Genomic DNA, 144,179 nt, shown 5'->3' with positions numbered 1-144,179 from the left:
ACGCTACAGTACCTCACAGTCCCATCGACCGAACACAGCAGCCACAGGTTGCGCTGTGTGCGCATGCACATTGTCGTGCAAAATGATGGGTGGCCTGCGCAGAAAGCGTCGCAGCTTCTTTCGCAAAGCTGGTCGCAGGTGATGCTCCAAAAACGAACAGTAATACTGTGCACTGACGGTCTGCCGTGGAGGGAAGTAATGCCTTAGGATATCACCATCACAGTCGTACACTAGAATCACCATAACTTTCACCACTGGGGCTCTGACGCACTTTCTACTTTTGCGGCGACACATAATGACGCCATTCGTTGGACTGGAGTTTCAGTTTTGGCTTCGTGGCATTCGCTTCAGAACTGTTCCAAGGTTTCGACAGGCACTAGATCGCTCCATTCGCATCATCAACGGAACAGGCTCTGCTAACGGTATACTACGCCTTCCACATCGCTGGCAACGGGTTCTACACAACGCTCGTGACTACTTTGAAGGACAGCAACAGGTGTAAACGTGTAACTATTTTGTGTAGGTTGTGAATAAATAGTTGCCACTATTTAAGTTCAAAATAGTTCAAATGGCTCTGAGCACTATGTGACTTAACATCTGAGGTCATCAGTCCCCATATAACTTGGAACTACTTAAACCTAGCTAACCTAAAGACATCACACACATCCATCCCCGAGGCAGGATTCGAACCTGCGACCGTAGCGGTCATGCGGTTCCAGACTGAAGCGCCTAGAACAGCTCGGACACACCGCCCGGCCACTATTTAAGTTCCATCCTTCGAACATAAGGGGGTTTTAATCTACAATAAATGTATAAGCTGAAACAGCATTTATGATTTTCTAGTTACTTGTTCCCTTAATCCTTCATTTATGTTTTATGTCGTAATTTATATGTTAAAGAGCAAGAGGGAGGAAATAATATCACCATTAAGAGATGTTAAGATCTGCTTGAGGGGGTAGTCAGACAGGGCCAATTCTTCATTTTCACCGACCGGTGTGGTCGAGGGGTTCTAGGCACTTCAGCCTGGAACTGCGCGACCGCTACGGTCGCAGGTTCGAATCCTGCCTCTGGCAAGGATGTGTGTGATGCCCTTAGATTAGATAGGTTTAAGTAGTTCTAAGTTCTGGGGGACTGATGGCCTCAGATGTTAAGTCCCACAGTGCTCAGAGCCATTTTTTTTTCTCTTCATTTTCGCGTTCAGTATTTTCCGTGACGCACACTCATTTTACACCCGCCTGGAGTAGCATCTTGGAAGTCTGCTGTCTTCCGTCTCGGATTCTTCGACCAACGTTTGTTTAGCGACTTTATTGTCATTTCGCCAGCACGAGTAGCATGTACTGTCAAAGTTTCACTCTCCATTGCCGGTGGCGGTCTAGAGTGTATAGGAAATGACCAGGAAAAGCGTCAAAACGTTGGCGTGACGGGAGTATACAGGTCCAGTCACATTAATGTGATCACCGTCACCAACGTGCAATAATCACTCACAGGCGGCAGGTGGGAACACTAGCAGTGGAGGGTGTATAAAACGTATTTGTGGGGACGCGTAAAACAGTGTAGATGCTGCTGTAAAGCAGAAATGGAGGGATTTTTCCGATGTCCAAAAGGGCATGATTATTGGCTTTAGGCCCAAGGGTGGAAGCATTGCCGAAACGGCTAAGTCTGTAAACAGTTCGCTTGCCGCCGTGGTTATTGTATCCCGCGCGCAGAAAAATGGTACTATCCACAACCGGCGCCAAGATAACTGCGGTGCACCGCAGCCTCAGATGACGGGCGGTAGAGGGGGGGGGGGGAGGGGGGGGGGGGACGGCGGTGGAGATGTGTACCGGCGAATAGACGTTCAACGGTTGAGAAGCTGATCGCCCACATGAACCAAGGGGCTACCAACAGTGTCTCCTCAACGACCGTCCAGCGAAAGTTGCTGCTTATGGGCCTCCACAGAAGGCGCTTAGTTCATGCACCCTTGCTGACTGCTCCTTATCGGCCACGAGGTCTGGAACTGGCACTTTGGACCGCCACTGACTGGCGACAGGTGGCCTTTTCAGACAAATCACGTTCTATGCTCCGTCTGACAGATGGTCGTTGGCGTGCGCTGCCTGAGATGTCTGAAAGTAAACAATCACCAGAAGGGTCCAGGCCGGAGAAGAGAGCGTTTTGCTCTAATGAATGTTTTCGTGGCATTCCCTGGATGATCTCGGTGTTCTGGAAGGCACGATGGAACAACACGAACATGCACCTATCCTTGGGGACCCCTTCCAGCCCTGAAGGACTGTTTTCCTCGGCAGTTGCCATCTACCAGCAGGACAGTGCAACGTGCCTCACAGCTGGTAGTGAGCATGCGTGGTTCGAAGAGCACCAGGATGAAACTCTCCGAATTTAAACCCTGTCGAGAATCTGTGCGGTCACCACGATCGGGATGTACGCGTCACATATCCTGAAATGAGGAACTAGCTCAGCCAGACAATGCCAGCCACTCATGCTGGCCAAACGTTAGCCGAAGAACTCTTAACAGAAACCAAGAGGTATTATGTTTGTATACAACATGTTTAAACCAGCGATAAGTAGCGGCACAGGTTCACTGCAGATCTTGACCTAGACACCTAATTTACTCTGTATGCACAAAAACAAATACATTCACATGCAGTGGGACATATATTGCCCCAGAGTTAAATTAAAAATTGTTCTGATCCATGGCTTGTGTGAGGTTTCCTTGCCCGCCAGCGAATACCCGAATTGGAAAACCCCTCCTAAAAATCCCTAGTGAGACTCCCTCTATCCCACTATCAGCTAGCCTGTTATTTGGCTAAAAAGTCCCTAGCTTTTCTCTGGGACATCACTGGGACAATAAATTAATTATGTTGTCTTTAAATACTGATTAATATTCATTACAGTCAGACGCATATTCACTATCAGTCATATGTGTTTCTACGTGCAAACGTAAGTCGAAGATGTGTAAATATAGAGCTGAACCTGTTGAAACTGCACTTCAGTCTTTCAAACCTTTCAGTGCTATTGCACTAGCGAAGAGACAGATTACTAAAATTGACTTTTATATACAATGTTGTGTGAAGTTGATAACGGATTGCCTGAAATTTTTGATACTTTCCATTTGCTATTAGAGATAGATAATCACCAAAGTTATAACATTATTAATTTCATCATTATGGTGATTATCTGTCTCTACACAGCGAATGAAAAGTATTAAAAAAATTAATCATGTTCTCTCTGTAACTGTGGGGATGGAAAGTGTCACTATAGATGGTTATAACTCAGCGTCTTACACTTGCAAATCTAGCATCGATAAAGGAGGAAATGCCATTTACACAAACAAGGGTATACATACAAAAGTGCAGATGTAAGCAAATTTTGTGTCGATCAGCACTTTGAAGTTTCTGGACTTGAACTGCAACCAGATAATGTAGTGTTGATATTAGCAACAGTGGCCAGGTACCCATTAGAAGATTGGGAGCTGTTCATAAAAATGTTTGACACCCTATTATACTGCCTGTCAGACAAAAAGAAGAAGTTATCGATCTATGTGATTTCAATATAAACTTTCTAAGCAATTCTGACAGAAAAAGTGAAGTAGAAGTGTTATTAATAACGTACAACTTAGAGTCAGTGATCAATTTCCCTGCACGTATAGCTCGAGACAGTAGTACTCTAATAGATAACGTACTTGCACACAAAGAGGATGTAAAACAAATACATGCTTCCCTGTGGTAAATGAATTGTCAGACCATGATGCACAACTGATTAACTTACAAAACCAAACAGGATGTACTGTTGGGAAACCATTAAGTAAAAGTGTGAGGTCGCTCAACCTGGTATCTATGTTAATTGGGGAGATGTATATAATGAGCTAAATGCTAATGATAAATGCAACAGATTTCTTGATAAATTTATATCCCTTTTTGAACATTGTTGCCTAAAAGCGTTATTAAACGTAACACCAAATAGTTTTGAAAGAAACTTTGGATTCCTACAGGTACTGAAGTGTCTTCAGAAAGAAAAACTGTATGGGACATGAAGAATTAGTAAAGACCCAGAAGTAATTTTACACTATAAAAATACTGTAACATACTGAGAAAAGTTGTCAGAAAATCAAGAAATATATATATTAGAGATGAAATTAACAACTCAGACAATAAAATAAAATCAATATGGAATGTTGTTAGAGGGGAGACTGGAAAAGAACCCAGTGGCGTAGGTAGTATTACTATTAAAGACAATGACGTCATCTTAACCAACAGTAAACAAGTAGATAATGTATTTAACAACCTTTTCTTAGGTTCAGGTGAAGTAATTAGTGAGCATAATTCAAAAGAAAAAGCTAAGCAGTACATGGCAGAGTGAGTTTTGAGAAATCCTTGTCAGATTAATTTTCACCTAGCAACCGCTTGTGAAATAAGGAAAATAATTAACTCTTTGAATAATAGACGTTCTCTTGGAGTAGGTGATATATCTGACAAGATATTAAAACAATGTGGTTCCTTTACAGCAGATTTTCTGAATCACATATGTAATGCATCACTAACTCAAGGTATTTTCCGAGACAGGTTAAAATATACCATTATCAAGCCACTCTACGCCAGTAATTACCGGCCAGTAATGGCCAAGAAAGTAATGCACTCAAGAGTGATTACCCATCTCATCAGTATTAGGATACATAGTACATCACAATTCGGATTTCAAAAATGTTGTTCCACTGAGACAGCAATATACAATTTCACTGCCAACAAAATAGAGTCTTTAAATAGTAAAACGTCACCATTAGGGATTTCCTGTGATTTATCCAAAGAATTTGATTGTGTGAACCATGACTTTATGTTTCAGAAATTACAATTCTGTGGTATAAATGAAACACTATATGAGTGGTTTAAATCACATCTACAGAACAGGAAGCAAAAAGTTTCTTTATATACTTAAAGTGATTGAAGGAAGTTTCCCACTAAATCAGATGAAATTATGTAAGGTGTTCCACAGGGTTCTGTCATGGGTCCCCTTCTGTTCTTGATATATGTAAATGACCTCCCCACTTATCTGAAACACGCAGCTTAACTGCCACTGTTTGCCGATGATACAAGCATCTTTATTAACCCATCAAAAGAAACTCCAATAGAAAATGATACAAATAATGTCTTTGGAAAAGTTATTCATTGGTTTTCTGAGAGTTAACGGGCTCTAAAATTTGAACAAAAAAAACAGTATATCCAGTTTTCTACTGCAAGGAATACAGTTCCTCCAATAAATTTAACACAGCTACAGAAGTCAGTAGCTAGCGTAGAGCATACTACGTTTTTGGGCGTACTTATAGATAAGAATCTTAATTGAAAAATTAATAATTTGGACCTCCTAAAGCCACTAGGTTCGGCAACTTTTGCAAACAGAATAATTTCACTTTATGATGTCATACGGGATAAAATTTTTGGATAACTCAACACTTAGGGAAAAAGTAGTCACTCCTCAAAGAAAGTGTGGGGCTCATAGTCGCACATCTTGTAGGCACCTGTTTAAAAGGTTAGGAATTCTTATAACAGCCTCGCAGTACATTTATTCAGTAACGAAATTTATTCTCAATAACAAGGGCAAGTTACAGTGACATCCGTGATTATTACCAGCAGAAAGGAAGACGTACACTATCCTCTACTTAACCTGTTTTTGGCACAGAACGGGTGAAATATGCTGCTGTAAAACTTTTCGATAAATTACCAGATCAGATAAAATACTGAGTTAATAACGAGCATCAAAACGGATACAGGGATTAGTGAACACAGGGCTGTCGTGCCGCGCGGGATTAGTAGAGCGGTCAGGGGCGCTGCAGTCAAGGACTGTGCGGCTGGTCCCGGCGGAGGTTCGAGTCCTCCCTCGGGCATGGGTGTGTCTGTTTGTCCTTGTGATAATTTAGGTTAGGTAGTGTGTAAGCTTAGGGACTGATTACGTTAGCAGTTAAGTCCCATAACACAAAAAAGGGTTGTCGTAACGAGATTGAATATTGTAACCCCCAAATCCTCCAACATTAAACGAAAAATATATCTTTTCAAAAAAGCCAATAAAAATTCACTTGACGCCTTCCTGAGAGACAATCTCCACTCCTTTCAAATTAGTAATGTAAGTGTAGACCAGATGTGGCTTGAATTCAGAGAAGTAGTATAGGGAGCATTTGAGAGATTTATATCAAATAAATTAACAAACGACGGAGCTGATCCTCCTTGGTACAAAAAACGAGTCAGAACACTGTTGGAGAGACAACGAAACAAACATGCCAAATTAGAAGCAAAATCTCCAAGATTGGCTATCTTTTACAGAAGCTCGAAACTGCGCGGATTTCAATGCGAGATGCTTATAATAGTTTCCACAACGAAATTTTGTCTCGAAACCCAACAGAAAATCCAAAGAGACTCTGATTGTATATGAAGTATGCTAGCGGCAAGACACAATCAATGCCTTCTCTGCGCGATAGCAATCGATATAGTATCAAAGACAATGCTGCCATAGCAGAGTTACTAAACACAGCCATCCGAAATGCTTTCATAAAAGAAGACGAAGTAATTATTCCAGAATTAGAATCAAGAACAGCTGCCAACATGTGTAACGTAGATGTAAATATCTTCGGATTAGTGGTGCAACTTAAATCACTTAATAAAAGCAAGTCTTCTGGTACGGACGGTGTGCCAATTAGGCTCCTTTCACAGTATGCTGATGCATCAGTTCCATTCTTAACAATCATACACAACCGTTCGCTCCATACCCAAAGACTGGAAAGTTGCACAGATCACACCAATATCCAAGAAAGGTAGTAGGAGTAAGCCGCTGAATTACAGGCCCATATCACTAATATCGATATGCAGCAGGACTCTAGAACATATATTGTGTTCGAACATTATGAATTACCTCGAAGAAAACTGTCTATTGACACACAAACAACACGGATTTAGAAAACATCGTTCTTGTGAAATGAAACTAGCTCTTTACTCGCACTGAGTGTTGAGTGCCATCGACAAGGGATTTCAAATTGATTCCATATTTCGGGATTTCCGGAAGGCTTTGGAACTGTACCACACAAGCGGCTTCTAGTGAAATTGCGTGCCAATGGAATATCGTCTCAGTTATGAGACTGGATTCGTGATTTCCTGTCAGAGAGGTCACAGCTCGTAGTAACTGACGGAAAGTCATCGCGTAAAACAGAAGTGTTTTCTGGCGTTCGCCAATGTAGTGTTATGAGCCCTTTGCTGTTCCTTATCCATATAAACGATTTCGAGGGCAATCTGAGCATTCCTCTTGTTTGTTTTCAAATGCCTAGTAACGTCATCAGAAGATCAAAACAAACTGCAAAATGAATTATAAAAGATACATGTATGGTGCGAAAATTAGCAGTTGACTCTAAACAACGAAAAGTGTGAGATCATTCACATGAGTGCTAAAAGTAATCCGTAAACTTCGCTTACACGATAAATCAGTCAAATCTAAATACTGTAAATTCAACTTAATACCTAGGAATTACAATTACAAACAACTTAAATTGGAAAGAACACATAGAAAATGTTGTGGGGGAAGGCTAACCAAAGACAGCGTTTTATTGGCGGGACACTAAGGAAATGTAACGGATCTATTAAGGAGACTGCCTACACTACGCTTGTCTGTTCTCTTTTAGAATTCTGCTTGCGGTGTGGGATCCTTACCTGATCGGATTGACGGAGTACATCGAAAAAGTTCAAAGAAGGGCAGCACGTTTTGTACTATCGCAGAATAATGGAGGGGATGTCACTGAAATAATACAGGATTTGGAATTCACATCATTAAAACAAAGGCGTTTTTCGTTGCGGAGGAATCTTCTCACGAAATTCCATTCACCAACTTCCTCCTCCGAATCCGAAAATATTGTATTGCCGCCGACCTACATAGGAAGAAACAATCACCATGATAAAATTAGAGATATCAGAGCTCGTACGGAAAGATATAGGTGTTCGTTCTTTCCTCGTGCTATACGAGATTGGAATAATAGAGAATTGTGAAGGTGGTTTGATGAACCTTCTGCCAGGCACTTACATTTGATTTGCAGAGTATCCATGTAGATGTAGATGTAGATGTCTGACAGACAGCAGTAATAATTTCAAAAGTAAATTGAAATCATGTCTCCTTGACAACTCCTTCTGTACCATGGATAAATTCTTAAACATGAATAAATAAACCTCTAGGAATAATATATACATTTTGTGCCATTTAAGGAATGGAGTAGGTAATAAAAATTTTAAGCTTTACAAAAGAAAAAAAGCCATGATTCATGTGTACTCTTCTTAAGCACTTGACACGTGCCACGTCATAACAGTCACCGTGATACTGATCAATGGAGCAGGTAATTAACTAACTAATTGTCATGCAAGCACCATGTCACCTCCGGTAATCGGACCGCAGAGAGGTGAACCTATCAGAGGCACCGCCCACGACCCAAATGTCTCCACTAGTTTCTCTACAAGACGACGGGCGGGCCTGTGTTCAGCTGCTTCCGCTAAATTCTTTACCTGAATCCAAGATAGTCCACAGTGGTCACACATTGTGCTCAGTTCGACAGTCTTTCATCTTGCTGAATACAGTAAGGGTGGCATCTTTGACCAACACGAAAACCACATTACACGCGAGAAATGAATAACTGTTTACGATATGTGAAAAGCTCTCCCTCTGCTAGTGCTTGCAAAATATAAATGCGACTTGTATTATAGTAGTATTTGTACCAAAGTATCGCATAAAAACTATTTTATCTGCTGTTACTGATGTAGCCTCTCATAGGAAATGCCATTCGATACACATAAAAGTCTGCTTATCGCGTGGATTTTCTTCAGTGTTAATAGAAACATTATTGAAATCTGGAATAGGTAGTTCAATCCATCAATTATTTTGTCGAATAACATCAATATTGTTGGTCCTCCTGTTTCATCATAAACTCACGGTACGGGTGAGTAACGTTAACGTCTTTCATATGTTTTTTGAAGCAAGAGTGATTCAAGCAAATACGCCCATTGGTACATCTGAAGCTCTATGAACTTTTACTGTTACCATACCACTGACTCGTTGGTAGGTATTTGTGTGTATTCTTTTCTCCAACTTCTCTAAGATACTTCCCCTTCTTTTTTACACACTTCTCTGCGTGTGGAAATCGGTAACTGGGATTCCACAACTAGCAGCTTCAGAAGAAGTGGCCTTCTTAGTCTAAATAACCTCCATTTAATTTCCCCTTAGAGCTATAATGTGTCTTTAACTTGTAGAGACTCATTGCCAGTTGACGGTTTACAATATTGGAAGCTCCTAGACGTTAAACAGGAATGGATGATTACTTCACGCGTTGTATAAATTACTTAGAAAAAGCACTGAACTAATATTCGATAGTACGACTATCGATTCTTCCACTTTCTGGTAAGCATGTTGGAACCCTTAGGGTCGTTATCATCTCTGCTGTTATAGTAGGGTCCCAATAACGACATCCTTTATTTTATCATATGGCACCTGTGCGTTTCAGGTATCCTATTGATGGATGGCATAGCATGAAACGAACTCCACACAAAATAGCTACCCCTCATAAGAAGATACAATGTGTACCAGATTTATTGAAACAAAATCGGACCTGCAGACTCAGTCAACTTCAGAACTAACTATTGCGTGGCTCAAGAAATTTATGAAGGCAGGACAACGTTTATAAACGGAGAAGTGCACGATCAAGAACATCTCGGAAAACACTGATCAAGTAAGACCAGTCTTCGTTTCTTCTCTCAGAGTATCAGCAAGACAGTAATAGTATCACATCCAACAGTGCACAAAGTCCTACTTCAAACTCTGCAATTCGGCAATAACAAAGTGCGGTTGATACTGGTACTGGAGGCAAATGATAAACCAAGACGAGTTTGCTGTTATCATGCTGAGTCGACAGTCTGCAGATGACACATTCGTCAGCCAAATCTGTTTCATTGATGAGGCAACCTCTTATCTTTCGGGGAAACTGAATACTCGCAACATCAGAACTTGTGACGTTACTAACCTGGTATTAAACATCGGTAGTCTCTTGGTCTCTCATTGTTGATGGTCCTCCAGCTGTTGATGGTTTTAACAAACATATGCTGAATGAATTTCACACTGCAGTAATTGATTTTCGGTCTCTTTATAGTTGCACTATAAGCCAAAAAAAGAAAAAAAGGAAACGACGGTTCACAAATAAATTATCCAAGCGGGAGGAAATCGGTAGATGTGATGTACGTTTACAGATAAACAAATTAGCACTGTTTCAGAAAAATTGGGTGATTTATCCAAGGGAAAAGATTCACAAACTGAGCGAGTCAATAAAGCACTGGTCTACCTCTGGTCCTTATACAAGGAGTTATGTTGGATCTTCTCTATCTCTTCTCTCAGGTCTATCTAGTAGATATCCCAGATAGATGAACAGTACTCAAGAGTAACTGGAACAAGGGCCTTATACGCCACTTCCTTCGTGGATGAGTTCATTTCCTTAAGACTCTCCCTATGAATTTGAGTCTGGCATGTGCTTTCCCCACTATTTGTTTTATAAAGGCACTGCACTTAAGGTCGCTCCGGATAGTTACTCCTAGATATTTTACAGCAGATCCTGTTTCCAGCGGTTTGTCATCAACTGTGTAGCTATACAGTAGCGTATTTCTTTTCCTATCTATGCGCAATATGTTAAATTTATTTGCTTTAAGGGTCAACTACCAGAGCCTGCACCATTCATCACTTCTTCTATCTTCTGGAATTGATAGTTTCTTACAGACTACCGCATCATCTGCGAACAGCCTCAGAGAGCATCCGACGCTTTTTACTACTTGTATATACTCTGAAGCGCCAAAGGAATTGGTATAGACATGTGTATTCAAATACAGAGATATGTAAACTGGCAGAATACGGCGCTGCCGTCGGCAACGCCTATATCAGGTAACTAGTGTCTGGCGCATTTGTTAGATCGGTTATTGCTGCTACAATGGCAGACTGTGTGGATTTAAGTGAGTTTAAACGCGGTGTTATAGTCGGCGCACAAGCGATGGGACACAGCGTCTCCGAGGTAGCGATAAAGTGAGGACCCTCCCGTACGACCATTTAACGATTCTACTGTGAATATCAGGAATCCGGTAAAACATTAAATCTCCGACATCGCTGCGGCCGGGGAAAGATTCTGCAAGAACGGGACCAACGACGAATGAAGAGAATTGCTCAGCGTGACAGGAGTACAACTTCCCCAGATTGCTGCATACTTAAACGCTGGGCCATCAACAAGTGTCAGCGTGCGAACCATTGAACGATACATCATCGATATAGGCTTTCGTATCCGAAGGCCCACTCGTGTACCCTTGATGACTGCACGTCACGAAGCTTTACGTCTCGCCTGGGTCCGTCAACACCGACGTTGGACTCTCGATGACTGAAAACATGATGCCTGGTCGGACGAGTCTCGTTTCAAATTGTATCGAGCGGATGAACGTATATGGGTATCCAGACAATCTCATGAATCCATGGTCCATGTATGTCGGCAGGGAACTGTTCAAGCTGGTTGGGGCTCTGAAATGATGTGGGGCGTGTGCTGTTAGAATGATGTGGGACCCTTTATACGTCTAAATACCAGTCTGCAGATGACACGTATGTAAAGATCCTGTCTGATTACCTGCATCCATTCATGTCCATTGTACATACCGACGGACTTCGGCAATTCCAGCAGGACAATGCGCCATCACACACGTCCAGAATTGCTACAGAGTGGCACGCTCTTCTGAGTTTAAACACTTCCGCTGGCCACCAGACTCCACAGACATGAACATTATTGAGCATACCTGGGATGCCTTGCATCGTGCTGTTTACAATAGATCTCCATTCCCTCGTACGCTTGCGGATTTATGGACAGTCCTGTATGATTCATGCTGTCAGTTCCCTCCAGCACTACTTCAGACATCAGTCGAGTCATGTTGTCGGTTCCCTCCAGCACTACTTCAGACATCAGTCGAGTCCATGCCACGTCGTGTTGCGCATTTCTACTTGGCTCGCGGGTACCCTACACGATATTATGCTGGTATGTACCAATTCCTTTGGCTCTTTAGTATATATTGTAAACAGTAGCGGTCCTATCACACTTCCTTCACGTACACCGGAAATCTGTCGATTTTGTTCCGTTAAAAGCGACGCATTGAGTTCTGTCTCCAAGGAAGTCTTGAATCCAGTCGCAAATCTCCTTCGATACTCGATAAGCTCGTATTGTTTTCAGTAAACAGCAGTGCGGGATGGCGTCAGATGTCTTCCACAGGCCGGCCGCGGTGGCTGTGCGGTTCTAGGCGCTGCAGTCCGGAACCGTCGGACTGCTACGGTCGCAGGTTTGAATCCTGCCTCGGGCATGGATGTGTGTGATGTCCTTAGGTTAGTTAGGTTTAAGTAGTTCTAAGTTCTAGGGGACTGATGACCTAAGATGATAAGTCCCATAGTGCTCAGAGCCATTTGAATCATTTTGTCTTCCATAAATCAAGGGACGCGACGTCAGCCTGAGCACCATTGTCTACGGCATTGTGGATCTCATGGAGACACAGAGCGAGCTGAGTTTCGCAGGATCTCTGTTTGCGAAATCCATGTTGATTTTTATAGGGGATATTTTCCTTCTCTGAGAGCGTCATAATTCTTGAGCATAAAATATATTCCATAACAGATTGACGTCAACAATATACATCTAGAATTCTGTTCACCTGTCCTACGGCCCTTCTTAAAAATGGGGATGACCAGTCGCTAGTTACCCTTCGTTTGCTCAAGCGATCTACAATAAATTACTGCTAGAGGGGAGTAAGTTCTTTCGCATAATCTTTGTAAAATCTTACAGGTATCTCATCTGGTCCTGATTCCTTTCCACTCTTAAGAGATTGTAGTTGTTTTTCCATTCCGCTATCGGTTATCTTAGTACCTGCCACTTGCCATTTTGACGTTCGTACGAGGATTGAGAGGAGGGACCGTTTTACGACTTTCCGCGATCAAACAGTTTTGGAAGACCGCGTTCAGTATATCGGTCTTCTCTCTGTCATCTTCCGTTTCGGTGCCAGTATGGTTACTGATTGAAATCGATGATTTTGGCCCACTTAGTGATTTTACTTACGACCATAACCTGTTAAGGTTTCTACTCAGATCGGTTGACAAAGTTTTACTTCCAATGCCATTGAACTCTTCTATCGTTGCTCCCCTTACCCTCATTTTTGCTTCATTCAGCTTTTGTTTGTCAGCTAGGTTTTTACGTCTCTTGGATCTGAGTTCTCTTATCTTACGTAGTTTTCTAGCACGGCTGTTATACCATAGTGGGTCGTTCCCATCCCTTAAGACCTTACTCGGAACATATTTGTCTAAGGCACGTTGCACGACTCCTTTGAATTTTTTCCATTTGTTTTCCACATCTTCATCCCCATCACCGAATATTTGATGCTGACTGCTCAGATACTCTCAAATTTTTACCCTGTCACTCCTGATAAGCAAAAATATCTTCCTCCATTTTTTAACATTCTTTGTAAGACTGGTTGTCATAGATTTTGTCACGGCCTTATGATCACTAATATCCTGCTCTACGTTAACTGATTCGATAAGTTCGGGTCTGTTTGTTGGCAGGAGGTCTAGGACGTTACCCTCACGAGTTGGTTCTCTATCTTCTCAAAGTAATTTTCGGACAAGACATAGGGAACAATGTCACACGAATTCCTGCCTCTGGCACCAGTTTTGACAATCGTACTCCCAAGCTATACGTGGCAAATTGAAGTCATCCCCCTATTACAACGGCATGATCAAGAAAATTACTGACGATATTTTGCAAGTTCTGTCTGAAGTGCTCTACCACTAGAGCTCCTCACCCGGACAGTCTACAAAAGCATATGATTACCATTTTAGACCTATCTTTGATACTTAACTTCACCCAGATTAATTCACAGTCCGAATCCGTGATAACCTCATTAGATTTTATAGAATTTTTTACTGCATTAAACACGCCACCACCACTCACGATTAACACAGCCTTAAGATAAATGTTCCAGTCTGAACTCAGGATTTCGTTGTCATTAACGTTCTTTTCAACCAACATTCTTTTCCTAATACTATCTTTGCTTTATAACCTTCAGTGTGCAGTACTAATATCACAATAAATTCTGTCCAGTTGGTAACTTAGATCATCAAAATCCCTATACGTTTGGAGGACTGGTGAATGTGTGGTGTGGAATCATGTGCAGTCACGTCACTGCCCTGATTTTCTTTAGCAAGACTTAATGAATACCTGCAAATGTTTACGTGGACCTTTTGACCACAGCTACAAGCTCTCGATCAATCACCATTTTCCAGCAACGTGGTGCACCACCACAGTGGACGCTACATGTTCATGGGTAACAGACTGGTGGATTTGAAGGGATGGCCCAATGCATTGGCCACCCTGAGTTACTTCTGTATGTACAAAAGTACGGAACATCAGTGATTTCAAACAGAGGAAGACTGATGCCATTGCCACCATTGATGACAGTCTGCTACAGGAAGCATGGAACAAATCGAGTAAGGAGTGTATTACTTGGAGAAAAAGAAACAAATACACTGTGCAACAGAATTAAAGGATAACTTTTTTGAAACTCCGTTATTTTTCTCTATTGGGGTGCAGAAGTTTGAAATTTGGGTCAAAGCTGCTCACAACATTGCAGTGAAATAACGGAAAAACATGGTGTCCTGGGACGTCGCCCTCAGGCTCAGCGGCCGCTGTGGCCGAGTGGTACTAGGCCCTTCAGTCCGGAACCACACTGCTGCTACGGTCGCAGGTTATAATTCTGCCTCGGCCATGGATGTGTGTGATGTCCTTAGGTTAGTTAGGTTTAAGTAGTTCTAAGTCTAGGGGACTGATGACCTCAGATGTTAAGTCCCATAGTGCTTAGACCCGTTTCATCCGTTTCAGGCTCAGTGGGCTAAAGCTCAGAAGTTCAGGTGAGTTGTAAGGTGGGTTAATGATGTCATATTGGCACCAAATTTCACCACAGTTCTGTCCCCCTCCCCCCACCCTTACCACATCTCACCCCTACTCTTGACACCCCGGAGATGGAGGTGAGCACCACATCACCCACCGTTGAAATGACGTGGTTTTCTTATGGGTCACCAAGGAAAACATTTCACACACCTCAGGAGGTGGCATAAAGTGGTCAATAAACCGCCTTCCCTCGAGATGGTGATCTGCGACATGTAACAGGCTATGTTTTTGCCAGCCTTTGATCTGATGAACCCCCTCCCCCCCCCTCAGGCTCTGGACACCTCAACCCTCCTCTAATAACACTGTGGGATTCCCCCCCCCCCCCCCCTTGAGTGTGATCAAACTCCTTTGGGGTGCAGACGGACAGCAATTTCTGCTCTAGCATACAGGGTGGAACCACTAGGGAACACTTCCACTCCCTACAGATTCCACATCCCCACAAGCAGTCGCTGGAGCAACAGCATTAGCCCACTCAGTTGAAGTATGTCAAGGGGTTGCCTGCCCATAGGCGCTGGAATCAGTCACGGCTGTCTCTTTGCACGTACATTTTTAATGCGCTCAGCAAAGGTGCAGAAGTGGCACCGAGGGTGCTGCTAAACTGTAAGATCTTAGAGGGAACCCTCTGCCACTTTATTCATGCATATGTCAATGTTGCACCTCCCCTCCCCCCTGATCCACCATGAGCACGCCACAGGAGGACGCGAAAATTGTGAAATGTAAAAGCATGAAGACCCTTTGTGGCCTCGGATCACGTCCAAATTTCCTCGAATGGTTTTGAACGATCGCTAGGGGTTCCACCGTGTATGACAGAGCAAAACTTGCGGTCGCACAACACTCCAAAGGGGCCAGGTCACGTTCATTGGAGCTGGAGCACCACGATGTCGTTATAGGAGAATTGAATCGTCCAGCAGAGTAAAAGATTGTTAGAACATCGTTTCGTTGCACATCACACTGCAGACTGTCATTTTCGATGGCGAAATGAACGAAAATAAAAGGACCAAGGTAAGGAATGGTTCCATTGACGCCCTTTATGCCACATTCTCAGGACTTTCCATGTCGATTCTGAGAAGCGGTGCGCCCACCCACAAGAAAACCGAACGCAGGGTGTGGCAACTATGATCTCCATCGGAGAGGCATCATGAGAAGTTGTGGATTGGGCTAATGACCTTCCCATCGTGTGACACTTCCGCGGTGCGTTGGGCAGAATTGTGGTGACAGTTGGTGTCAATGTGACATCATTTGCCCACTTTACACCTCACGAGAACTTCTGAGCTCTGGTCTTTCCTTCGCATGTGTCGACGCCTTGCTGTTTGAAGTGACCCCGAGTCCGAGGCGCCGCTCCAGGGCAGCACTCTTTTGTGTCATTACAGCCAAATGTCAAACTTCTGGGTCGTACTGGAGAAAAATGACGGGTTTCGAAAATGTGACCTTTGAATTCTTTTGAGGAGTGTGTTAATGTGTGGCTCTTCATCGATCTCAAGCATAAAATAAAATCGAGCAAATATTATACAGTAGAGGACTTCTGGCAAAAGTATTCTATGAGCATTCGTTGTTCTTGCATGATATATTAAAATAACTCCTATGTTTAAATTCAGTCTTCGTGGCTTTAAAATACACTACATTATTACGTCATCAGACAAGTGAATATGAGATTCACGACCTTGAAATATTCACAAGAAAATCATTTTGCGAATCTCGGTCTCAGTGAAATTCAAATAAATCGTTGCGGTGCCTGATTAATAACACGTTTTCGAAGCAGCGGGGCAATAACAAGAAAGCCAACGACCGTTTAGCAGATTAAGCATCGGCTGGCGGGCACTGCAAGCGCTGCGCGATTCGTCGTTTTTGCTGCTCCGTAACGCCCAATAAAGGGAGCACCACCGCCTGTCCGCAGGTTCGGCCGCGGCAGTATATTAGTGGCGCGGCGTGTAATTAACATGTTTATTTACCGGAAATCGTGCTGGAATTATGTCCGCTTTCTTGCATTGCCGATCCAAGATAGCGCGCTACAATGAAGAGCGCCAGGAGCTGTGTCAACACTATAAACTAACGTAAAATACTGCGGCGCTGGCTGCCCGTAATATCCGTGGCAGGCTGTGTGTCTTGAGAGACCGCCCAAGATAGCGAAGAGGAGGTGCATACGAGATACATGTCTTACAGTGTAAGATACAGAACGAGATAATTCGGCACTTGTCTTGCAAAAAATAAGCGTTTCACTCCAAATTTTGATAGTTTGATACCCTTTCATATCCAGTCTGTCTTTGCTCAAAAAAGAGTCTCATTACGGTCTTTCATGTTACTGGAAACGAATGAACACCAACGACAATTACAGCTTTAAAAAAGCGAGTAGCATGACTAGCATCTTAAAACTGCAACACGTACTGGCAAAGGTTGTGTCGTCCTGGTAATCTCCGTCGAACAAGAAACTGTGCTCCGTGGTTGGCAGGAAGTAAGGGTCACATTCGTCTGTGACAAGGGTACTAGACGTCATTCATAAAACTACTCTCCACTGTCATCGGCATCTATCTGTTATAGAGCTTTAGAATGTGTTCTGAGGGTTGGGGTTGGGTTGGGTTGTTTGGGGGAGGAGACCAGACAGCGAGGTCATCGGTCTCATCGGATTAGGCAAGGACGGGGAAGGAAGTCGGCCGTGCCCTTTAAAAGGAACCATCCCGGAATTTGCCTAAAGCGATTTAGGGAAATAACGGAAAACCTAAATCAGGATGGCCGGACGCGGGTTTGAACCATAGTCCTGCCGAATGCGAGTCCAGTGTGCTAGATGTGTTCTGAGCTCATACGTAATGAATTACCTGACACTTAAGTACCTACTATTTTCCAGCCAGCGTAGATTCCGGAAACATCAGTTATATGATGTCCAACTCAGGCTTTTACCCACGTGATATCCTGAAAGCCATGAATCAAGACCGTCATCTAAATGCAACCTTTTTTGTTTTTTTACTATCAAAAAGCATTTGACTCAGTACTACAACAATGTTTACTATAGTAAAATCGATACGATAGGGTATCGAACGAAATTTGTGACTATACTGAGGATTTACGAGTAGGGAGGTCGCAATATGTTATCTTGGATGTAGATGTAGCTTTAGGTGCGCCCCAGGGAAGTATGTTAGAACCATTACTGTTCATGTTGTAAATTAATGACCTGGCAGTTCAGGTACGTAAGACGTTTTGAGAATGACGCAGTTATCCAGAATTTTCTCATTTTACAAGAACTGAGGGGCGATTTGTTTAATTGTTAAAAACCATTCAACAGCCAAGATCACATAAAATACATTTTTGTTTAAGAGAACCGGTTTCAACACGCTACTATGCTGTCATCTTCAGGTCTTAAAATCTTTTGTTAGAAGACATGTCAATTACACTGACGTCATGCACAAGATATCAAGTGGATAAAAATAGGACCATTTTATAATGTGCTGTTTTTATCCACTTGACATCTTGTGCTTAAGGGCAGCGTAAAACGAATATTCTTACAACGAAAGACTTTAAGATCTGAAGATGATAGCATAGTCTCTTGAAACCGGATTTCTTAAATAAAAAAAAGTATTTTATGCGATCTTGGCTGTTGAATGGTTTTTAGCAACTATCCATATCGAAATTCTGTTTGATAAAATCTGCACAAAGCTTCACGCAGATCTCTATAAGATTTTAAAGAGGTGTAACTTGCTTCAAGTCAGAACTGTAATATTTTATGTACAACAAAACGCCAAACCCTAGTAAACTATGACTGCAATTTCAACAAGCCACGAGCTCTGTTAAAGCTAAATCTGTTCGTAGACTTCAGTTGGAGGTAGTGTAACCTACACCAGAATGCGAAAGTTACAAATGCTACCAGAAAAGAAATTTTAGTGCGGTAAAGTCATATTAGGATGCTGGGAAAATGCAGTAAGTCTACAAACGAATTTGGGATAAACATTTGTGAGATCCAGCCTAGAACATTACTCAAGTATTTAGAACGCATACCAAACAGGTTTAAGAGTCGATATTGAAAGCATACAAACAAGGGCAGCAGTGATGGTGACAATTTTATCTGAGACTTGATAGAGAATCTCGGAAATGCTGAAAACTTGAGCTGGCATATTCTCAGAGATGGGTGGCAACTACCCAGCAAAAGGCTACCTGGTCAGTTTCAAAAATCACTGTTAAACGAGGAATGTACGAATGTGTTCAGCCCGCTACGATTGCTCTAATCGGCACTGCGAAGGCAAAATTAGACTCGTTTCCATACGACAGAAGCACTTAAGCCACGGGTGTACAGATTTGCTATTATCATGGGCCGAGAATCTCTCACTGTCGCTAGGTAAGGGTAGCAACTTCAAAACTACCGTGCCGTGAGAAAAATTATTATTTCTAACTGAGACTCCCTCTCCAATGCTAGCTAGACTGAGATCAAAAGAACTAAAATCTACAAGGGTCCGCTACCTCCTTTCCGGAAGGAAATAGAATAAGAGTGAAAAAATATTACAAAAAAGAAAAGTGATGGGCGAGCCGCCATCTGATCAATGGCGGGAGGAATGTGGGCGGCGGGTCACGGTTTGTGCATCACTGATTTAAGCAGTCTTTGTTCTCTCACTTCATATGCAAATGGAAAGGGAAGAAAATCCGACACATGACACAATGGGAAGTACCCTTTACCATGAGCTTCACAGTGGTCCACACAGTATTAATATAAATACAAACCCAACAGACCGGCTACGGTACATCTGGTGTTGATGAAGGCTGCAACCATTTGGTAACCAGAGAACGCACAACTGGCATGACCAAACAAGTAGTTACTCTCCAAGATCGCCAGCACCCAACTCGATACACACATGTTCCTGTTCCACTTAACGCAGTGCATTAGAAACGTGTGCCGGTCGGAGTGGCCGAGCGGTTCTAGGCGCTACAGTCTGGAACCGCGCGACCGCTACGATCGCAGGTTCGAATCCTGCCTCGGGCATGGGTGTGTGTGATGTCTGAGATTAGTTAGGTTTAATTAGTTCTCAGTGCTACGGGACTGATGACCTTAGAAGTTAAGTCCCATAGTGCTCGGAGCCATTTGAACCATTTTCTTGAAACGTGCAAGAGGATAATTGCTGATAGTCCAGAGGGCGCTATTTACTCTTTTATCAAAAAAATGTGTGGTACTCATCCTAGCAATCAGCGGCCGACTCGGCTTGCACAGTCGATCATTCATAGAACTGTCCTTCAAAGTGACAAATGATCAACCTCGTACCGCCACTACGATGCTTTTATGTATACACTAGTGGCCATTGAAAGCACAACTCTATAAAGGCGGCGCGGTCCGTCGCTGGTAGGTGAGTGGTCAGCGCGGGTTTGATTCCCGGCTGGGTCGAAGATTTTCTCCGCTCAAGGACTGGGTGTTGTGTTGTCCTTACAAGCATCATTTCATCCCCATCGACACGCAAGTCCCCGAAGTGGAGTCAGCTCGAAAGACTTGCACCAGGCGAACGGCCTACCCAACGTGAGGGCCTAGCTACACGGCATTTCCATTTCCAAGACGGCGGGGACAAATGACGCAATGGGGTAGCGTGCGCCACATGCGTGGGTATGCAAATAATTAGTATTTCATCGCAACCGGGCAAGTAAGTAGGAGTAACGCCGCACACATCCTGAAGAAAACGAAAAATTATGCAGCACGTTTCTCTTTCAGAAATTACATTTGAATATTCTGTGTTTGTGTGAGGATCGCATTGTTTCTCCTATAAGAAAGATAAACTACTAAATACGTCAGAATTCGCCAGCGGCAGGTTAACAGCTGTTGAGACCGATATTTACCATTCCGTGATATTGCTACTTGCCTTTGTCAGGATAACAAAATTTTGACGCGACTTTGGAATCGATAGTTTCGTGAGGGCGATTCTCAATGAAGCTACTCTGTTAGCGCCAGAGAAGACGCACTTATTGTTGCTGGGACGTGCAGAATCTCATTACGCAGCTTGGAGTACGGATTGCCAGCACTGTGGCCATTATTGTGGCTTCTCATTACGATGCAGTAGAGACGCTGCAGTAGAGAGAGAATCGCAAGCAAAGTTCTCCAACCAGGGACAGAACTCGACTCAGGATTTGCTCCACGCCGTCATTTCAGACTCGTACCGATTCTGTGTATTTCGTCACGATGTGTATATCTGTGCGTTGGGTCTCTGAGGAGAACGATAGCAGACTGCATACGTTATCCCCATATGGGCAAAGAAGCCACAACTCTATCCCCACTAGTTCACATAGCCGCGTGCAGCACCGGAGGACATCCCGTGTCTGCACAGTTCCACCTTGCACCTCAGCTAAATGGCGCTAAGTTATTGAAATCCGAAATGTGAAGGCTGTCGAAAGGGACGTGTGTCACGCTGGCACCTCGGAATTACACTGACGGGACAAAATCGCAACACCAAGAAGGAGTTGTGCCACATAAACGAAAGTTGGTAGGCGTGTTTCTACATCTGAAACATGATGTCTATTCAAATCACGCGCCAGTCGTACAAGAATAGCGCCAGTATGAGGGTGCAAATCAGGTAATACTCACAGGCGTTAGATACCTTTGAGATTGGACGTCGTGAGTTGAAGTTAGTCGAGAATGCCTTTAAGATGATAAAGAAGCCGTTACCAGTCCTTACTGGGTTTCAACGAGGTCGTGCAATAGGACTACAAGAAGTTGCATACTCTTTCTGCGATGTTGCAGAAAGACTTTGGCAGGAATATAGCCATTGCACAATGGTTGCTGGCAGTGGTGGTCACGAGAATGTACAGTCGCAAGAAGACGGCTCCGGACGGACACGTGGCTCTACAGAGCGGGAAGATCATCGTCTTCAGCGCATGGGTCTGGAGCGTCTGACTGCATCTGCAGCAGTAATTCGAGCAGCAGTTGCCAGCACAGTGACAGGACGTACTTTTGCAATTCAGGGACAGCTCCGAGTCAGACCACGTGTAGTGTGCATTCCACTGACCCCAAACCACCGCCATTTGCAACTTCAATGGTCTTAACCGAGAACAGATCTGTGGGACGCTTGTAGATCTGTTGTGTTTTCTGATGAAAGCTGGTTCTGCCTCGGTGCCAGTAACAGCAACTAACCTGTCTGCTTTCTAGACATACTGGAACAGCACCTGGAGTTATTGTCTGGGGTGCGATTTCGTACGACAACAGGAGCACTCTCGTGTTTATCCTACGCACACTGACTGCAGATTTGTACGTCAATCTTGTGATTCGGCCTGTTCTGCTGCCATTCATAAACCGCATTACATGGGGCATTTTCCAACTGGATAAAGCTCACCCACACACAGCTGTTGTAGCCCAAATGCGTTACAGACTGTCGAAATCTGCCTCGCTCTGCTCGATCACCAGATCGCTCTCCAACCGAGCATATATAGGACACCATCGGACAACTTCAGCGTCACCCAAAACATCATCAACCGTTCTTGTTATGAATAACAAAGTAAACAAGCGTGGAACTCCACCCACAAACTGACAAATGGTTCAGATGGCTCTAAGCACTATGGGACTTAACATCTGTCATCAGTCCCCTAGACTTAGAACTACTTAAACCTAACTAACCTAAGACATCACACACATCTGTGCCCGAAGCAGAATTCGAACCTGCGACCGTAGCAGCAGCGCGGTTCCGAACTGAAGCGCCTAGAACCGCTGGGTCACATCGGCCGGCCACAAACTGACAGCTGGCACCTATACAACACAATATATGCATGTCTGAAAGCTTTCATTCAACATTCTGTTATTAGTATAACATCATTTCACATTTAAGAAGGCTTATCTCGCGCTTACATTAACCTGGGATCTTCTAAGGTTAATCACTTGAATGTGCTACCTAGAAAAATGTACTCAAAAAATTTCACTACCCTGCGATTTTTTTCGTCAGATTAGTCTCTGTGCAGAAACATTTTTAAAGTGCCCAACGAAAGTTTGCTTGTTTCACTGAAGGGGTTGCCCAACTGGTGGCTCTCAGGACAAACTTTGCCTATTATGAAACTTCCTGGCAGATTAAAACTGTGTGCCCGGCCGAGACTCGAACTCGGGACCTATGCGTTTCGCGGGCAAGTGCTCTACCATCTGAGCTACCGAAGCACGACTCACGCCCGGTACTCACAGCTTTACTTCTGCCAGTATCTCCTCTCCTACCTTCCAAACTTTACAGAAGCTCTCCTGCGAACCTTGCAGGACTAGCACTCCCGAAAGAAACGATATTGCGGAGACATGGCTTAGGCACAGCCTGGGCTTCTGTAAAGTTTGGAAGGTAGGGGACGAGATACTGGCAGAAGTAAAGCTGTGAGTACCGGGCGTGAGTCGTGCTTCGGTAGCTCAGATGGTAGAGCACTTGCCCGCGAAAGGCAACGGTCCCGAATTCGAGTCCCGGTCGGACACACAGTTTTAATCTGCCAGGAAGTTTCATATCAGCGCACACTCCGCTGCAGAGTGAAAATCTCATTGCTGCCTATTATTCTCACAAGTATTACCGCCGCTCTTCCCCTTGATCACACCACAGGAGGGCATAAACAACATTTGGTGCTTCGGAAGACGTTCAGATTTAGTCGAAAGGTTTTGAACAGTCCTTAGCGATTCTACTCTGTACATCAGAGCAATATTAAGGTCGTGTTCCATTCCAGAGGGATGTGATCACGATCTATGGGGTTGCGGCGCCACGATGTCCTTAGAGAAGTGTTGAAACGTCTGGGAAGTGTCAGAAGCGTCAAAGTTTGACAATAACGTTGCCTTACTGTTCGTCGCACTGCTTCCCGTCGTTTTCAACAGCAAAATGTATGGGATTGACGCCGCATGGGAAGGGGTGGATCGCTCACGCCCAATGACAGCCATTATTGAAAATTCTGAGCGGCGTTGGGTCTGACCGCTTAGTTTTAACGCTGGGTGTGGCGGTTCTGACTCCCACTGTAGAGACGTCAGTGCCAGGAGTCAGAGTTAAATGTGCGTAAGAGAGCGTGTGACGACCTTCCTTCTCAACGTGTGATACGTCCATGGCGGCGTCGCGTAGAATTGTAGTGAAATTTGGCGCCTGTGTGACATCACAGTGTGCGCCTAACATGTTATTTCTGAACTCTAGCCTTTTTTTTTTGCATGTGTCGACTCCTTGCTGTTTATAGCATCGTGAAGCCAGAGCGGTGACGTGCCACATCACCCCGCTTTTGCACCATTACAGAGGAACTGTAAGTATATCTTTATACAGGATGATTGAGGGACTTCGGCTGTTCAAAATAAAATGTCAAATCAAAAACACCTTCAGTTGTCTATATTTCAAATTTTATTCTACTTGTGTGACCAGTTTCGGCGTTTCACTACATCATCTTCAGGCCCTCTGACCGATGCTTAGCAAGAATCCCACCTGATGTGCAACGGAAATAGGGGACGGCGATCAGCAACTGAAATCCGTAGATAACTTTTTGACAATACTTTTTGATCAATACTAGTCTGCAGACTGCCATTTTCATTACATCGGAAAATTATATTTATGAGCAAAGTTATATTCTAGTTACTATTTCTCGAAGTATTATTTCTAGTTGAAGCTTCAGTATGACTAAAGAGAATTGAAATTTTTTAGTCTGAATTTGCAGAGCAATTCGTAGTCAGTGTTTAATTAGAGCAAATGGAACACAATAAAAATTACATATACATTTTATATAAAAGAATTATATTACATATTTTACTCACAGTTGGAGTGAAATTTACAAACAATAAAAACAGAATAGCAAATTTACGTGATGTAGAACTACTATATGCTTTGGATGGGCTCACACTGGATTATGTTTTTAAGTGACTGTACTTATTTTGTGTGGCATTATGAGCAAATTATGAAAATTCCTTAGAAATTTTTTCATGGAATAGCTTTGTTTAGTCATTTAGAGTGTCATCTGTGCATGCATATTTGTGAGAATAAATCTGAGTTTCTTCAAGTAAGTTCATCCGTTTTCCTTTAAATTCATTACTGATCCTTTCTTGGCCAGGTGGAGTATTCGTAAATTGTGAGCTACATTTGTCACTTGATGTCCACTTTCAGCTATATGTAGTGCAAATTTGACTTGTTTAGTTTTTTTAAACGAAGAACATCGAAGAGTTTCCAAAAATGTTTGCTGAAAATTCTTTCTATCTGGTGAATTTACGAGGATCATTCAATAATTACACAGACAAATTGGTCTGGGGAAAAAACTGTTATTAGGGCAAGTTTGGTACTTTTATGGCTTTAATTTGGCATCACGGATGAGCCTCATCAGCTCATGTATCAACGTTGTTTTGTTTATAGCCTCAAAAATACATTTCAAGTTGGCGAGTCCGCTTGAAATGTCCACATTAATTGAACAACGTTCTGTTATTCGTTTTTTACTTGCTGAAGGCGAGAAACCAGTGAATATATGCTGTAGAATGTCTAAAGATTATGGTGAAGGTTGTGTGAATCGTGCAAATTTTTACAAGTGGGTAGAGCAGTTCAAAAATGGTCGTGACTCAGTGACTGACGAACACCGTTCTGGCCAACCAGTTGCAGTCGAAAGTTGCACTTGAAAGTCGAATTGATGACATTATTCGTGCCGACCGCCTTGTGACTGTAGGAATGACAGTCGATAAAGTTCGAGTTAGTACTGGTACAGTTCATAACATTATCTGTAATAAGCTGAAGTACCGCAAAACATGTGCAAGATAGGTCCCAAAGGAGTTGACGTGGCTACACAAGGAAACACGGTTGAGAGCGTGCACAGAGCGAAAAGAACGTTATGAAAAAGAGGGTGAGCACTTCCTCAATAAAATTTTAACTTGTGATGAAACTTCGTTTCATTATTAAAAGGCACAATCAAAAAGACAAAGCATGGAGTGGAAGTACACCAGTTCACCTGTCAAGAAAAAATTCAAAACACAAGCATCAGCAGGAAAAGTCATGTTGGTGGTGTTTTTGGATGCTGTAGGTCGAGTTTTTTGTGATTATCTCCAAGAGCAGCGTACAATGAACAATCAATACTACTCGGATTTGGTGAAGCCAGCGACGAGAGAGGGACGTCGTGGATCTTTGCGGAGAGGTGTGATTCTCCAGCAAGACAATGCACTTCCTCATATTGCTCTAGAGACCCGTGAAACCATCGACAAAATGGGCTGGAAAGTACTGCCTCATCCCCCTTACAGTCCTGATTTAGCACCTAGTAACTTGCATTTCTTTGGTGCACTGAAGGAGGCGTTGCGCGAGAAGAGGTTCAAGGACAACGAGGATTTGAAAAAGTTTGTGGGAAATTGGTTCAAACACCAAGATAAAGATTTCTTTGCAGCCAGAATAAAGAAGCTTGTAGCCTGTTGGAACAAGTGCATAAATGTTCAATGGGATTATGTTGCAAAGTAGGAAAATATTGTTTTGTAAAAAAAAAACGCTTTTTTCTCCAGACCAATTTGTCTCTTTAATTACTGAATGATCCTCACATGTCGTTGAACATGAATTGCAGTTAAGTTATGTATACCTGTTTGACTGAATAACTTGCAGTTATTTCTAATATTGTGCATGGCACGGCGTCCTTTATTTTGTTATTTCTATGAAAACTTATCCTTATATTTCTTCCTCAGAGAAGGTTTGCTCCCATATATGACCGTTTTCCTACATATGCCATGCTCACATATTTTCTTGTTAGCTGTGACAAGGTATTATTCAGCGTTGGTTTGTCTTTGAGGTTGATTATGTAGGGATTTGTTTGGCTCACCTATTAATTTGGGACTTCAGCCATTATTCTAAGTAATTGCTTTAACTGGATTCACTTCATCAGTTTGATGAGTTGTTTCTAATTGAATTTCGCACATTCTGCTGCACATTGCTCTGTAAAAAGCGATTTTGTACTTAACTGGATTGCATGAAGTTTATTGATTGTGGCATCTGTGCGTGTTAGTTTGCTGTATCCTAGAGACTTGTGTCTCTTGTTGGAGCTACATGTGGAAAGATTCAGTAAATTTGAACCTTTGTCTGCCAGCTAGTCAACAGTAAAAATGGCTTTTTTTCAAGGTCCTCAATTTCTTTCATCAGTTGCACTATCAGATAAAATTAGTGCCTCATCAACATATCTAATGTAACATATCACTTAGATGACTATCTGGGGGCTTACATTTAAAAAAAACAGCTAACTGGGAGTATACATTAAATAATTTACTTTATAAGTTGTTAGCCTAAGTATCAGCAAGTAAACTGGTGAGGCAACAGCCTTTATCTAGGCGACTCTCTGGTGGTGCATTTTGTTATTATTACAGAAGTGGTAATGTGACAGCTCTAATGTTCAGGCAAAGTCAAATTTTGTGCTAGTTGTTTCCTTCATAGGTATGTTTGTGTTGTCAAACGATTTGAACTTGGGTGTCTCAGGAACCTTAATGTCCTTTACACAATTGATTGTTCTGTACTGAGTGGCTCTCTTCAAATTCGAATGTTTCCTCAGGATAACTCTTAGATGCTTACAGATTTTGTAAGTTGGGCTGTTTTGAAAATTTACAATAGGAAATATCAGACAGTTCTGTTTATGGACCTTAGGTTGTGCTCATAATCATAGTGCAGAAGGCTTCATAACAGGATAATCACAGACATCTTTTGCAGTTAAAAGAAATCACATTTCTTCATCTGATTTTTAAATTTACAAGTGTGATCTTACTGAATTTCTATTTTTTACTTACTTATTCACCATCATACTTCACAAAAACAGAGTTTCCTTTGTCTGATTTTACTATTAAAGCGTTACTGTCACTTGTTTTTTATTAATATATTTAAGTACTATATGTTCATTGTCTTTCATGTTACTATAGTTCACTTTCTCTGCTTATTTGATGATAAAACTGTTTGTTTTGTGGCCTATGGCAGTCTGCTCATTCTATTAATGCTTAGCTGTATCACAAGCTATTTTAATGGCTATAGTTAAGTTTGCAGTGTCTGGGTTGATGTTATGTTATAATCGTTTATTTAACAAATTCAAAATGTAATTACCACAAAATTAAGTAAATTGTTCTCAGTGGAATGCATTCTGTCATTTACCTTTGAAATATGTGACAGAAGTTTTTTCAACTATGTATTATGTCAGGACTTACACAATTTTTGTTGAACTACATGCTAAGAATTGTTTTTTATAACTTAACTTTGCACTTTCTGAAGGGATGTAAAGTTCTTGGGATGCTGTAGCTGGTCTGTGCAAAGTATCAGCTTTGTTTAACTACTATGCTTTGCAAGTTGCATATGCCACATGGTGTAGTCACACAGTCGGAGGCTTGCCATGATTTGCATGGCTCCCATTCCCCCAACCCCCATTGGAGGTTTAAGTCCTCCCTCAGGCATGGGTGTGTGTGATGTTCTTAGAGGAAGTTAGTTTAATTTAGATTTAGTAGTGTGTAAGCCTAGGGACTGATGACCTCAGCAGTTTGATCCCATAGGAACGTACTACAAATTTCCACATTTCGAAATTGCATATTTTTGGTATATCACTTAGTTGTTCTCACTTCCTACCATGTTTGTTGTTATTATGATTTACATGTTTATAGACATGGGACAAACACTTTTCCACTCATATCTTGGACAAAAACAGCATATTATCTGCCATGTTGCAGACTGAAATCTTTGTCTCCATTGGAAAATTGTATCTATGGTTAAGGTTTAGTTTTACTAAATGGTTTGTTGGTTTATCTATAAGTTAGGCTTGGATTGACTGAAAAGAATTGAAACTGTCTAGCCTGAACGCACAAAGTACCTGTATGGTATTAAAAACTGTGGTAGTGACTGTTTAATTAGATTATGTGAGATATTATGAAAAATAATATAGTACATTTTACATAAAAGAACTAATATTACATATTTTACTCACAGTTGGAGTGACATTTACCAACAGTACATTAAGAACAGCAGACTTAAGTGATATAGAACTACTACATGCACTGGATGAGCTCACACTGGATTGTGTTTTTCCGAAACTGTGCTTATTTTCTGTGATTATGTGAGAAAATTATTAAAAAATTCATTAGAAAAATTTTTGTTTAGTGACTGTGTTTGAACATTTATTACATCATCTGGGGATGCACAGTTCTGAAAAGAAATTTCAGTTTATTCGAGAAGTTCATGTTTTTTTCTGTTGCTGTCCACATTGAGTATTTGTTAAGTTCCAAGCTATGTCTATGAGCTGACATTCACTTTTAGCTACATGTAGGGCAAATGTGGATTTACTGAAGTTTTTTTAAGGACACAGGAAATTTTTGACTGATGGAAAAATTGAACTAGTTTCATAATGTAATTAAATTATATAGTCTTTTTATATTTAATTAATATATACTTAATGGTATTTGAATGGGAAAATGACTGATATGTTCTAAATTTTGGAGTTATAGCTGTGCACACTACCATGCCGCCTAAAAAATCATTAGTATCTTGCAAAACAACTGGAGAATTTTTGTTTCCACTGATTCTGTTGGAGATATATTGTATTTGGTAGTAATACTATTTATTTCAAAAATATGCAAATGATTGCCTTTGCTTCTGTTTACTTTAGCCTTAGTGAAGTATTTTTTATGTCATATTGAAAGTTTATTTTGTATATGTTACAGGTTTTTTATGTGTACATGTTCATTAGTGTGGAATAAAAACTAACGATGCCACACATAAACAAATTCGATAAAAGAACATTTGTAAGTAACTGATTCACAAACAAAGTAGTCCAGACTTCTGAGAGGAACCTACACGTCTGTTCTTCAGGAAAGAAAATACTATCTTGTTGCCTCCTAGTGACATGCTGATGCTGTTTGTAGTGGATTCTACAGCACTCATACTACTTTGTAGTCCTATTACTCTAAGGCAATCTACAACATCAAGTGGTTTACATTTCATCACTTCCTTTATGAAAGAAGATGCTTCGATAATCGATTATCATTAAATTTACGTATAATGATGAATTAGGTGTAAATTATATTTCTAGATGAGATATAACTTCTTTTAAGCAATTAACATTTAATTATGTAAAATATATTTATTGCATGAGTAGCCTGATGATACAAATATCAATTTAATACTTATTTTGGCTGAACTATCTGAACATGATATAAGCAATAGCATTCAGCAAAAATGCAACAAGTGCTAAAAAAAACTGCCAAGAAGGAGCTTGAGAGTGAGCAAATGTAGCAGGAAGAGAATTAAGCTTCAGAAATATTCTGAGGAGCAATTCAATATGACACAAATCTTTGTTCACAATTTCCTGCAAGTTGTATTTTTCAGAATTTGTGTACACATGTCTCCTTAAGTTCATAAAATATTGCACAAATTGTTTTCCTGTAACACAGAAATAAAAATTGTAACAAAGAAAAATGTTCTATAAATTGAAATGCAAGATACAATAACATTTTTTCTGATTAATATACATAATGTATAGGCACAACTGGAACAGGATTATCTGTCAAGAATTTTCTGAGACACAGTTTAATATGACTCAAATCTTTATCCTTAATTTTCCACAAGTCATATTCATCAGAATTCATGTATCAACATGTGTTTAAATTTACAGAGCATTGCACTAGTTTTTTCCAGCAATTTACAATGGTGTGTACCTATGTAACAAACCTAAAATTTATTGTAGTTTTACCTCAGTTATAAATAAATAAACATTTTAATTGCAAAAACGGTTTGATAAATAGAAATATAAGATACAATAATATTTTTTCTTGTTAATAGACATAATCTATAGAATTAAATAGCTCTAATATCTGAGTCATGATATCATAAACATCTGGTAAAAATTTTGTCTCCTTCACATGTATATTATTGCATTATGGCACCTGGATTTTGAGGGAGCATTTTAGAAGATTTTGAGCATGTGTGCTGTTTTTTTTTAATTTTTTTCGATGTTCAATACATCCTGTTAAAGATACTTGTAAATTCTTCAGAAATTATTTTGAATTAACTGTGATAAGCTAGGAAACTGTAAAACATAAAAAATAGATAGTCCACGAAAGAAATAGGTGCTGATTATCCCATAATATGGAGCCAAAAAGTATCGTATGTCGATGAATAAAGACAACTCATGTGTTCCCAAAATGTGTAATTAATTTTGTTCCAGTTGGACAATATTTATATCTGAAAATGAATGCAGTTAGGTTTGAGTATCCCAGATCTATTGCATGTCTTACTATTATTTTTAATACTATGGATGGCTTTGTCCATTATTTTTTTATGTCTAAAAACTAATTCTTAAATTTGTTACTCAGAAAAGGTTTGCTTTTTTATATTTTTCTGTAAACTGTGATGAGGTGTTATTCAGTATTGTTTTGTCTGTGCTTGTTTATCTGGGAATTTATTTTACTATTTAGCTGATTTATAATTTTTTATTTTAGCCATTATTATAAGCAAGTGCATTAATGGTTTCTAACTCATTAGTTTGGTCAGCTGTTTCTAATGGAATTTGCACATTCTATTGAGTATTGCTCTGTATGAAGAAATTTTGTGGTCTTCAAGTTGGCATGAGGTTTTATTGATTGTGGCATCTTTGTATATCGGTTTCCTGTCTCCTTGAGAGTTGTCTGTTGTCAGAGGTACATGTGGAGAGATCCAAGGAAATTTAAACTTGTGATTGTCTTGTGTTCAACATTGATAACGATATACTGATGCCTTTAATTCATTTCTTTTGCAAGATCGCCTATTTCTTCTGTTGCATTATCAAATCAGATTTATATATCAACAACATATCTTCTGTAATACAATACTTAGTCAACTATCTTTTGGTTTTCTTTACAGAATGTATATTCTAAGCTGTTTATGAAAATATTAGCAAATTAATTGGTGAGGCAGCTGCACATAGCTAGGCAATTTGTTAGTTGATGCGTTTTGTTATTAAAACCACCACTTCTGCCGGCAATCATGTACAGTAGCTACAATCTGGCCAAGTATTTCTGAAATATTGCAGAAGGATCTTACTGATTCTTATAGCCCTCTTACATGAATTCATTCAAACTCAGTGAAGTGTTGATAACAGTGTATTTGTCATCTTAAATGCATTCTTGACTAACACCAACTTACAACGCCCTATTTCAAAGGTAACTAGTGTCCACAAGAGTTGCAGAGTGTATTTCAAGAAGCTAAAAAAAATTTCAAATTGCTCTGAGCACTATGGGACTTAAAATCTGTGGTCATCAGTCCCCTAGAACTTAGAACTACTTAAACCTAAGGACATATTACACATCCATGCCCAAGGCAGGATTCGAACCTGCGACCGTAGCAGTCGCGCGGTTCCGGACTGCGCGCCTAGAACCGCTGCACCACCGCGGCAGGGAAAGAAGCTAAAAGCGCCACTTCTATGCGACTAGCACCAAATTTGAAAAGACATTATCTTTCCGATCTAGAAACATGTCTACTAATTTTAGGTCATGTGGCACATCTCCTTGATGGTGATACGATTTTTTTCCGTCAGTGTATTTCTGTTAAAGTCAAGTTTTTGTACGTAAGCAAGTTATTTTTAATTATTTGTATTGTTTCCTTCACGGGAAGGTTTGTGCAGAGGTTCTTGATGTCATATGACGTGAACTAAGTCTCTCAGGAATCTGAATGTCCTCTATAGAATTAACTATGAGGCTCATTCAGAAAGTAAGTTCCGATGAGCGATAAAGAAAATAAAAACACCACTAAGTAAGAAATATTTATTGGAGTATTTTCACAGATTCACTAGCTACTTCTCACCATTCTTAAAATATTTATCATAACAGTGCACCATTAAGTGCATGCCCATGTCACAAGAGTTTGCTGCCGACATTCGGAACCTTCAGAACACTTCAGTCAGGGCCTCAGTATCGTTGTGGACACGTTTTCCTGCCAGAAAACGCTTCATGACATGGAGGAGATCAACTTCACTTGGGGCGAGATTGGAGCTGTGGAGTGAATGGTCGAAGGTCTCCCACCCAAACTGATTCATTGCATTTCGTATGACAATGGCTGCATGCTGTCTTGCGTTGTCAAACGCAAGCGCTATGCTTCTTGTCAACATTCTCTGCCTCTTGTTCTGGATACCAATCTCAGATTTTTCAGTGTCTTACAAAACCGATCTAAATTCACCATTTCCCTTCACAGTAAAAATTCGCTCAGGAGGACACCACGTCGATCTCAAGGTACTTCACATTTTGTTTTTGATAGGGACTGTCTACTTGAATTTGGTTTTCATAAGTGAATCACTCTGCCTTCAATGCATGGGCTGTTGTTTTATTTCTGAAATTGCATGCAACACCCATGTTTCATCCTCAGAGAAACATGGTTGAGAATCCCGGTACTTTTCTCTGCGTACCACCGTAGGAACGTCAATGTTTCGCCAGATGTTTGGTTCATGTTCATCTGTCAGTTGCCTTAGCACTCATCTTGCACACACCTTGTGAAAACTGTGAGGAGACATTGGGAGACAGTTTGGTGCAATAGTGAGCGACACGTCTGGGGGAATTGACAAGAGAGTTCCGAAATTATGAAGTGCATATTCTGCATAAGTGCTTGCCACACACTTTACATCAGTACTGGGGACAGTCGGACACTACGGTCTTCGTCGTGATTATTGGTTGATCCCTCAGTCATAGTGCTGTATCTGTGCATCGGAGAAGCAATGAACAGAAAGATTCAAGAGTGGAGTTAAGACTTTAGGGTGAAAGAATATCAATGATAAGTTTGCTGAAGACATTGCTATTGTCAGTGAAAGAGAAGAATTACAGGACCTGTTAAACTGAACGAACAGTCTAATGAGTGCAGGATGTGGGTTGGAAGTGAGCCAAACAAGAACGAGAGTAATGAGAAGTAGCAGAAATGGGATTAACGATAAACTTAACTTCAAAATTGGTGTCCACATGTAACGTTACGTGTATGTGGGGGAGTTATTCGTCCACATAGGTTGGTACTGACTAGAGATAAATTTGTTGCACGGCTGGACGCTAGTGGGCAAAGGGCGCATCGTAGCCAGGCTGCCTAGTTGACGGTTTCTAACCAATCAGGTGCAGAGACGAGCAACGTGACCCGAAATGGGTAAAGCCCAACGCTGGGAATTTGGACAGCTGTGGCTCACAAGGCGTTTCTGCAACAGAGAATGCTCCAGTAAACAGCAGACTGTCAGACAGTCTCGAAGATGGCTAAGTTACATCTCTCTGAATTTCGACAGTAAGTCACAGTTACATATTAAAGCAAATCTGAATACATCTGTGATCTCAGAAAAATGAGGCACATCCAATGACACAACAACTTTTCAACATCTTTAAAACAACAGAAGTTAATATTTCACAGATAATAAATATTTAATCAGTCAACCTCTGAATTAACAACTTGTAATCGCCTTATGCGATTTCAGGAAACGATACCTCAGATGATAGCATTTTACTGTACCTATCATCCCTGAAAGCTACATATCTATATCTCTTTCATTTATTGATTTACGACGTCTTTTATATATTTTAATTATGCAAATTTCTGTCAGAATATCGTATTCACCACATTTACACAGCAAATGAACACAGCATCAGTACATCATATCTTCTCATACTTGTGTTTTTATTTAATGAACAGTTCACTATTTTGCCAGTAAGTTTATTTAAATGTTCATTGCAAGTGATATTAAATACTGCTGCGCTAATTCGAAAGTTGTCAGTTGCACATGTTAGTGGACACCACTATTGAAAAGAGAACCAAAAGACTCATCTGTCAAGAAGGCATAAATAATCGTTTAAACAATATTTAACCACAATTCGTCGTCATTTAACATGGGTGCACTTGCTCGAGAATACTAGCTTATTTATTTATGAAACATACTTTATTTGTAATTACTGTGAATTTTCTGGGGTGGTTAAGTGTTCATAACGTCGTCGTCGTGCGTGACATCTCGTGCATTCACTGCACGTTTTGGGCAGGTTAAGCAGGGCCTGCTGTTCCTGCGTCAGAGATCGCAATTTGTCGTTGTGGTCCTCACGTTTTGTTTGTCTTCACGTCTTCACGCTTCGTAATTTTTCTTCTCTTGCTGCTTGGATTACTCCAGCAGCAGGTCTGGCCATCTGGTCGCTGGGCGCCAGTGGGGTTGGTTTCCCAGCCCCCTGACCAGCGGGTTTTCGGAGGTCCTCGTCAACTCATAAAATGGTGTAGCGAGCGCGCGGAAGCGGCGCTCCAACATCTGGACTCCAGCGGCGTCGTGCAGCCTGCGTGTGCCGTAGTCCCTCGGCAGGTGTAGAGCCAGCCGAAGGGCTTTATTCTGCACACGCTGCAGCGTCTGGATGTGCATTTCTGCCGCGTTTCCCCACACCACGGCCGCGTACTCTAGCACTGGCCTGATGAGTGCTAGGTACAGCGAGAGGCCGCAGTGGGGGGGCAGTGTCGTCGTTGGGTTGAGGAGCGGGTACAGCAGGCGCAACCTGCCGAGCGCTCGGCCCCTCAGCTCCCGGATGTGTGGACCCCACGTCAGGCGTCGATCGAGGGTGACGCCGAGGTATTTTCCTGTGCGCGACCACGGGATGGGGCCTCCCATGATCCGCACTTGCAGCAGCGCGTCGGGAATGCGGCGGCGCGTGAATATCACCGCCTGGCTTTTCCCGGCGTTGAACTTGAGCCGCCATTTGGTGGCCCAGGCTCCAATCTCGTTGCAGGAGAGCTGCAGCCGGCGGCGCATTAGCTGCGCGTCCTTGCTGCGAGTGTAGATGGCGGTGTCGTCCGCGTAGAGCGCCAGGTGCACCCTCGGCGTCGTCTTTGGCACGTCGGCGGTGTACAGAGAGTACAGCAGTGGGCCAAGCACGGACCCCTGCGGTACTCCTGCTCGGATGTGGCGCGCCGTTGACACGCCACCGTCAGCGCGCACATGGAAGGTGCGCCCGCGCAGGTACGACTGGAGAAGGCGGACGTGCGACACAGGAACCCCCTGTACCAGCAGCTTGTACAGGAGGCCGTCGTGCCACACGCTATCGAAGGCCCTAGAAACATCAAGGAAAACCGCCCCGAGGTACTCGCGATGTTCCAGGGCCCCCATTGCCTGCTCCACCAGTCGTAGTAGCTGATGCTGCGTAGCATGACCGCGGCGGAATCCGAACTGCTCGTCAGGAAGCAGGCCTTCTTCACTGACGTGGCGCTGCAGTCGGATCGAGTAAATCCTCTCGAAGGTTTTCGAGAGGGAAGGCAGGAGGCTTATTGGGCGATAGCTTTGCGCCAGCCTAGGATCTTTGCCAGCCTTCGGGATGGCGACCACCTCTGCGTGTTTCCACGCAGCAGGGTAGACGCCAGTGCGAAGGATGGCGTTGAATATCGCTGTGACGACACGCACTGCTTCCGGCGGCAGCTTCTTCAGCAGTGCGTTACCCATCTTGTCACGTCCCCCTGCCTTCCTGGGCTGCAGGAAGTTGAGGTGATGTTGGACCTCTTCTTCTGTTGTCTCTGTGAGGATGTCGTCCTCTTCCTGCTGGGTCAGGTACAGTGGGAGGCGCTCGTCCACCTCGCGGATCATGTCGTCATCGACGACGTCGTCCACCGGTGTAAAGTTTTCCGCGAAGGCGTCCGCAAGGACGCTCGCCTTGGCATCTGGTTCCGCGACGACGTCTCTGCCAACTTGCAGCGGCGGGATGCGTTGGCCCTTCCTCAGGAAGCTCTTAGTTACGGCCCAGGCGCTTCCGTCATCGATTCTGAGCGTGGCTATTTTGCCAGCCCAGTCCCGATTTCGGTGGTGGCTGACGGCCGCCGGTATCTCGCGGCGCAGGCGATTTAGCAGGCGTTTGGTGGCGGGGCTTCTCGTGATCTGCCACTCACGGAAGACCCGGTTCTTCTCACGGATGGACATCAAGATATCCGGCGGAAGCTGCTTGGATTTATCCATCGGCTTCCTTGGTCGCTGTGGCGCCGCCGCATCTGCCGCCGCGAGTGTGTAGTGGGTGAACGCAGCTAGCGCGGCGTCCACCCCCTCCACGTGCGGATCGGGTGTGGCGGTGACCGTCTCTGCTAGGTGCTGTTGGAAGTGCGCCCAATTGGTGTTGAGGCGGGCGCTGCGGTGCTCAGGTGGGGCCATCCCGTCTGTGTCCATGTCAAAGATCACTGGCAGGTGATCTGAGGACAGGGCACAGCGCGTGGTCGCGATCGCGTTGTGAGCTGCCCCTTTCACGATCGCGATGTCTAGAACATCGGGACGGCCACGCTTCGGGTAGTGCGTGGGGTCGAAGGGACCCAGCACTATGGCGTCGTGGAGGTTTGCGACCCGGAGTAGTCGTCTGCCGCTGATGGTGGTGACCCTGGAGTTCCACTCCGGGTGTTTAGCATTGAGATCGCCGCCGATGAAGAGGTGCCCGCGCATCGACAGCAGCGTCTCGATGTCCCTGGATTGCAGGTGTCCCGACGGTTGTCGGTACGCTGCCACGAACGTGACGTGGCCTGCGGAAGTGCAGACGACGACGCCCGTGGTTTCCAGAGTCGGCGTCTCTGGGAGTAGAACCTGGTGATGGCGCAACGACGTTTTGACGTACACCGCCGTTCCGCCTCCATGGGTTGCCCGGTCCGTGCGGTAGCAGCGGAAATTTGCAGCCCTCACGTCCACGCCTGGCTTCAGCCAGGTCTCGGTGACGAGGCAAACGTCCACGTGCTCATCACGCAGGAACTGGCGGAATTCTCCCGCTTGGGTTCTGATGCTGTTCGCATTCCACACACAAACGGTTAGGCCCTGGATGTGCCTATCCATGTTTGGGTGTGGGGACAGCTGGTGTGGTGATGGCCTGAACGGCCGACTGCACTGCAGACGCAATCATCTGCGGAAGTTGTGTCAGGAACAGCTTGAAGTCCTCCCTCATGGCCCTGACTTCTTCCGCGACACTCGCTGCAGAAGTCCTGTCAGTGCCTGGGGGTGGTGCCGCTGCCTGGTCTCGAACAGCAGGCTGTGGAGCTGACGTCTCGCGGGCAGGACGCTCCCTCCGCCGACCGCGCCGGCGGCCGCCCCTCGCTGTTGCAGGCTGCTCTCTCGGCGGTCCGCGCCCGTGAGCGACTACCGCCTCTGGAGCAGGCTCGGACTGGTTGCCACGCCCCCGTTCGACGGCGGCGTCGGCAGGACGCTGCTCAGTTGACTTGGCGGGTGCCTTGTCAGTGGCAGCGTTTGCGTAACTTCTCCCGGACTGCACCCGCGCGGAGTGCGCCGGTTGTCCTCGTTGTTTTGCGGTGGCACGCCGGAAGGCAGTGCAGCCGCGGTAGCACGCCACGTGTTTCTCGCCGCAATGGCAGCAAGTGGGCGCGTCCTTTCTCGGAATCTTACAATCTTTAGTGGCGTGGTCCCCCGCGCATTTGACGCAGCGAGGAGGCATCTTACAGTATTTCGCTACGTGGTCGAGGGCCTGGCAGTTGAAGCTCTGCGGCGGGCTTCGTCTCCTGCGTAGCTTCTCAACGGTGACGCCGACATCGGCCACGTGCGTCAGCTGGAAGATTTTGCGGTTCTCGATGGTGTCATCGAGAACCGCCATAAACAGCGGCATGTCGGAGTGGTCCCTGGGCGACTTCATGCGCGCTGTGGCGCGGATGGGAAAGCCCAGATCTTCAAGCAGCTCCCGCAGGTACCCTGGGTCCATGCTGAACGGGAGCTTGCGAAAGACGACCTTCAGCGTCTTCACCGGCTCCGAGGAGTAGGTGAAGCTGTGAAGCCCCTCCTTTTCGGTGAGGTCCATGACCCCACGGTAGTCTTCAGCTGTTTTGGTGGTAACGCGATGTAAGTCGCGCCCTGCGACTCGAAACGTCACGTTCCCCTTAACAACCGCTTTGATTTTCTCTCGGAACTCTTTGAAGCCGCCGGTCCACTTGATGACCACAGGGGGCGGTGGGGGCGACTTCCTCTGCTGTTGGCTCTCCATGGGCTCTCCAGCGTCATTTGATAGGCCGGAGTACCGGTTGCCGGTGTTGATGGCCGACTGTTGGGCGAGCACGACAGCTCTGGCTGTGTGCTTGCGGGAGGGCTGTGTGAAGCCCTCATCGTCAGCGGCCGGGGGAAGGGTCTTGTTACCCTTCCTCGATGCTTTCCGCTGTGTGCGGAGCGTGGGTGCGCTGCTGTTCGAGCTAGTGGCAGACCTCTTGCAGGTGGTGGCAGCACTCGCGTCGGCAGGCCGCTTGCGCGAGTGCTTTTCCACCTCCATGGTTTCAGCTGCCGGTTTTGTGCCTGGGATGAGTCCCATCAGGAAGGCAAGCTGCCTTTCTGCCTCCGGCGTATGCGCTGCATCCATTGAAGCCACTGGCGCCAGTGACTTGGTTTGCTCCGGAACAGTTGCCGAAGCATCCGTTTCGGCCCTCGTTTGCTGAACGGCCAGCACTGTGGCCGCGCTGCTGTTTTCCTTGGTAGCGCAGGACGACGCCGACGGGCCGCCAACGTCAAGTACGCGGGCGTAGGCGTGCAGGGGCAAGCCCCCATCCGCCGAAAGTGCCCGGCGGCTCCTCTGCGTATCTCCGTTCCTGCTGGGCCGGACAGTCGTAGGTGGCCGGCGGTTAGCGGCCGCCGACGGGGCAGGCCCCGCCGACAAGCCGTCCGCCGAACCACTCGCTGCCTCAGCCGTGGCTGAGGTCGCATAACGACTGCGCCGGTCCGTAGAGCTGTCCGACTCGTGGTCCATGTCCATCTGCCGGGTTGTAGCCGTTGGGGGCCGGATGGGGTCGCCGACAGAGCAAGCTCTGCCGGACGACGATCCGCCACACCCTTCACATCTTCACAGCGGTCTGCTCGGTTCGGCATCTCAGCAGCAGCCGTGTTCATAACGTTTCTTTATTTAAATATTGTTTTAATATTAGTTTAGTGTATGAAAGTGGTCAAGATGATTCAGATGTCAAGTCACGTCTGTAGTATGTGAGAACGATGTACTTTTTGGGGGTGGCGTTCAACCAATGGAGAAGCAGAGAGCAGCAGAACACTACAGGAGTCATGTGGAGACTGCGACTTCTCGAGTGAAGAGCTCGAGGGAGCGAATCTGTACACTTCACGTCGACTGCTGCAAGAAAGCAGATCTGCCTGTTGTAGCGTGCTTCATTCGGAGGTATGGGTGACTGATTCTACTTGGTGAACGGCTTCTTCAATACTCTATCTTTTGAGGGGACTTCATATTTCGACAGGTCTGAATGTGCTGCAGAAAAGGACTAACTTATTCCACTGGGGTTAAGGACCTGAAATAGATAGAGCGTGAATTCCTATGCATTGTATCGCTTATGTCAATTTGTGGATCATCATGTTGAACTATGAACTGTTTTGAGCTGGTGAATATTTTATGTATTGTGTTCTCGAAATGGTCTTAGTTTTTGCAAATCTTTGATGACTATTTAGTAACTGCACTGCATTTGATAAGATAATTTCAGTCTGTGTTTAACTGTATAACTTTAGACTACTTTCCGTTTATTTGAGATGTCGTTCCTTGAGTAAACGTTGTCCAACGTGATCCTCTGTCGTCTACATCAATTACAAAGGTTAGAATAGAATTCTTATTAAATTATTCATTTAACTTCTAGTTCCTGTTTCTGTGTATCTGATTAGCTTAGAATTCTGTCAGATGCATAGACTATTAGACTGCAAGATCACACCTATAATTATTAGCAGCGAATTAGCTGCGGAGCATGAAAGCAGACGTGCGCGGCTCGACCCTATGACTACATCGCGCCATTCAGTTAAACAGAGTTGTGCGCAGCCCAAGTACCTAAAGTACGACAAAAGAAGTTTTTGGTTTGCTCGTATGGAATGATGTTTGGTAGGGCAACTATTCAAGCAGAAGCCGTTAGGTACCATCGCACACGAAGCAAGCGAAGTGAATGTATTCTGCTACCTCGTGAGTAAAATATATGGCTGACGAAGCAAGGAGTATAGAAAAAGCAGACTGGCACAGGCAAAGAAGGCATTGCTGGCTAAAGAAGTCCAGTAGTGTGCAATATAGGCCTAAATTTGAGGAAGAAATTTCTGAGAATATACATTTGGAGTATAGAGTTTTATGGTAATGAACAATGGGCTTCGGCAAAAAGGAGACAAGGGCATTAAAGCATTTGAGATGTGGTGCTATAGAAGGATATTGCATATTTGGCGGATCGATAACATAAAGACTCAGAAGGTTCTCCATAGAGCAGACGAAGAATGGAACATACGATAAACACTGAAAAGAAGGGACAGGATGATGGTATGTATTTGTTATGACGTCAAGGAATTACTTCCATGGAACTAGATTGGGTTGTAGAAAATAAAAACCGGAAGGGGAAGAATGCGACTGGAATACATCCAACGCATATCAACATCTACGTATTTACTCCGCAATTCACAATTAAGCGCCTGGCAGAGGGTTCATCGAACCACCTTTAAGCTACTTTTCAACCATTCCACTCTCGAACAGCGCGCGGGAAAAACAAACGCTTAAATCTTGCCGTGCGAGCTCTCATTTCTCTTATTTTATTATGATGATCATTTCTACCTATGTAGGTGCGAACAAAGTATTTTCACACTCTGAGGAGAGGGTTGGTGATTGCAATTTCTTGAGAAGGTCCTGTCGCGGTGAAAAACCCCTTTGTTTTAATGACAGCCACCCCAGTCCTTGTTCACGTCCGTGGCACTCTCTTCCCTATTTCTCGTTGGTTATAATTGACGACATGGATGAGAAAGCTACTCTGTGAACAAAAGAATGATACAAGAGGGTAGCTCGTAGCGGGCAGCACCAAACCAGTCAGGAGACTGATGAGACACGCAAAAAGAAAAACAGGTATTAACCACACAATCGCGAGATAGCAAATAGCAAGAGCAGAATTTCAAAATAACAGGTTTTCCTTTAAGAATCTTTCAGGTAACCCCACCACCAATAAAATACTGAAGCGCCAAAGAAACTGTTATAGGAGTGCGCATTCAAATACAGAGATATGTAAACAGCGAACTAAGGCGCTGCCATAGGCAACGCCCATATAAGTTAACAAGAATCTGATGCGGTTGTTAAATGGGTTACTGCTGCTACAGTGGCAGGTTATCAAGATTGAAGTGAGTTTGAAGATGGTGTTATAGTCGGCGCATGAGCGATGGCACACAGCATCTCCGAGGTAGCGAGGAAGTGGGGATTTTCCCGTACGACCATTTCACGAGTGTACCGCGAACATTAGGAATCCGGTAGAACATCAAATCACCGACATCGCTACCTGTAAGAACGGGACCAACGACGACTGAAGAGAATCATCGTTCAACGTGACAGAAGTGCAACCCTTCCACCAATTACTGCAGATTTCAGTGCTCGGCCATCAGCAAGTGTCAAAGTGTGAACCATTCAACGAAACATCATTGATATTGCCTTTCGGAGCCGAGGCCCACTCGTGTACACTTGATGACTGCACTACACAAAGCCTTACGCCTCGCTTGAGCCCGTCAATGCCGACATTGGACTGTAGATGACTGGATACATGTTGCGCGGTCGGAAGAGTCTCGTTTCAAATTGTATCGAGCGGATGGTCGCGTACGTATATCGAGACAACCTCATGAATCCATGGACCGACCTCCATGTCAGCAGGAGACTGTTTAAGCTGGTAGAGGCTCTGTAATGGTGTGGAGTATGGGCAGCTGGAGTGATATGGGGCCCCTGATACACCTAGATACGACTTAGACAGGTGACACGTACGTAAGCATCCTGTCTGATCACCTGCATCCATTCATGTTTATTGTGAATTCCGACGGACTTGAGCAATTCCAGCAGGACATTGCGACACCCCAAAGGTCCAGAATTGCTACAGAGTGGCCTCATAAACACTCTTCTGAGTTTAAACACTTCTGCTGGACACCAAACTCCCAAGGTATGAACATTAATGAGCATATCTTGGATGCCTTGCAACGTGCTGTTAAGTCCCATAGTGCTCAGACCCTTGCAACGTGCTGTTCAGAAGAGATCTCCACCCCCTGGTACTCTTACGGATTTATGGACTGCCCTTCAGGATTCTTGGTGTCAGTTCCCTCCATCACTACTTCAGACCCTAGTTGAGTCCATGCCACGTCGTGCTGTGGCACTTCTGCGTGCTCTTGGGGGGGGGGGGGGGGGGAGGGGGGCGGAGTGGAGGGTACACGATATTAGACAGGTGTACCAATTTCTTTCGCTGTTCAGTGTAGTATCATTTAACTGAGCGAAATAAAAGAAACGTAGTGAACTAGTTTACATTTTCATACGTTAATTAGTTTAGTTTCGACCAAATTTTACAAGATTTTCGTGTGACTGGGCAAGGAGAACTGTCGGTAACACCCCAAAGGCAGGAGTCACTGTACACAGAGTTTCTGTTTGATAGCACAATCAGTCAACTCATTAATTAAATTCCACGAGATGGTGGCTAATGAAAAGCAACTTCTGCTGTTTTGAAAGTGATTACACCTTTGAATCTTCCTTTCCACGCTCGCAGTAAGTAAGTAGGCTGTTTAGGTTTTTATATTGGTAACGCCACGTAGCGCTCTGTATGAAAATCAATGGCTGTGCTGTGTGCAGTCTGTGGTTGGTTTGCATTGTTGTTGGCTATTGTAGTGCTGGGCGGTTGGCTGTTAACAGCGCGTAGCGTTGCGCAGTTGGAGGTGAGCCGCCAGCAGTGGTGGATGTGGGGAAGTGAGATGGCGGATTTATGAGAGCGGATGATCTGGACATGTGTCCATCAGAAACAGTACATTTGTAAGAATGGATGTCATGAACTGCTATATATATAATGACTTTTGAAGACTATTAAGGTAAATACATTGTTTGTTCTCTATCAAAATCTTTCATTTTCCTAACTATGCCTATCAGTAGTTAGTGCCTTCAGTAGTTTGAGTCTTTTATTTAGCTGGCAGTAGTGGCGCTCGCTGTTTTGCAGTAATTCGAGTAACGAAGATTTTTTGTGAGGTAAGTGATTTGTGGAAGGTATAGATTATTGTTAGTCAGGGCCATTTTTTTGTAGGGATTTTTGAAAGTCAGATTGCGTTGCGCTAAAATTATTGTGTGTCAATTAGTATTGATCAGAATAGGTACAGAGCGAATGTCTGAGTACGTTCAGTTTTGCTTATCTGTTTGAAAATCAAATAACGTAAGAGGTTTATCAGCACAATAACGCAATAATTTTTCTAAGGGGACGTTTCAACATATATCTGTGCACCCTACTGAGACGTGAAATGCAGCTAATGTTTTTAAAGCTTTGCTCAGATGACGAACATTATTCATCGCTTCGGGATAGGTTGCGCTTTTGAAGAACTCACTATACTGGTAGGAACGCAAAAGAAAACCGCGCCGCAGCAATAGCAAGATTGGAAATTAGAAGGGAAACAAAGAGGTTGGTTTAGCTGAGTTTGCATATTTGATATACGGAAGCGTTAAGTGTGGAAAGCAGGGAGGAGAATTGATGAGGTGGTTAACGATACATGTGGGGGATGTAAGCATTTTCTTGGTGACAAAGCTATCTTGCCAAATGAATTAACCGTACTAATGATCTTTGCATGAAAACCAAGTCTGTAAAGAATTCGTGTTAGTATCTTCCAGCTGTGGCGTATTAAACTGATTGTTCGGTAATTTTCACTTCTGTCAACACCTGCTTTCTTTGGGATTGGAATTATTATATTCTTCTTGAAGTCTGAGGGTATTTCGCCTGTTTCATACATCTTGCTCACCAGATGGTAGAGTTTTGTCAGGACTGGCTCTCCCAAGGCTGTCAGTAGTTCCAATGGAATGTTGTCTACTCCGGGGGCCTTGTTTCGACTCAGGTCTTTCAGTGCTCTGTCAAACTCTTCACGCAGTATTGTATCTCCCATTTCATCTTCACCTACATCCTCTTCCATTTCCATAATATTGTCCTCAAGTACATCGCCCTTGTATAGACCCTCTATATACTCCTTCCACCTTTCTGCTTTCCCTTCTTTGCTTAGAACTGGGTTTCCATCTGAGCTCTTAATATTCAAACAAGTGGTTCTCCTTTCTCCAAAGGTCTCTTTAATTTTCCTGTAGGCAGTATCTATCTTACCCCTAGTGAGATAAGCCTCTACATCCTTATATTTGACCTCTAGCCATCCCTGATTGCCATTTTGCATTCCTGCCGATCTCATTTTTGAGGCGTTTGTATTCCTTTTTGCCTGCTTCATTTACTGCATTTTTATATTTTCTACTTTTAAATTCAATATTTCTTCTGTTACCCAAGGATTTCTACTAGCCCTCGTATTTTTACCTACTTGATCCTCTGATGCCTTCACTACTTCATCCCTCAAAGCTACCCATTCTTCTTCTACTGTATTTCTTTCCCCCATTCCTGTAAATTGTTCCCTTACGCTCTCCCTGAAACTCTGTACAACCTCTGGTTCTTTCAGTTTATCCAGGTCCCATCTCCTTAAATTCCCACCTTTTTTAGTTTCTTCAGTTTTAATCTACAGGTCATAACCATCTGTGGTCAGAGTCCACATCTGCCCGTGGAAATGTCTTACAATTTAAAACCTGGTTCCTAAATCTCTGTCTTACCATTATATAATCTATCTGATACCTTTTAGTATCTCCAGGGTTCTTCCATGTATACAACCTTCTTTCATGATTATTAAACCAAGTGTTAGCTATGTTTAAGTTGTGCTCTGTGCAAAATTCCACCAGGCGACTTCCTCTTTCATTTCTTAGCCCCAACCCATGTCACCCATGACTATTAAATTTTCGTCTCCCTTAAATATCTGAATAATTTCTTTTATTTCATCATACATTTCTTCAATTTCTTCGTCATCTGCAGAGCTAGTTGGCATATAAACTTGTACTACTGTAGTAGGTGTGGTCTTCGTATCTATCTTGGCCACAGAAATGCGTTTACTATGCTGTTTGTAGTAGCTTACCCGCATTCCTATTTTCCTATTCATTATTAAACCTACTCCTGCATTACCCCTATTTGATTTTGTGTTTACAACCCTGTAGTCACCTGAGCAGAAGTCTTGTTCCTCCTGCCACCGAACTTCACTAATTCCCACTATATCTAACTTTAACCTACCCATTTCCATTTTTAAATTTTCTAACCTACCTGCCCGATTAAGGGATCTGACATTCCACGCTCCGATCCGTAGATCGCCAGTTTTCTTTCTCCTGATAACGACATCCTGTTGAGTAGTCCCCGCCCGGAGATCCGAATGGGGGACTATTTTACCTCCGGAATATTTTACCCCAGAGGACGCCGTCGTCATTTAATCATACAGTAAAGCTGCATGCCCTGGGGAAAAATTGCGACCGTAGTTTTCCCTTGCTTTCAGCCGTTCGCAGTACCAGCACAGCAAGGCCGTTTTGGTTATTGTTACAAGGCCAGATCAGTCAATCATCCAGACTGTTGCCCTTGCAACTACTGAAAAGGCTGCTGCCCCTCCTCAGGAACCACACGATTGTCTGGCCTCTCAACAGATACCCCTCCGTTGTGGTTGTACCTATGGTACGGCTATCTGTATCGCTGAGGCACGCAAGCCTCCCCACCAACGGCAAGGTGCATGGTGAACCTTCCGATATCACTCCAGCTTCAGTCAAAACTGATTAACACTGTTATGGAGACATTTTTCAGCATCTTAGTGCCATCGTAATAGAATATTTTTACATAGGTCTGCTAAAATGTAAACAAATTTCAAGTAATAATTAAGAACTAAAAATTATAACCTTATTTTCTAGTTTATAATCGCAAAATGCTCTGGAATAGGTGCGCAGTGCTTTACTGGAAACAGTTTTCAGTGCACCCGACAACCGTAAAATAACAACAAACAATTTTAAAGAAACCCCAGAGAATTTTGTGGAATATTGTTATGTCTTCACAAGACAATCCTCTCGTGGCATATCAAGTCTCTTCTTGTGAAGACATAACAATATATCAAAAAATTCTCTGGGTTTCTTTAAAATTGTTTGGTGTTATGTTACGGTTGTCGGGAGCACTGACAACTATTTCCATAAAACACTGCGCACCTATTCCAGAGCAAAATGAATGTCGCTGCATATTCTGTCGATAAAATAACTGAGAAAGCTCAGCTGAAGTAGGCAGGTGACGAAACTACTTTATCCAACAGTCATTTACTGCAAATACTAGAACTGAATATTCGACTGAATGAGAACGGTACTGGCCTCTCAAAACGGTCCTAACGAACAAAGCAGTACAATTATGTTACAAATAATACGAAGCCATTAAATGAAGTAATTTATCATGAAAATGCGTCTATAAAACCAGTGAACTTAATCGCATCTAAAATCGAATATATCAGCAACAGACGACGCATTTCGCTGCAGAATAAAAGCAAAAAGCATAAAACAGTTACAGCAGAAATGCGTTAAGGATTACGGCGAACAAAGGCCAATAAAAGCGAAATAAGTTGATCTTAATAAGGCAAGCTTGAAAATTCAGAATAATAGAATGGAAAGCACACCCAGTGCCTCATTTTGCACCGACAAAAAGCCCAGAGCAAGCACGAATATCAGCAAAAAGCGATGACGTCCGATGAGAAGGGCAGAGATTTCTCAGAAACGCAAAGAATACGTTGAGGGGCTCCGTTGTGGAAAAGAGTAATGACGAGAAGGAGAAGTGGAATTTTTGTTAGCAAATGACGATAATGGACTGGCGGGAAGACAGAAAGGACAATAGAAACTGTCAAATTCCAAAGGAGGACGCCAGAAAAGTGGTCAGTATGTAGGCGGAATTTCTACTCTTCGCGAAACGATACAAAAGAAATGCCCTGGATGTCATTTATTAACATACAAGCGAGAATTCGAAAAACACTGCGAGGAAAAAGTAGCAGCTTTTACGAAATACTATAAAGCAAATAACTACGTTAATTGCCATATAAAGATTTTGTTGGCGTATACGTAACAGTTAATTTACGTACAAAAACTCGCCTCCACGCGAAAAAGAACTTGGGCATCAGTGAAGGCTGGGAAAATACGACTACATATGTGACTCCAGATATAAATGAGACTTCAAGGTAGGAACACACTACCATTAATAGCGCCTCACGATACTAAAGACAGCATATGCCATGCGATTACATAAAGGCATGTGACCGTTCTTAAGTTTGAAAACAGTAAAACTGAAGGACAATCAGCAAACGAAACAGGTTCGTGTCGCATCTGCAACAGGTAAAAATATGGCACTGGAAAGCTTCAAGGATCAAATATGGTAATAAAACAAGGTCTACAACATACTTCTACTTTTCTAAGTAGTCTCTGTTAGTTAACGTACTTGATTAACGTTGTTCCAGTGAGCAATTGCCATTCCGCAATGTGATGTCAGAACATCTCCGTCTACGAAGGTTGAAACCTTTTCATAGGAACTTTGACTTCAACCACATCACAACTCATTTCTTCAAGCGGTTTATAACGGTATCCTGTCACAGTTTTTTAGACATGGGAGTAGGTCAGATTTAAACTAGGTTGACGTTCCAACCATCCCTATCTCATATTCTTCAGTTTTCCACTGAAAAATATTTTGTCGGGCAAATGCACTATCCAGAAGAAAGGTGACAATTTTGTCCAACATTGAAGGCTCAACTCATAGATTCTTTTATCGAGTTGGTTCAGAAAACTTGCATGTCTTTCACCTATTTATCCTTTCCTAGGTAATCAATAAGAATAATCCGTTTCAGTGTTCTGATGTACTGCCCATAACCCTGCCGGTAGACAGAATCGACTTCAACTTCTTTGATACTAGGACCCTTGTTTCACTTTCTAGCTGAAATGATGAACCCAAGTACCAACCGCAGTAACAAATCTTGACAGTAAATCAGTAGGGTTCCTTTTAAAAAGAAGCAAAGCTGCTGATAAATTAGTTCTGCCTCTGGATTTTTCGCCCATGATTTTTAAGGGTTAGACCTGTGTGCTTTCTCCTTGTTGTAGAGAAATTTGTCTTCCATCGGTGTCAACTCTTCCTTTGGTTTCGGACAGAGCTCGAAAAATTCGACATCATCTTGCTCAAAGGTTTCTCACAATTTTTCACATAAAAAGTGCTTCATCATGATAAGGCCGAAATTATTTTTACTGTCCCAGTTGCAGTTAAACCAGCCCCAATTGTTGGCTCAGATAGAGCTTTCCTGGAGATTAGCCTTGCTTTGAAGACAAATTTCTCTACATAAAATCCCTCCCAAATATTATCCAGGCCCTCTACCGCACTATCACCTCGACTATTATTTGGCTGTGAAAAAGCTGGCCACCACAATGGGTCGCATCCCCCGCATCCATTCGGAATAGAAAATGAAGCAAAAGAAATCTATGATGTCAGCTATTTTAAAAACCTTTAATCGCTAGTCGATGTTTTCGCCTTTTATTATAGTTTTGGGACATCCCTCACGTTGATCCTCTTTACCAAGAGTACTTTACATCTGAGTTTCTTAACTTTCGTAAGTGAAGCAGGATAGAGGTTATGAACCTTTGTGAAATTTTGATGAAATCGGTGATTTAATTAATTTTTAGCGACAATGGCTCAAATGGTTCGAATGGCCCTGAGCACTATGGGACTCAACTGCTGTGGTCATTAGTCCCCTAGAACTTAGAACTACTTAAACCTAACTAACCTAAGGACATCACACACATCCATGCCCGAGGCAGGATTCGAACCTGCGACCGTAGCAGTCGCACGGTTCCGGACTGTGCGTCTAGAACCGCGAGACCACCGCGGCCGGCAGCGACAATGGTCCATCGTAAGATGACAGAAGCTGGTGATGGTTGGTGCTTCTTCACATCTGCTTAACTATATACGGAAAGACACAACAGTTCTGTGAAGTAAATAAAATCCCGATATTAGGCTAATGACATCAAAAGGACACCACATTTTTAATTTTTGCATCTTTGAAAGAGAAATGGACCCACTTTCATTAGTGAATGGAAAGTATGTTCTGCATATCACAATATGACACAGTCAATGACAAAGAAGAGTTTTGTTAGACGCTTACTCCTGCCGCGAAAATCTACGAGCAGAAAGCTACTCGTCGACTTTTTTAAACACGAGCCGTTCCGGAATGTGACTGTCATCGATATCAGAGGAGATTGCCGCGATCGCTATGTGGTGAGTGTTGTCTGTGGCTGAGGCGGAAGTGGAGCATTGTCGGCTACCGCGGAGTGGCAGCTGCACAATCCGATTTTCCAGAAACTTGGCTCAGTGGAAGAACGGTCAAAAACGTAAACAGGTGTCTCGACTTATCTTTAGATAATGGACAGTTACTGAGAAAATGATTGTCAAAGTTTCCGACGTACTTTAGATGTCTTTTAGTGGGCAATAAGGTCAAGTGAAATGGTGCCGTAGTGCCTAGTGTCGCGACTTCTTACTTTTTCACCTCGTATTCGAAACCCGATTTTTCGTTTTACTTATTTTATTCTATTTTGTTTCTTTCATTTATCTACCCTTGCCCATAGAAAGATATTATGGGCATGTTTCTTATCATGTTATACGGTACAATGGCGTTAAATTGATTGTAAAAATGTAGCTGGGTTTCACAATAAGCGTCACACATTTATTATACAGTGAAGAGCCAAAGAAACTGGTACACCTGCCTAACATCGTGTATGGTCCCCACGAGCACGCAGAAGTGCCGCAACACGACGTGCCATGGACTCGACTAATATCTGAAGTAGTGCTGAACGGAATGGACACCTTGAATCCTTCAGGGCTGTCCATAAATCCATAAAAGTGGGAGGGGGTAGAGATCTCTTCTGAACAGCACGTTGCAAGGCATCCCAGATATGCTCACTAATGTTCAGGTCTGCGAAAATGAAATTTTGTGATAAGTTCCTGTGGAACCAAACTATACTTAATCTAACTTAAACTAACTTACGCTAAGGACAACTTACACACCCATGCCAGAGGGAGGCAGGGGGAGCCGCGCAAACCGTGGCAAGGAACCCGACACCGCGCGGCTATCCCGCGCGACTCATATCTGGGAAATGTGGTGGCCAGGGAATTTTTTTAACTCAGAAGAGTGTTCCTGGAGCCACTCTGTACCAATTCTTGACGTATGCAGTGTCTCATTGCCGTGCTGGAATTGCCCAAGTCCGTCGGAATCCACAATGGACATGATTAGATGCAGGTGGTCAGACAGGATGCTTACGTACGTGTCACCTGTCAGACTCGTAACTAGACTTATCCGGGGTCCCATATCATTCCAACTGAACACGCCTACACCATTACAGAGCCTCCACCAGCTTGAACAGTCGCCTGCTGACATGGAGGGTCCATGGATTCATGAGGTTGTCTCCATACCTGTACACGTCCATTCGCTCAACACAATTTGAAACGAGACTCGTCCGACCAGATAACATGTTTTCAGTCATAAACAGTCCAATGTCGGTGTGGACCGGCCCAAGTGAGACGAAAATATTTGTGTTGTGCAGCCATCAAAGGTACACGAGTGGGCCTTCGGCTTCAAAAGCCCATATCGATGATGTTTCGTTGAATGGCACGAAAGCTGACACTTGTTGATGGCCAAGCATTGAAATCTGCAGCAGTTTGGGGAGGGGTTGAACGATTCTCCTCAGTAGTCGTTGGTTCCGGTCCTGCAGGATCTTTTACCGGCCACAGCGAAGTCAGAGAATTGATGTTTCACCGGATTCCTGACATTCACGGTACACTCGGGAAGTGGACGTACGGAAGAATCATTGCTACTTCGGAGATGTGTCCCATCGCTCGTGCGCCGACTGTAACACTACGTTCGAACTCACTTAAATCTTGATAACCTGTCATTGTAGCATCAGTAACCAATCTAACAACTGCGCCAGACACTTATATAGGCGTTGCCGAACGCAGTACCGTATTCTGCCTGATTACATATCTCTGTATTTGAATGCACATGCCTATAGCAGTTTCTTTGGCACTTCAGTGTATAATAAATGTGCATATCGTACTTTCAGAGTTTACAAACTTTAAATTCTCTTATTCTTATAGTTCATTCTCGTATTCTTAATTTTTATCTTTTGTTCTTATTTTTATTCTTCAGGGTGATTTAGTGATTCCCTTGAATGATACTCATCGTAGAAACATTCGAAACACAGAAGTACCGAACACCACGAGCATCGCACGGAGGCAAGTTTGCCACAACAGCATTTCTTTGTGTGAGTCTCACTAGAGAGAGGAATTTTGTTAACATTTCTGAATGTTTAACGCTTATGCAATAACTTCGCTGCATACTATGCACAACGGATAACTTTCAGGAAAACTACCTCCTGCACTTGATTACGAATCAAGATACCCTACTGGAAATTTACCGAAAAAATTTCAAACAATTTTTCGAGTCGTTTCTTGCTTTTTTACATTTTTTCTTTCTTGTTCTTTTAATTCATTCACCAGACATAAAATTAGTAGACGAATCAGGACAACATTATTTCAGTACACACTGGATAACGTTCGTGAAGTAATCTTCATTGGACATGAGTAGGCAAATGTAAAACAAAGCACATGGGGTGCAAAAGCTTTAATTCGCGACGCTATCCTCTCGGCCACCGCTTCAGTTTAACGGTTGACACGCTAAATGGGATGTAAGTAAGCTGAGAAACTTTGACCGCCATTTTCTCAAAAACGTTCGAATATCTACGGATAAACCGAGACACCTGTTCGCGTATTTTGCGCACTCTTCCATTGAGCGAAGTTTGTGCGAAAACGGGATATCACTTGCAGACGCAGTCGGACTGAGAACGAGGAAGACAATACACTCTCAGCTGGGCTGGATTGAGTTGCGCCCGTTGAGTGACGTCGGAGTGCTGAGCCGCTGTGTGTGCAGCGCCGTGTCTGGAGGGGATGGCGCTCAGATACCCGCAGAATGCAGGCTGTGTGCCTGCCATTTTTCGGTGCCGTGTTTAGAGCACGATGCCCCGACGGATGCTGTGGAACTGCAGGTAACGAGTGCAGGTTCTCTACCTGCCATTTTCTCACCGCTGTGAATGAAGTATGGCGAGCAGGTTCATGCTATGCTTGTCTTGTTCAGATGGATATCGAAGTGACAGGAACATATTAGCACGGTTTGCGGCTGTGGTGGCTTGTTGACAAATCGCCATCATGCCAGTAATCGTCAGAGTGACGTGTTAGAAGCAAATCAGGAACTGCGGCTACCCTCATATAACTGTATAATAGGCAAAACATAGAGCATACGCGCGCCATGGAGTGCCTACACCTTGCCATCTCTCAGAGGCATAACCAATTTTAAAAAAACCAGGGGCGCTGGGAAGCGAACTTTCTATCTCTAACAAAAGTTGTGTCCCATGGCGTGATCTATCACCCCTATAAGTTTGGCGCAAGGACCGATTTGGCAACACCAGTGTGAATTTATGTTTGGAGCACATACTCTACCGTCAGTATGGATATGGAGCACTGTTCGGTATGGTGGATACCAATACCTGACCACACAGGGTGACTGGATAGATGAGTACCTGCAACGTGAGCATCACGCATTTGGGGAGGCTGCACGCTGTTCCGTCTTAGATTCGATTGAACGTGCATCATGCGCTCTGGGCCTAAGGATGTCAGCTGTATAACCACTATCACGGGACATTTCTGACTTCCTCTCTCCCCCTCTCAGAGCTATCATATCCAGAAATGAGAGCATTCCTGAGTTCTATTCAGGATCATGTGGTATATCATGGAACAGCAAGATAAGATAAAGTACATTCAAAGCATTGGAGAAGGCATTCAGAGACTTTCACAGAGAAAGCGAGATTCGTGGTCAGGAGCAGGGAAACGAGGGTAAGGTTTGTTCACAGCAAACGAAGTTACCCAGGCGCTAGAAACGGTAGATGCCAATGAGCGGTCTGTCTTTGAGGATGAGGCATCGATGAAAAGTGATACCACAATTAAATAAATAGAGGAATGATGCTTTGCAGTTCTCACGTGTTCAGCTCAGACGTTACGGCTTACTTTAACCACGAAAACCGTAACAACTAACGATGAGAGCATAGTGGAGGAAACTGTTCCGCCTTTCTTCGGAGACAGGAGTTTCGAGCGGCGGTAATGATCACCTGTCAGTTTGCTATTGCCTGCCGATCACCAATGAGAATCGCCTACTAGTCACTTACTAGGCAACAGCCTCTCGATACGCTATTTCCTGTCAATCACCATTAGACTTGCCTCCCAATCTGACACCAAAGAAGCACAGGCAGCAGCCTACAGTACCACCATCCTCCTCCGTAATTACCATACTCCAAGTAGTCCAATGACATCCAAGATACGTGGCCTCGGTATCCGCTAGATAATGGAGACAGACAGAATACAGGGGAAGACGTTAAACAATATTCAGCAACAGTCCTGAAGAGGGCGGCAGAAAATCGTTCCAAACGTCGGTAATTTAGTTGGTTTAGTGTTTTGGAATGACGCGACCTAATACCGAAAATTATTTTATACAATTGTTCGAACTGTTCCAGCGGCATTTCTCCCAGTTGCTTTCCGCCGCCGACTTCTTTATAATGGTCCAATGAACTGTGTTGAAAGCAAGCGTGCGCCGCATATTACCTCGCTAAGGCATCGATATCCACGTTCACTTCCCGCATGCGAGTGGTAGAGTAACACAGAACATACCTGATTTTCGGTGGAACATACCTGATTTTCAGTATGAGTTTTGCCTTGTCACTCTGGTGGCAAAGTTAATATACCCGTTTTTGTTGATAATGATATTGAAATGAAGGAACAGAGGCAGGACATCAAAGTATCGTTGCTGATCCAACATATTCCTAAACTGTCCACACGTGCAGTTTAAATATAATTTATTTGCAATGACAAGCCGGCCGGTGTGGCCAAGCGGTTCTAGGCGCTACAGTCTGGAACCGCGCGACCGGTACGGTCGCAGGTTCGAATCCTGCCTCGGGCATGGATGTGTGTGATGTCCTTAGGTTAGTTAGGTTTAAGTAGTTCTAAGTTCAAGGGACTGATGACCTCAGATGTTAAGTCCCATAGTGCTCAGAGCCATTTGCACAATTTTTTTGCAATGTCAAATGTACTTGAACATTTTTACTGATCCTCAAAACCTCGATATTATTGTGTGAAACACGACAATTTCTATTCAGTATCGTCGGGTGTTCAGATATTTTGTAGTTTTGGTTCAAAATGATTCAAACGGCTATAAGCACTATGGTACTTAACATCCGAGGTCATCAGTCCCCTAGACTTAGAACTACTTAAACTTAACGAGCCTAAGGACATCACACACATCCATGCCTGAGGTAGGATTCGAACCTGCGACTATAGCAGCAGCGTGGTTCCGGACTGGAGCGCCTAGAACTGCTCGACCACAGCGGCCGGCTTGTAGTTTTGGGTTGGCTCACATTTGGTAATTTAATGAGTTTACATGTAATGGTCTAATGTCAAGGTACGATTGGTATCACTTCGTAAATCACCTTGTCGTAATTTTGAATGTATCGCAGTGACTTCTGCATCCGAAGAAAGAGGAAGTAATCAGCAGAGTATGGGGAGGGAGCGGGAGGGATAGGAAAAAATGGCAGCGCAAGGAAGCAACATATATGACTGTGTCCTGTGCATAATAAGCCGAAGCGTCGTCATGGAGCAAATACTCCTTGTATAGCCTCCCACTTCGCTCCCTCTCGACACCCTGCCTCAACCTCGTCAGGACACGTCGGCAGTATGCTTCTTACGAGTATAATCTGTTAGCACCACGGCATGGAAGTTCCAAAACACTCTCAGCTTGCCCGATGATGGTAGTGTCTTTGCCATTTTCGGTGGTATTGAATCCACATATTTCAACCACTTGCTTTGCTTGTTTGTCTCTGGGTCATAGCGATAACACCAAGAACTCATCCACGGTAATTAGTCGTAGCGGGGGGACTTCCATGTTTACCAGGTTGCAAATACGTATATATATACACGCAGTGCTGTAGAAAAGACGCTGTGAACGTTGCGGATGCTGGAATACTCTCACGTTACTTCAAATAACCTAATTATGTTAGAGATGTGCATTAGGGACTGCTAAATTCACCGCGAAATTAGTGCTTAAGAGCGATGCATTCCCATTATATAATGTGCCTTGTAGTAAGTAGTGGCGCCGTTGACAGCACACGACCTGTAATAGCATCTGAGATCCATAGAAGAAACATAGAAAAACATTCACCGTGAAAGTAGAGAGCTGGTAAATGTACGTTTACAGATGAAGCTGTTTGTAATGATTCAGGTAACGCCAGTTTACTAAATTCCGTAGCGGCATCAGAGACGAGAAACGCTCATCTGAAAAACGCATGCATGATACTGCATGCATGCGATAAAGATTGTCGAAGTCAGTTGTCATTAATGAAACCACGTCTACACTACAAAAAGAGTAATAAAAATGCACCTGTGTCTCGTGAAGTGAATCGAATTTTGGGCAAAATATTTTCACTCAATCAAATCAGAAGTTTGTTACAGGGGCCAAAACGATTTCGATAGGTCAAAGAAGACATTTACAAGTCGTTTTCTTTGCGTGCTGTTTCGCGGAAAAGCTACATTTTTCTGAGGGGAAAATTCAGATAATCTCTACCAGCAGTATCGACCTTCCATTCGTAGGTAAACCGCAAGCTAATTCAAATGCTTTCAACAATAAGGCATTTACATAATTTCTTGAGTGAAAACTGCAGTGTGCATCCATTAGTGGAATTTCTTTTAACATGTGAGGAATACGAAAAGGAAATGTAGATCCTGTTTGCTCATTAAAAGTTTTCTCGGAGCCAACTTAGAAACTGGCACGCCCATTTCAATATTTACATTGACACTGCAAAAGCAAACTATATGTTGCGCTTTTTGTTGCATGTTTCGATTCGATACATGCTTGAATTTTTTTAACAGCAGCAGTGTCTGTGTAAAAGTTGGAAAAATAATAGAATGTAGCAGTAACATTCTAGCAATAGCACAAAAGCAATTCACATGTCATTCTTTCAGTAGAAAATAGAACATATCACAAATACATTGTACAACTGCGCGGCCCACATGGTATAGCGCTGTTCACGAGGCAGAGTCTGTTTCTCAGCGTCGGCCAATAGTAGCACAGAACGCTTACTGGCCAACCTCTTTTTTCTACGGATCTCGTCCGACGCCAGATATCTATTGCATGCAGTTCCCTTAGCGAAGAGGTGGACCCGCAGTCGCCTATAGTAGCAATTCTTGTCGGGTTCGAATCAAATTCATTTGTAAAGCATGACATCTCCAATCCCTGTCGGTTAGGAACTTTCTAGAAACACTGTTCTCACGTCGCGTTACATGGCTGCGAGAGGTGCACCGCGCCTTGCAGACAAGTTGGACAGTCCACGTTGACGTACTAACAATTTGGAAAAGTTCGCTCACGTTGTGGCCGTGAGCGTATCGAAACACGATACTTCCTTTGTGTCTCTTCAATCAGATCTTCAAGATGACCCATCTTACCTCGCTGATTCCATACAGATTGTGGGCACAAACGCACCACTTTGGGTAGCTTTGAGAGATGAAATAGTGAAGGTAGCAGAGGATCAAGTAGGTAAAAAGACGAGGGCTAGAAGAAAACCTTGGGTAACAGAAGAGATATTGCATTTAATTGATGAAAGGAGAAAATATAAAAATGCCGTAAATGAAGCAGGCAAAAAGGAATACAAACGTCTCAAAAATGAGATCGGCAGGAAGTGCAAAATGGCTAAAGGCTAGAGGACAAGATAGATACTACCTACAAGAAAGTTAAAGATACCTTTGGAGAAAAGAGAACCACTTTCATGAATATCAAGAGCTCAGATGGAAACCCAGTTCCAAGCAAAGAAGGGAAAGCAGGAAGGTGGAAGGAGTATATAGAGGGTCTATACAACGGCGATATTCTGAAGGACAATATTATAGAAATAGAAGAGAATGTAGATGAAGATGAAATAGGAGATATGATACTGCGCGAAGAGTTTGACAAAGCACTGAAAGACCTAAGTCGAAACAAGGCCCCGGGAGTAGACAACATTCAATTAGAACCACTGACAGCCTTTGGAGAGCCAAGCCTAACAAAACTCTACCATCTAGTGAGCAAGATGTATGAGACAGGCGAAATACCCTCAGACTTCAAGAAGAATATAATAATTCCAATCCCAAAGAAAACAGGTGTTGACAGATGTGAAAATTACCGAACTATCAGTTTAATAAGCCACTGCAGCAAAATACTGACACAAATACTTTACAGATGAATGGAAAAACTGGTAGAAGCCGACCTCGGGGAAGATCAGTTTGGATTCCGTAGAAATGTTGGAACACGTGAGGCAAAACTGACCCTACGACTTATCTTAGAAGCTAGATTAAGGAAGGGCAAACCTAGGTTTCTAGCATTTGTAGACTTAGAGAAAGCTTTTGACAACATTGACTGGAATACTCTGTTTCAAATTCTGAAGATGGCAGGGGTTAAATACAGGGAGCGAAAAGCTATTTACAATTTGTACAGAAACCAGATGGCAGTTATAAGAGTCGAGGGACATAAAAGGGAATCAGTGGTTGGGAAGGGAGTGAGACAGAGTTGTAGCCTATCCCCGATGTTACTCAATCTGTATATTGACCAAGCAGTAAAGGAAACAAAAGAAAAGTTCGGAGTAGGTATTAAAACCCATGGAGAAAAAATAAAAACTTTGAGGTTCGCCGATGATATTGTAATTCTGTCAAAGACAGCAAAGGACCTTGAAGAGCAGCTGAAATTAATGGTCAGTGTCTTGAAAGCAAAACGAGGGTAATGGAATGTAGTCGAGTTAAATCGGGTGATGCTGCGCGAATTAAATTAGGAAATTAGACGCTTAAAGTAGTAAATGAGTTTTGCTATTTGGGGAGCAAAATAACACGATGGTCGAAGTAGAGGGGACATAAAATGTAGACTAGCGTTTCTGAAGAAGAGAAATTTGTTAACATCGAGTATAGATTTAAGTAAGGCGTTTCTAATAGTATTTGTAAGGAGTGTAGCCATGTATGAAAGTGAAACGTTTACGATAAATAGTTTAGACAAGAAGAGAATAGAAGATTCCGAAATGTGGTGCTGCAGAAGAATGTTGAAGATTAGATGGGTAGATCACATAACTAATGAGGAGGTATTGAATAGAATTGGAGAGAAAAGAAATTTGTGGCACAACTTGACTAGAAGAAGGTTCGGTTGCTAGGGCATATTCTGAGGCACCGAGGGATCACCAGTTTAGTATTGGACGGTAGTGTAGAGGGTAAAAATCGTAGAGAGACACCTAGAGATGAATACACTTAACAGATTCAGAAGGATTTAGGTTGCAGTTGGTACTGGGAGATGAAGAAGCTTGCACAGAATAGAGTAGCATGGAGAGCTGCATCAAACCAGTCTCAGGACTGAAGACCACACACACACACACACACACACACACACACACACACACACACACACACACATATATATACGCCTCCGTATGAGATTTAATTTCGCGCATCTTTCCTTCGTGGTACTCACGCGTGATGTACTTTGGTGGCAGTAGAATCTTCCGCAGTCAGCTTTAAATGCCAGTTCTCTGAACTTTCTTAATTGTGTTTCCCAAAAAGAACGCCGCTTTGCTCCAAGGAGTCCCCATTTGAGTTTCCGAAGCATCTCAGTGATACGTAACGTGTTGTTCGAACTTACCGGTAACAAATCTAGCAATCCGCCTCTGAATTGCTTCAATGTCTTCCTTCGATCATACCTGGTATGGATCCCAAACACTCGAGCAATACTCAAGAATAGATCTTACCAGCGTCCTATATGCTATCTCCCTTACAGGCGAACCACTCTTTCCTAAAATTCTCCCAATAAACCGAAGCCGACCATTCACCTTTCCTACCACAGCTTTCACGCGCTCGTTCCACCTCACGTTGCTTTGTAACGTTACGCCCAGATACTTAAGGGGAGTAATACTGTATCCGAACATTACAGATTTGTTCTTCCTACTCATCCGCATAAACTTACATTTTTCCACATTTATGGCCAGCTGCCATTCATCACACCAACTGGAAATATTGTCTAAATCGTGTTCTATCCTACTTAAGTCACCCAACTTCAACACCTTAACGTACACGACGGCATCGTCAGCAAACAACCGCAGACTGCTGCCCACGCTGTCCGCCAAATCATTTATGTATACAGAGAACAATAGCGATCCTATCACAGTTCCCTGGGCATTCCCGACGATACCCTCGCCTCTGATGAACACTCGCCGACGAGGGCAACATACTGGGTTCTATTATTTAAGAAGTCTTTGAGCCACTCAGATATCTGTGAACTTATTCCATACGCTCGTACCTTCGTTAACAGCCTGCAATGGGACACCGTTCAAATGCTTTCCGGAAATCTAGAAACGTGTAATCTGCCTACCGCCCCTCATCCATAGTTCTCAGTACATCAAGTGAGAAAAGGGCAAGCTGAGTTTCGCACTAGCGATGCTTTCTAAAACCATGCTGATTCGTAGACGTAAGTTGCTTAGCCTAAAGAACGTTTATTACATTCAGACGAGAACGTGTTCAAAGATTCTGCAGCAAACTGGTCTGTAATTTTACGAGTCCGTTCTTTTATCTTTCTTATATACTGGAGTCACCTGCGCTTTTTGCCAGTCGCTTGGGACTTTGTGCTGGGCGAGAGATTCACGATAAACGCAAGCTAGGTAAAGGGCCAATGCCGTAGAGTGTTCTTTATAAAATCTAACTGGGATTCCATCCGGACCTAGTGATTTATTTGGTTTCAAATCTTTAAGTTGCTTCTGTTGGCCAGGTATACTTATTACTATATCGTTCACACGGGAGTCTGTCTGATGGTATGTTTGCACGGTTCTCCTGCGTGAAAGTTATCTCGAACGTGAAATTTAAAACTTTCATTTCGCTATCTTCAACCGCCACACCAGACTGGTCAACAAGGGACTGGATGGAAGCCTTAGACCAGTTTAGCGATTTTACATACTGTAAGGGGTTCACCATCCTGCTGGAGCAAATGTAATCTCGATGTATTGCTCACTTGCTAGAACGACAATTCACAGGCGCTGCCTGAGGCATAAAATATCTTTGCCCCTGTTAAAAGAGAGTTGCAATAGAGTCGCAGGTCACAGCAGTCTCTGCCGCAGTTGCAGTCGCTCGCTGCTACAGTATAGTTTTAGTCTGTCGCTGGTACAGCACAGTTTACAGTTAGTCACAGTGCAGAACAAATTGTAAAATTTTATTATATGGAACTGAATAATAATTGTTTTGATGAGCCGCAGACCTAAATGGTACCATGGAATGAGATGATGATGAACAGATGAATAATTGTTAATATAATGAAAAATCAACAGTGTAATAAAGTCAACCATCTACTGCAAGGTAAATTTTATTATTTTTATTGGCATGCTTGTAGCTAAGTCACTTGACTGAGATGTTAATATGAATTTGTTTCAATCTTTTCTTTATGATTCGTCACCAGTTGACCCAGATTTGTAATATACACTCCTGGAAATTGAAATAAGAACACCGTGAATTCATTGTCCCAGGAAGGGGAAACTTTATTGACACATTCCTGGGGTCAGATACATCACATGATCACACTGACAGAACCACAGGCACATAGACACAGGCAACAGAGCATGCACAATGTCGGCACTAGTACAGTGTATATCCACCTTTCGCAGCAATGCAGGCTACTATTCTCCCATGGAGACGATTGTAGAGATGCTGGATGTAGTCCTGTGTAACGGCTTGCCATGCCATTTCCACCTGGCGCCTCAGTTGGACCAGCGTTCGTGCTGGACGTGCAGACCGCGTGAGACGACGCTTCATCCAGTCCCAAACATGCTCAATGGGGGACAGATCCGGAGATCTTGCTGGCCAGGGTAGTTGACTTACACCTTCTAGAGCACGTTGGGTGGCATGGGATACATGCGGACGTGCATTGTCCTGTTGGAACAGCAAGTTCCCTTGCCGGTCTAGGAATGGTAGAACGATGGGTTCAATGACGGTTTGGATGTACCGTGCACTATTCAGTGTCCCCTCGACGATCACCAGAGGTGTACGGCCAGTGTAGGAGATTCCTCCCACACCATGACGCCGGATGTTGGCCCTGTGTGCCTCGGTCGTATGCAGTCCTGATTGTGGCGCTCACCTGCACGGCGCCAAACACGCATACGACCATCATTGGCACCAAGGCAGAAGCGACTCTCATCGCTGAAGACGACACGTCTCCATTCGTCCCTCCATTCACGCCTGTCGCGACACCACTGGAGGCGGGCTGCACGATGTTGGGGCGTGAGCGGAAGACGGCCTAACGGTGTGCGGGACCGTAGCTCAGCTTCATGGAGACGGTTGCGAATGGTCCTCGCCGATACCCCAGGAGCAACAGTGTCCCTAATTTGCTGGGAAGTGGCGGTGCGGTCCCCTACGGCACTGCGTAGGATCCTACGGTCTTGGCGTGCATCCGTGCGTCGCTGCGGTCCGGTCCCAGGTCGACGGGCACGTGCACCTTCCGCCGACCACTGGCAACAACATCGATGTACTGTGGAGACCTCACGCCCCACGTGTTGAGCAATTCGGCGGTACGTCCACCCGGCCTCCCGCATGCCCACTATACGCCCTCGCTCAAAGTCCGTCAACTGCACATACGGTTCACGTCCACGCTGTCGCGGCATGCTACCAGTGATAAAGATTGCGATGGAGCTCCGTATGCCACGGCCAACTGGCTGACACTGACGGCGGCGGTGCATAAATGCTGCGCAGCTAGCGCCATTCGACGGCCAACACCGCGGTTCCTGGTGTGTCCGCTGTGCCGTGCGTGTGATCATTGCTTGTACAGCCCTCTCGCAGTGTCCGGAGCAAGTATGGTGGGTCTGACACACCGGTGTCAATGTGTTCTTTTTTCCATTTCCAGGAGTGTATAACTGAACGCTAATCCATGTACTTGCATTTGTCGGGCGCACTCCATTAATAACAGATTGCCGCCGTCCATGACTTCAGTCGCTGAACGCATCGTGGTGTGCTGCCCTATCCAGCAGGAGTGTGAGGTATTCACTGCTACGGCGTAAGGCTGTATGTTTCTCAGCACCCTGTTCTTTCGAACCATATTTTTCTTTTTGGAGTGGTAGAATATAGATGCTTGGTGGTGGTGCAGTTTTTGTGCCATGACCCAGATTCACGTGTATGATGTCAGATAAAGCAGGTTAGTGTCGTGTGGCCGGCCGTAGTGGCCGTCGGTTCTAGGCACTACAGTCTGGAACCGAGCGACCGCTACGGTCGCAGGTTCGAATCCTGCCTCGGGCATGGATGTGTGTGATATCCTTAGGTTAGTTAGGTTTAATTAGTTCTAACTTTTGGGCGACTGATGACCTCAGAAGTTAAGTCGCATAGTGCTCAGACCCATTTGAACCATTTTTTTAGTGTCGTGTGTCGATCCCCAGCTGATCACTTTGTCCACCATAGGTCCCATGTTAGTTAAAGCGATTGTCAAAAAAATGTTTGTGTGCCGTTTCTTTGGCCATTTTTGTTGTCTTGTGATGTTAAGATTGGATAAATCTATTGTCATTTAGATCAGGACTTCTCCCTGAGTTCTGATTAAAAGTACCTTCCCATTTTATTATTAAAGTCTAGATTTGAAACGTAATTAGAATTCTTTCATTGTTACCTGCCATCATGTACAATGCCAGAAGTGAAGCATGGAGGACGTGGTGTTACGTTATGGAGATGTTTTTCGCGCTTAGTGTGTAGTCCATTTATTGTGATTTTGCCATAGGGCTCTTCCCACCAGTTTTTCTCTCGCTTTCAAAAAATGGTACAAATGGCTCTGAGCACTATGGGACTCAACTGCTGTGGTCATTAGTCCCCTAGAACTTAAACCTAACTAACCTAAGGACATCACACACATCCATGCCCGAGGCAGGATTCGAACCTGCGACCGTAGCAGTCGCACGGTTCCAGACTGTAGCGCCTAGAACCGCGAGACCACCGCGGCCGGCTCTTTCGCTTTCGTCCACGTTGAGGTACAGTGTCAGTTTAAAAGACCCACTGCTTGAAATTTTTGCATCCTGGATTAACGGGCAGTGCCCTCTTGCCTCAGCCAGGGGGGCGCTGGTGGGACGTGACGAGTGGGCAGTGAGTTCGACGGAGCCTTCTCAGTAAGGTTTGCGGTGGGCCAAAGACACGATTTTGTCTTGGAGAGTTCCTACGAGTGGCTTTCTTTGCCGATATCATTTGAAGAATTCAGTTAGCACCCGGCAGTCGATGTTCGCATGTTCAATCGTGTGTGCTTCTGCTGATGTTAGCTGTTGTCAAGACAATACGAGCAGGCCCTAAGAAACTATCACCTTGATGATATGTTGTTGTACTTGCGTAGGAATTCGTTTGACGTTTCTTAAACTGTGGCTAGCTTTGCTCTAGTTGTTCTTTATATATTTATGAGATTTTAAGTAGTGTGCTGATTAGCCTGGAACCTTCTAAGTTTGATGTATCGATGATACGTCGATGTCATTTTACAGTGTACAAGTCGGTCGGTGTTAGTAATGTTCATGAGGAACAGGTTAGACTCTCGTATAATCATATCAGTTGAAGGGGCCTGCGTTTGGCTGCAAGTGTTTCCTTCAATTGCTTGTTACTAAATAGAAATATGGTGACGTTGCTCGGGTTATACAACATCGCACCTGGAATTGAGTAGGTACAGTTCATCAGATTTTTATAATCTGTCCCTAGGCGTTGGTGCGTATATCTATTCTATTGCAACAAATTTTGAGTAATTGTGCTTCAGTGGGTTTCTAGATTAGATTTATCAGAGAGTCAATGGCTTTCGAAATTTTTTAGTATCGCAGTCACTGGGTAAGCAGCTAGAGATAAAGTCTGTTGTTATATTGGTGTTATTGCAATAGACTTTCTCTTTTAACCTGTTAATTGACGTTATTTGCAGTTTATCTTATGACAATTCTAAATCACAGTGCAGCTAATGACCGATATACTTTACATCGGTTAAAGCGACTCACTTTCTGTATTTAGTTGTTGGTCTCCATACGAGGTTATACTTCAGCATATCTGAAGCTGATCAGTCACATTTCTAAATATTTTGTGAAACACGTATAACCGTCATAAACCTTTCAGAGCGTTAACTGGTGTGTGGCTTAATTACCCTAGTTAACTGAGAATGAGATTTTCACCCTGCAGCGGAGTGTGCGCTGATATGAAACTACGTGGCAGATTAAAACTATGTGTCGGACCGAGACTCGAACTCGGGACCTTTGCCTTTCGCGGGCAAGTGCTCTACTTATTGGCAGGAGTAAAGCTGTGAGGACGGGGCGTGAGTCGTGCTTGGGTAGCTCAGATGGTAGAGCACTTGCCAGTGAAAATCAAAGGTCCCGAGTTCGAGTCTCGGTCCGGCACACAGTTTTAATCTGCCAGGAAGTTTGACCGGAGTTAATTGTTATTTTTGGCCCCTCACTTAGGGATTGTAATTATAAGCCGTTGAAGTATCGTGAAAGTGATAAACCCCAGCCTTCGACTTAAGTATTGCTCGTGGGACCGATCAGGGATTTCACCTTTAAGAAAACGCTAATTTCGGAAGGATATTAACACCTTTTGGGCAATGTGTACTGCGTACAGTAGAGGAATAGTTTTGGGGCTATAATTGTTTGTATCAGCATCTCAGTGCGCCCTGTCATTAAGAGGAATTTGTGAGCCAACGGTTTATGGGTAATAAAAGTCCTGAAATGGATTCGCCTGCCCAGAATCGCGACTTGAACCAAATGGAACACTTTTGGGACGAGTTAGAACTTGACTTCGCACCAGACTCCGCTACCTTCTCTGGTTTCGGCTCTTGAGGAAGAATGGGCTGCCGTTCCTCCAAGACATTCAGAAGACATCTCAATAAAAGTCACCAACACACTTGAAGCCGTCTTAGAGAGGAGAAAGTGTAGATGTAGACAATAGAACCTGCAGTTATCTACAGCGACAAAGAGGTGAAATGAGGGGAGACCAAGGAATTCGACAGGTATTGCGTTCGGAGAAGGCAAGGCTTTGTCCAGCCCGCTCCCCGAGGACCACTCTCCTCGGCGCCGGCCTCGCGGCGCCAGCGTCTTCCTCCTGCGTGCTGGGGCGGAGGCGCTCCCCCTGTGGCAGCCAGCTGCGGCTAAACGCTGCGGGCCCAGAATCGCCCGCGTCCACCCGACCCGTCCTCGGACCCGCCTAGCATTCAGCGCGCACTCGGCTGCCTTGTTTATGCCCGTATTCAGCGCTATGACGAATAAGAAACACCCCTTTTAAATAGGCGCGGACCGGAAGGTTTCTGTTAGTAGGCGCGGCGCGGAGGGGGCTCGGCCTTCCCACAACGGGCCGTGGGAACAAATTAAGTGTGCCGCCACGGGAAATATTACTCAGCGCGGCCGGCGCGCCTATTGTTAGGAGCGCGGGCGTCGGCATCGCCATGCGTCGCGGTGCTCCGCGCCGGGCCGCGCCGGACAGCTCGCGGCGAACGCGGCCCGCCGCATACATAGTGGCCACACAGGCGACGCCGGCGAGCGGCGCCACCCCCAGCTGCGGCTGCGGGGTGGCCGCAGTCGTCTGCCCGCACCCCCAGCCTCACTCCGACCCCCCGTCGCCAAAGTCCACTACCATACCGCACAGTAGCTCTGCAAGAACTACCATAAGGAAACCAGAGCGTCTGAGGTCCGTCGCTTCATCTGGACACGGCAGACAAACGCATGCTCGAGGGGAGGCACATATGACAGAGAGACACAAAGAGAAAGAGAAAGATGAAAAAATCAACTTGTCAAGTGGCGTCGTAGTTTAATATACTGTGATACAGCAACATAGCCATATTCGAGACAGATCCCATGTAGACAGACTGTTGTTGTGGTCTTCAGTCCAGAGACTGCTTTTATGCAGCTCTCCATGCTACTCTATCCTGTGCAAGCTTCTTCATCTCCCAGTACCTACTGCAGCCTACATCCTTCTGTATCTGCTTAGTGTATTCATCTCTTGGTCTCCCCCTAAAATTTTTACCATCCACGCTGCCATCCAATACTAAATTGGGGATACCTTCATGCCTCAGAACATGTCCTACCAACCGATCCCTTCTTCTGGTCAAGTTGTGCCACAAACTCCTCCCCAATTCTATTCTATAGCTCCTCATTAGTTAAGTGATCTACCCATCTAATCTTCAGCATTCTTCTGTAGCACCACATTTCGAAAGCTTCTATTCTCTTCTTGTCCAAACTATTTATCGTCCATGTTTCGCTTCCATACATGGCTACACTCCATACAAATACATTCAGAAACGACTTCCTGACACTCTATACTCGATGTTAACAAATTTCTCTTCTTCAGAAACGCTTTGCTCGTCATTGCCAGTCTACATTTTATATCCCCTATATCATCAGTTAGTTTGCACCGCAAATAGCAAAGCTCCTTTACTACTTTAAGTGTCTCATTTCCTAATCTAATTCCCTCAGCATCACTCGACTTAATTCGACTACATTCAATTATCCTCGTTTTGCTTTTGTTGATGTTCATGTTATAACCTCCTTTCAAGACACTGGACTGTTCTTCCAAGTCCTTTGCTGTCTCTGACAGAATTACAATGTCATCGGCGAACCTCAAAGTTTTTATTTCTTCTCCGAACTTTTCTTTTGTTCCCTTTACTGCTTGCTCAACATACAGATTGAATAACATTGGGGATAGGCTACAACCCTGTCTCACTCCCTTCCCAACCACTGCTTCCCTTTCATGTCCCTCGACTCTTATAACTGCCATCTGGTTTCTGTACAAATTGTAAATAGCCTATCGCTCCCTGTATTTTACCCCTGCCAGCTTGAGAATTTGAAGGAGAGTATTCCAGTCAACATTGTCAAAACTTTTCTCCAAGTCTACAAGTGCTAGAAACGTAGATTTGTCTTTCCTTAATCTTTCTTCTAACATACGTCGTAGGTTCGGTATTGCCTCACGTGTTCCAATATTTCTACGGAATCCAAACTGATCGTCGCCGAGGTCAGCTTCCACCAGTTTTTCCATTCGTCTGTAAAGAATTCACGTTCGTATTTTGCAGCTGTGACTTATTAAACTGATAGTTCGGTAATTTTCACATCTGTCAACACCTGCTATCTTTGGGATTGGAATTATTATATCCTTCTTGAAGTCTGAGGGAATTTCACCTGTCTCATACATCTTGCTCACCGGATGGTAGACTTTTGTCAGTACTGGCTCTCCCAAGGCTGTCAGTAGTTCAAATGAAATGTTGTCTACTCCCGGTGCCTTGTTTCGACTCAGGTCTTTCAGTGCTCTGTCAAACTCTTCACGCAATTATCGTATCTCCTATTCATCTTCATCTGCCTTCATCTGCCTTCCATTTCCATAATACTGTCCTCAACAACATCGCCCCTGTATAGACCCTCTATATACTCCTTCCACCTTTCTGCTTTCCCTTCTTTGCTTTCCACCTGAGCTCTTGATATTCATGCAAGTGGTTCTCTTTCCTCCAAAGGTCTCTTTAATTTTCCTGTAGGCAGTATCTATCTTACCCCTCGTGAGATAAGCCTCTACATCCTTACATTTGTCCTCTAGCCATCCCTGCTTAGCCGTTTTGCACTTCCTGTCGATCTCATTGTTGAGACGTTTGTATTCCTTTTTGCCTGCTTGTCTGTCGTGATAAAATTCTCTCGGGCTACCAGCCACGTTGAAACGTCTCTGTGAATTCGTTTCATAATACGCTTGTCGAATTCGGTACAACTTATTCACTTTACTACCTGATTTTAGCTCAATTCATGAACTCTTCCAGAAAGACTGAGCACTCAAATAAGGCAGGGAGCAGATGATGTTGCTTCTCGTTCGAAGGAGAGCACAGGATGACCAGCTTAGGTTTCCAGTACCTGAACAGAGAGGTGTACCCATCTTAGTCGAAGGATGTGTCGAGGGCTATTTTTGTGTGTAAGGTTGGTGACGGAGGGCTACTCATCTGGTTGCTTTCTCTGCACGGGGAGCTGGGTAATCTCGAAAGAGAAAGCGGCACTCTTCGGTGAAAGCTTGGTGAGTACGGATCGTAACTCTTAAGGGGGGTTTCAGGTGATAGGCAGCAGGTTGAGTTAGGACTTCGTTATGTTTAACTATTGAAATACTTAAGAATTTCAACTTAACTGAAGCGTGTGAAGCGACTTAATTTTTCGAACGCGACATAATTATATTGCTTTAAATAGGCGATTTTTGGGTGTTTGAGTTAAAAGTGTGAAAGCTACCTTGTTCATTTGGAACAACGATTAAGTAGAATTTCTAACGGTAAATCTGATTAGGAAAAGCTGGTTAGGATCACTCCAACCGTACGCGAGTGTAATACTGTGTCGAAGCGAGTACGATTTTTAATGATTTTTAATCTTATATTTTGTTGAAGTTGCTTTTATCATTGTGTGTCGATTTTTGCCACGTGTTTGGTAATCAATGACCCATCTGGTCCACCACAGCACCGCAATAGGTTTTATTTTAACATTTTGCTTGTTTAATGAGCTATAATTCCTGCAAGAAAATCTGTTCTTTCGTGCGCTTTCTACAAAGCAGCACAACAGTTTGAGTCAGAATGCATCAAGTGCTCTAGTTCGGCCATTTGCAAGCAGCAGACGCAGTTAGTATGTTGAATAATTATTGCACAACTTCGTGCATTGGTTAAACCTCTGTCCAGAGTAGTGTATGCCTAGAATCGCAATGCAAATCTCACTGAGATGTTTTTGTGTTGAAAGAGATGATAGTATCATTGTCACCACCCCCCCTTTTCTGTGTTTCTTCTCGCTGCAGTTAAATTGTGCTCTGTTACATACTCACGTAATTCATACTTAAGTATTTCTAGTCAGGCACCAGTTATGTGTAGTTAGGGTGTGCAAACAAATAGTTAGATACAATAAATAATCTACGTGAAAGATAAATTCTGTGGTGTTGATCTTACCCACTTACTCCGATTTCCAATCCTGAATCAATCGAGTTGCTTTATGCACGACATGGAGTGCTATTTATCTGGCTACTTAAAGAAATTTGCTTATTTGTAATTAAATTATTAAAGTAATTAAACTAATATTTTTCCAGCTCTGTTTTTTTTAATGGTTGGGAAGGGCTTGTGCTGGTGGCGACCCTGAATTTCTGAAATTTTATCATTATTTGTGTGAGAGAAGCAGCCAGAAATGGAAGATAACGTACATGGCACGATGAGAAACGTCGTAAAGATAGTAATACGTTACAACGTCAAATGGTTTAAAATCCACAATATTTCGGCCGAGTGCTATGATTGCTGCTCCCGTCTTTACACAACCCGCACTGCCTTCTGTGACGTCACTGGTGCTCGCTCCACAGCAATTACGGTAATATTTCATTGCGCGCCCTTTTCAACTGTACTCAGCTGCAAGTCACCTTCTTTATTGAAGGTGTTGTCGCAGATGTCATGGTGGTGTCATCGCCGCGGTTCCCCATAAACGAATCTATAGAATTGCTCTCCCAGTTATATACGACACTGTTGTAGATTTGTGTGAACACACTCTGACGTCACCGTATTTTTTGTATGATGGAGAATATTTTACCAGACGGACGGCGTCGCCCATGGGAAACTCATTGGCTACAGTAAGAGGAATCCTGCAAAGCGTAATTGCTTTTATCGTTACGATAACAAGACGTTCGTAGTCTGGTCTCACGGCTGTGAAAAGCTGTGAGTATTCTTGCGCCATGTGAAGAACATCCATGAAAACATCTTGTTCACGATGGCTCCAAGCTGTGCTCACCTGTACCTGAGACATTTGAGGCCTTGCTGTTCTCTAATGTCCACAATCGCCATAAAGCAAATGGGTGTCTCAGCCACAGTGTTCCCCTGAAGCCCACCCAAATGGATCGATATCTGCACACCTGCCAGTTACCAACACCCGTCGCAGAAACGTTCTGCTCTGAGGACCTTGGTGAATCGAGCGGAAACGTCACAGACGCTAAAAATCTGCCGAAGGAAATGAGCCACATACGGAAAGTATTCAACCCCCAAATTTTGCAAGCAATCTTTTCAAAAAACGTAAGCATAAGGCCCCCGAGGAGGACTTCAAGAAGCTTGCGTTTTTGCCGTTCCTTGTCACACTGACAGGAAAGACTAGATGGCTACTAAAGAGGCATAAAATCGATTCGCTCCAGAAAAAATTCCACATCTCGTAAGGTCTGTGGAAGACGATGTAGCCCTTACAACGCTAGTACTGCATAAAACACCGAGTTAGTATGGACAGTTTTTTGTCGGACAGACTATGCGTACTATTAAAAAGCGCAGTGTGAAACACGAGAGATTTTTTCGCTTTCGGTACCCTGAGGAGCCAGCGGTAGCACAGCATACTCTAGAAAACGGACATGGTACTGCATTCGTACCGTATAAAGAATCAACAACTTCTGAAAAGTATGAGTATGACACACAAAAATTTATACCAACATGCAAACTATACGTTTCGTCTACGGTGGAAATACGCACGAAAAGACAACTCAGGTGCAAGAAGCAGTTATCAATGAGAAAGAAACGCAAACAGAAACTTCAAACAACAAAAAGTGACCACCCACCATATGGATGCTAAAAAGGACATGGACGCACAAAAAGCTCACATTGAAAATCATAACAATCTTCAACTGACGAGACATTATATCACCCAAAACCGGAAACTACATCAAGAGATCAACACCACGATCCAGTACATCAAACAGTTACAAAAACATCAAGTAAGGAACAAAACAGACGACGATGACATCGAATAGAACTTGCGCTACAGTCTGGAACCGAGCGACCGCTACGGTCGCAGGTTCGAAACCTGCCTCGGACATGGATGTGTGTGATGTTCTTAGGTTAGTTAGGTTTTATTAGTTCTACGTTCTAGGCGAATGATGACCTCAGAAGTTATGTCGCATAGTGCTCAGAGCCATTAGAACTTGCGCCTAAGTAGACTCGAAAAGCAAGAAGTTTTCAAAACTTCACTAAGACTGGCAACAAGACTGAATCACGCATTAGGCGACACTATATGCTACCCCACGACCGAACAGACAGGCAGAACGATCCTACGAACTGAAAAGCTACCAACAGATAAAGTTGAACTCTGTAATCTTTTACGTAAATCACGTGAACGAAGGAATGAAGACCTTAACTTGACAACGTCTACAAGGACCTGGTAAGGGCGCATGGACGCGTGTACCTCGATTACGCCCAGAGAGGGCCGAGGTGCTTTGTTTTTACTAAATTTTCACAGTAAAAGTCCTGCAGCTAAACTGTATGGGTAGCACGACGGTGACCACAGAGCTTGGTAGGCTGTGAACGAGGTATGCGCTAACATATTATGTCTACAAGAACCGTACACAAGAGATGGAAGACTTCAAGGCTCTCAGAGCAGTAAATGCAGATCATAGGTCATGAAAAAGGCCAAGGCTGCAATTATTATGGTAAACAATAACATTACAATAACACAAATAACGCAATTATGCACACAAAGTATGATTACAGTCGAAATAACTTCAGGCTGTGAAACGTGGTTCTTGATTTGCAATTGGCAGACGACTACTTTTCTTAACAGATATAAATACCAGGTCAACTCTCTGGCACTCTGACAGAATGGGCACCAGAGGACTAATACGAGGGTTGTCCAGAAAGTAAGTTCCGGTCGGTCGCGAAATGAAAACCACATTGTAAACCAGAAACGTTTTATTTGCAACAGTTAGGTACACCTTCCACTTACTTCTCTACACAGTCGCCGCTCCAGCTTCGGTTTTTGTCGTAGTGTTGTATCAACTTTCCAATATACTCTTCATAGAAAGCAGCCTCCTGTGCTTTCGGCCAGTTATCTGCACTGGTCTGTAGCTCGTTATCTGTGGAAAATTTTTGTCTTCATAGCCAGCGGTTCTTGCGAGCAGAGATGAGACTCAGGGGGAGACAATTACGGACTGTATTGTGGGTGGTCAAAGACTTCCCATCGGAAACGCTGCAGGAGCGTCTTCATTGCCCCTGCAGTGTGCGGCCGAGAATTGGCATGAAGAAGGAACTGGTCGACAGTTGTGTTACGTGGGCTGCATGACACAGGCGAAGTCTCTAACAAGGCCCTCATACTTGGCGAGAGACTCTATTCCCTACGCAGCTTTACGTTCTCACTGTTCACTCAAAACTGAAAAGAGGGACGCGACACGATCGACGAGCATACTAGAGACACTTCCCAACACATCTGTGCAAAGCTTTACCGGATTTTCCCAGTGGTTTCATTTCGCGAACGGTCGGAACTTACTTTCTGGACAACCCTCGTAATGACATTATAAACGAATTCAATCTTTTCGTTTTAAGCAAATTAGGCCAGCCACCAACTTACCACGAAAATAGTGGACTAGACAGAAACAAAGACATTTCTCTGTCAAACAGCGCATCATTAATGCAGGTAGCTAACTGGCAGGTGCTCGATAAGAGAATATTCAGTGATCATAACGTAATAATTATGTACCCTAAAACAAACACAGACACAGACACAGTCACATTACAACACCCAAGGTTGCTACTAAGCAAAGCAAACTGGCAAAAACTGAGGCAAATGACTGAAGAATTTCCTCTACGTGTCAGCCGAGGTAGCGTATACTAGAGAGCTCGTGTTCTTACAGACGTCTTACAGAAAGCACAAGCTGCAACAATACCTGCAGCAGGCGACGCACCCAAACAAAGGGCACCATCGCTGGCACTATTAACAAGACTAAGAAAAGACACTCGTGATAAACGACGATATTACCAAAAATCAAAGACAGCACAGTAAAGATAAATTAGGCTTCAACATTACCGTGACGCTAAAAAACAATACAAAGGCGAACTACATAAGACCGGGAAAGACCACTGGGACACATATGTTAGGACAAACTTACAGAACAACATCTAGGGGGAGCCGTTTAAACTGCAGACTGAACGTGTAAAGAGTCCTACAGTATTATCAAGACTGAGGAAACCGGATGGTACTAACAGAAGAGGAGATGCAGAGCACACTATCTCGTCAACAAATCACTTCCTAACGATGACCACACACAGGACAACCAACTTCAAATCGCCGTTTGCAGGCTTCTTTGTGAGAAATACGAAAACGAAGGTATCACCACCCCCTTTGCTCGAGCGGAAGTTGCACTGCCAACACACAAAATAATTATCAAAAACGCTCCGGACCCTGATGGCATCCACTCCAAAACCGTCAAACAAGCTGCTCCACTTTTTTTTTTTTTTTTTTAGTTTGCGTCATCAGTCTACTGACTGGTTTGATGCGGCCCGCCACGAATTCCTCCCCTGTGCTAACCTCTCCATCTCAGAGTAGCACTTGCAACCTACGGCCTCAATTATTTGCTTGACGTATTCCAATCTCTGTCTTCCTCTACAGTTTTTGCTCTCTACAGCTCCCTCTAGTACCATGGAAGTCATTTCCTCATGTCTTAGCAGATGTCCTTTCATCCTGTCCCTTCGCCTTATCAGTGTTTTCCACATACTCCTTTCCTCTCCGATTCTGCGTAAAACCTCCTCATTCCTTACCTTATCAGTCCACCTAATTTTCAACATTCGCCTATAGCACCACATCTCAAATGCTTCGATTCTCTTCTGTTCCGGTATTCCCACAGTCCATGTCTCACTACCATACAATGCTGTACTCCAGACGTACATCCTCAGAAATGTCTTCCTCAAATTCAGGCCGGTATTTGACGTTAGTAGACTTCTCTTGGTCAGAAATGCCTTTTTTGCCATAGCGAGTCTGCTTTTGATGTCCTCCTTGCTCCGTCCGTCATTGGTTATTTTACTGCCTAGGTAGCAGAATTCCTTAATTTCATTGACCATTTTTTTTCACTCATGATAGCAATGTCATCAGCGAATCGTATCATTGATATCCTTTCACCTTGTATTTTAATTCCACTCCTGAACCTTTCTTTTATTTCCATCATTGCTTCCTCGATGTACAGATTGAAGAGTAGGGGCGAAAGGCTACAGCATTGTCTTACACCCTTCTTAATACGAGCACTTCGTTCTTGATCGTCCACTCCTATTATTCCCTCTTGGTTGTTGTACATATTGTATATGACCCGTCTCTCCCTATAGCTTACCCCTACTTTTTTCAGAATCTCGAACAGCTTGCACCATTTTATATTGTCGAACGCTTTTTCCAGGTCGACAAATCCTATGAACGTGTCTTGATTTTTCATCAGCCTTGCTTCCATTATTAGCCGTAACGTCAGAATTGCCTCTCTCGTGCCTTTACTTTTCCTAAAGCCAAACTGATCGTCACCTAGCGCATTCTCAATTTTCTTTTCCATTCTTCTGTATATTATTCTTGTAAGCAACTTCGATGCGTGAGCTGATTGTGCGATAATTCTCGCACTTGTCAGCTCTTGCCGTCTTCGGAATTGTGTGGATGGTGCTTTTCCGAAAGTCAAATGGTATGTCGCCAGACTCATATATTCTACACACCAACGTGAATAGTCGTTTTGTTGCCACTTCCCCTAATGACTTCAGAAATTCTGATGGAATGTTATCTATCCCTTCTGCCTTATTTGACCGTAAGTCCTCCAAAGCTCTTTCAAATTCCACTTATCGTACCATAACTGACAGACTTACTGAATGACGCTCTACTAGAAAAACGAATACCGATTATATGGAAGACGGCAAATGCACTTAAAATCAAAAACGCGGAAGACGAAGACCCTACTGATCCTAAGACATACCGATGAATATGCCTTATTAATATTCTGGCAAAGATACAGGAGGGACTGCTGTACGACAGACGTCAGTCGCACCGGCAGCTCTTCGTCCTTAGCCCACATCAGATTGATTTTCGACCACATAAATCCATCGACGACGCAGTAAAGAGGGCCATAGAAATTACACAGACAATACATGACAAATACACAGAAGCAATAGCTGGTGCTTTGGGCAACCTTTGGTGGCCGGCGTTGTTTGCAAGACTTAGAGAGATGGTATTCCGCAGGCTGTATACGACAGCCTTAGAGATTATTGTAAGTGGAATGGAAGATTGGTCGCCAGAAGGACGTAAAGAGAGTAACAAAGGCTTGTCCACAGAGATCCATATGCTGACCGATTTTCTGGGACATAGCCGTAGAACCACTACTGAATGCATTAGAAGACAATATCATGGCAAACGGTGTGGTTGCATACACCGACGACCTTATGGCCATGGTATCTGCAAACTCCAGGTCCCAATTATAGAGTAAAGAAACGCAGCTCCTCGCGTTCAAAAATGGTTGAAATGGCTCTGAGCACTATATGACTTAACATCTATGGTCATCAGTCCCCTAGAACTTAGAACTACTTAAACCTAACTAACCTAAGGACATAACACAACACCCAGTCATCAAGAGACAGAGAAAATCCCTGACCCTGCCGGGAATCGAACACGGGAACCCGGGCACGGGAAGCGAGAACGTACCGCACGACCACGAGCTGCGGACTCCTCGCGTTAATCGGTGAATATTACATTAACAGCAAACTCACAATAGCATCAACCAAAACTGTTTACCTACTTCTAAGAGGCACACTGAACAGAAATCCATTTATAAAGTTAAACAACATATCCATAAAAAAAGGATAGCTATGAAATGATACCTTGGCATTTACACTTTAACGAACATGCGAGACTGACAATTAACAAAGCGATGAAACTGATGCATAAACTTGCAAGAGTGAAGACTGTAAGATACAGACTACTCCTTCAGACAATGAGGACATATTACATAGCACTCTTTGAGTCAATAACTCGTTTGTCGCTAGTGCTTGGGCACATCAGTTATGCTTAGGTAAGCACTGAACCATTGTGAGGCATGGCCAAAGCAGTGTCCTACTCAGAATCTCGAGGGCTTTCACCACGACCTCAATTGAGGCACTGTGCGTGGTACTGGAAGCTTTCCCTATACATATTACAGAGTAGCAGCCTGCTGGGTGAAGAGGGGAACACGCGACAAAATAAGAGAAATAATTGGACAAGACATAACTGACAAACGGAAATTAAATATGTGAGAACTGGTAAATGGCAGACAGAATTGGACACAAGTGATAAGGGAAGACGAGTCTATTCTTTCTCCCCCAACATACGAGAGCGGATGAATTTGAAATACATAAATCCAACAAGCTGCGTGGTGTACTTTCTCACGGTCCATCGCCCATATCCTGCGTGTCTTCACAGGTTTGGCCTAAAACAGACTCACACTTGTGTCTGCGGTGAGAATGGCACACCTGAACACATAGTGCTCATCTGCGATGTCCTGAGACACTTGAAACCGAGTTTAGGAAACCAGGGCATAGGACAGTTAACACGCAGATAATATGACTGGAACTCTATAAACAACATTGCAGACGAAGTATCGCGAGCTCTCTACACGGCATGCAAACAGGAGAGACCATACGCTAGAAAAAGAGGCTCCACATCTAACAGATCATCAGTACATAGCAAACGACACAGACACAAGCACAGACAAGGAATCGGTTGCTGTATCACACACACGAAAAAAAAAAACGAGATAAATATACAAACATGGCAAAAGTAAACGACGGTTTTAAACACTAAATCGAATCAATCTGAATCTGTAGTTGGTTGCTATACCATTTCGTATCATGTAATACTATCTGAAGATGTGACATTTCTTCTTCCTTCGCTGCATCAGATGTGACTGGCTCGAAGTTTTACTGAACACTTGCAATTGATGCAGCTGACTACGACATTTTAAATCAACCCCCAGTCTCCACTGCTACCTTAAGTTCGGGAACACATTATAAACTAACTAATCAATACGTTAAAGTAAGTATTACCACAGTCAAGACATCGTGTGTAACAGATACAAGCAGAAAGAATAAAGAGAAGAACTGTCACGTCATATCTAAGCCAAACTGTCATCTCTCGTTCCTTCCATTAAATACACTTTTAATTTCAATTTAAAATACATCCATAATCTATTATATAACTTATATCTCATTTATTAACATTATCTAAATTAGCATATATAGGGTGAGTCACCTAACGTTACCGCTGGATATATTTCGTAAACCACATCAAATACTGACGAATCGATTCCACAGACCGAACGTGAGGTTAACACAACCCATAAAAAAATGCACGGAAGTATGTTTTTTAACACAAACCTACGCTTTTTTAAAATGGAACCCCGTTAGTTTTGTTAGCACATCTGAACACTTAAACAAATACGTAATCAGTGTCGTTTGTTGTATTGTAAAATGTTAATTACATCCGGAGATATTGTAACCTAAATTTGACGCTTGAGTACCGCTCCTCCGCTGTTCGATCGTGTGTATCGGAGAGCACCGCATTATGTAGGGATCCAAAGGGAACGGTGATGGACCTTAGGTACAGAAGAGACTGGAACAGCACATTACGTCCACATGCTAACACCTTTTTATTGATCTTTTTCACTGACGCACATATACATTGCCATGAGGGGTGAGGTACACGTACACACGTGGTTTCCGTTTTCAATTACGGAGTGGAATAGAGTGTGTCCCGACACGTGAGGCCAATAGATGTTCAATGTGGTGGCCATCATTTGCTGCACACAATTGCAATATCTGGCGTAATGAATGTCGTACACGCCGCAGTACATCTGGCGTAATGTCGCCGAAGGCTGCTACAATACGTTGTTTCATATCCTCTGGGGTTGTAGGCACATCACGGTACACATTTTCCTTTAACGTACCCCACAGAAAAAAGTCCAGAGGTGTAAGATCAGGAGAACGGGGTAGCCAATTTATGCGTCCTCCATGTCCTATAAAACGCCAGTCGAACGTGTACCTCACCCCTCATGACGTGTGGCTGCGGCGAAGTGTATGTAGGCGAAAAGGGAAGGACTTTTAAAGAACGTATTAAGGAACACGAACGCCATACGCGGCTAAAACAAAGTGTGGAATCGGTGTTAGCAGAACACCACGATTTCAATAAAGTATTTGTGCTGGCTAAAGAAACCAACATCCATCAAAGAAAACTCTGAAAAGCGATTGTAATTTCTAAAAACGTATGTAACTTCAATAAAGAGAACAATTATAGGCTTGCGGTATCGTGGCTCCCAGCCATAATGGAAGTTAAGAGGCGGTCGTGGCATATGCGTAATACAAACAACTCCCTGGAAGCCACCTATGCGTATTACAATATTTTGGATAAACATTCTCTCTCTCCCTTGCTCTGCCCATTACCCTTCTAACAAGTATTGATGGCCCACCAGTAACAGCAGAGAGAATATTAATCAATAGCTCCTCTCCAGCATTAAGTAGGGACAAAAGCCATTTCTAGCCAATGACGACGGCCCATCAATGATATTCAAAAGAGTTTTACCCAATAATCATACTTTTGCAGCGCAAGGTCTAGAAAAGTCTGCTTCATAAGAGAACGCGATATTGATCAGTCAACCGACCGCACAGAATCCTTAAAAAAGGCCCCAGGAGAGGGGTCGAAACGGCAGTCCACATCTAAATCTACATTTATATTCCGCAAGCCACCCAACGGTGTGTGGCGGAGGGTACCTTACGTGCCACTGTCATTACCTCCCTTTTCTGTTCCAGTCGCGTGTACCTCGCGAGGAGAACGACTGCTGGAAAGCCTCCGTGCGCGCTCGAATCTCTCTAACTTTACATTCGTGATGTCCTTGGGAGGTATAAGTAGGGGGCAGCAACATATTCAATACCTCATCCAGAAACACACCTTCTCGAAACCCGGTCAGCAAGCTATACCGCGATACAGAGCGCCTCTTTTGCAGAGTCTGCCACTTTAGTTTGCTAAACATTTCCGTAACGCTATTACGGTTACCAAATAACCCTGTGACGAAATGCGCGCTCTTCTTTGGATCTTCTCTATCTCCTCTGTCAACCCGACCTGGTACGGATCCCACACTGATCAGAAATACTCAAGTATAGGTCGAACGAGTGTTTTGTAAGCCACCTCCTTTGTTGATGGACTACATTTTCTAAGAACTCTCCCAATGAATCTCAACCTGACACCCACCTTACCAACAATTAATTTTATATGATCATCTCACTTCAAATTGTTCCGTACGCATACTTCCAGGTATTTTACAGAAGTAACTGCTGTGTTCTGTTTGCTAAAAACTCTTCAATCCAGCCACACAGCTGGTCTGATATTCCGTAGGCTCTTACTTTGTTTATCAGGCGACAGTGCGGAACTGTATCGAACGCCTTCCGGAAGTCAAGGAAAATGCCTTCTACCTGAGAGCCTGTATCTAATATTTTCTGGGTCTCATGAGCAAATAAAGCGAATTAGGTCTCACAGGATCGCTGTTTCCGGAATCCATATTGATTCCTGCACAGTAAATTCTGGGTTTCCAGAAATGATATGATACGTGAGTAAAACATGTTCTAAAATTCTACAACAGATCGATGTCTATAGTTTTGCGCATCTGCTCGCCGACCGTTCTTGAAAACTGCAATTACCTGTGTTCTTTTCCAATCATTTGGAACCTTCCGTTCCTCTAGAGGCTTGCGGTGCACGGCTGTTAGAAGGGGGCAAGTTCTTTCGCGTACTCTGTAGGATCGAACTGGTATCCAGTCAGGTGCAGTGGACTTACCTCTGTTAAGTGATATAAGTTGATTTTCTATTCCTTGGACACTTATTTCGATGTCAGCCATTTTTTCGTTCGTGCGAGGATTTAGGGAAGGAAGTGAAGTGCTGTTTCCCTCTGTGAAACAGCTTTGGAAAAAGGTGTTTAGTATTTCAGCTTTACGAGTGTCATCCTCTGTTTCAATGCCATTATCATCCCAGAGTGTCTGGATATGCTGTTTCGATCCACTTACTAATTTAACGTAAGACCAGAACTTCCTAGGATTTTCTGTCAAGTCGGTACAGAGAATTTTACTTTCGAATTCACTGAACGCTTCACGCATAGCCCTCCCTACGCTAACTTTGACATCTTTTAGCTTCTGTTTGTCTGAGAGGTTTTGGCTGGGTTTAAATTTGCGGTGAAGCTCTCTTTGCATTCGCATTATGAGAAATATGACGCGGCCTAACAACCCAGAAGATCTTAACTTCACTGAATATATTGCCTGAAAAAAAAAGAAGCACTCAAAAGACGTGGTCAAATGTCAATATACCTTCGTACACGTTCATACCATTGTCGGCTATGAAAAGCAGGGTATATAAGGAGCGCGAATACCGTCAGGTGTTGAGTGATCACTGTGAAGGATACGGAGATGCACGTACTAATGTGAGACAGCGTTATCAGCAGCTGTCAGAGCTAGAGAGTAGCCTCATGGTGGGCCTCCATTTGGTAGGTTAGTCGTATCGTGAAGCATCCAGATTTGTGAGACGCTTGGACGTGATAATGATCCGATGTTGGACTGCATGGGATCGTCGTTAATGTTCCGGACGATCACGTGTGACCGCCAAAAGGGAGGATTGCCTTCTTGTGCACAAAAGCATCGCTCAGCTTCTGCGTCTGTCATCCCCAAACAATTAAAACTCCCTGCAACATTCTGTGTCATCCCATACCATTGGTCAGATACTCACAGCAACAAGACTAGGGAATTACCGTTCCATGCTAGGCTGCCGTTAAAACTACGACACAAACGGCTGAGTGTGCAGTGGTGCCGTAGCATAGCCCTTTCCACCCTGAACACCTTTTATGTTTTTGTTTTTTTTAAATGGTGAATAAAGTTGAATTCCCTGTATACTTGGGCATACTAGACACTGGGAAAAATGATAAGAAAACTCTTCCGTAAAAAATGTTGCGGGAAAACAACTAGCACAATCGTGAGGGTCAGGTTTTATTCCACCAAAATTATTCTCTGACTTCCTGCTATTTGTTTGATATTGTAAATTACCAGAGGAACAGTTATGAATAAAAAAATATTCTTTCATTTCTTTTATTTACTAGTTATTATAAAAATGTTACATAGATTGCAAATCATATTCCGCGAAAGAAAAATTAATAATATTTTTTTAAATTTATTTTGTAGCACAAAGGCATGGTTCAGACTGCTTCACTTTTCGTGAAATAATTTGAAACAATCCTTTCCTTTTGCAAGACATAAGAACTGATTGCATTTTATGCACTTTGTCTCTGTTCTGGAAGTGCAGCGCTCATACATATTTTAGTAAGAAAATGGGAATGATACACGAAATAGGTAACTCAGATCGCACCTCTTTGTCACTTACCTCAACAGCACTGTAATTAATGTTTCTTGGAGGAAACTTCTGAACAAAATTTGATCTCCGAAAAAGCAGTCGTCTGACATCTTCTGTGACACTGTGTGAACTCCTGCGTTCTTCAGGAACTTCAGGAACTTCTTCTGCACTCAAATCATCATCAGACGAGTCGTCTGCCTGCTGAATATTTGAAGGAGAACGATCAAATTCATCTGACGAAATGCTACTCAAATCCGAATCCTCTAATCCTCTAATAGAGATCGGATTGTCTGATAAACCTGCATACAATAACGGGAATGTGCATAAAAACTTTCCCATTCAAAACTCTATGAAAAACAGTAATATAGGGAGGCCAATGACACAATCAACAACACCCACTCGAGGATGAAGTTACACAGTCAACACCTAACCCACACAATCGTGCTAGTGCAAATTTAACGCACATTTACTGCAAAGATATGAAGTTACTAATAATTATCAATATCACAACGTTGTACACACTATTACAAATAATCAGATCCAGCAAATCGCCGAAACAATTCAATTTAACTTAATTATGAGCAACTAACCAAGCGCCGGCATAATGCTCACTTCTCGATCAACTTAAACAACGTGTGCTGCAATCTGTTGGCCCCGAATGGAAACATAAACATGATAAACGCGTAGCGCACAACCTGCACGATCGTTGCAGGTCGGTTGGAAGCAAGGCAAGAGATTCAGTTTTTCGTCACGATCAGTGACTACGGCGGCGATCTGGGTAGACGTCGATTCTTCCATCATTTTGGTGATACACAGCGGCGTTAGTTCTAGCGTCACGGGTCAGGGAGGCATAGGGTATGACTTCTGGTCACAGCTGGTAGTCACTCAAGGAACTCGACAAAATAACACATCGTGGTCATCCTGCAGCCTCGTATGTAACATCTCATGCGACATTATTGTGATGGCATTTCTCAGCGGGACACTGCTCGTCCACAGACGACACCTGTCTCTATGAACTGACTGCGTGACGATAAGATGCTCCCACGCCCAACAAGATCGCCAAAACTGTCTCCGATAGAACATGTGTGGGACCAGATCGGATGTCAGTTCCGTCCCTGTGGCAATGTCTAGGATATCATGGACCAGTTAAAACAATTGTGGACCAGCTTCAGTCAGGAAAGGATACAATGGCTTTATGACACCCTACACTAGCGAGTCATTGCATTCATCAATGGGTTTGTATACCCATACTGGTTTCATCACAAGAGGAGGAGGTATACTTGGAAAAGGCCGGGAGATACGGGAAGATTTCAATTATATTACATCATGGTCAGACAGAGATTCCGAAATCAGATACTGGATTGTAAGGCCTACCCAGGAGCAGATATAGACTCAGATCACAATATAGTAGTGATAAAGAGTAGGCTGAAGTTCAAGACATTAGTCAGGAAGAATCAGTACGCTAAGAAGTGGGTTACGGAAGTTCTAAGGAATAACGAGATACGTTTGAAGTTCTCTAGCGCTATAGATACAGCAATAAGCAATAGCGCAGTAGGCAACACAGTTAAAGAGGAATGGACGTCTCTAAAAAGGGCCATCACACAAGTTGGGAAGGAAAACATAGGTACAAAGAAGGTAGCTGCGAAGAAACCATGGGTAACACAAGAAATACTTCAGTTGATTGATGAAAGGAGGAAGTACAGACATGTTCCGGGAAAATCAGGAATACAGAAATACAAGTCGCCGAGGAATGAAATAAATAGAAAGTGCAGGGAAGCTAAGACGAAATGGCTGCAGGAAAAATGTGAAGACATCGAAAAAGATATGATTGTCGGAAGGACAGACTCAGCATACAGGAAAGTCAAAACAACCTTTGGTGATATTAAAAGCAACGGTGGTAACATTAAGAGTGCAACGGGAATTCCACTGTCAAATGCAGAGGAGAGAGCAGATAGGTGGAAAGAATACATTGAAAGCCTCTATGAGGGTGAAGATTTGTCTGATGTGATAGAAGAAGAAACAGGAGTCGATTTAGAAGAGATTGGGTATCCAGTATTAGAATCGGAATTTAAAAGAGCTTTGGAGGACTTACGGTCAAATAAGGCAGAAGGGATAGATAACATTCCATCAGAATTTCTAAAATCATTATGGGAAGCGGCAACAAAAAGACTATTCACGTTGGTGTATAGAATATATGAGTCTGGCGACATACCATCTGACTTTCGGAAAAGCATCATCCACACAATTCCGAAGACGGCAAGAGCTGAAAAGTGCGAGAATTATCGCACAATTAGCTTAACAGCTCATGCATCGAAGCTGCTTACAAGAATAATATACAGAAGAATGGAAAAGAAAATTGAGAATGCGCTAGGTGACGATCAGTTTGGCTTTAGGAAAAGTAAAGGCACGAGAGAGGCAATTCTGACGTTACGGCTAATAATGGAAGCAAGGCTAAAGAGAAATCAAAACACGTTCATAGGATTTGTCGACCTGGAAAAAGCGTTCGACAATATAAAATGATGCAAGCTGTTCAAGATTCTGAAAAAAGTAGGGGTAAGCTATAGGGAGAGACGGGTCATACACAATATGTACAAAAACCAAGAGGCAATAATAAGAGTAGACGATCAAGAACGAAGTGCTCGTATTAAGAAGGGAGTAAGACAAGGCTGTAGCCTTTCGCCCCTACTCTTCAATCTGTACATCGAGGAAGCAATGATGGAAATAAAAGAAAGGTTCAGGAGTGGAATTAAAATACAAGGTGAAAGGATATCAACGATACGATTCGCTGATGACATTGCTATCCTGAGTGAAAAAAAAAATGGTTCAAATGGCTCTGAGCACTATGGGACTTAACATCTATGGTCAGCATTCCCCTAGAACTTAGAACTACTTAAACCTAACTAACCTAAGGACATCACACAACACCCAGCCATCACGATCCAGAGAAGATCCCTGACCCCGCCGGGAATCGAACCTGGGAACCCGGGCATGGGAAGCGAGAACGCTACCGCACAACCACGAGATGCGGGCTATCCTGAGTGAAAGTGAAGAAGAATTAAATTATCTGCTGAATGGAATGAACAGTCTAATGAGTACACAGTATGGTTTGAGAGTAAATCGGAGAAAGACGAAGGTACTGAGAAGTAGTAGTAATCAGAACAGCGAGAAACTTAACATCAGGATTGATGGCCACGAAGTCATGAAGTTAAGGAATTCTGCTACCTAGGCAGAAAAATAACCGATGACGGACGGAGCAAGGAGGACATCAAAAGCAGACTCACTATGGGAAAAAAGGCATTTCTGGCCAAGAGAAGTCTACTAATATCAAATACCGACCTTAATTTGAGGAAGAAACTTCTGAGGATGTACGTCTGGAGTACAGCATTGTATGGTAGTGAAACATGGACTGTGGGAATACCGGAACAGTAGAGAATCGAAGCATTTGAGATGTGGTGCTATAGACGAATGTTGAAAATTAGGTGGACTGATAAGGTAAGGAATGAGGAGGTTCTACGCAGAATCGGAGAGGAAAGGAATATGTGGAAAACACTGATAAGGAGAAGGGACAGGATGATAGGATATCTGCTAAGACATGAGGGAATGACTTCCATGGTATTAGAGGGAGCTGTAGAGGGCAAAAACTGTAGAGGAAGACAGAGATTGGAATACGTCAAGCAAATAATTGAGGACGTAGGTTGCAAGTGCTACTCTGAGATGAAGAGGTTGGCACAGGAAAGGAATTCGTGGCGGGCCGCATCAAACCAGTCAGTAAACAGATGACAAAAAAAAAAAAAAAACTGGTTTCATATTTCGAAGTTCTTCGTAAATATTACTATTTTGTAATCATTGAAATAACATAATATACCCTCTCAACCCGTATAAAGTTTCATTTCGTTTTCCCTTCCGCTTCTGGGTACTTCACTTTTTTTTGTCAGTCAGTGTGTACAACTGCAGAGAATTGTAGTCTGTTTTATGTAACTATCGGCTCTTGTGTATCGCTTCATCTATCACATAACAGAACACGCTTTTTGTCTACGTTTCTCAACTTATTATTTGGAAGCAGTGAAAAGTATTACAATCTGCTTTACCAAAGCTACTGGAATATCTCCCCGACTGTTTCTGGTACGATTACGAGATAGCATTACGAGTTCCAATAAAAAGAAGGGATTAGTCTGACCGAGAAACGTCACAGCAAATGGAGAGAGAGCTCCACTGTTAACATCAATAATTTATTGCATTCGCAGGGCGCAAAAAAAGAAAGCGTTTCTTCGCCGATGCGAAGGAGATGGCATCTTGCGCAGCCACTAGAAAAGTATCATACTAATGATAGTATTTACCATCAGTGCCAGAGGGAAATAACCAGCGTGATGTCGACAAAATGCCAGTGCGATCTCGTTAATATCGTTCCACTGCGTCGGTAAAGTATCCGGTTTTGTGGCGGCTGATGGATGAGATTCTAATGATAATCGGCTTTGCGCATTGCAGAAAACTATTTTCTTCTTTTATAACACTTCAGCATCATTTACATACTTTGCCTCACTGACAGTGTCAGGTTTCATAAATTCACGTGCGACCTCAGCAAAAATAAAAATCCTATTACTGTTTTTAATGTGCATTAATCAATTGACAGGGTATTTAAATTTTTCTGTTCTAGGTGATTTGTCTGTATCCTACACTTAACAGTTTATGTGTGTGTGTATGTGTGTGTGTGTGTGTGTGTGTGTGTGTGCGTGCGTGCATGCGTGCATCCTTGTACGCCCTTGAACTAATCGTCTGATCATTATATTGACTTTGACTACAGCGTAGTTAACAGCACAAGATTTTCAATAACATCAGAGGATTTTTATAAATAATAAATTCGCTTTGTCAAGTCAACGTTATCTGAAATGAAACTTTAGTGATATAGTAAAGGTCCGTTTACCAACCCTGAGGGGAGAGACGTATTGTACTTTGAATCACCAGTCCAATATTCATCAAACATCGAAAAGATGTTAAATCATTAACCCTTCATTCTACTCGGAACTTCTGTACTCCATTAACATCAGCATGAGGTGTGACTCCCGCAGGCACAAGTTTTCCATTAACAAAAAAATCTTTTTAAAAGAGACCTTGTATTAGTTGTGGCATGGGAGAAAATAGCTCCTGAAGGTCATCAAAATCAATTTCTTCCCATGCCTGCAACATTCGCTGTGTCAGAGCATGAATATTGTTGGCAGGAGGCTGGTATGAAAGTAGACGTCTCCGCATCCCGTCCCAGATAAGCTCTACGAATGACAAATCAGGGACTCTGCAGGGCAGCCACAATGTACGTTCTCCAAGCGTGTAGTGTAATTACGTTGTTGACTCTTGTACCAGGTGGCTATAATTAAAGCGCAGCTACTCACAGGGCGTCCAGTGTGGGCTGCAAATGTCGTATGGCAGTGAAACTTGGTAGATGTTCTAATACGTTGCGGTGGAAAAAACTTACTTCGAATATTGGCCACCAGGTGAACCTCTAGCACTGTGAAAACAAGAAAGTCGTTTATGTTTCCATATATGATGTATTAGGAATGTGACGTGAGCAGAAAACGTCAAACAAGCGGGAAAGGCATGATGCTGATGTTATTATTAGATGCTGCTTACACAATTTGTTCAGACTGGAGACGTCAACGAGATACTTTAGAGCGCCATATATGCACCTTGTGGCCAAAATTGGAACTAATATTTTTCCAGCGTAAATTGATTCCACATTAATGCATTAGCGTATCGGCCAAGTGTCGCTGCCATACGATAATTACAGTGCACCCAGGTTCGTCGTTGAGTACACCATCGCAGGCGCTCCTGTCTGTGATGCAGCGTCAAGGGTAACCGCAGCCATGGTCTCCGAGCTGATAGTCCATGCTGCTGCAAACGTCGTCGAACTGTTCGTGCACATGGTTGTTGTCTTACAAACGTCCCCATCTGTTGACTCTGCGATCGAGACGTTGCTGCACGATCCGCTACAGCCATGCGGATAAGATGCCTGTCATCTTGACTGCTAGTGATACGACGCCGTTGGGATCCAGCATGGCGTTCCGTATTACCCTCCTGAACCTACCGATTTCATATTCTGCTAACAGTCATTGAATGTTTATCACTGGGAGCAGAAATGTCGCGGTACGATAAACCACAATCGCGATAGGCTACAATCGCACCTCTATAAAGTCCGAAACATGATGGTACGCATTTCTCGTCCTTACACGAGGCATCACAACAGCGTTTCACTAGGCAACGCCGGTCTGTTTGTGTATGAGAAATCGGTTGGAAACTTTCCATGAGGAAAGCACGTTGTAGGTGTCGCCACCGGCGCCAACCTTGTGTGAATGCTCTGAAAAGCTAATCATATGCATATAAATTTCGCGTCTGTGGCACGTCATCTTCGTGGTGTAGCAATTTTAATGACCAGTGGTGTATTTTACTTCATTCTTCCTTCGCGCTGTTTGATAAAATGCTTTCGGAAAAAGTCTGTGTATAGTGTTAATAAAGAACGTCTTTGTCAACAGCACTGACATTTACAATAGAAAACTTCTGCAGATGCGACAGTGAGGTATTATCAGAGTATCGCCGGATCAGCATTGCAGACGACGGCGAACTGGCAGCTGCAGGCAGTGGCTCGTGAAAGACAGGTAACGAGGGAGGATGCTGTCCCGGTAGAAGCAGCTCAGTAACTCTGCCAGCCGCCCCTCCGTTTCTCTAACATACGACAATCCTCTTGCGCGTAACCAGCTGCCAGAGAAGCGCCGGAGTTATTCTCCACTCGTACAAGGCTCCCAGTTTGGAGATGTACTATGTACTGCCTGAGAAGCACCTGCAATAAAGTTAAAACAGACCATACGCTCCAGAAGCATTACAGCTAAGACCCATTTCTGAAGCTTCCTGGCAGTGTATCTATGTAGGACATGAACACGGGACTTTTGCCTTTCGCGATCAGTGCTCTTGCTGACTGAGTTATCCAGGTACGACCCACGCACCGATCACCTCCCATTTTCCAGTATCTCCTTCCTACTCCCCAAACGTCATAGAATTCTTCTGAACTAACGTTCCTGGAAGGAATGATATCTCGAAGAAATTCTTTAGCCACAGCGGCGGAAACGAAGATGTGAGGGCGGCTCGCGACTCGTGTTAGAACAATTCAGTTGACAGTGTCACTGCTCGCGAAGGCAAGATTACGCTTTCGAATCCCAGTCAGACAGACAGTTTTAATCTACCAAGAAGATTTAAAATAGCACAGATTCCTCTGGAGGATAATAAATTATTTCTTCTAACAAGAATTCTGCTTGGGTGAATTAATTACAAGGCTAACACAAACATTCTAGCTAACGCTGAACCTCAACAGCGGCTGTAGCATCATTTCCAAATTTAGAACAGAGGAGTTCGGACACATTTGACAAGAGGAAGTATTACGCCAACAAACTGAAAGTTGAAGCGTTGGTCAGCAGTTCTGTAGGAGATCGTAGTTTCTGAAACCAGAAGTTCAGCTTCCGACCTTAACGTTCCGTCACTTCGTGAACAGGCTGGCTGTTGACATTGTTTCCGATGTCCAGTGTCTCAAGTAGTAGTTTAAGTACTGTGGTACACAAGCGATTGAGCTATCTACTTCTGTAGGACTCTCTTTACCTGCAGTCATGAAGTAATATAAACCACTGCCGGAAGAAAAGGAAATTTATAGTCGATTCTCTGTGTATACAGGGTGTTACAAAAAGGTACGGCCAAACTTTCAGGAAACATTCCTCACACACAAATAAAGAAAAGATGTTATATGGACATGTGTCCGGAAACGCTTACTTTCCATGTTAGAGCTCATTTTAGTTTCGTCTGTATGTACTCTACTTCCTCGATTCACCGCCAGTTGGCCCAATTGAAGGAAGGTAATGTTGACTTCGCTGCTTGTGTTGACATGCGATTCGTCGCTCTACAGTAATAGCATCTAGCACATCAGTACGTAGCACCAACAGGTTAGTTTTCATCATGAACGTGGTTTTGCAGTCATTGCGATGTTTACAAATACGGAGTTGGCAGATGCCCATTTGATGTATGGATTAGCACGGGGTAACAGCCGTGGCGCGGTACGTTTGTATGGAGACAGATTTCCAGAACGAAGGAGTCCCGACAGGAAGACGTTCGAAGCAATTGATCGTCGTCTTAGGGAGCACGGAACATTCCAGACTATGACTCGCGACTGGGGAAGACCTAGAACGACGAGGACACCTGCAATGGACGAGGCAATTCTTCGTGCAGTTGACGATAACCCTAATGTCAGCGTTAGAGAAGTAGCTGCAATACAAGGTAACGTTGACCACGTTACTGTATGGAGAGTGCTACGGGGGAACCAGTTGTTTCCGTACCATGTACAGCGTGTGCAGGCACTATCAGCAGCTGATTGGCCTCCACGGGTACACTTCTGCAAATGGTGCACCCAACAATGTGTCAATCCTCATTTCAGTGCAAATGTTCTCTTTACGGATGAGGCTTCATTCCAACGTGATCAAATCGTAAATTTTCTCAATCAACATGTGTGGGCTGACGAGAATCCTCACGCAATTGTGTAATCACGCCATCAACACAGATTTTCTGTGAACGTTTGGGAAGGCATTGTTGGTGATGTCTTGATTGGGCCCCATGTTCTTCCACCTACGCTCAAAGGGGCACGTTATTATGATTTCATACGGGATACTCTACCTGTGCTGCTAGAACATGTGCCTTTACAAGTACGACACAACATGTGGTTCATGCACGATGGAGCTCCTGTACATTTCAGTCGAAGTGTTCGTACGCTTCTCAACAACAGATTCGGTGATCGATGGATTGGTAGAGGCGGGCCATTTCCATGGCCTCCACGCTCTCCTGACCTCAGCCCTCTTGACTTTCATTTATGGGGGCATTTGAAAGCTCTTGGCTAAGCAGCCCCGGTACCAAATGTAGAGACTCTTCGTGCTCGTATTGTGGACGGCTGTGATACAATACGCCATTATCCAGGATTACATCAGCGCATCAGAAATTCCATGCGACGGAGGGTGGATGCATGTATCCTCGCTAACGGAGGACATTTTGAACATTTCCTGTAACAAAGTGTTTGAAGTCATGCTGGTAAGTTCTGTTGCTGTGTGTTTCCATTCCATGATTAATGTGATTTGAAGAGAAGTAATAAAATGAGCTCTAACATGGAAAGTAAGCGTTTCCGGACACATGTCCACATAACATATTTTCTTACTTTGTGTGTGAGGAATGTTTCCTGAAAGTTTGGCCATACTTTATTGTAACACCCTGTATAATATGGAACCGACAATTCTTTGGTAGGCTTCCGGAGATATCACTGTGTCACACCGGACTTCTAACACAGGTCACACAATTTCCATAAATTGCGGGTCGGTGGCTTTAGATCTGGCGCAGTTGGTGGTCAAGTCATCAGCGTATGTTCCAGTCATGCTCCTCAAACCACTGTAGCACTTTTCTGGCCTTGTAACGGGAAAATGCCATCGCCTTTCGAATAGACAGCAAACAGGAAGCGATGTATGGTTGCGGGGTTGTTTTTGCGTGCTTATTCTTGAATTGAGAACAAATGTGTGAGGTGAAATGACTAGTTTAACGTCGCAATATTTCTCACCAAATTACAGCTTTTCACACAGTTTTCAACTCGCCAACATAAAAACAGCGCAATTGATAACTCATCTTTCCAACATGAAAAAGTGAAATAAGTCTATACACAACAGTGTTAAATATTAACTCTCTGAAAGAGTATTAATCTTAAGCACAATACGATGGAAGTTTAATTGGAAGTTTCTTTACACTAATCTTAAGCACAATAATACGAAAGTTTAATTGGACGTTTCTTCACGAAATTGCTCCTACACATACGTTATGATGTTGGTCAGTACTATAAAAATCGTCCGATTCCGGTTCAAAGTTCGGTACTGTTTAGGATGACAATGAAGTCTACGGTGGATGGCCAGCCAAGTGACAAAACTGAGCGCAATATTACCCAAGACCACTAGAGTTTACAGTGGACGCAAGCTGGTAAACAACAAAGTTTACTCCCCTCCACGCCATATTTACCTTGAGCTCCGACGTGCTGTTGTCTGCAAGGCCGATGTCTCCCACTGAAATTCATACAAAACTAGTCTGGCCTTTGCTGAACTTTCCAGCAGAAACCTTCCCTGTGTTTCTTGTTATGCGAGAAAATATTTACTCAGCCCTAGTCTTATTATGTGGCGATATACACACGCATGGTTGCAGTAGCGTGCTTATTCCAGTGCCAACTCAGTTCTCGCAAGAACAGTTAAGTAATTTAGCTGGTTCGTTTCTCCACATTTGGAGCTAAACGTTGCTAAAATTAAATTTTAGCTGGAGTGTAGCCGCTGTGAACGCAGTGTCCACACCAATTTCTTCTCTGCGTCGTAGGGAGCGTTAAGCGCTCCTTTCTGCACTTGACGCCAGTTCAGAGAAGAGTCCCCCGACTCTCTCTTGTCCTCTCATGGCCGAACTACCTAACTCTAGTTGGGTTCCTTTTTCACATCACGGCTTTTTTCGACAAATGGGAGCGGTCTTCTCATTTTGGTGAAACACCCCCTACCAATCGCAATGTCCCGTCTATCAAACTGCGTCGTAACATCAGTAGTTTTCTCCTTCCTAGTGAGTTTCCACCAATCGGATGTTTTGTACCCATACCAGACGCCTAAAGTACATTGACCTTTCGATGTGTCGCACTTGTTGGACGAAAATGTGTCACTTGCTTTTGTTCGTATCGCAATGGAATTTCGAAACGCAGTTTTCTAAAGCTTCTTAACTGCTCTTGTACTGATGCCCTCGCTACAGGCGGCCTTCTGGCTTGAATCACGTGGCCCGGGATCGCTGTCCTCCTTCGTGCCACCCCTTTAAGTGGTTGCCGGCATAACTCCCACAGCGCGGCTCACTACGCCACTGTGGAGCTGGCTTTTCAAAACTAAAAGCGACTCAACTCGCATTCCCTGTTCTACCTTCCGCTCAAAGACATCCATTGTATAGGAATGGTGTTTTAATTACCATCGATTCACTGTCATCCCTTTTTGCATTACATATTGAAAGGCAAATGTTCTCATAACTGTCGATTTATGTTAGGTGTCATCTGCACCTTCTCATTGCGATTTGTGAAGGTCTCATGTAAGGTGCAAATCTGACCATTTATTCTGTCACCTTAGAGGGATGCAGCTGTTCACATAGCCCACAACTGTCGTGGTTCCTTCTATTACCATCACAGACCTCAGGTGAGTGTCCTGCATTGCATAATACTGCATCCACTGGCCTCCGTCCGTTGCACGGTGCACGTTTCGATCAGCCGTTCACCTGGATGATGGCGTATCCGGACACAATCGTAGTCCTGAAATTACAAGGAACGTGATTCAGTCGACCAGGTGGCACGTTTCGATTGGTCCACGTCCAGTCACGATGATGGAGCACTTACTGCAGTCGTAACTGACGAACGGTGTGTTTCGAGACACTTGTGCCTACACCAGAACTGTACTCTGCCATCAGATATGCCACAAATCGCACCCTACCATGCTTTACAGAGCAGGTAAACCTCTGACTTACACATTATATGACCGGGGGACGTCCAACACTCGTGGTTTCATCGTTCGTCAGCCACTTTCCATACACGCTCACAGCGATAGCAGGCAAACAGTCGACCAGCTTCGTTTCCGATATATTTGTTACCAGAAGCCAGGCAACAACAATCTGTCCTATGTCAGAAGTCTCTTATGTCAATGGATTTCCCAATTACTGGCCCGTATCCACGTCGAAACGATTCCTCAATCATTTTGTTTTCTGTATTGTTACCGCATTTAAATTCCCCACGAATTGGCACGCTGAAATCGGATGAAACCGCTCTTCAACGAAACTGTTCAATCGCTTATTTACTTTCCTTACAGAGTTTGGAGAAGTCAAAATGACCTGGCTCGTCGTTGTAGGCAGCCATTATGCAAGGTATATGCAACTTTCGTAACTCAAAACTTTCGAAAATTCTCTTAAATATACGTTTATTCATGTGGGTGTACGCTGTAATTCGAGATGGACATATTTTTGAACGAGGATACTGCTGGAAAAATTGTAGAAAGTATAAATTTAGAACAAAGCTGGCCCTAGAGCACTAAATATATTTTTGGTGGCACTGAACGTCCTAAAATGCTATATCAGGATGCACATACGAGATCTGATACAATTAACACGGAAATCACTTTAACTTTCACGTAAAGTTTTGGATTTTGCACTTAGCTGTTTTCGTAACATCTTTTGTACTAGCGGGCCAATGATGAACAATGTAGTGTCACTGTAGCTCCATAAAAACAACGATATGCCCAACATTGTACACAGGAACTCAAACCTTTTTAAGCATATTGGTACAGTTCAATGTGGCCACTGTCTGTAGCTCGACAGATATCGAAAAGGTATTCCACTTCTCTCAATATGTTCATAAGAATGATAGGTGCTATGGCCTCTAGTGCGGCGTAGATCTGTTGCCTCAAATCTACCACATCTCGAACCCAAGCTCTATAAAAATATCCTTGATAAACACCTATGCATGGAAAACCAGCGGAGCGGAGTCAGATCGGGAAACCGAGGGGCAATGGGACTCCTCCTTTCCGATCCAACGTTCATGAAATATGTCATTGAAGAATATGTTAACAAACCCACGATAGTGGAGGAGGAGCCTGGGAAGGCACTATCCTGCTGGAAAATGACGTCGGGTGCATCTGAGGATGTGCATAGTACGCCAACATGTCGAGATAGGTGCACCATGTCACTGGCGCGCATGCGCGATGCGACTCAGGGCTGTTCATGAAATGGTGGGGATCATATCTTGGAGAGTGTCTCTATCGATCCTGTATTTGCCTAACAGCCAAAAATGTCGAGTTCTTTATATAGATTTGTTTGTGTATACCTCTAGAACGGACACCCTGTAATTAAATAACACGTTTGTTGTTGGTGCGATCTTCAGTCCGAGCTCTCCACGCATTTCTAACATGTGCAAGCCTCTTCATCTCCGAATAACCGAGAAGGCGCAACAGCGGTACGCTGTATGTTGCTTTGAAGCCAGCGCCGCCATGTTAGTTTGTCCAAAACACAAGCAGACGATTGCTTCTTGTTCTTAATTTCTGTTGTGTACATGTAACTGTTGTTTTAAATGGTAAATGATACAGTGCTTTCGTGAATAATACAGCATCAGGAAGGCATTTTCAGACGATTTTCTGGTCTTAAATGCCTATTTTACCCCTCAATATGAAGCATTTCGCCTTGTTAATGAAACTTTTTTTTGTTATACTTTCAGAGTAACAAAGAAGAGAAATACACTCCTGGAAATTGAAATAAGAACACCGTGAATTCATTGTCCCAGGAAGGGGAAACTTTATTTACACATTCCTGGGGTCAGATACATCACATGATCACACTGACAGAACCACAGGCACATAGACACAGGCAACAGAGCATGCACAATGTCGGCACTAGTACAGTGTATATCCACCTTTCGCAGCAATGCAGGCTGCTATTCTCCCATGGAGACGATCGTAGAGATGCTGGATGTAGTCCTGTGGAACGGCTTGCCATGCCATTTCCACCTGGCGCCTCAGTTGGACCAGCGTGCAGACCGCGTGAGACGACGCTTCATCCAGTCCCAAACATGCTCAATGGGGGACAGATCCGGAGATCTTGCTGGCCAGGGTAGTTGACTTACACCTTCTAGAGCACGTTGGGTGGCACGGGATACATGAGGACGTGCATTCTCCTGTTGGAACAGCAAGTTCCCTTGCCGGTCTAGGAATGGTAGAACGATGGGTTCAATGACGGTTTGGATGTACCGTGCACTATTCAGTGTCCCCTCGACGATCACCAGAGGTGTACGGCCAGTGTAGGAGATCGCTCCCCACACCATGATGCCGGGTGTTGGCCCTGTGTGCCTCGGTCGTATGCAGTCCTGATTGTGGCGCTCACCTGCACGGCGCCAAACACGCATACGACCATCATTGGCACCAAGGCAGAAGCGACTCTCATCGCTGAAGACGACACGTCTCCATTCGTCCCTCCATTCACGCCTGTCGCGACACCACTGGAGGCGGGCTGCACGATGTTGGGGCGTGAGCGGAAGACGGCCTAACGGTGTGCGGGACCGTAGCCCAGCTTCATGGAGACGGTTGCGAATGGTCCTCGCCGATACCCCAGGAGCCACAGTGTCCCTAATTTGCTGGGAAGTGGCGGTGCGGTCCCCTACGGCACTGCGTAGGATCCTACGGTCTTGGCGTGCATCCGTGCGTCGCTGCGGTCCGGTCCCAGGTCGACGGGCACGTGCACCTTCCGCCGACCACTGGCGACAACATCGATGTACTGTGGAGACCTCACGCTCCACGTGTTGAGCAATTCGGCGGTACGTCCACCCGGCCTCCCGCATGCCCACTATACGCCCTCGCTCAAAGTCCGTCAACTGCACATACGGTTCACGTCCACGCTGTCGCGGCATGCTACCAGTGTTAAAGACTGCGATGGAGCTCCGTATGCCACGGCAAACTGGCTGACACTGACGGCGGCGGTGCACAAATGCTGCGCAGCTAGCGCCATTCGACGGCCAACACCGCGGTTCCTGGTGTGTCCGCTGTGCCGTGCGTGTGATCATTGCTTGTACAGCCCTCTCGCAGTGTCCGGAGCAAGTATGGTGGGTCTGACACACCGGTGTCAATGTGTTCTTTTTTCTATTTCCAGGAGTGTATTTGCTATGAAAAGGCTGCTTTCATAATCCAGCGTTTATCTTAATATGGACTGATAATGCTGAGCACGTATTTTTCCAATGCTTTGTTGGTATCCAATCGTTCCTCGACAGAGCGCCCACAAAAGATCTTTTCGAGTTAAATTACGGAAATAAAAACATTGCAGGAAAAGTAACCAGCGCCACCAAAATTCATGTATATAAGAGAAAATATCGCTTGAACGAGTCCACTTACAGTCCAAAAATGATTCCTTTACTCTTTGAACTATAATCAGGAGACTAGTAGACTTGTAAATGGTGCCAATCTAGTATTTTTTATCAAAACACTTCCACTAGAAGCTAATATTTGGCCATACTAACATGACCTCGGCTTCAAGTTTGTGACGTCATGGCAACTCCTCTTATTGTAGCTTAGTGTTAAATACAAACCGGTGTGCATTACAGTTGCAGGCAGTCAACATGGGCTTGGGAAACGTGAGAGGGACTTTATTCGTAAAGCTGTTCTTTTTTCTTTTCTCAAAACAACAAAAATAATGGTGCTGCTCTTCAAGGGTATCAATGCATTAAAGGAATACAGAGAGGTCCTCTTTCTACACTGTGGTTGTAGAACGTGATTTGGAAATTCGAATTAAATGGGAGCTTGAGAATTGCTCCTGGTAGAGGCCGACTGATAATTACGCCATAAATTCTTGAAGAAGTTACTGTTGTTTATCAACGGGACATTAACACTTGTTGGAGATAGAAGATAAGCATAGCGAAGGAGACTGTCAAAATCTCATCTGAGATGCTTCGGACAGCACTAGAACAATCTCTCTTGCGCTCCAGTCTCCAAAGGATGCATATGGTCATCACAGTTAACAACGCTTGTAACCTGGAACGTAAACATGATAACCGAGCACTAAATATGACCTTCTCTGTTAAGGGTTTATTCGTTATTTCTCTTCTGCATGTCGTTACAAATGTTACCGCGAAGTTTCACTGTCCTACGCACTCGTTTTTTATGTAGACCCTCTCAAGTTGCAAAAGTTTGATTATAATCATCCTGTACTTCCTTTTGAATCTGCTTGCTGTATTCATCTTTGGTCTCCTCTATAATTTCTCAAGCTCTCTTAGACGGACACCTTGAACAGACCTACGTTTTCGCTGCCTGACAGACATTTATCGTATTAACGAAGAGGCAGCAGGTAAAAGACTTTCGAAACGGGACCATGACTTGAAAAACGCAGTTCCACATTAAACTCAGCAATTTACGGAAGTTGCGGAGGAACAAATTTCAGCACAGAGATAATTTGGTGATAGGGTCTCGAGATGGCACCGAGTGTTGTAAACTAACCGTAATTCATTGTAGACGAAAGAACTAGTTGGCCAGGAACGTTGTTTTGTGGATTATGAGAGATACTGTGAAATGGAAAGAAGACAACGATAGTACTTTATTGGGGCAAAGCCCTCTTCCAGCAAAAGAAGTGTTTGTTTCTGGAAATCATGTAAAAATGCAGACATTCTACAAAACGATTTAATAAGGCAATATTTTATTCTTATTTTTACGTCAGTGCTGAAACTTATCAGGAAGATAGTGCCTGGATTGAAGTGGACTTTGACTGTATTGAAGTGGGTTTTGACTGGAGTAACCATATATCTGCAGAAATTATGATAAGAATAGGAAGGCACTACAAGCCTCCCAAAGACATAGCGATGAATACATTTGTTGTAGCTGGGATTCACAGTCATAAAAATTTTTTGAAGGGCATCATCTTTGCTGTGTGCCGACAACTACAAAATTAATAGAGATGTATGACGCCGATGAGGCGCTTTACAGCGTGAGGCACCCTGAATACAAAAATAGATTAAGAAGATTGGAGACCTAACCTAACCTAACCTAACCCTCTCCTGTAGCAAGGAATCGGAGTGTTACAGTGAGCCTGTCTTCTGCAGATGTAGCAGTTCTTAAGTGAATATTGTGCTTTGTGATATGAGGATACACTTCACTGAGCACATACATAAATGTATGCTCATCCATTCTTAAGTAATTGATGTACGACTTGACGTCCTCCACTATACGCTCACGTAACAAGTTTTGTTGAATGATTTTATCGTGTCGTCGTAAAACCCCCGGCTTCACCCAGGTATGTTTCCTTCCCCCCTCCCCCCCCCCCCCTACTTCTCTTCCGCATGTGCACACAGTGCAGTTGTGGTACATGGAACTGCTGTGGTTAGTAACAAGTTGTTGTTCTCAGCCATGATGACAGTGTAATACCCCTTCTAGCGCTACGTCAAAGATCTTTGTCAAATATATTTGACGGAATATTTGATCACATCTTTGATCAAATCCTTGACAAAGAAATTTGACTGTGTAATACCGGCCTAAGGAACGTGCACTCATGAAGATCGACTGTTTCTGCCGACCGGGCAGTCATTAAAACTGACAAGCCACCTTCCGGTTGTCAGCGACAGATCTAAATTCTCACCGACTAGCCGCTCGCGCCGCTCGTGCAGCGCATTTATTCCAGTCGTAAACTGCTCACACTTAGCATACAATTAGCCCGATCATGCCGGTAAGTAGGAGAGCCAGCATACATTTCCAGACGGCGTTAACCGCAGCGGTGCCAGCGCCCGTGACGCTCTGCAGCCTCGTTAGATACTACCGTTTTGCACCCGGCGCCGCTTCTTCACTCCTTCTCCCCTTCTTCTCACCTTCCTCCTCCTCCTGTTCTACACTCTCATTCCGTCGGCGTGTCTCTCGCGATGCCGAGAAATACTCGCTAGCGCTCGCCGCGCTAGTAGCAGAATAAAACGAACGTTTCCGCGCGTCAAGTTTTCTTCTTTTCGAGACGGAGCGCCCGCGCGTAGACAACGGGAGGACGCCGTCCGGTTCCGCCGAAAATGCGACGCCTAAATATACACGTTCGCCGCCTAGAATTTATACCGAGGCGTCCGGCGACACAGGACGCCCATATATAGCGTAAAATATTCGGCCATTGTATTGAAATGCACACTGTGGCGACGATGTAATGCAATTAAGACAGCTGGGATGGTAATTAACGAAGGGTGGCAAGGTGGGGGAGGGGTACGAGGGCTGAGGTGAAGGGCTCGACGTTAGGAACGGGGTGGATGTGCACCAACACGCACACGCATGTACGCGTGCAGAGGTATATACGGACTCAGCCACCCCTTTGGAGCACAGTTGGGGCGCGACCGACCCAGCTGGACGGTGCGAAGATTTACGGCGACGCCGGATGTGAATAAACAACGCAGTGCCGGCCAGGCCCGGGGGAAAGAAGACCGTGGACTGAAGGGGTTGGGGGGGGGGGGGGGGGGTGGCAGCGGGCGACGCTCATTGTCCACGGACGAGGGTCTCTCAATTAATTACGCTTTCGCACAGTTTAGCCGGCCGACCGCCCAAAACTCCAAACACCCGACCTCCCTATTTTCAGCTTTTCTCTGCATTCTCATTCCATTCCTCACTCCTCTCTTCCTCTGCGTCCCTCCCTCAGTCGCCGTTCCACTAACCCCCCCCCCCTCCCCTCCCCCGCAATTTCTCTCTCTCTGGCGAAAACCGGGTGTCCGGAGTGTGGGCGACGGCCCGGCTGCGTCCTTAAAATTGCTACTGCTGTTATTCCCTCACCCCTCGCCTACGAGAGCCAACCGCACGGTCTTTTGTTTAACGAGGGCAGCATGCGCAATCAGGCACTCAACTGCGCGTAGAGACAAACGTTGCTACACGGTTCTTTGTTTTCAGTGCCAGTTAGTTGCTTTGTTGAGGATTAATTTCTAATTTTGCAATGAAGGACCACTTGTTAAGAAAAAATATTCCCATGGATGCAAATTGACAAACAAACATGTATAGCAAGAATGAGGTGAAATTTGCTTGAGGGAGAAAAAAAAATATTACTGAAGAAAACACATTACCCCTGAAACAACGTTTTCTCAGCTACTTGTGTACTTAGGAAAAATCACGCTGATATATAAGTTCCACATATCGTTATGGTCGATCAGATTGAATCCGTAAGGGGCAGCCAAATGAAATCGAGAGAGATGGAAAAAAGTGAGTAAACTGTTTATTGTTTCAAATGTAACCGCTACTGTGAGGCAAGAGGGTCAGTGTCTTAATGGAAAAATGTTTGTGGTTTCCCACGGAAGCACGATTGTACACAGTCGTGCACTTTTTCTTCCGAAGCAAATCGGAGTCCACGAATGTGTCTTCAGGAATGTATGAATTTTCCGCCCTGCGAACTTTCTGCCCCACTAGAAATCTGCGAACTCTCTGCCTCGTACCTGCGTCCATTGTGTCCCGTCCTACTTGCAGCCGGACCGTCCTAATGACCTTGCTCCACCTCTTCCGTAGACTCGCTGAACTTTGCCCGCATAGTCCCGTTGGCCTGTTAGTATCGGTCCAGTTTTTGTAAACTTCATTCCGTGCCACTTGGATATTACCACCTCAGTAGTTGTGATATAGAAGTTTCAACGACAATTCGTGATAAGCCTAGTTGCCACTATGAAGGTTATTCTTACACAGTGAAGAAAACGAAGGAAGATGAGAGACTGTGATTTGGTGCGGTTCGAAAGATAAAGAGAAGCATTGCCGAGTAAAGCTTAAAATCAAGGATTCTACAGTGCTGTTTTCGCATGAGCATCGATGTGGAACTCCGGATGATGCAAGGGTGGAAGTACAGAGGACTCTGAACCAGGCAAACAAGAGGCACGAGAGGAAAATACGTCTATTTCCAAAATCTATGCAGAGGAGCTAGGTAGCTTTCATAATCGAGGGTAAAACTTTGTGACAGAAATGCCTGAGCAGCGAACAACGAAGAGCACGTTATACAAGCAAAGGCCCAAGTCGCAGGGAAGTAAGAGGGATCCAGAGGCAAGAGAAGAGATTGAACTTAAAGCAGAGCTTTTAACTATGAATGATGACAGCTATTTCCTGTTAAGCGACGATAAATTAGGATACAGGACAAAAATCTATTTAAATATTAAGTTATTGAATGACTTGGCGATATTTTGTTCTGCTTCAGACTGGTGTTTACGCAGTGGTTCAGCTATGTATTTTGGCACCCAACGCGGACTTCTGTCATCCTCACCAATTGCCATCCTCACAAAATCATTTTTTTTATTTACTAATTCCGATAGGACCATTCTTCCGTTTGAGGTGCTGTCTAGGTGAGATATTTCTGTTTACAGTTAGACTTGTTCCTAAGGTTTTAAGATTTAAAAATTCAACCACACTTGAAAACTTTTAACAAATTCATATGCGTTGTTCAATCTCGTTTCTGTGGCAAAAAGACTATAACAAAAATAGTACAAACTGTGATTTTTTGTTGAATGTGCCACCCAAGTTCTGAAAACATTCTCACGCTGTGCCTGGTATAGAAGGATTGAGACGTTAACTGTTAGTTAAAGCTGAAACGTCCCGTTAGAACAATTATACACGACTGTGCTTAAGCTGACACACATTATTTTTAGCGCAACGCAATCTGACTTTAAAAAATCCCTATGAAAGAATGGCCCTGACTAACATTAACCTATACCTTTCACAAATCACTTACCTCACCAAAAATCTTCATTACTCGAACTAATGCAATACAGCGAGCGACACTACTGCCAGCTAACTAAAAGATTCAAACTACAGAAGGCACTAACTACTGATAGGCAAAGTTAGGAAATGAAAGATTCTGATAGAGAACAAACAATGTATTTACCTCAATAGTGTTCAAAAGTCATAATGTATATAGCACTTCATGACATCCAGTCTTACAAATTTCAAAACTCCGCCATCTCTCTCCCCACATCCACCACTGCTGGCGGCTCACCTCCAACTGCGCAACACTACGCGCTGTTCACATCCATCTGCCCAACGCTACAATGGCGAGTATTACAACAATGCCAACCAGCCATAGACTGCACACAGCACAGCCAGTGATCTTCATACAGAGCGCTACGTGGCGTTACCAAGGTAAAAAACCTAAACAGCCTACTTACATAGCCCCCATGCTCCCCACAAAAAAATTTAGAAATTGTTTTGGGCAGTGGCCAATACAGCTTTGAAAAATTTTTTCATAATTGTAATAACAAAGATATCAAATGCACACACTTATCGATACAATGTTGGTCAAAAGCTAAAATTTTCTCACAGTCCATGAAGAAGTCCTGATCGTTCATCACAGTAAAATTGCAGTGTTTTTCTCAAAGTCTGAGCAATAAAAGAAATTGCACTTGGAAGTTGTGGATTTCTAAGCAGTCTTGAAGAAGTAGTGTTATTCTTCCAACGGAAAGACAGTGCTGACTCTTGACATACAGACAGGTAATGGGCCACAACAGAGCAAACCCACATCAGAGTCAGTCGAAGTTGAAGACTATTGGTAGCTAGGTCATCACAGAGCACACCCACAGTAGTCCTGGTAGAGATTAGGGTATTGGTGGGCCACCAGAGGTACAGACCCACTGCAGTCCATGTAAAAATAATGGTATTGGTGGGCTATCGAAGGTGCAGACCCACTTCAGTCCTTGTAGAGATAATGGTATTGGTGGGCCATCAAAGATGCAGACCCATTATAGTCCTTGCAGAGATGGCCAGCAGCCATCTATTGCGACTGTGCAGGTGCACAATCACCGTCGAAGAGTCTTGCAGAGAATATAGCAAGTCCATAAAATACCACTTGTGCACTCACAAAGTTTTGGAATTATCCTTAGAACCAGCAATGCTGTTAACCCGTCCATTGCTGAATTGTCAACACATGTGCAAACACTATCAGTCCCTACTTCTCACATTTTGTCCATGTACTATGACCAACAGAACCGTGTGCAGTGAAATGTAACTTACAAGTTACTTAATTTGATGAACTGGTGTCAATTACAATTTTATAACATAAGAATACAATAACAAAGACTCAAAATACATCATTAAAACATAATAATACAGATAACATTTGTAGTAATAGAGGCTTTACAAAAGAATAGAAATAAACATATACATCAGTGTTACAGGAATTATGACATAAGTAAATACATAAAAGATCAAAATAACTTTTGAAACATCAACTTCACACGTGAGCATTAAAATAAAACAGAATAAATAATGTCTAAGCATCTTTACAAGGTAAATAATATATTATCAGAAAAATTCTACAGCATAAATCTTATTAGCTGAACACATACAGACAGGTAAAACACAAATTTACATAGTGTAATAACACAAAAATACAGGACAGGGTTTGTTTTCAGTGTAACATTTGGTACTGCAGTCCAACCCAAAACTTCATTCCATAGATCGTCCCTCTTATTTCAACATTTGCTCCAGCCAAAAAAAAATCCTATCCAAGCATGCTTTCTGTATTCTGTTCACATCCTCTTTCAAAAATACTTTTTCTCCACTGTACACTACTTTTTTGGCCAAACCATTTTCTTATAGCTTCTCAATGCATTCCTTCCAATTCATCGCAACTCAATCTCTTATATAGTTTACCCCCTCTTAAGCTAACTTAAATCTACTGAGCTCAGATGCTTAACTAAGAGACGAGGCAATGCAGCAGCACAAAACAATTAATACAAACTGCAATGACAAAAAAATTCAAGTAAGCAAAGCAAGCAGCAATAAATCTAATAACGTATACCTAAACATGACAAACCCACAAGCAGAAAAAATAGTACACTAATGACAACAACGCAGATAAGGGAAATGTGTATTCACATCTTAATGTCTATATAATTAAAGTGATGCACCACAAAAACTTATTCTATGAAATAAATTATCAAGTACTTGAAAAGAAAATTATGTATGCAATTCCTTTGAAGGGAAATGTCTTTTTGTGCTCCCTCATTTTTTTGGAAGTACATCACATAATTATTATATACTGGATCTGTAGACAGAAAATTTTTATATTAGTACATCTATAAAATTTTATTTTAACCAATGCTGCAGTGCAGCTAGAAACTAGATATTAAACAAAACAGACAAAGCAAGGCGTGAAACGTCATTCACTAGCCATATGGCGTTTCATAGTGCAATAAACAATATTTCAATTAGCAAGACAATAGCCGTGAAATGTTTCTCATCGTTTCATTAGGCATTTTAGTAAATATCATAAATTAAGAGCTCCATAGTATAATCATATGTTTTCAAGTTTGAGTGTGTCGTATTTACGATGCTTTCTACAAAGAAATATCAATAGCGAGGATAATGGCACTTTTTTTTCCACCTGTGCCTCTGGAAGGCACAAACTAATGGCTTTTTTCGGGCGATTGTCGCGCAGCTGGGTGCCCACGACGCATTACGTGAAGGTGGTCACTTAACTTTCTCACCGAAATATTTACACCAGTTTGCACTACAGTGACAGTCTCATATAAAAAATTTCACAGGTCGAGAATTTACGTTACAAATGTGTAGAAACTAAATCCTATAAATATAACAGTGTCCAAAAAATTTTCGCCAGCATAGTGATGCATTCACGCATATCCACAAATTCTCAGTTTCCAACATCCTTTTTCACAAACCAGAGTCCCTAACCACTACTTATTATGCCTTGCCTTATTACTCATATACATATTCCTAGACACTTCTTCAATATTTCACCATAATAAATACATAGCATAATCAAATTCCTCATATAGCATCAGCTTATTGATCATAAACATACCGCAACAGCGTAATACACATCTTCATCATAACATCATAAAACCTCAGCCAAATCTCAAAATCGTCGTAGCTTCCTCCAATAATTTCAAAAGCTAAAAAGAATTCTCTTCTCATGTCAAAAGCTTCATCAACCTCAAACGTACTTTAAAAATCATGATCCCATACCAAATACACCATTCAAAGCTCTCATAGTATCACAATGGTTCCGAAAAATATGAAGGGTTCACACAGCACAGACAAAATACTATTTCATAAGTGTAAAGTTATCCAGCTGTGTAATTGCGTAAACATCTGTCACTGACGTAGTAAAAAAAATGTTTGTCTCTCTCAGTTAAATAATCACATATCTGTGTAATTTATGTGTTAAAGAAATATGATACCGATGTGTAAACTTGTATAAGCAAATACCATATTAGCTAGGGCTCCTTGTGCTTGCCAAACACATGGTACACAAAGTAGGCGTGTACCCCCCTGAGGATTAATGTAATTATACCCTCAGGTGTTATAGATTACAGCAATGGAATGAAATGTATCACAGAAAACCTTTGTAATTCAAAAATTTTGAAAAATAAATGGTTCAAGTACAAAATTAATCACTCAAATGAGTGTCCTGTAGTTCTAATTGTGCGTCTTGTTGTAAGATAATTCTGTGGAAGTGTCGGACTTATCGTCCTTTGTAAGCAAAGTTCTGCTGTAGTCCATGTACTTCCCTTGTAATAACCGAAGTGAATTGCTTAGTTATTACGCTTATTGCCGTGATGAAGCAAGTACTGTGCTGTAACGTATTGTTGTGCTACGGAAAAGGCTGTCTCATTGTAGCTATACCACAAAAGTTACTACTAAAACATGTTTTACTTTCCAGAATAATTCAGAAAAACTGTGCAGATATAAAACAGATACACCGCAAAAGCAACATTGTAAATTGTCACTCATTAGTAGCTTTGTGATAAAATCGTGTAGTTGTCACATAAACCAACCACTGTGTCATCTGGTGTCTCAGAGAAAGTACTTTAAATCCATAATGTATTTTCAAGTAAACCAAAATGTTGCATTAAAATCTCATTAGCAGTTCCGGTATATGTCCTAAGTATGTAAGCCTGATAGTCGCTACGTAATCGTGCAACTAACAAGCAAGAATGTACAAATACAACACTGTGTCGTCTGTTCACTATAACAATGCATTCGTAATTTCTGTTTAAATATATTCCCTAGGTTCTAGACTGGATAGTGAACTTCAAATCATTGTTGCATGTTAACAGTTTCTAAGTCTGACAAAGCATACTAGTAACGTGAAGTGAAAAATTTTATGGCAAAGACTAAGTTATAAAGCACATTATCTTTCAATAAACGGTTTTACATGTGAAATGTGGTGCCATCTTTTACCCTTTCTAGTGCGCAGAGTTTTAACTTCAAAGTAATGGTCATGTTGTATACGTCGGTAAGGAATGCTAAAATTTTTCTCAAGCCAGCCGGCGCACGTGGCTGCCTGCGGTGAGAGTTATTGTCTGTTTCTTTGTTGTCGCGCGTCGTTATTGGGATTAGGAGACCTGACTTCTACAAATTCACCTTGACGAGAAGGCACTGCCCTGTTTGTATCTCGCCAGTTCTGATGAAATTCAGGTCTGTGGCTATGATTATATCGTCTGTCGTCATGTCGGTAGTTCCTGTAGTTTCCTTCTTGTCGGTTAAGTGGTGGAGAATTTCTCCCTGAATTGTAACTGCGCGCTGGACCGTTGCATCTAAAGTTATTCTGTCTCCCTTGATAATAGTTATTTTGGTTCCCATATTGTCTGTTTCTCTGATTGTGTCTGTGATTGTCATTACCGCGGAGAGGTGATCTTTCCCTGTAATTATTACTACTCTGCCATATGTTTTGATACGGGTGGTGTCTGTTTTGGTCACGATTTACGTTGTACGAATAGCCTTGTCGTGTATTATTTCTGTCATCGCGGAATTGTGACAGATGTGACCTGTAATTGTTGTGGTCCTGTTTTCACGTTCCGCAATTGTCAGTGTCAATTTTCAGTTCTTGTAACAGTCCCTGAAAAGCTTCAATGTCATCTTTGCAACGTCCTGCTAAAATAATATGTCGTAAATGTACAGGTAATTTGATTAAGCAAATGCGGATGAGTTCTGAGGGGCTGTACGGGTTTGACAGGTACTGATTCTTGTGCAACATGTCTTCAAAATATTTCACGAGAATGGAAAATTCAGATTGTTCGAAATGTTTCATCATTATGATGCCATGTTTTACTCGGTCTTGTGTGGCTTGAGACCAATATGCTGAGAGGAAAGCATGGTAAAATTCTCCTTCACTGTGGCAATCGTGAATGACCGATCGCATTCTTACAGCTGGTTCTTTCTCTAAGTAGCCAAACATAAATTCTAATCTGTGCTCTAATGACCAGTTGGGGGGAAACAATGAGAGAATTGATGAAGCCAAGCTTGTGGATAAATTTCGTTGCCAGAATTCTTAAATGTTTTGAATTTACGTGCAGTAATGAACAGCTTATAGTCAAAACCATCATGTCGGCGAGTCGCATGTCGGTCATTGTTAAGTCGTTTCGGCGGTTCCATCTCAAAATTCGGTGTACCTTGCCCATTTCTTTCATAATTTCCGAAGTGCCCTGTGTTATTATTTTGTGGCTGTTCCGTATTTCTATGTCCCTCTTCCCGTATTGGAGCGCGAGTGTCCTCTGAAATATGTAAGTCTTGTATTACCTGTGTCAGCTGATCTTGTACTTCCCGGATTTCTCTTTGGTGTTGCGTATTAATTTGATTCTGATTTTGTTGGAATTTCCTAATTTGTTCGCACTCATCTGTGTCATTAAAGACTACCGGTTTTGTGCAGTCAGATTATCATCTACTTTCGTAGATAAATTATTTAGCTGATCCGAAAGTTCAACTACTTTCTTTTATAATGAACTAATTTCCTCCATGTGTCTTTCTGAACCAATTTTCAGAGTATCTACTGTGTCCTTTAAGTTTTCTTGAGTTTTTGCAAGTTGGGTAACCGAATCGGTAGATGCAACTGAGTCAATTTTAGCTTGCAAGGTCTCATGATTTTCATGAACAATAGTTTGCAGTTCTTTTATGGCTGCTTCGTGATTCTGTAATGCATTTTCATGCCGCGAAAAAATAGGTTGGAAATGCTCACAAATTTGTCATTTTACGTCATTACAGACTTTTTGACATTTCGATTCGATTTTATGTAATTCAGTAGTTAAATCTTCACGTGTTTGTTCAAGTGTATGTTCCACTGAGTCTAACTTTTGAAGCTTTTGTTCCATTGCGTCTAACTTTTGAAGATTTTCTTCCATTGTGTGTAACTTTTGAAGCTTTTGTCCCATTTGTTGCATTAATTGTAATAACAATGCACTGGTGTCTGAAACATGTTCCTCAGTGCTATTCGGCAATGAATTTGAACCGGCAATATTCGCAGTTTGAAAAACAGATAATGTGTCTTGACTTATTTGAGAAAACGGTGAGGACGCAAAACCTGAATCTGCAGTATTTACAAGATTGTGTCCTGTCATTTCGGATTCCTGAGGCAAGCTGTTGCCAACCGATCTATCGATAATGCTTCCCTGTTCACTAATTGTTTCACTGTCTACACCATTGTTTGCAGCCCCCTCCATTTCCCTATGAACAGTTACCAAATTATTACTTTGAACATTAGTTAATTCATTACTCGGTGGCGCTAACACACTGCTTTCGTCTTCACTGTCATTTCTCAGTTTACTTTGGAGCCTAGTATTATGTTTTTCACACACCATTATTGTCACAATATTCACTCGATAACACAGAACAGCACAATTTGAAGAGCAAAAATAAGAGAACACATTAACGTAGCACTGAAAATAATGTCTCATTAATTGCAAGTGCAACTGCGAAATGCTTGCTGCAAATCTACAAGCATGGCACAACTGTTTTACTGTACAACAATGAAAAACTACAACTACAAGGGAAATGCTCTCTATAATTACGCGCTAGCAATAAACAAAAGCTACACTAATTACACAAATTACAAGAAATAAAATCAGAAGATTCCAGTGAGGTATCCTGGCAGGGTCGCCATATGAAACGTCCCCTTAGAACAGTTATATATCACTGTGCTTAAACTGACACATATTACTTTTAGCGCAATGCAATCTGACTTTCAAAAATCCCTATAAAAGAATGGCCCTGACTAACATTAACCTATACCTTTCACAAATCACTTACCTCACCAAAAATCTTCATTACTCGAACTACTGCAATACAGCGAGCTGCACTACTGCCAGCTAACTAAAAGATTCAAACTACGGAAGGCACTAACTACTGATAGGAAAAGTTAGGAAATGAAAGATTTTGACAGAGAACAAACAATGTATTTACCTCAATAGTGTTCAAAAGTCATAATGTATATAGCAGTTCATGACATCCAGTCTTACAAATTTCATAACTCTGGCAACTCTCTCCCCGCATCCACCACTGCTGGCGGCTCACCTACAACTGCGCAACGCTACGCGCTGTTCACATCCATCTGCCCAACGCTACAACACTGCCAACCAGCCACAGACTGCACACAGCACAGCCAGTGATCTTCATACAGAGCGCTATGTGGCGTTACCAATGTAAAAAACCTAGACAGCCTACTTACAACGCTTTTTTTATCTCATTGTCTGTTAAACAAAAACGTATGAGTAATGTTTGTTTTTAAATTTTTTGTCACTTACTATTTTGATGATTAAAGGTTAGATTTCCAAGACAGTCAAAGGTCACTGAGAGATTTCAGAAAAGAAAATATTACTACTACTTTCACTGGACTCTTCTTCATTTGCTCTTTCTTCAACTAATACACAGTCTTCTTTTGCATGACAGTTATGTGCAAGATTTTCTACGTTTTCTTTAAGTCCTTCAGTTTTATCAAGAACCACCTCCTTAATAGGCTCTTAATTTTTGTTAGTCTCGACAATTTTTTGATCATCTACAAATGCACTCTTGAACGATAATATTTTCGCGCTTTCTTTCATGCCCTTTGGGTCAATTGCTTCTCTGAAGTAATTTAACAAATTTCATTATTTAACCAGCCAATAAATGGCCCTTCGAGAACCTGATCACAATTTACTTATTTATTTATTTATTTACTTATTTTGTACTTCAAGTGTGTGTTCTAAACCAAATTTCTGCGTAAATTAATAGAATCTTAAAAAAAAAAATCAGTAAGCACTCTCTACGTAAAAACATATACATATCAGAACTAATAACACTGAAACTGTTACATGCAACGTATAGTATGGCTAGTACGGTACGACAAGGAGCATGCTAGCTCGCGTCCCCAGGGGATTAGTGGGCGCTTCCTCGTCCTTTTCTGGGTGGAAATTTCATACAGCAGGAAATTCACAGGGCGGAGAATACACGACACCGTCTTCAGGGTTCCAAAAATATGGAAATCACGTAGACAGATATCGGAGCTGTGTGGAGGATGTGTAAGGGCTTCCCAGAAAACTTCTGCACCGTTGTCGAAACAACCTCGGCAGCAAGAGAGCGGGTTTTATCCTGCAACAGAATGATGCCGTCTGTCCACGTTACTGCGTGTTTGGTCTTGATTATGCACTTCGATTTTTGCAAAGTGTGCGCTGTGCTTTAATTGTGGCGCCATGTTCCAGAAAGTCAATGAACACAGGGCCGTCATTTTCTTTCGGACGAAGAGGACCACGCCTGAGTACAACAACGGTTCCGTTGGCAACAGGAAACACTGCCATGAAGTCACTGACTGCCTTGTCTCGCAGTGGAATAAGTGTATTAATAGAAATGGCTGTCCGCCTCGACAGCTGAGTGGTGCCGGCACAATAGCGTGTTCGGTCAGTCTCAGTAATAAAAAGGCTGAGTGAAAGGATCAACAACGAGCTTCAATGGATGTCACGTGACGTCAGCTATGACCAAGTACAACGAAAAAAAAAGTGGTCAGCGCGACGGAATGCCATGCCAAGGGGCCCGGGTTCGATTCCCGGCTGCGTCGGAGATTTTCTCCGCTCAAGGACCGGGTGTTGTGCTGTCTTCGTCGTCATCATCTCATCCCTATGGACAAGCAAGTCACCGAAATGGCGTAAACTAAAAAGACTTGCACCTAGCGACTGACGGGAGGCCCTAGCCACACGACATTTCATGTAAACAGAAATGGAGATTACTGTTGAAATAATAAACAGTTTTACTTTTTTGCATTTGTCTCTCTTTCATTCTACTGCCGCTAATATATTAGTCGATATTCATTTAATACATCTCCAAGGTATGAGTGTTCTGATGTAGTGTGGGAAATGGAAATAAGCGTATGGCATCGTTGGCCAGGAGGCCCCATCCGGGGAACTTTGGCCGCCAAGTGCAAGTCTTATTTCAATCGACGCCGCATTGGGCGACTTGCGCGCCTGTGATGAGGATGAAAAGATGATGAGGACAACACGACACTCAGTCCCCGAGCGGAGAAAATCTCCAACTCGGCCGGGAATCGAACCCGGGCCCGCTTGCATGGTAGGCGAGCACGTTAACACCAAGCTAAGCAGGCGGACCGTCGCGTGCGATGTTGGTAGTGATGCACGGTGTTTGCTGTCGCTCATCTGGACGTTTTGAGTTGCGCCTTATTACGATAATAACACTGACAGAAGGGTTCGTTAGTGGTTTGTCCAAGTAAAGCCATAAGAGATGAGAGGAAGTAAAAATCTCCCCGTCTACTGAAATGCATGTGTACTATAGAACAATAAACAGCTGAGGCTTGGTTTAGAGTTAATACTAATGTCAACCCCCTTTATTACGGCTTCATTACAAGTAAAGCAAACGCACACACTTGTTAATAAAGAAAATAAATTTCCTTTATACCTCTGAGATCATTGTGAAAATTTTGTGAATAAAACAGTCTAGACCGCTTAGCCGCGTGGTCTGAGGCGCTGCAGTCCTGGACTGTGTGGATGGTCCCGGCGGAAGTTCGAGTCCTCCCTCGGACATGGGTGTGTGTCCAGAATATCCTTTCTTTCAGGAGTGCTAGTTCTGCAAGGTTCGCAGGAGAGCTTCTGTAAAGTTTGGAAGGTAGGAGACGAGCTACTGGCAGAAGTAAAGCTGTGAGTACCGGGCGTGAGTCGTGCTTCGGTAGCTCAGATGGTAGAGCACTTGCCCGCGAAAGGCAAAGTTCCCGGGTTCTAGTCTCGGTCGGGCACACAGTTTTCATCTGCCAGGAAGTTTCATATCAGCGCACACTCCGCTGCAGAGTGAAAATCTCATTCTGGAAACATCCCCCAGGCTGTAGCTAAGCCATGTCTCCGCAATATCCTTTCTTTCGGGAGTGCTAGTTCTGCAAGGTTAGCAGGAGAGCTTCTGTAAAGTTTGGAAGGTAGGAGACGAGGTACTGGCAGAAGTAAAGCTGTGAGTAGCGCGCGTGAGTCGTGCTTCGGTGGCTCAGTGGGTAGAGCACTTGCCCGCGAAAGGCAAAGGTCCCGAGTTCGAGTCTCGGTCGGGCACACAGTTTTAATCTGCCAGTAAGTTTCATGGGTGTGTGTGTTTGTCCTTAGGATAATTTAGGTTAAGTAGTGTGTAAGCTTAGGGGCTGAAGACCTTAGCAGTTAAGTCCCAAGAGATTTCACACACATCTGAAACTTTTTATTTAGATCACTTAATTTATTAATTTACAACGTCGCTTCGTCTACTATCATCAATAGGTCACAACTTAGAATTTGTAAATGAAGTTTCAGAGTAAATACACTCTGACAGCCAAAATATTATGCCCAGTGCCCACAGCGAAACTCATTGCAGCCCCATGACGTTGAGTGTAGGTTCAAAGTGTTCTAATGGCTCTGAGCACTATGGGACCACAGCTGTAATCAGTCCCCTAGAACTTAAAACTACATAAACCTAACTAACCTAAGGACATAACACACATCCATGCCCGAGGCAGGATTCGAACCTGCGACCGTAGCGATCTCGCGGTTCCGGACTGAAGCGCCTAGAACCGCTTGGCCACCACGGCCGGCTGTTGCGTGTAGGGTAACGAAGTTTTAAAAACTTTGTGTTCTGCCGTACGGCAGGTCTTGTCATGGGGGAAGCCTCATCAGGGACGTCCACCGCATGAGCATTTAGGGAAGTGATTCCAGTGGTTGTTTCCCGTTGCCTTCCACTGGTGATGATAAAATGATAATGAGGACAACACAACACCCACTGCCTGAGTGGAGAAAACCTCCGACCGAGCCGGGAATCGAACCCGGGCCCCTTGGTGACTCTGACAAAGAGCAGGTTGCAGTGGTTCGGCATCTGGGGACGAATATCTCGGAAATGGGGAAGCTGGCTGGCTGTTCGCGTGCTGCTGTTGTGAGCTGGTATGGAAAGTTATTGACTGACGGCGAAACCACGAATTGGTAACTAGGTTTTGTACGTCTGGACCTCATCAACAAATCGTTTCCCGCGCTGTAAAGCACGATAGGCGGCGATCTGTGGCATATCTGATAACACAGTAGGCTTACAGTACAATATTGTTATTCTGTATTACGATGTAAAGATCCTTTAGACATGCATGCTTGCGTCTATAAGAAAAGGAACTTTGCATCGTAATTTAGGAATACGCAGACACTGCAATATCGTATCTATCCGCCGACACCGGGCAAGCGACTTTATGTAAAATGTCTCACCTGTATAGGAATATGCATAATGGAAGTACGGGTACGGGTTTTAGACGCATGGTTGATGACATATGGAAGTATGAGTATGGCTGTGGGTCGTGTGCACGGATAGCCAAATGGTAAGGCAACCACTCGCAATAAGCGGGGAATCTGGGTTCGAGTCCCGGAAGTCGGGCGTTTAGTGCTGAAGAAAAGTACACACGCTGTGTCTGAGACTGCAAGGTACATATTTACAGCATACCATCTGTCAAAGAAGGGAATGTTTGCAACGTCCTTGCCAAAATGTGCAGAGACTGAACAACGTAGTAAATGATCCTCTTTGGCTACTCGATAATCCAAAGTAAACCCTAAGCATCTTCTTTCGAAGAAAGTCTGAAGGCTGACTTCATGTTGTTAAATTTACTACAGACCAATTGCGCGCCGAGCGCAGTTCTGCATGAGCGACATTCACATTCTAATGCATCCAATAAGTCACTCATTCTCTGGTGATGGTGGTAAGGTCTTATGAAACCAAACTGCTGAGGTCATCGGTCCCTAAGCCTACACACTACTTAATCTAACTTAAACTAACTTACGCTATGGACAATACACATACCCCTGCCTGAGGGAGGTCTCGAACAGCCGATGGGTGGGGCCGACCGTCGCAAGACGCCCAGAACGGGCGGCTACCCCGTGCGGCTAAGTCATACATTACTGTATGTATAATATTGCTACTTTGGGTAATCATACTCCATTTTAACAAAATTCTGCCAGGTCTTGATAAGATTTAAACGTGGAACAAGAACACGTAAGCTTCTGTAAATGTTTATAAATGTAAAGCTGTGCAGAAAACGAAAGTGTCCTATAACAACAATATAAGTGAGTCACAGTTATATTCAGTAAACTCACTCACATACATGGACGTTACAGTTGGTAGTGACATGAAATGGAACGATCACATAGTGTCAGGCAGAGATAAAGCAAATGACAGATTTCGGTTAATTTATAAAACTCTAGGAAAATACAATCCGTCTACAATAGAGACTGCCTACGAAATACTTGTCGATGCATGCTAGAATACAGCTCAAGTGCCTGGACCCCGTACAAAACAGAGCTAACAGAGGGTATTGAATGAGCACGACGAAGAGCACAGCAAATGCTCACAGGTTTACTTGACCAGTGGGGGTGCGTTGGAGGAGCCTGAAAAAACTGACATGCAGACGCTTGAAGATAGATGCGAACTGTCTCCTGAAATACAAGTTACAAAGCTTCAACAACCATCTTTAACTGAGAATTTTAGGCATATTTTACAACACCGTACGTATCGCTGCAGTAGGGATGTGTAGACAAGTTTAGGGTAACTACAGCGCACACAGCTCGTTTACGCGATAATTCTTCCTACGCTCCATATCGCAAGAGAATGAGGAGAAACCCCAAGGAGAGATACAATGGAAAATACCCTCTTCCATGCACTTCTCAGAGTTTAGCTGTGTACGGATGTAGACAGGCGGTATTAATACTCCCAGCGAGATGCGAGGTTCCGAGTTCGTGCTCCATCTGGAGCAGAACTTTAAAGTGATAGGACCTCTCAAAAAAAAACTGCGCTGCAGAATAAAAGATTTACAGTGAGACATAGTAATGGGTAACAGCAAATAAATAGCTGATGAAATGAAAAAGAATTTCTGGCATTTGCTGCAAACGAGCTTTAAAATGAATTCATTGCCGACAAGTGAACATTTGTGCCAGGCCAGGACTCGAACCCGGATTTCTCATTTTATGCGAGCGGTCGCATTAAACGCTTCGGCGATCTGAGCACGCTTCCTAGCCAACCCAAATTCCCAACTTGTCACATGCAACTTACATGTCCACGATACTCGTTGCTCGCATACTCACACTGATTCCTGCAAAAGTGTCGGAAATGATTTTTGATGGCCGTCAAGGTGAATATATTCATATATGAGTGATGTCTGTCCTTTCGGACATGTCCAAATGAACTGACACCGTACATACATATATAAAGAAAACAAGTCGTCGTTTTTTTTGTGTATAATATCAATCAGTGTGTGTGTGTGTTTATGTGTGTGTGACAAAGAGAGAGAAAGGGAAAACAATGGATGCAAAGTGAATTAACAGAAATTAATATCGTGCAAAAAAGAGTGGAATAATGAAAGGGAATAAATTGTCTTAACAGGTGCAGAGAGACATGTGAAAAAAATATGAGTAGGATAAATTATTGGAAGGAAGGCAAATGAAATTGTAAAGGAAAATATTGAGAGCGACTGAGTGAGAGAGGTGTAGAAGGACACAAGGAGATATACGAGGTAGGAGTAAGAAAATGAAGAAAGACTTGAAATCTGACATTCGATGGTTTGATAATAAAGTATGACAGACGGTTTAGGAAGGATCAACGGTCAGGTTTTAACATGGAGTCGGTGCCTACGTCATTATAAACAGAGTTCGGCTGGCACAAGTATAAAGGAGGGTATTTGACATTATCCTTACTAAAAGAACCATATCGTCATATGCCCTTCTTATATGAAGGAAAAGCAATTTGGATGGCCAGGTAGATGTCTGAAATCTCCTCTTCCCGAACTCGAGTCAGTTTTTTAACTACTGAGAGAGAATTTAGGTGTTAAGAAAAGCGTTAAGGTCAGTACTTTCGCAAGATTGTGCTTTTGCGACAATAGGTTTACGCTGAGAAAGAAATAAGAATTCAAGCAAGTGAAGTGAAAGGAAACCTCCCGGGGTTCAGCGGAAGCTCCAGCGGAGGGCGGCCGTTGACGGTAGAGTACCGCAGATCCCTCCGGTCCACCGCATTCAGCTCGACGTGACACTGGAAATCGGCGCAGCAGGAAACTGATGAGAAGCGTTTTTCCACGCCGCGACTTTTTCGGTTTTTTTCCCATCCGGCGCTGCGACTTCCGACAAAAAGCCGGGGAGTCGGGGAGAATGAGGTCAGTTTCCTCAACACGCGGCTGGCTTCCTGCCGGTGACAGACAGGCGATGCGCCGCGACGTGGGGTTTGGGGGTGGGGGGGTGGGGGGAGGGGGGTGCAGCGTGCTGCGAGCGTTCGTATCCGATACGATGCGCACTCTGGGCCGGTAATTTAGTTATTGGCGCGCGGCGCGTGACGGAGATATGGATTATTGGGCACGGCGGTGGCGGTGGCCAGTGGGTGATGGGTGGCGGGTGATGGGTGACGGGCGCTGGCGTGGCGTGGGAGGCGCTGCTGGCGACGTCCCAGAGGTCCGGCCCCTCTGCGCCTGGGGGCCCTCCGCTCGCGCTGAGGGGCGCGTCCAGCCAGCGGCCCTCGGGCGGTGCCGTCAGACCGTCGCCTCCGAGCGGAGGACGGGTCTGACACCAGTGCCACGCGAGATGGGTGTCTTTGGCTGGATGTCGTGACCATCTGACACATCCGTAAAATTATTAGCTACCTACAATGTAGAGAACCTTATGCGCTGTCAAGAGCTGACACATTGTTGCGTCCAATATACTTACAGACGAGCTTATTCACTGGCCAACAGCACCGTTACAACGAATCCAGTGCCTAATCAGATGCGAAAATGTTACTCAAAAATATGATACAACGTCCCTTCGAACACGCATTCACTGAAGAAACATGGTGAGACGTATATGAAAAGTCGGTGTGAGTCTGCAGAATATCTGACTATAGAATTCTGTAGGTGGCTGGGGTAAAACACAGGAAGCGAAAGGCTGTTTACAATTTGTACATAAACCAGATGGCAGTTATAAGAGTCGAGGGGCGTGAAAGGGAAGCAGTGGTCGGGAAGGGAGTGAGACGGGGTTGTAGCCTCTCCCCGATTTTATACAATCTCTATATTGAGCAAGCAGTGAAGGAAACAAAAGAAAAATTCGGAGTAGGTGTTAAAATCCATGGAGAAGAAATAAAAACTTTGAGGTTCGCCGATGACATTGTAATTCTGTCAGAGACAGAAAAGGACTTCGAAGAGCAGTTGAACGGAGTGGATAGCGTCTTGAAAGGAGGATATAAGATGAACATCAACAAACAAAACGAGGATAATGGAATGTAGTTGAATTAAGTCGAGTGAAGCTGAGGGAATGAGATTAGGAAATGAGGCACTTAAAGTAGTAAAGGAGTTTTGCTATTTGGGGAGAAAAATAACTGATGATGGTCGAAGTAGAGAGGATATAAAATGTAGACTGGCAATGGCAAGGAAAGCGTTTCTGAAGAAGACAAATTTTTTAACAACGAGTATAGAGTTAAGTGTCAGGAAGTCATTTCTGAAAGTAATTGTATGGAGTGTAGCCAAGTATGGAAGTGAAACATGGACGATAAATAGTTTGGACAAGAAGAGAATAGAAGCTTTCGAAATGTGGTGCTACTGAAGAATGCTGAAGATTTGATGGGTAGATTACATAACTAATGAGGAAGTATTGAATAGGATTGGGGAGAAGGGAAGTTTGTGGCACAACTTGACCAGAGGAAGGGATCGGTTGGTAGGACATGTTCTGAGGCATCAAGGGATCACAAATTTAGTATTGGAGGGCAGCGTTTAGGGTAAAAATCGTAGAGGGAGACCAAGAGATGAATACACAAAGCAGATTCAGAAGGATGTAGGTTGCAGTAGGTACTGGGAGATGAAGAAGCTTGCACAGGATAGAGTAGCATGGAGAGCTGCATCAAACCAGTCTCAGGACTGAAGACCACAACAACAACACAAGAATACTCTCCGTCGACAATTTGAAGCACGACACAGATGATTAGGTAAGGTGCAGGCAACAATTCGGGAAATCACACAGAGACACAGGAGCAGGTACCAGCTGCTGTTCCACCAATGAAGTATAAGGAATGACCTAGCCATGACGGCATCAGCCTTGCGCTGGACCAAGCTCTTGCACGAATGTTTGCTCCAAAGCAAGATCGCTGATATTTGAAAGATATCCAAAATTTTAATTATTAAAAAGAAGACGAAGACAATGCCTAACAGCCTCAAAATCATACCGACCAGTTTACCAGTTTAAGTCCAGGAGAGGCTCGGCTCTTTTCACAAAGATATCTACCTCAGAAAGTCCGCATCACAACGGCGTTAGGAAAAAGAAATAACTAGATTATGCGGCAGACAGAGGCTCGGCGCCCTGCAGTGAATCTTGTGGACATTTTGGGAGGAAACGTTAGCGACAGCCTCGGACATTTGCACAAGCCCCGCCCATTCACCCCCCTCCACACCTAACCCCCGCCTCACCAACCAAGAGCGCATCAGTACGACCTTTGGTAGTCCTCGCGCTCTCGCGTTTTTGTTCGTCCTTTTTTGTTTTACCGCGGTTGTTCATACTAGCAGTGTTATGCTGTTAGTACTTCTTAGCAGTTTGTGTAATACTGTCAAAATGAAACATAGATATGCACTCTCAATAAAGTTACCATACACAAGGTACCTAATCTTGACTGTTGTGGCCAACTGCTGTCAAAACTGATATCTAACAGACATTAAAGTACGATAAGATGTGTTGGAATGACACTGACGAAATTATGTACATAAGTTTAACAATAGGCAGCTAAAGCTATCAAAAACTGAAGAAGAACTCAAAGTAATCTCGTGTCTGCTATAAGCAAGCAGTCATAAGAGTTCACAAATAAAAATTCACCCATTACACATGCAAATATTAAGGAAGAATGTCACTGTATAAATACACTCCTGGAAATGGAAAAAAGAAAACATTGACACCGGTGTGTCAGACCCACCATACTTGCTCCGGACACTTCGAGAGGGCTGCACAAGCAATGATCACACGCACGGCACAGCGGACACACCAGGAACCGCGGTGTTGGCCGTCGAATGGCGCTAGCTGCGCAGCATTTGTGCACCGCCGCCGTCAGTGTCAGCCAGTTTGCCGTGGCATACGGAGCTCCATCGCAGTCTTTTAACACTGGTAGCATGCCGCGACAGCGTGGACGTGAACTGTATGTGCAGTTGACGGACTTTGAGCGAGGGCGTATAGTGGGCATGCGGGAGGCCGGGTGGACATACCGCCGAATTGCTTAACACGTGGGGCGTGAGGACTCCACAGTACATCGATATTGTCGCCAGTGGTCGGCGGAAGGTGCACGTGCCCGTCGACCTGGGACCGGACCGCAGTGACGCACGGATGCACGCCAAGATCGTAGGATCCTACGCAGTGCCGTAGGGGACCGCACCGCCACTTCCCAGCAAATTAGGGACACTGTTGCTCCTGGGGTATTGGCGGGGACCATTCGCAACCGTCTCCATGAAGCTGGGCTACGGTCCCGCACACCGTTAGGCCGTCTTCCGCTCACGCCCCAACATCGTGCAGCCCGCCTCCAGTGGTGTCGCGACAGGCGTGACTGGAGGGACGAATGGAGACGTGCCGTCTTCAGCGATGAGAGTCGCTTCTGCCTTGGTGCCAATGATGGTCGTATGCGTGTTTGGCGCCGTGCAGGTGAGCGCCGCAATCAGGACTGCATACGACCGAGGCACACAGGGCCAACACCCGACATCATGGTGTGGGCAGCGATCTCCTACACTGGCCGTACACCTCTGGTGATCGTCGAGGGGACACTGTATAGTGCACGGTACATCCAAACCGTCATCGAACCCATCGTTCTACCATTCCTAGACCGGCAAGGGAACTTGCTGTTCCAACAGGACAATGCACGTCCGCGTGTATCCCGTGCCACCCAACGTGCTCTAGAAGGTGTAAGTCAACTACCCTGGCCAGCAAGATCTCCGGATCTGTCCCCCATTGAGCACGTTTGGGACTGGATGAAGCGTCGTCTCACGCGGTCTGCACGTCCAGCACGAACGCTGGTCCAACTGAGGCGCCAGGTGGAAATGGCATGGCAAGCCGTTCCACAGGACTACATCCAGCATCTCTACTCTCGTCTCCATGGCATTGCTGCGAAAGGTGGATATACACTGTACTAGTGCCGACATTGTGCATGCTCTGTTGCCTGTGTCTATGTGCCTGTGGTTCTGTCAGCGTGATCGTGTGATGTATCTGACCCCAGGAATGTGTCAATAAAGTTTCCCCTTCCTGGGACAATGAATTCACGGTGTTCTTATTTCAGTTTCCAGGAGTGTATCTGACTGCTTGCGTTACGCATTTCTACATTATCCCACTCTTATATTCTTTAGTCTTAATGAGGTAATCAGAAACAAATCAAGACATCGACTTTGCCTTGTTTATGCACAACATTGGCTTTAGACAAGCAAGATAATGGACAGCATCCTTGGCGATACTAACAATTAATATTTCCCAACAGAATTTCTTACACTACGCGAGGTGACGGAAATTTGAGCTCATTGCAGTTAACAAATATCAGATTTTTTTGATATAGTGCAGATGAAGCTCATGAAATAAAAAAGACAGTGTCGATACCATTTTCATTTTTCTTTCTTATTGATGTTTTTCCAACTCGCATATTCAATGAACATATTTCTAATTCTTTTCACAGTGGTACCGGAAAACTGTATTTCATACTAACTACTGATTTTCTCCCTTGTTATGACAGGCATATCTGTGATAGAACAACTTTGATGTTGGAACATGCGGCAGACCACGGGCGGAGCTTAGGGTATGGATTGGTGTGGAGGGGGATGATTTGGCGGAACTTGTACACCGTCCGGGGCTGTCGCTAACGTTACGTCATTTAGGGTGACTTTTACACTTTATGATGGCAGCTTGAAACACTCCTAATTGAAATCCGTCGATTGTTAATATGTGAACAGCAGCCTAACTTTAATTCTGATGTGACGGTAACCTAATAGATAACCGCTAATCGGGTTTAAGGGGGAGAAACCACATTAGGTGGTTCAAAAATCCGATTTTTTAATTGCAAAAATCGTTAGTTTAACTATCCAAGAATACGCTGTCAAAATTTCAAAGCGAAGTACGCATTCGCTTAAATTTTATGAGCATAGAACCGAGTGAAGATCGGGTACAGGCTCAATCGCAGATAGGACTATGAAGGAATGAATTATTTGAAAAATGTTTAGGTGGCCACACACAAAATGCGAATGCAAGTTTTAATTCCACTATTTGGCGATTAGCTCCCAAACATTTGCACTCCGGACTAAAAGTCGTTGATTTGGCACTGTATTTAGCACCGGGCTTATTTGATGAAGGCAATTCATCCCTTCTGACGGTCATGAAAGAGGCAGGAATTGCAGTAGGCATACAAACCTTCAATTACGCCTAACAATTGAATAAACAGCGCAAGAGCCGTCAGAATCGGCGTAGTTCATTGGAATCGAAGGCAGTTCGGAAAACTCGGAAAGCACTGCTGCAAGCGCAAAACAAAGCCTGTGAGGAAGAAGAAGTCTTACTACATGGTGCTGGAATCGCAGACTAATCGGGAAGCATTTTACATTATTGTTAATTTCCTTGAATTTCTAGTTTCAGAGAATTTATTTTTCAAACGCGTTTGTCTTGAAATAACTTTTTTCTCATTTGCGTGCAGTCTAACTCAAAAAGTATAGACCCGATCATTACGAAAATTGATAGTATGATTCTTTAGAAAATTACGAATTATATGAACCCACTTGTGAGACGATATCATGATTTTAAGGGTACTTGTCTTTGCATAATTAGAGAAAAAATCGTGAAAATCGAAGTAAATTGTTCCAGTACCTGCAAAATTTTTAATTTTCATTGTTTTCACTTGCACTGAAGTTCATATTCTTAGAAAATTAGTTATTAAAATAAAATCAAAACCTTTTAAATTTCAGATGAAAATCGGAATGGCTACACTCCACACCATTGGAGAACTATACACACAACCTTTAGCGAACATCACAGCGTAACGTTGTTATTTTTGTCTGAAATTATTCAAAAAAATTGACAAAAACTGTTCGAAATATGAACGAAATGATGTCAAAATTTCATTAAATTCTGACTAATTCTTCCCACCAAAAATAAAAACAAAAAATCAATGTCAAACAGCCTCCTAATGTGGTTTCCTCCCTTAATTGATTCGGGAGCCATTTCTAATCATGATGCGTCTGCTCAAAAATGTTCCACTGAGGGCCAATCTGGGATCCGGGACGGAGAGGTCACACTTACACTGTTACCATCGACCTGTGTGAGGCAAAATGGTTCCATCTTTGAGTAAGGTGTCGTGGATCTCTTACAAGTTGTCAATCTACGATGGCCATCTTTATTCTCGAGGTTACACGAATTGAGGATTATGCATTGTGTGTACGACTGTTTCAAAGGGGACAATGGATAAAGAGCCTGCTCTACCGGCCACCTAAACCGAAATACAAGGTGTAACAAAAATGTGCGACACGAATTTCAGGACATTTCTCACAGGTAGACGAAGAAATTATGTTGTATGAATATGGGCCTGGAAACTCTTTGTTTCCATGTTGCAGCTGATTTTCTCCATTTCATTAATCATGGGAAACACACATGAACAGAACACACCAGCATACCACATTAACTCTTGTAAGTCGGCTGTTTAGGTTTTTATGTTAGTAACGTCACGTAGCGCTCTGTGTGAAAATCACTGACTGTGCTGTTTGCAGTCTGTGGCTGGTTGGCACTATTGGAATATTCACTGTTGTAGTGTTGGGCAGTTGGATGTGAACAGCGCATAGCGTTGGGCAGTTAGATGCGGGGAGAGAGATGGCAGAGTTTTGAGAGCGGACGATCTGGACGTGTGTCCGTCAGAAAAAGTAAACTTGTAAGACTGGATGTCATGACTATAACTTTTGAACACTATTAAGGTAAATACATTGTTTGTTCTCCATCAAAATCTTTCATCTGCTAACGATGCCTATCAGTAGTTAGTGCCTTCAGTAGTTAGAATCTTTTATTTAGCTGGCAGTATTGGCGCTCGCTGTATTACAGTAGTTCGAGTAACGAAGATTTTTGTGAGGTAAGTGATTCATGAAAGTTGTAGGTTATTGTTAGTCAGGGCCACTTGTTTGTAGGGATTATTGAAAGTCAGATTGCGTTGCGCTAAAAATATTGTGTGTCAGTTAAGTGATGATCAGAATAAGTAAAGAGAGAAATGTCTGAGTACAGACAGCAGTTTGAAAATCAAATAACGTAGAGGTTTTCCAGCATTGTCATTTATAAATTTTTCTAATGGGATGTTTCAGTCTCTCTCACAGCAGACGTCCAATGCGTCCTCCATCGGCATTGATACATGTATCAACTGAATCTCGGATGCGCTGATGTCTCCTTGGAGTAATGCGTACGGTTCCGCAGCCTTCCATAATACGGTCACGAAGACTCTGAACATCTTGATCTTGGGTTCCATACACAAGAAGTTTCAGATTCCTCCACAAATAAAAATCCAGTGGGTTTAGTTGCGGAGAGTGTGGAGGCCGAGCAATTGGTTCATCTCTACCTATCAATCTGTCACCGAATCTGTTATTTAGAAGCTGTCGTACCCTAACACTGAAATGAAGAGGTACTCCATCGTGCATGAAGTATATGTTCTGTACAACGGCTGAAAGGACCGGTTTGCTGATTTCATGTCCCTCCATGAAGCATCAGACTGATGACATTGTGTAATACTGCCTTGTTCCGACTGGTGCGGTTTTTTTTTTTTTTTAATTGGATGTTTTAGAATCAGAAGTAAAATATTCACGAGACCAGGCAGCATCACATTGACGACTAATAAAATCGTGAAAATGTAGGCTTTAGAAATAATGAGCTGAAGTAAAATTCCCCTGCTTCGTCTAATGTTTCGAACTAATTAAATACATGTTATCTTTATGGAACTGAATCATCAGGCACAGGAGTCGCTGTTGGAAAGCGGAAAAGTTTGGTGACTTAAAAGCGCTTTATCTTAAGTTTTTGAATACATGGAATGATTTGCATGATAACTGTAATAATGATCTGACTTCTTTAACACGATAAATTGCAGGCTCGAATTACGTACATTGAAATAGGAAGACGATGGGGCGCGTCACCAAACCGATCACTTCCAACTAATTAACAGGCTGAATTAAACGTAGAACGTCTTTTGGATTACTGGGGCAAGGTACGATTACACTACTTTAAATAAAACATAATGCATTTATAAGCATTTAGTGGTGATTTCATCATTATTTATTACAACAAAAAATAGAACCTTCTCGTCTGGAATTCTAACAGGAAAAAGAACAAGAGTGAGTTATATATTGATTTTTGCATTTTAAAACAATAGAAGAAGGAAAATTCCTCAGATGGTTAAATATGAACAAGAGGTAAACTTTCTCAGTATAATTAAGCCTTTGATGATGAAATCTTCTCGGGCTTCCATCCGGGTAGCTGCGTCGAAAATCCGCGCCAGATCTGGCGAAGATGATGAAAGTGACACTCATCGAAACGTCGCGGATTTTCGTCGCAGCTACCCGGATGGAATCCAGAGAAGATTTCATCAGCAGTATACGCTGGGAAAGCCTACATTCACAGATAAGCCTTTGATGTTGAGACATAATGATTTCTGTGGGAGGGTAACCACAGCATTTACGAAAAGACTATGTAACATCAGCATGACCTTATTGTAAAGTTATTTTTGTATTGCCATTTAGCCTGAAGATGAGGTATAACCCTCGAAACATGTCGCTAAATAAATAATACAATAGCTGACAAAGTTTGTGACTGGTAACGGTAATTTTAAAAAACTTTACATGTTTCTTGAGACAGTCACAGTCGAAAAATAGTCAAAATAATGGTTTCTTATAACTGGCAGAGGATGGCACAGCAGCCAGTCGGTAGTAACTGGCCTGTCGCGACCATGACGCGGAGCTTGTGTTAGTGAACGGTGTACTAACACTGTCACGTCCCAAGGGCCCCAAGATTTAACTACAGGGCGTATAAATATGGAGACTGGCTTTAGCACGGCACTTGGGATTACATCTCGATGAAAGCCTAAATTTAGACAGTGCAAATGTGTGTGACAATGCATATAAAGTCAAGATAAGATCTCCAGCATAAATATCGTGAATTAGAAACTTCCTCCAAACATCTATTGACGGTTGCAAGACACTACATTGGCATCTATCACCTCTTTTGGAGCGAATACGTGGACCGTCCGCTTGCCGAACGTACGACAGGCGAGGATGTTACGAAAAACTCGAGGAGTGTGCTTTTGAGGATCACGGGACCATACAAGACTAAGTCGCTAGGAACGTTCCTAGTGATGCTTTGGCTATACCCTATAGATTAAGGATAACGGGTGACTGCAGTACCTGGCTTCGTAGGGCACTTTTGACCGCATGGCTCTGAGCACTATGAGACTTAATTTCTAAGGTCATCAGTCCCCTAGAACTACTTAAACCTAACTAACCTAAGGACATCACACACATCCATGCCCGAGGCAGGATTCGAACCTGCGACCGTAGCGGTCGCGCTGTTCCAGGCTGTAGCGCCTAGAACCGCTTGGCCACCCCGGCCGGCCTTGATCGCATGCATTCGATTACATGTTACAGGTTACAGGATCGGTAGCAAGTTGGTGGCTTAAAGGAGAGTGGGGCAACGCTATGACGGATAGAATGATCCATGAGCTCCTTCCGAATGTTAGTGATAGACGCATAACAAGGATGCTGCAGAAGTCAGTGGGTTAGTAAATTTCTTGACATGGACAATATTTCAGGTACTTGTGTAGGATAAATAGGAGAATGGACGGAAGGTGCGTGGGTGATGAAGAAGTGTTACAGACGATATTAAAGACCTGATTAGTGGTACCAACGTTTACAGTGTTCTATACAACGTGGAATTGTGTTTGGTGCTGGAAAGGCTGGGAGATGGATTTTCCCACAGGAAATTTGCTGTGTTCTCAGAAAACAGAGCTGTAGGCAGCCCAAAGACAGCGTTGCAGCAGCAACTGGTGAGGTAGGAGGAGCAGCAGCAAGCACTAGAGATCAGACGACGGAGACGTTACTGCGACTTCTTAGATATCTTCAGATGAAACGGAGATACACATCTAACTTTTGGTTGATTTGTTTGTTTCGTGTTTTGTAAGATTTCGTACGTGATATTTATAACGTCGTGAAGTTGATACCACTGGCACACAATCGATGGGATCTAACTAGAATTTCGTGGCTTTTTAGCATTTATGAGTCAGTACATTGTCTTCTGATTTGACGGACGGAACTTGAAATGCTCATCGTGTTCGCTAGCTCCTGAGAGAGGTGCTACACTGCTTGCCTGGAACCATCTGTTGTTAACCAATGACAATGGCATGAACCGTTCTTACCCTAGGTTAGTTTTGGAGAAGGTTAGACTGGTAATGGGGTCATAATAGGCTTATATTTTAGTTTGCATTTGTCGTGCCTATTCTTTTACACTTGTGTGCTTTTGATCGAAACTGTTATTTGACCTTTGTATGTGGATTTTAAAATTAAAATTTAAATTTTTGGTAGGGACTATAGGACCAAACTCCTTAGGACATCAGTTCCTAGGCTTACGGACTACTTAATCTAACTTAAACTAACTTATCCTAAGGACAACACACACACCCATGCCCGAGGAATGACTCGAACCTCCGACGGAGGGATCTGCGAGAACCGTTACAAGACACCTTATCAGGCACTGCTACCCCGCGCGGCTGTATGTGGATTATACGACGTGGAATATACTACACGAATGGTCAATACATTGAGATAAGAAAATAAGTATTAAATAAAATAAAAATATCAAAAAGTCCTCTTCAGATCTTATTAACTTAAGAGTTATTCATCAGGGCTACCTCCGCTTCTTTCGTCTAGTATTTTCGCTTCGAAAATGTTCGTCTTTCTAATTGGCAGTTAGCTGTGACCCAGGAATTTTATCTTCATCTTTACTACTACCCTCAGATTATTATGCCCTCGCTGTTTCCTTGTTGTGCATTTATTGTTTATTTTTTGCCTTTTATCAAGTTTCACAATATACTTTACTGACTCACCCACATCAAAGATCCAAACAGTTTAGGAACGTGTTCTCACACCGTATACAGCCGTAAAATGAACGTTCAAATGAATAGTCTGAGCCAATCGAGATGTTTAAAGCTCATCATGTCACGTATTATTGATCCTCATTATACTAATATCGTTCTCTTGTTTTAGCATCAGGACACAGTTTAATTGTGTTGCTTCCTTCACCATTTTCCAATGTCCCACGGTCTTGGTTTCAGGATTTCGGTTGAATTTTACAGATGTAAATATACACTATATGCAACGTGGTTTTATAAATTTTCGCAGTACGCACTACTGCTATACATATATATATATATATATATATATATATATATATATATATATATATATATTTGTATTTCGACTACAGTGTGAAGGTGTTATTAGAAATTGTATTTCTTAACTACAAGAGAAAATATAAGACTGAAACTGATTTTACCTACTACTGTGCTTTTACAATATGATGCACTGTATTGTTACGTTATATATAGCTGTGATTAGAAAACTGGGGCCTTTATACAGCAAGAGACTATGTCATTGTGTTTTCTCGTATATACGTTTCATTTAAACCGTATGTCAAGGAAGGCCCGTACGCTGAGTATACCGATGTAAATGTAACATATAAAGAGCGGACTAAAACTTGTTTTTAATATTGTTCGTTTTTACACGATAGAATCACTTTCATACACTACCTGTCACTGGAATATAAGGAAGTTAATGTTTGTCAAGCTGTATATGTATATACGTTTTATCGAGTATCTGCCATGTAAGACTGTAATATTCCAGGTAGTTATAGTGTAACTAATAATAATATTATCTTTGTAAAAATACTATCACACATTTACAACGCTCTACAAAGATAAAACACATATGTATAAAACGTAGTCGAATGAAAACGAGACGGATGAAGAAAAATAAAAAAAATTGTTAATTATTTCGGAAATAATGGCCATAGCTGCTAAAACATTTATCCGACTGTGAGATAAGATCTCGGTGCCTTCGAGGGAAAATGTTTGCATTTCCTGCGGAACCGTCATTGTACCCAGGGGTACACATCTTCGTCCGAAGCATATCAACAGCCATGAATGTCTGTCTACAGGGCTCCAAAAATATGGAAGTCGTATGAGGAGAAATCCTGACTATATGGAGGATGCCTGAGCGCATCCCAACGGAACTTCTGCAGTGCATGTGAAACAACCTTAGCAAAATTTGGGCGGGATTGACAACAGCTGAGTGGTCATTGGTGAATGTCGACATTCTGCGGTACGTCTCCCAAATCCATCCCACGCGACGTCGATGGGACTTAAGTGCAGAAATTGACAGGTCTTTCCTTTCGTCGAATATCCTCTCGTTCCAAGAGCTGATCCACCTGAGCTATTCGATGCTGCCGCCCATTGCTACCCCTAAAAAGAGTAAGGGCCAAATACACTCCTGAAAAGAGGCACGTGGGAAAGGAGTAAACTCTTGCAGTAGCTTTGACCGGTGAGTGTATCATCTTCAGATATCAGTGCGCCCATGCAACACATGCCCCCCAACAACATAACACCCGGACCTCAAAACTGTCGTGTTGCATTACTTGTTCCCGCCTCTTACCATCTGAAGGTACGTCCAACATAGAGCAGTGTAGTATCATGTGAAAGTTACTTTCGTCCTTCAATTTTGCACAAGTATCAATTTTGCACACGCATGCATGTATGCATGTGTGTGTACGTGTGTGTGTGTGTGTGTGTGTGTGTGTGTGTGTGTGTGTATTCCGCGTATGTAATGGTCGACGGACAATGATCATTTTCCTGAAAACCCTTTGCTTTCGACATATAAAGTAGGCAACACAGACACTTTCAAAGGAAACTCGTTAGAATTCGTTATTTTTATGTCCCTGAGGAGTTGCCTGTTATAGTATAAAAGTTCCAAGAACAGGCATTGCCAGCAAGGAGAGATTTGCGGCTTGTGACTGGTTTTCAAAACCTTACTAAAAGTTCCCTAGACTTTTCATTAACTCCAGATATACTTCATCTGCATTAAAATATTGCAAGAACAATAAAGTTAATTCTAGTCAAATGCTAAAGTTAATCCTTTGAGTTTTGAATAACACTTAGGTGCTTTTCTGTTCTAGTGATTTTTATTTGTATGAACTAGTTTCCGGCTTATTAGGCCATCTTCAGATAATTACTGGCTATTGTTTAGAAGGAGCTTCTGTTCTTACGAACCAAAGATTCTGGACTAAGACACAACGCACTTACATACGATCTTTAGTTGTGGTATTGTCTTTGGAATTGTCAAACGGGTCTTTTGACTTTTTGTTCTGTAAAACTGTTCTTTAACGTAATATATCACATTTTATGGTTTGTCAGTGCCTTGTATGACAACAATTAGAATTATTTAGAATACACATTATTACAAAATTAGAATTTTTTGGTATTTGATGTGAACATCTGCACTGGACACTAGTTGTTGGTTGTACAACAGCGATGTTTTGTTTGGGGGTTTCATTTTGTAAGTCGCATAAATTCCCAGCTGGTTCTAAATGACCAATTGCCACTGAGCACATCACCACTCTTAAACTTTACACAATACAGTTAACCAGTTACTAACCACAAAGTGTCCGAATAGTAAACAAAGTTACACCTCAATATAATGTAAAATCCCTTATGTGTTTACATTCCTGACTGTAACCCAACTGTAACAATGTAATGTTTGGTATTTATTTATGCACAGTTTTTCTAATAACAAAATGTAAGCCCCAAAGATAACATCGCTGTTGTATAACCAACAATTAGTGTCCAGTGCAAGTGCTCACAACAAATACAAAAAATTGTAATTTTGTAATAATTTTTATTCTAAATAATTCTATTTGTTGTCATACATGGTACTGACAAACCATAAAATGTGATTTATTATGTTAAAGAACAGTTTTACAGAACAAAAAGCCAAAAGCCCCATTTGACAATTCTAAAGACAATACCACAACTAAAGATCGTATGTAAATGCGTTGTATCTTTGTCCAGGATCTTTGGTTCGTAAGAACATAAGCTCCTAGTAAACAATAGCCAGTAGTTATCTGAAGATGACCTAATAAGCTGAAGACTAGTTCATACAAATAAAAATCAGTAGAACAAAAAACCGCCGAAGTGTTATTCAATCCGCAATATGGAAATGTTCTATCAAGAAGCGACGGAAGAATCCATAAATAAGATTAATCCTTTGATTTCGGATGGTTATTCGTTATCAGTATTATGTAAAGGCTGTCCTAATAAGAATGCACGATTTTTGTTTCTGAATAAAAGATATTAACTGAAATCCTTTTGCAGGGTGACAATTACAGAACTATAACAAGAAAAACTAACTTAGTTACTAACTACGGCGTGCACCCACTTTATTCAACGTATAAACGTCATTATGGACATTCCAATTTAGGTTATGACATGTTCGATATGCCTGCCATCATTAGCGATGATGTGGCGCAGACGAATCTCGAAACTCTGTATAACCCGCTGAAGTGTCGGAACATCTATGACGTCGATGACCTCCTGAATAGGTGGTTTTAGCTCAGCAATGGTTTTGGGGTATTGCTGTACATCTTTTCTTTAATATAGCCCCACAAGAAGGAGTCGCATGTGTTCAGATCCGGAGAATATGGCGGCCAATTGCGGTCCATGCCAGTGACATCTGGCTACCCCGGAGCCAGAACGCAGTTCCAAACTACTCCTCCAGGACATAAACACTCTCCTGCTTCGACGGGTCGAGCTCCGTCGTGCATGAAACACATCTTGTCAAAATCAGGGTCATATTGGATACTGGGCATGAAATCATCCTCCAAATCCTTAACATACCGTTCGTAGTCATCGTGCCATCAAGGAATATCGCACCGATTATTCCGTGGCTGGACATTGCACTCCTCATTGAGAGTGAAGAGACGTCTCGATCGCGAAATGCGGATTCTCAGTCCCACAAAAGAGCCAATTTTGCTCATTGACGAATCCATCCAAATGGAAATGGGCTTCATCGGTAAACCAAACCATACATGCACATACTAATTCCCAACAAGCTCCGCTGTCAGCCGTGCTACTTGAACGTCCTAACTCAAACCGTTCAGAAGCTATGACGATTTTATTTCATACAGTTCAATAACTATCAACCTGTATTTTAAACGCTTCAGTATATGTTTCGGTTATATATGGAAAACGATATCGAGAAGATGCTCCATAAAACATTGTTGACAAACATTTAGCAATTTTATAAAATTTTGATGACATTTTCGATCTCTATCGATTCCCGTGATAATACGTTCATTTTTTTCCTTTTAAATCAGGGATCGTTCTTGGTTTGTTGATGTAAACAGGTGGCCCCAAGTAACCACCTTCGGAATAGTCACATGACGTCGCATCGTAACGTCTTGATGGTGACTTGTAATTTCGTCCGTAGCTCGTGTTTTCTGGCTAGCGCTGCTGTCTCTGGATCACGGGGTCCCAGTTTCGATTCCCTAACTGGTCGAGAACTTTCTCTGTTTGTGTTGTCCTCTTTATTTCATCATTATTCCGGAGGAATGGCGCGACTGTATTGTGGGAAGATTGGGAATTCGTACGGGCCCTGATAACCGAGTAGTTGAGCGTTTTACAAACCAGATATCATCACCATCATCAACTTCTGGTCTCCATGATGTGAGATGCGAAAATCCGGAAACTTTTCGTGCAACAATGCTCGTGATTCGTCCATGGTATGCCAGATGGGGCTGTCTTTTTTGGACTACTTGGTTTCAAGGCCCATCCCCTCCAATTGGAGCGCTATTGTATACCACTCACCGTCACTTATTACCAACTGAATTCTCAGTCCACCCGCCTAAAATCTATACCAAACAGTGGCTCGATGTGGTTGCATTGACTGTTGAAGAATTATGAAAGAATAGTCGTCGCCCGAAATCTGACAGTTATTCTAGCTGACACATCCATCCAGCTGGGAATGTGCCCCATCGTTAAAGGTGACGTTACTCGAAAAATTATCATACCTATTTTTGTTTTCCAGTATCTAATCAGTGAAATCACACTGCTACTGACGGTAGGATGGCAGTAATTATTGCGTCTTTTGAATTTTGTAAGCGCGTAGAAGAAAGCCTTTTCTCAGAATTCGCTGCTCGATGCTGCATATAACGTTCTGTTTCCGTGATGGAGGACTTACCCTCTTATTTTCTAGCCGGCCAGGTTGGCCGAGCGGTTCTAGGCGCTACAGTCTGGAAGCGCTCGACCGCTACGGCCGCAGGTTCGAATCCTGCCTCGGGAATGGATGTCTGTGATGTCCTTAGGTTAGTCAGGTTTAAGTAGTTCTAAGCTCTAGGGGGCAGATGATCTTAGAACTTAAGTCCCATAGTGCTCAGAGACATTTGAACCATTTGATCTTATTTACTGAGAGGCAACATTTTCAGTAGAACGGCCGGTACGGTGTCGCTTTGGGGTCTTGAAATTAGCAACAGCACTACTTTCCTAGAACTTTCCGACTACTTGCCGAGTTGTCAATGCATCGCGCACCTTTCACCGAGGGAAAATTGTACGCAATTTGGGAAATCCCTCTAAACCACTTTCCCATGCTTTGACGATGAGAAAGTGATATTTGACGGTAAGCGGTTCATTTTCACTAACCGTAATTCTTCAAGACGACAACTGAGCAAACGCAAGCGTTGCCAAACAGTCAGATCGAAAATAGCACGTCATTTAAATTACGTATTCTTGTCGTGTATATACCTGTCGTTAGAAGGCTGTGTTACGGCAATTCTCAGAACTGAGCCTCCAGTAGGTAAGAAACGATGGGCGAGCACAAGGAGCCGCTCCCATTCTAGTCGCGCGTACAGGAATAAAGTGATTGATCGCCGGTGAACGGCAGCCACTGTGTCGTACGCCAGCTACTGACGCCCCGGCGACGCGACCTGACAGGTCGGCGAGAAACGGCCGCGCGCCCCTGGCCGACGTATAGCAGTGTCCAGAGTCCAGCGCCCGCCCCTGCCCGCCTACTCCGATAGATGTTAATGCGGCGACTCAATTTAAATATTAACGACCGCTCCGGCAATGACGTTAGCTTCGACCCGCGGCGGCGTCGAGCCCTTGAAGGACGGCTGGCTGTCACGAGAGCCTCTCAGCCGCACAAAGCACCCCCCCCCCCCCCCCCCCTGCGCCCCCCGCGCTGCACTTGGCACCTGATCCACTCACCAGCCGAGGCGCGCTCCTTGCTGCGTGCCACTCCAGACATTTTTGCTTCCGGAATGCATTATCGCACTCCACATTAATATCGTATATTTGTGCAGCATGTGAATCTATCATAGTCTTAGGAAAGTGACGCACTACGTCGTTCCACTTACTCGTACTGAAAGGTGTCTGCTGTTATACGTAGCCGGCCTTGGTGACCGAGCGGTTCTAGGCGCTCGAGTCCGGAACCGCGCTGCTGCTACGGTCGCAGGTTCGAATCCTGCCTCGGGTACGGATGTGTGTGATGTCGTTAGGTTTCAGTAGTTCTAAGTCTAGGGGACGGATGGCCTCAGATGTTAAGTCCCGTAGTACTTAGAGCCATTTGAACCATTTTTTCACATACGTCTTTTACGCCGCATATTCGCGCGCACGTATCTCAGAGATATGTATTCACTTGTCCGTCTGCTGCGGAGGGCATCTCTGGGTGGAAACAGTTGCGACTTACCAAATCTTCCGAGCATTGACGGGACTGGGCCAACACGGAAGTTCGACGTCAGAATCGGTTCGTGACTGGAGTCATCGACTGTGCGGCTGGCCCCGGCGGAGGTTCGAGTCCTCCCTCGGGCATGGGTGTGTGTGTTTGTCCTTAGGATAATTTAGCTGGAGTAGTGTGTCAGCTTAGGGACTGATGACCTTAGCAGTTAAGTCCCATAACATTTCACACACATTTGAACATTTTCGTTTCGTGGAGTCGGAAAGTGACACTCTCCTCTCTGCGCTCTAGCCTTTCGCTTGCTGCAGTGATGTCCAAGTGTCGATTCTACCTAGTAGTGCAGAAAGCTATAGATATGGTACCAGGTCTATTTAAATGACTTCTTTCTGCGTTATTGTGAGATAGTTGCTGGCTCGCATGCCTGCGCTGGATTTTCACATTGTACAGCAAAACATTTCTTTCCGCAATACGTTTTTTGCAGTCGTGATTAAACTGGGAAGTATAAGGTCTGGGTTCTTCCATCCTTCCTCGTCCACGATAGGTTTCTTTCCGCGATTGGTTTTTTTTTTTTTTTTTTTTTTTTTTTTTTTTTTTTTTTTTTTTTTACAGTCGAGATTAACGTGGGAAGTGTAAGGTCTGGGTTCGTCCCTCCTTGTTCGTCCACTCAACTTTACACAGCTCTTGGGATTAACATACAGTCTTATTTAAGTCATGCAAGGTTTCAAGTCCCTTCCAATCGTTACATAAAATTTCAGGTGATAATTCTAACATGTGGTTATTTTGCCCATATGGCTCTGAGCACTATGGGACTTAGCATCTGAGGTCATCAGTCCCGTAGAACTTAGAACCACTTAAACCTAACTAACCTAAGGACATCACACACATCTGTGCCCGAGCCAGGATTTGAACCTGCGACCGTACATCCATGCCCGAGCCATGATTTGAACCTGCGACCGTATTGGTCTTCTGCTGCGCCCATCGTTTCTTACCTACGGGAGGGTCAGTTACTGAGAATTGCCGTAACACAGCCTAACCTAAGGACATCACACACATCTGTGCCCGAGCCATGATTTGAACCTGCGACCGTATTGGTAGCGCGGTTCCAGACCGAAGCGCCTAGAACCGCTCGGCCACTCCGGCCGGCTGTGGTTATTTTCTTTTGTCCCTTTTCTTCTTCTTTTTCTTCTTCGTCTTCTTCTACACTTCAAGGTTTGGGCACCTGTGCCTGTTGCGTCTTTTCACTGCCACCTTGTTCTGTGTTTTCTTACGTCCGTTCTTCCTTTTGGCTGTTACAGTATGGCCTCACGTGGGACCGTCCCTAGACTGTAGGTGATGTTTCCATAACGTTTTGTTTTCTTCATTTTTCATTAATATTATACATATTTAGTTTACGCTTAATACCTTATTTCATACATGGCCTACCCTTCTTCTTGTGTATTCTCCGGAGAACCTCCTCATTCCTTATCTTACTGGTCCACGAAATTTTCAACATCCTTCGAAACCACAGCATTTCAAACGTTTCGCTTCCCTCCTGTTTCGATTTTCCACAGTCCATAGTTCACTACCATACAAGGCTGCGCTACAAATGTACATTCTCATAAATTTCTTCCTCAAGCTATAGTGCACGTTTGATGCAAATATTCTATTGACCAGCCACTTTGCCTGTGTTGGTCTGCTTTTCATGCCATCTTTGCGTCGTCCGTCGTGCTTCCAAGCTGGCAGAATGCTTTAACTTCGTTTATTTAGTGGTCACCAATCTTGATATTAAGTTTATCGCTAATGTCGTTTCTGCCAGTCATTATTACTTTCCTCTTTCTTCGCTTTTCTCTCAATCCATATTTTCCACTCATTATACCGTACATTCTATTCAACACATCCTGCAATTCTTCTTCATTTTCAGTGAGGTTACTTCCTTCCGACACAGATTCATTCATTCCGAGTTAGCATGACACTTCTTGATTATAGGTGACGCGTAAACTGATAGCGTCAGTTTAGTGATTCGTCAATACCTTTTTCTCACTGACACTCCCCCACACACGCACAAAATGGTGACAGAAAAAAAGGTTATCGCGTACAGCGCTTTGGCTATCTGTACAGTAGAACTAAGACATCAGAAATGATTTATTGATTATTTCTACAAAATCCATTCGAAACACATTTTGCAGATAGTATCTGCGAATACCACTGAATACACCTGCAAAATTATATCAGTGTATGACGCATAGTTGAGGAGATATGACGTTTCATACATCTGAGTTCGAATCCAGGGGTTGGAGTAAGACACTTGTATACATTGTTAATTTGATGAACAGACCATCATTATTTTCCATCCAAATTTTTTCCGTGTCGTCCAAATTTCTCGACTGTCAATTCTCTAATGGTTCTAATGGCTCTGAGCACTATGGGACCACAGCTGTAATCAGTCCCCTAGAACTTAAAACTACATAAACCTAACTAACCTAAGGACAACACACACATCCATGCCCGAGGCAGGATCCGAAACTGCGACCGTAGCGGTCGCGCGGCTCCAGACTGAAGCGCCCAGAACCGCTCGGCAACCTCGGCCGGCTGTTAATTCTCTTTCTGATGTCAAGCGATCCTGTAATGTTGTTCGCTCTGACGTATCTTTCAACATCACCACTGCCTTTTCGATGTCTGCAATCGATGACACTCCGTTCTGTACAATATTTTCACGCTTCGCTTTGTTAGCGACAGATGACACGTTTTCACTTACGTATAGCTTTCCTGCCTTGATTACCTGCCTGACGTTGCTACGTCGACATAGCAACTACTGCAGTCCTCTCCGCCACGTGTCAAGCAAGCGTGAGTGCGCAAAGCTCCAACTCAGACAGGCACAGAGGGAAAACTGTCTCTACACGGCGTGCGTGTTGTGAATTATACATGTGCTCACGTAACGCAGCCTGTTGAGCATTAGCTTGTGATGTACGGGGAAAAAAACCAGCTCGCTCTGGTTGCGGACTTTGGCATCTACATCGTCCTATCCCATTGCTGTTCGATATGGTTTTCCACAACCATTTTCCGGTGAACTGATTACTTATTTCTGAATCAGGTACAAATTTCGTTACCAGTTGCGGTCTCGCTCCATTTTTTGTCTTCTTTTGACTTTATATTCTTTCAACGAGTCTGCCGTCATCCTCCGGCTTTCCCTACCTTGTGAGAAATATTTCATGTCATCAGTCCGCCATACCCAACAACTGAATATCGCGTTACATATTCTAATCTTCCTAAGTTTTACTTTCTGCTGCTGCTTACAGTAAGAAGTTAACAATGTTGAGTGTTTTAGCGGCTATACCATTAACATTTCCCTTCCCTCTTTTTTGACACCTTTCCTCCCTTTTATTTTTAATACTTCCACATTTCATACGATTTTTTCTATATCTCTGTAGTCTCCACGTTAAATGGTTTTTAAAAAGTTCGCTTTCCATTTACATTCAGCATTACATTCCTCAACTATTTCATGTCAATTTATTTATTCCGGCTTTAGGTAACATACAGCTGTCTTAGCTATACAGAGTTAAGACTTTGACTTAAAGTAATATGACATAGTAAGTTTTACTGTGTACACAGTAAAATATTCTAAAGACAGGGTGTATCATAATCAATGCCGCAAACGCATACAGTTGAAAACACACGACACTAGAAGCAAAAAGGTATCAGTAAACACAGATCCGCAGGCGAACCGTTTGCGAGATATTTGGGACTTTACCAGTCACTACTGATGTGATTCTGTTTAAATATCGCGTGCCAGTCTGTGGTGTGGTCTTTGTTTACATATTCGAGACGCGAAGTTGTAAACTGAGTGGTTACGACAGTAAGAGTGCCACTCATGTCACTTGTTTGCTGAGCGTCAGTGACGTGGTACGAGTGTTGGTGGTAACATGCATCATTGCAGAAACGAGGAGTATGCTGATTTTTTTAAATTTATTAACCTTTAGCATTAACCTTTTATCCAGAGAAGTGAGTAATTACAGATTTGGTATACAATATCATATATACAGCGTAGATATTAGAAATTACATTAATTCCAAGTTAACTCCATGGTACACTTTGAACATTCACACACTCAACACAGTCCACATACAGGGTGTTTCAAAAATAACCGGTATATTTGAAACGGCAATAAAAACTAAACGAGCAGCGATAGAAATACACCGTTTGTTGCAATATGCTTGGGACAACAGTACATTTTCAAGCGGACAAACTTTCGAAATTACAGTAGTTACAATTTTCAACAACAGATGGCGCAGCAAGTGATGTGAAAGATATAGAAGACAACACAGTCTATGGGTGCGCCATTCTGTATGTCGTCTTTCTGCTGTAGGCGTGTGCTGTTCACAACGTGCAAGTGTGCTGTGGACAACATGGTTTATTCCTTAGAACAGAGGATTTTTCTGGTGTTGGAATTCCACCGCCTAGAACACAGTGTTGTTGCAACAAGACGCAGTTTTCAACGGAGGTTTAATGTAAACAAAGGACCGAAAAGCGATACAATAAAGGATCTGTTTGAAAAATTTCAGCGGACTGGGAACGTGACGGATGAACGTGCTGGAAAGGTAGGGCGACCGCGTACGGCAACCACAGAGGGCAACGCGCAGCTAGTGCAGCAGGTGATCCAACAGCGGCCTCGGGTTTCCGTTCGCCGTGTTGCAGCTGCGGTCCAAATGACGCCAACGTCCACGTATCGTCTCATGCGCCAGAGTTTACACCTCTATCCATACAAAATTCAAACATGGCAACCCCTCAACGCCGCTACCATTGCTGCACGAGAGACATTCGCTAACGATATAGTGCACAGGATTGATGACGGCGATATGCATGTGGGCAGCATTTGGTTTACTGACGAAGCTTATTTTTACCTGGACGGCTTCGTCAATAAACAGAACTGGCGCATATGGGGAACCGAAAAGCCCCATGTTGCACTCCCATCGTCCCTGCATCCTCAAAAAGTACTGGTCTGGGCCGCCATTTCTTCCAAAGGAATCATTGGCCCATTTTTCAGATCCGAAACGGTTACTGCATCACGCTATCTGGGCATTCTTCGTGAATTTGTGGCTGTACAAACTGCCTTAGACGACACTGCGAACACCTCGTGGTTTATGCAAGATGGTGCCCGGCCACATCGCACGGCCGACGTCTTTAATTCCCTGAATGAATATTTCGATGATCGTGTGATTGCTTTGGGCTATCCGAAACATACAGGAGGCGGCGTGGATTGGCCTCCCTATTCGCCAGACATGAACCCCTGTGACTTCTTTCTGTGGGGACACTTGAAAGACAAGGTGTACCGCCAGAATCCAGAAACAATTGAACAGCTGAAGCAGTACATCTCACCTGCATGTGAAGCCATTCCGCCAGACACGTTGTCAAAGGTTTCGGGCAATTTAATTCAGAGACTACGCCATATTATTGCTACGCATGGTGGATATGTGGAAAATATCGTACTATAGAGCTTCCCAGACCGCAGTGCCGTCTGTTGTTGACAATTGTTAGTACTGTAATTTCGAAAGTTTGTCTGCCTGAAAATGTACTGTTGTCCCAAGCATATTGCAACAAACGGTGTATTTCTATCGCTGCTCGTTTAGTTTTTATTGCCGTTTCAAATATACCGGTCATTTTTAAACACCCTTTATCACAACCTATTACGCTGGAAGATTTGGGTCTGACTTTCAACTGAATATCTGCCTCTTACAGAAGTCGGGAAATACTGACATAGTCCGTTGTGGTCAGCTATCGAAACAAGTCCCTCACAGATGTAGGTTGAGGAAGTGTTCTGATCAAGGCCTTAAGGTTCTTATGGTGTTGCCTGTCACAGAGTGAACACCCTAGTATCGGATGGTTGAGGTCTGCAAAACAATGGTTCAAATGGCTCTGAGCACTATGGGACTTACCATCCGAGGTCATCAGTTCCCTAGATTTAGGGACCGTGGTAGCAGCGCGGTTCCGGACTGAAGCGCCTAGAACCACTCGGCCACCTCGTCCGGTTGAAATTGCAATCATTTGTTTGTCTGCATGTATATATCACATCTTTTTTCTCTCTCTTAGAGTGTAGAAGCGGTCGAGATAAAAATTTCTGACAAAACCCTCCATAAAGACTGCGGTCTGCACCTAAGCACAGTTTAGGATTCCGCCATCGGCACTTTAAAGCGAGCGCAGCGGTCTTGCAACCAAACATTACCCTAAATGGCAAGTGTCGTCACAGGCTGTAGCACGGTTGTTTAAGGACGGCACCGGCAACCATGCAACAGTCATCACTTTACAATGGCCGAGGAACAATCGTCCGGAAGCTGGTGAGCGTTTAACCGTTTGACGGGCTGGAAGCTCGAATTTTATCATTAGGTGTTGGCATGAAACTATGCATTCACACAAGTCGTTGGTAGGATTACGAACGTACGAGGGGCGTTTGAAAAGTCCGTGCAAAAATAAAAACTACTTACGTATTTCGGGTAAACCTTTTTTTTATTTTCCGACATAGTCTCCTTTTAGACTTACACACTTTGTCCAACGCTGTTCTAATTTGTTGATCCCTTCCGAATGATAGGAACTGTCCAAGTCTGCCAAATAGCTCTTAGTTGTTGCAGTCACCTGCTCGTTTGAATAAAATCTTTGTCCCGCCGGCAATTTTTTCAAATTGGGGAACAAATAGTAGTCCAAGGGAGCCAAGTCTGGAGAATAGGGGGGAGTTGGAATTCTTTTTCCATTAATATTGCGACCACAACTGCTGAGGTGTGTGCTGGTGCAGCGTCGTGATGGAAACGGACCTTTTTGCGGTCCAATTGCCGGCGTTTTTCTTGCAACTCGGTTTTCAAACAGTCCAGTAACGATGACTAATATGCACCTGTAATAGTTTTACCCTTTTCCAGATAGTCGATGAGGATTATTCCTTGCGAATCCCAAAAGACAGTCGCCATAACCTTTCCGGCCGAAGGTATGGTCTTCGCCTTTTTTGGTGCAGATCCTCTCTTGGTAACCCATCGTTTAGATTGTTTTTTGGTCTCAGGAGTATAGTAATGTATCCGTGTTTCATCCACAGTGACTAAACGACGCTTAAAGTCCTGCGGATTATTCCTGAACAGCTGCAAACCATCCTTGCAACACTTCACACGATTCCGGTTTTGGTCAAGGGTAAGCAATCGCGGAAGCCATCTTGCAGATAGCTTTCTCATGTCCAAAGGTTTATGCAAAATATTACGTAGCCCTTCATTCGAGATGCCCACCGCACTAGCAATCTCACGCACCTTAACTCTTCTGTCATCCATCACCATATCATGGATTTTATCAATGATTTCTGAAGTCGTAACCTCCACAGGGTGTCCAGAACGTTCAGCATCAGTTGTGCCCATATGGCAACCCAAAAAATTTTGAAACCACTTATAAACTGTTCTAACCGAAGGCGCGGAGTCGCCGTAATGTTTATCAAGATTCTCTTTTGTCTCTTGAGGCGTTTTGTCTTTCATTTTTTGACAATCACTCGACTTTCTTCATTCACACGAATGCCAAAGAAATAAACCAATATGGCTGAAACTTGGTGTGCGTTCCTTACAAAGATGCTACTAACTAAACATGACCTCGATACGCGCCGGTGGTGCCATCTGTCGTACTCTGCACGGACTATTCAAACGTCCCTCGTATGTGGCACCAGATATCTAACTACGCAATTCCTGAGTCGGTGGTTTGTGGGTGCGGAGATGGCGTCCAGTAGCGTCCCAGATGCATGTTGGGTTCAGATCAGGCGAATTTGGTGCCCAAGCGAAATCACTGTCAAGTTTCTCAAAACTTTCTGATATGATTCAGGCTTTTTTACAAGATCAGTTTCCCTGTCTTTAAAGTAGGGGAGGACATCAAGCATGAAGGGTTGCAAGTGACACAACAACGTCCGCGTAGTCGACAGCTATCGCCGTGCCTTCAGTTATTACCACAGGTGAATACCCCGGTAGTACAATAATATCCACATCTGCCTGCGTCGGTGGCGCGGTGCGTACTTCGAGCAGCCATTCGCCTTCGTGACGGTGAATCCGGACACGCCATCGAGCTTTGTAACAAGAAATGTGACTCATCGGAACAGACGACACGTTTTCATTGATCAACAATCCAATTTAGATGATGAAGTGCCCACTGAAATCGTAATGGATAATATCGTTGAGTCAACATTGTTGTCTACTTGTCTGCCCCACGTTCAACAGTTTGTACTGAACATCGGGCTCTAAATACTTGCGCCTACGTAGCGTTGCAGTATATGATGAGACAAGAAAGTCCAACACCTGCTCTTTCTCAGGTGATTGGACGTAACGGTCTGCTCTTTGCCAAAGTAGTTCTTGTAAGCGTATTTCGCCATTGGGGCCTGCGTGGGCTAAATAATGAGTACCCATTCGCCTCTTCCCCGCTTTTGTATACTTTCATTACTGCGTCATGTGACGACAACGGCATTCAGTGTCGCAGCGAATGTTTTGGAGCCTCAGTTGTACTTTTATCGTCAACACCTTAAGCCACAGTCCTTAATTTCGGTTCAGTGGTGAGCCGTGTGTGGCTCGTGTTCCCGCCATCAAGTATTTTACACCCTGTTTTTAACGTACTTCCACGTCACTACGTTAATTTAAATTACTACAGTCGCCGAGTTGCTGCTTTGCCTGACCGTGACCGGTGCTAACTGCGCGTATCGATACATCCCCTCTCGTGGTATCTTTGCTCGACTGCTATTACTTCCGGCTCGTTGTCTGTCGTAAGGGAGTTCGGGTCGCGAGTTCGGGCTGCCAGTCAATTGGAACGCGTCTGGAGCGCAATCAGGACCTGCCAGTCGGCGAGTTGCAATGCGGCACTAGTGCAGTCGGGCTGGAGCAGCAGTGAGGTCTGGGTCGAGCTTTGCCGCCAAGCATCAATAGAGCCTGGCCACGGTCTTGGTGGATCGTCGGCCAGTCGTCCTAGCCGACGACGCGTTTGGCTTGCCGATCGTTCATGCGTCGGCTGCGTGTGTGTGCATCGACTCCCGATTTGTCTTCGTGCGTGCTTAGTTACTGTTGGGTATCGTTCAGGTCTTCGTGCAAGTGTTTGTCAGGTTGTGTGTGTAGTAGGCGTTATTTCCACTGACGAATATTTTAGATGTTGTCGGCATTCTGAGGGAGCCGGTCGGTTGCTGCGGACCAGGAAAGTTATCTCCGTGCGATGCGGTCGGCTGGGTCCCTGCGCAGTGTGGAGCTGTCCCATCGTTACGAGCTTCGTTGTTCACCGACCCAGGACGTCGAAGTTGAGTAGTGCTTTCAACTACCCAAGCCACAAGTATTCATGTTGTGGTTCGTTTCGGTGGTTCGCTGTTGTGGAGGTTTCCCTGTGAGCAACACCGAGTGTATCTATTGCTGAAATTTAGCCGCCATGCGGTGCAATTAACTGTATTGGCGGACTACAATTCGAGTGCACCAGGGGGATTTTCTGCCTTGTGGCCGTTACTGTTCTGGTTACCTGCCCTGGCTACTGACGTAATTTCAGGCAGCGTCCTTTCCTCACCTGTTGTCGCTGTCCAACAGGTTGTGTAATTTTGACAGCTAATACATGTTTCATTGCGGATAATTACGTTCGTAACCTTTTGTGTTTGAGTTCTCACGTACTGATTGGTGGCAAGCAAGTCGTTGTGTCGGTCGGTCCATGGCTGTCCCCTGGTTGGTTTCAGACGGA

At 43.5% G+C, this 144,179-nt stretch overlaps 1 protein-coding gene across 1 annotated transcript; it reads right to left on the bottom strand.

Annotated features, from left to right (window-relative positions):
• Positions 1 to 34,999: 34,999 nt before the first annotated feature.
• Positions 35,000 to 134,066, bottom strand: LOC126267848 (nucleolar and coiled-body phosphoprotein 1-like). Its single transcript, XM_049973157.1, has 6 exons — positions 134,027 to 134,066; positions 81,978 to 82,246; positions 66,149 to 66,375; positions 38,733 to 39,636; positions 37,735 to 38,066; positions 35,000 to 35,165 (listed from the first exon to the last, which is right to left on the bottom strand). The coding sequence occupies exons 1-6, from the start codon at positions 134,064 to 134,066 to the stop codon at positions 35,000 to 35,002; spliced, it is 1,938 nt and encodes a 645-aa protein (XP_049829114.1).
• Positions 134,067 to 144,179: the final 10,113 nt, after the last annotated feature.

This window comes from Schistocerca gregaria, chromosome 4, assembly GCF_023897955.1.
Source record: "Schistocerca gregaria isolate iqSchGreg1 chromosome 4, iqSchGreg1.2, whole genome shotgun sequence".
NCBI classification, from domain to species: domain Eukaryota; kingdom Metazoa; phylum Arthropoda; class Insecta; order Orthoptera; family Acrididae; genus Schistocerca; species Schistocerca gregaria.
The sequence above is the reverse complement of the archived record's forward strand: the minus strand, read 5'-3'. Positions and strand labels throughout refer to the sequence as shown.

Coding starts and splice junctions, on each gene's coding strand:
- LOC126267848 (XM_049973157.1), bottom strand. CDS start 134,066: ATGTCTGGAGTGGCACGCAGCAAGGAGCGCGCCTCGGCTG. Junction 82,247..134,026: donor CAAGGAGCGCGCCTCGGCTG/GTGAGTGGATCA, acceptor TATTGTATGCAG/GTTTATCAGACAATCCGATC. Junction 66,376..81,977: donor TTAATTACAGTGCTGTTGAG/GTAAGTGACAAA, acceptor GGGTGCGGGCAG/ACGACTGCGGCCACCCCGCA.